At 40.7% G+C, this 144,179-nt stretch overlaps 2 long non-coding RNA genes across 3 annotated transcripts; one reads left to right on the forward strand and one right to left on the reverse strand.

The window, feature by feature from the left end:
- Positions 1-24,167: 24,167 nt before the first annotated feature.
- Positions 24,168-78,818, reverse strand: LOC132605056 (uncharacterized). 2 transcript variants are annotated; one of them, XR_009568995.1, is made up of 5 exons: positions 78,657-78,818; positions 78,219-78,279; positions 35,501-35,592; positions 25,367-25,417; positions 24,168-24,392 (listed from the first exon to the last, which is right to left on the reverse strand). It is a non-coding gene; the product is annotated as an uncharacterized LOC132605056 (long non-coding RNA). The 2 variants fall into 2 exon arrangements; XR_009568994.1 differs by lacking the exons at positions 24,168-24,392; positions 25,367-25,417 and having other exon boundaries at positions 35,285-35,592.
- On the forward strand, positions 58,752-61,424 carry LOC132605055 (uncharacterized). The gene is made up of 3 exons (XR_009568993.1): positions 58,752-59,248; positions 60,133-60,198; positions 61,104-61,424. It is a non-coding gene; the product is annotated as an uncharacterized LOC132605055 (long non-coding RNA).
- Positions 78,819-144,179: the final 65,361 nt, after the last annotated feature.

A 144,179-nucleotide genomic window follows, 5' to 3' on the forward strand; every position in this document is an offset into this window, starting at 1 on the left:
GCAGGTGCAAAAATCTATCAACTCTGGCCCGCCGCAACTCTGGGGGAAAAACGTGGCTGAGAAAGGCGGCTACGAACTCGTCCCACACAGCTGGGGGAGCACCCTCACCTCTGGACAGCTCCCAAGACTCGTACCAATTAATCGCGGCATCCCGTAATCTGTGTGAGGCCAACTCGACAGACTCTGTCTCTGAAGCCCTAAACAATCTCAATGAGCGCTGCATCTACCGAATAAAGTCCTGGGGGTCCTCCTCGGGCTTAGACCCGAAAAACTCTGGGGGATTACATGTCAGAAAATCACGGACCCTCAGGCTATCACGCCTGTCATCATCATCACCTCTTAGCCCGCGTCTGCGAGCCTGTCCTGCCACCAACGTCGTCAGCAACTGTACTGCCTCCCTCATGGCCCTATCCTCCGCCCCAGACTGAGGAGCTGGAGGCTCGGGCGCTAGAGCCTCTGGAGCTAATGATGGACCTGCTCCAGGCTCCGCCGGTGGTGGTGTAGCTAAGCCCTCTGACTGAGGCACAACATCGGGCATAATCTGAGCATGAGCCCGGGTAACTCCCTGCACCTGACTGGTCTCTCCTCCCACTTCCATGCCCTTCTGGGTAGCCTTCGCCTTTTTCGGAGGCATCACTGAAAAGCACAACAACCGATCAGAAAAGAATCATCCTAATAGCACAGCTCTATCGTACGATCTAAGATTCAAAGAAAGGTAACACCCTAAATGTCCTGTAGCCTCCTGTTTATAGATGTGGTGCACGACACACCGATAAAAAAAACTCTACGAGACACGGCCTGTAGACATTCCGAGGACAAACCGCTCTGATACCACTTTTGTCACGACCCAGCTCCGTGGGCCGCGACTGGTGCCCTATTTGGACACCCCAAACAGACTTACATACTAACTCGTCATATTCTAATTTAACTCAGATTTCATACTAATCATTTTAAATAGAAGTGGAAACAAATATTATCTTAAGCGGTCGCACGTGCAAAAATTATCATATCAAAGCCAGAAGGGGCGGCGAAATACACATCACCGAATATATGCACGTATACAAACATGTGGGCCACCATGGCCGCTATAACAGACAGGACCGCATTAAGACGCAAATCATAAACAGGACGAACACACACACGACCCATTACCCATATATATGACTACAGGCCTCTACAAACCAAAACGGAAACATATGACGTGACAGGGCCTCGTCGTACCCCAAATAGTCAAATATACAGAAACATGTACATGACAAAGATATATACCAATATATGGGCTACGGATCAAAAGGAGCACTGTGTACTGGCAGAAGGTGTGGCCTACTCTGGCGGATCACGAGTCTCTGTACCTGCGGACATGAAACGCAACCCCCGAACAAAGGTGGTCAGTACGAAAGATGTACTGAGTATGTAGAGCATAGAGTACAGAAATCCAAACCATAACTGACATAAAAGGGTACAGTAAGTAAATACCGAACCAGTACATCAAAGTCTCTGTTGAAAGCATATGTATATATAATGCAAATAAAAATCATGCATAAGGCTCAGGAACGTGGTCACCACTACGACGCTGGTGCCACAACACAGCATACTCCAGAAGGTTTCAAATCTCCGTACAAACCCCGAACATAACACATCATCACAACATATCATATCATCAAAACATATCATAAGCCATATCACAGCATAACTCCATAAACTGTACCAGGCCCTATGGCGAGGTCTCGGGAACCGTAACACATCATACTACCGAATATGTCATAATACGCACGATCACAAAACTGGCCCGGGATCCGGCGAACGATATCATAATAACATGCACGAGCGGAGTAGTGAGAAACTAATGCAATTTACATATAAAAACAATGGTAAAGACTTGGTATGATCATATGACAACAAATTAAATAAACTAGCTTGAATAACTGAACAATATGGGGGCTGTCTCACCAAAGTATTTCTGAAATCAGATTTGTAATTCAGAGTATATATTAGAGTATAATGGAGCCACTAAAACATCATTCTTTGATAGCTAAAATCATAAGCAAAAGTTCCTTTTTGACATTATACAAAAGTAAGTCGAATAGGACAAACGAAGGAGGTCTCGGGGCTAGTGGGCCCACCTCGGGTCAAGTCGAGGTGGCGTACGTAATATACAAACATTAGACTCTATGGAGTCATCCATGGAAGCTTCAAGGGGATTCGCTTACGTTTGTGATAATTATAGGTGTTTGAACATTTCTTTCCAACAAAGTAAAAGACTCTAATTCAATTTTGCTGAATGAAATAGTACCAAAAGTAAACTCGGATTTCTATGAACTGAATAACCCCCGAGGCTCAAATCCTAACCTAGTACACCTAGGACATGCCAAGAGATGGAAAGGGATAGCTTTACATACCTTATTCGCGTCCTACGCTCGTCCGAGCTCAACTCCCATTTCCACCAAAATCTACAATTGGTCAGAGTTATCAAATATGAGTTACAAGCTTTTAAGAATTCAAACTTAAATCCATATTTGTCTACTGAAATTTCGGCAGCATTTCCCCTATAAAATCAACATCCCCGAGAATTAACTCGGCCATAATATCAACAACAACACCCACAACAATAACAACAACATCAAGAATCACAACAAAATACATTCTAAAATAAATGTTCTTCCTTTCTACATGATGCAACAATTCCCATTCCAACCCAATATCAACGTTCTCATATTCATTTACTAATTCAAAGTTATTCAAACATATTTCAATAGCATCCCAAACAATATTCAAGGATTCAAGCAATCCCGCCAACTCCATATTCCATCTGAAACTTCTACAATTACAATGAAACTACCAAATTGCATTTTCTTCTTCCAAATTCATTAATGGCAACAATAATTCACACTTTAGAATTCTATTTCCATAAGTACCTAAAAATTATATTAAAAACACATAATTCCCATAACAACCCACAACCAATTTCAATGTTGACTCAAATCGTTAAACCTTTATTCACACCATAAATACCACAACGACACAACTAACAAGCTAAATAAAATGTAATTCATCTCTCCCCTTCACCACCATGGCTCACGGCCATGCACACACTTCACACACACACACGCCATGCCCCCACACACCTCAATTCCATAATTTTCATGAAACTCTAATAACTATAACATAGACACTTATTCCATAACATAAAAGAATAAAATTATTACCTTTTCCTTCAAACTTTCACTTTCCGCAAAAAGAGTTTTCTCGCTTAACCAATTATACCACGTCGAAGAGCGTCTTGAACTTGATAAGAATTCAAGAAGAAGGAGATTTTAGAATCAAAGTTGGAAGGCTAGAATTTTTTTTTCTTTCTAGAGTTCGGTCGAAGGGGCCTTCTTGGCTCTCACTCTCTCTTTTGTTTTGTTCTTTGATTTCTTGAACTTTCTTGAAGATTAGCTCCCTTATATTAATTGGTCACATGATTAATCACATGACTAATTCCATGGGCTTGGGCCAAGACCATGGCCGGCCACCCCTTATCCTTTGGGCCTTATTCTCTCTTTTAGTTTTTTGAGCCCAGTTCATTAAAATCTTATTTCGTAATTCACGGAACTAATTTCTAAAATTCCAATTTTTCCCTTGGCCTTCTTCCGTATTTCCGCATCGATATTTTTCATAAGAATCACACATATATTAAATAAAATAAAACATAGCCCTCATTTCCTACCAAGCAAGATTGTTCTGAATTTTCCAAATGCGCAAAAATGCGGGATATAACACTAACTCTCACTTGATGATACCCGGACCTCGAATCGATCTTTCAAAACTATCTGACACCTTGTAACTGATCAAACAGGTCATCAATCCTTGGAAGAGGATATTTATTCTTAATAGTCACCTTATTCAATTGCCGATAATCAATGCACATTCTCAAGGAGCCATCTTTCTTTCGGACAAACAATACGGGTGCTTCCCACGGGGATGAACTAGGCCTAATAAAGCCTTTCTCAAGCAAGTCTTTCAATTGCTCCTTCAACTGTTTCAATTCTGCGGGTGCCATTCTATAGGGAGGAATAGATATAGGCTTAGTGCCTGGCAACACATCAATGGCAAAATCAATCTCCCGCTCGGGAGGAAGGCCTGGAAACTCTTCCGGGAACACATCCAGAAATTCATTCATTACGGGAACTGACTGAAGAGTTGGCGATTCAACTTCTACATCTTGAACCCGAACTAGATGATAAATGCATCCTTTTGTGACCATTTTCCTTGCCTGTAGATAGGAAATAAACCTACCTTTTGGTGACGCAGTATTCCCTTTCCATTCTAAAACTGGTTCTCCCGAAAATTGGAAACGAACCACGTTCATTCTACAATCAACATTGGTATAGCAAGAAGCCAACCAATCCATGCCCATAATAACATCGAAGTCTACCATTTTTAACTCATGCAAGTCAATCATAGTACGACGGTCACAAATCACAACTATGTAGTTCTATATACTTGGCTAGCTATTATCGATTCACCAACGGGTGTGGACACCTCAAAGGTTTGATCGACACCGGTTCGACTCTAAATCGACCCGCAATAGACGGAGTAACATATGACAATGTGGAGCCCGAATCAATCAAAACATATACATCATGAGAAAATACTGTTAATATACCTGTGACCACATCAGGAGAAGACTCAAGATCTTGACGTCCAGCCAAAGCATAAATACGGTGCTGGGGACCGCTAGAACTGGGGACTCTCCCTCTGCCTCTACCATGGCCGACCGGCGCATGTGAACCTGGCCCCATAGGGCGTACAGATGCTGAAGATCCAGCTACCGACCCTGAAGGCTGGGTCCTACCTCTACCATAAACTGAGGGGCAATCACGCACAATATGGCCTGGTCGACCACATGAATAACAAGACTCCGAACCCAATCAGCATGGACCCCAATGTAACTTCCCATACTGGTAACATCATGGCATGTGTGACCTTGCTTGACCCGAATCACCTCTGAACTGAGACCCCGAAAAACCCTGACTCGACCTGGAACGAGTAGATCTATCAGATCTCTGGCCTGAAAACTGTGGTGGTGCACTGGTCATAGAATAGCCTGAATGCCTAGAAAACTGTTGCCTGTGCCCATCTGAAGTCACTCATCGAACCCGAAGATCTAGCCCTCTTTCTATGTCCCCTATCATGCTCGCGTTCACTTCTTCGCTGCTGTAGGTTTTCGTCTAAGTTCTGAGCATGAGCCTGAATGCGTGCAATATCCATATTATCCTAAAGGGACGCAATCAAGCATCTATCCATCAAATGTGGCCCTAGGCCTTTCACAAATCGGTGCACTCGGTCACCCATATCCGCTACCATGACCGAAGCGTACCTAGCAAAATAATTGAAGTGGAGACTATACTCTAAAGCCCTCATGCTACATTGCCTCAAATTCAAGAACTTATCGTCTCTAACTCGCCGAACTTCTGGAGGCATTTAATGTCGGAGGAAGGCATCAACAAACTCTTGCCATACCGGGGGAGGTGCATTGGGTCCCCGTCAAGCCATCCAAACCATGTACCAGTGGATCGAGACATCTCTCAATCTTTATGACGCTAACTCCACCGATTCGGTGTCCGAAGCATGTATCAATCGAAGTGTCCTCAACATACCATCAATAAAATTTTTAGGGTCCTCCTCCGGCTTTGATCCAAAGAATTCCGGAGGGTTCAAGGTAGTGAAGTCACGGGCCGTTGCACTAACAGCCCTATCACCTTGCCCTTTGCTTTGCCGTTGATTCTGGGCAGCTACCAATTGAGTAAGAAAATGTATGACCTCTTTCACATCTTGGCCTGAAGCATCCGGTGGGGGAGCCAGAGGTGCTGGAGCTGGGGCTGAGGCACCCTCACGCTCCTCTAATATAGGTACTGAACGGGAGGACTGAGATTGAGCCGCACTCTGGGACTCACTTTCCTCTACTACCGGTGGTGGTGCCTTTTCCGCCCGCGTTTCTGCCACCGTCTTGCCCTTTTGGGCTGCTGTAGCCTTTCTCTTTACAGGCATTTCTGAAATACACAACATACGGTTAAGGAACAAGAAGTTCTTATATGATAGCTCTATCGCACGATTCTTATGAAGAAAGAAGGTTATTTATTCCAAAAATGCCCGTAGCTTCTTGTTTATAAGTGTGGCGCGCAACACACCCATAACCAAGACTCTACTAGACACGGCTCGCAGACACACCCTAGGACTGAACTGCTCTGATACCACTTTTGTCACGACCCGACTAGGGGGCCGCGACGGGCACCTGGTGCTAGCCCACCCAGGCACCCCTTGGCTTACACTTACACTTACATCTAGGTGAGCCACACAACAAAACATATATTTTAATTCGCCAATCACACTAGTCCCATAGGACAACAATACCTTTATATCATCACTGACATCTATACCCATATCAATGTACATAAGCCGACGAGGATATCAAAATGGAATCCAAAATATAGGCCGACAAGGCCAAACACCTCTAACCACATACACATGTCTACGAGCCTCTAAGGAGAGTATAACATATCATATAGGCGGGACAGGACCCCGCTATGCCCATAAATGTATATACACAAAAGAATCAATGCCCAAAAGCTATAGATCCAAATGAAATGGAGTTCTGCTATGTAGTCTCTGAGAATGTAGCTATGGATCAAGTCTGTCTCCCTGTGCACCTGCGGGCATGACACAGCATCCACAAACAAAAGGACGTCAGTACGAAGAATGTACTGAGTATGTAAAGCATGATCAATATCAATATAGAAGCATCATGAGCAATATGAGAAATAGCATAGGATGAGAGATAGTAATATCATCGTCATAAGCACTTACTTGCCTTTTATAGGAACTTTCCATTTCTAATGCGTATTTGTGTACATACATCCATATCCATGTCCGTACTCATATCCATACTCGCTTACGTATTCTTATTCACATTCATGTCATGTACATATTCTTATTCGTAATCGTATCATACTCGTATTCATTCTCATATCTATATCATAAACATCATCATATCATATACATAGCATTTACATAGCATACCCGACCATGAAGGATCGGTGTTTCATACATACTTGGCCAATCAAGGCTCAAGGTTACACATACCTGGCCCTACCAAGGCTTCAGGGTTACATCTACCTGGCCCTATCAAGGCTTCAGGGTTATCTGTACCATCTGCAGAGGTGTGCGAGCGTTACATAATCATATACATATTCTACCCGGCCTTATAAGCTCGGGGTTTTATAATAGCCATACATAGTTACATATACATAATAGTTCATAAGCATTTATGCTATTAGCATCACTATCATCATCGTCACCGCTATCGTCATTCGTTATGTTTGTCTCTATAGGCTTACTCGTCATATGAAGAACTTAGTACAATCGTAGCATATCAAGAATCGTGAGCTCAATAGCTCGGAAGATCGAGTCATTTAAAAGACATCATAGACTCTGGAAGATTTATATGTTTTTCCAAAGAACCATGCCTTATGAAAGAAGGTTAGCCTTACATACCTTTCCGATCAACTATTTACCACTTGCACGTTCCCCTTCAACGCTCGCGTTTCTACCTTCATTAATGTCATACTATCATTAGAAATCGATAGCTAGCATACATGACTAAAACTAGAGAAAATCGGACTGCATCTCCTTTATTTATACGACATTCCTCCATAGTGTATATCAACTCCCAAACGTCAATAATACATTCGCAACATCCTAACAATAATCTTTATTTATCCACATTATGCACATTTCTCAATTCAATTTCAATCACCCATATCCATGGTCATAACACACGACTACGTTCGTTCACATACATTGTCTATCCCGTGTTCTGAACATCATTTATAACATATTTATATCACAACACATCAAGAATCATGACTCAATTCAAACTATTACTCAAAATGGCACTATTCCATATTCATGACCCATTTCTCTATACCCATCTACAATCCAAGTATTTAAACTCTCAAATACCTTAGACAACATAGAAATACCATAAATCTTACCTTTGATGTTGTAGGAACAAGCCTTGGTTGGCAATACTCCACTTGAGCAAAAACCCTAGTTCATCTCCAACGAGATTTCTTGACTTGAATGATCTTTATTGGGTTTTCTTACACTTGATTCACTCAATTTATATTGTTGATCACTAATACCTCTTGAATTCTTGTAGAATAAACGTAGAGAGATGTTTTAGAGAGAAGGGATGTGATATGGAAATGAAACTTGGTTCCCTTATTTAATGAACCAAATCTGTCCCGATCAATTCTACGATACGATCGATGGAGCGTCGATCGGATCGACGGAGCGTCGATCTGATCGTCGAAGTCGCTAAACTTCCAGTGAGCAACCTTTCGTTTCCCTTCATTCTATGGTGAGAAGGACGGTCCGTCGAACCGATCGATGGAGCGTCAATCTGATCGTCGAATAGTCTGATTCTACGGAACAATTGATGAATCATCGGCCCGTCCGACGGTTCAAAGAACGACCGTCGAACCCCTCTTTTGTAGAACTGCAGTGAAGTTTTTATTTGACGAACTTTTCTCCCTTGCCTCTAACTTCTTTGGAATCTTAATTAGAATCGTTAAGCTCCCTTTTTATTTGTAGGGACATCATGTACACCTTATCTTATGTTAGTCCATTCACAGCTCAGCATCCTAAAGTTCCGAGGTGTAACATTATTCCCATGCTAGGTTGCCTTCTAGTAGGCAAGGCCAGAATAATAATAATAATAATAATAATAATAATAATAATAATAATAATAATAATAATAATAATAATAATAATAATAATAATGGTAAGTTTCGCAGGGAAGTAGTCATCCTCCAGTGTGAGAAGATCGTATCTGTCATCACTGTGGTATTAGGGGCATCTTAAGAGGGAATGCAAAAAGTGGCTACACGAGATGGTTTCTATGTCTAATCAAAAGAATGATTCGCCTGCTTCTGTATCTGCTAAAAATCTACCTGCTGGTAATGCTATCAATAATTATTAGAATGCTCGTAATAATGGCAAAGGATAGGAAGTTGCTAACACTTCTGGTGTAGGGACAACTCGACTTTATGGGCTGACTCGTAGAGAGGCAGCTGAGGCTTCTGATGCTATGGTTATAGGTATCCTTACCATCTGTTCTCATGATGCCTACTCATTGATTGATCTGGGTTCAAATTTATGCTATGTGACCCCTTATTTTGCTCTTGATTTAGGTATGAAACCTGAACCTTTATGTGAACCTTTTGCTGTTGATACGCCTTCTGGTGTTCCTGTTATTGCTTCTAGAGTGTATAGAAATTGTGTTGTTGTGATCAAGGGACGTGGGACTATGGCTGATTTGTATAAACTTGAGATAGTGGATTTTAATGTAAACTGGTTGTCCGCATGTTATGCTAATGTGGATTGTTGCCATAAGCTAGTTCGCTTCGCCTTTCCAGATGAGCCTGTTATTGTGTGGGAGGTGAAATTGCTAAGCCAAAGGTTAGATTTATTTCCTATCTTAAGGCTCATAAGATGATTACTAAGGGGTGTATTTACCATTTGGTTGCTATTAATGATACAAAAGGCGTAGTATCCTAATTTGCATTTGTTCCTATTCAGTGATTATCCTAAAGTATTCCCCGAATATCATCCTGGTATTCCTCCTAATAGAGTTATTGATTTTGGGATTAATGTTATCGCTGACACTTAACCTATTTCTATTCCACCTTATCGTATGGCTCTAGCGGAGCTAAGGAAATTAAAGGATCAATTGAAGGACTTATTGGATAAGGGTTTCATCCGACCAAGTTCCGCACCTTGGGGTGCTCTAGTCTTTTTTGTTAGGAAGAAGGATGGTTCCCTCAAAATGTGTTGACTACCGTTAGCTTAATAAAGTGACCATTAAGAATAAGTATCCCTTGCCCAGGATAGAAGATCTGTTTGATCAACTTCAGGGTGCTAAGTTCTTTGCAAAGATTGACCTGAGTTCTGGGTATCTTAAATTGAAGATAAAGGAGGAGGATATCTCGAAAACTGCTTTCCGTACTGGTTATGGGCACTTTGAGTTTCTAGTCATGTCATTTGGGTTGACTAATGCGCCTGCTGAATTCATGGATTTGATGAATCATTTGTTTAAGTCGTATCTAGACCGCTTCATTATTGTGTTTATTGACGACATTTTGGTGTACTCTAAGAATCATGAGGATCATGCTAACCATTTGAGGATAACTTTGACACCACTTGAGTAGAACAAGCTGTATGCAAAATTCTCTAAGTGTGAATTCTTGCTGGATTCTTTGGCTTTCTTGGGTCATGTGGTGACTGGTAACGACATTAAAGTAGACCATCAGAAAATTTCAGCGGTGAAGGATTGGCCTAGACCCACTATTGCGACTGAAATTTGTAGTTTTTTGGGTTTGACAAATTATTATCGAAAGTTTGTGGAAGGCTTTTCGTCAATAGCCTCTCCACTGACTAAATTGACACAAAGGACTGTTAAGTTTTTGTGGTCCAAACTTGTGAAAAGAGTTTCCAAGAGCTTAAGAAAAGGTTGACTTCGACTCCGATTTTGACGTTACCTTCTGGGTCTGGTGGGTATGTGGTGTATTGTGATGCTACTAGAATTGGTTTGGGTTGTGTATTGATGCAGAACGGTAAGGTGATTGCTTATGTTTCACGTCAGTTGAAGAAGCCTGAGAAGAATTATCTGACTCATGACTTGGAGTTTTCTGCTGTGGTATTTGCTTTGAAAATTTGGCGTCATTATCTGTATGGTGAGCATTGAGATATTTTTACTGATCGTAAGAGTCTGCAATATATCTTCAAGCAGCGAGAGTTGAACCTCTGGCAGAGGAGGTCGTTGGAGTTGTTAAAATACTACGACTTGAATATTCTGTACCATCCTGGTAAGGCTAATGTGGTTGTTGATGCTTTGAGTAGGAAATCTATGGGCACGTTGGCTTATTTGCGTGCTCATGACATGCCCATGGGGAAGGAGATTCGAAGGCTTTCCAGCCTTGGGGTTAGGCTTGATGAACTTGAAAATGGAGAGTTAGTAGGAATCACTCCATCACGGTCTGACATTATAGAAAGGATTAAATCCAAGCAATATGATGATGAACTTTTGGCAAAGCTGAGAGATGGAGTGAAAAGGGGTGAGTACACTTCCTTTACTATGGGTATTGGTGATAGTGTTCTGCGGTTGCAAGGAAGATTGTGTGTTCCTGATGTTGATGGTCTTCGACAAGAATTAATTATGGAAGCTCATAGTTCGAAGTATTCGGTTCATCCGGGATCTACCAAAATGTATAAGGATTTGAAACAACACCACTGGTGGAAGAGCATGAAAGTTGATATTTCTAACTTTGTGGCTAAGTGTTTGAACTGTCAACGGGTGAAGGATGACCATTAAAGGCCTGGCTCAAAATATTGAGATTCTGCAGTGGAAGTGGGAGGAGATCAACATGGATTTCGTTGTGGGGTTACCCCGCACAAAGGCCAAGTTTGACTCGATTTGGGTTATCGTGGATAGACTCACAAAGTCTGCCCATTTTCTCCCGGTGAAGACGTCATATACCTCGGCGAAGTACGCCAAGTTATATCTAAAAGAGATAGTTAGATTTCATGGTGTTTCGACATTGATTATATCTTACAGAGGTACATAATTTACTGCTCATTTTTGGACATCCTTTCAGGAAGGGTTGGGAACTAGAATGAAATTGAGCACTGCCTTTCATCCTCAAACTGACGGGCAGGTGGAGAGAACTATTCAGACTTTGGAAGATATGCTACGAGCCTGTGCTGTCGATTTTGGAGGAAGTTGGGATGAGCACCTACCTTTGGTGGAATTCGCTTACAGCAATAACTATCAAGCGAGCATTCAGATGGCTCCTTATAAGGCTCTTTATGGGAGGCTTTGTCGGTCTCAGATTGGTTGGTTTGAACCAACAGAAGTAGAGTTGCTGGGCCCTGATTCAGTTTATGAGGCGATCGAGAAGGGAAATCTTATTGTGCAGCGGCTGAAGACCGCACAGAGTAGACAGAAGTCTTATACGGACATGACGCGTAGGGAATTGGAATTTGCTGTTGGTGACAAAGTTTTCTTGAAAGTGTCACTTATAAAAGGGTTAATGTGTTTTGGCAGAAAGGGCAAGCTTGGTTCTCGCTATATTGGTCCTTACGAGATTACGAAAAGGGTTGGGAAGGTAGCGTACGAGTTGAGATTATCGGCTGAGATGTCCATGGTTCATCTGGTGTTACACATTTCGATGTTGAGATTTTACAAACCTGATCCGTCCTATGTATTGAATCATGAATATATTGAAATTAATGAGGCATTGTCTTATGAAGAAGAGCCTGTTCAAATTTTAGATCGTCAAATTTGAAGGTTCAGAACAAAGGATGTAGCGTCAGTTTAGGTGTTATAGCAAAACCATAACGCTGAGGAAGCTGCTTGGGAAGTAGAGGAGGACATGAAGAAAAGATATCCTCACTTGTTCCCTACTACAGGTATTTGTTGAACCTTTCAGATGTATTTTCCTGTAAAAGTTTTGAGTGAAGTATAAGTCTCACAATTGTGTTTAGGCTTGAATGATGCATTCGTTATATGTTTAGTCGTATGTTATCTCTGAGGATGTTTCACCGCGCTAGAAGAACTCTTGAAATTGTGAAATTTGAGGTTTAGTAAAGAATCCTAGGTCATGACTTTCATTTGGGGACGAATAATCTTAAGGGGGAGGGGGGATAATGTAACATCCCGTAAATCCGAGTTAGGTGTGAATGTGTAAAAACCTAGTGTTAACATGATATTATATCTATATGAATCCATTATAGATGAATTCGGGTAGAAGATGGTCGTTTCGAAGTCAAACCAACAATTGAAGTTCTTAAGGGCTCTTAACATCGCCTAAGTTTTGGTAGGTCTATCTTTTGGGAGATTTTCATGAAACTGTGTTGCGAATTTTGAAAATCTTCCTTGATCAACGTTGTAGATATTTGAAATATCTTTTCAGCGGTAGGTCACCTAGCCTAAGGAAAGCTATGTACAAAAAGTTATGTCCATTTTACTGAAGGGCCCAAAAGCTGGAGATTTCGCGCAAAGTACACCCAGAAAGTACGGGCCGTACTTTAAAGTACGGGACGTACTTCTTCCGTTCTTCACTGGTTTTGGCAGCCTAAGTACGGGCTACTGGTACAGGACGTAATTGTAGGCCGTACTTTCACTGTTTGTGGCAGAAAATTTGGGTTTAAAATGGGTATGGTCTTATTTTGTTCCCATTTTTTTTCATCCTTCCGAGCCCTAAGCACGAAAATCATCCCTCCAAGTCTTCAAATCAAATGTAAGAACACCCTTAACATTACTAATCTATTCTAACATCAAACCCATGATTTTTGTGATCAAAACCCCGGGTTTGCAGCATAATTCTTCCTAAAGTGATTCAAGCTAGGGTTTGGGTGTGCTTCATTAGAAAAGTGAATTGTTAAACATTGTTTAACATATTAAGTATGTCTCTTTTAAATATCATTTTTTACTATAAGGATGATTTGTATGTCTCTCTTTTTGAAAAGTTATTTTGAATAAAAATCACTTTTGAACCTATTGTTGGGAGTATAAATTTTATTCAAGATTCTTTAATGAATAAAAGGAAAAGTAATCTTTTCATGTTTCTTGAACTCTAAGTCATGTCTAAATAATGGTTAATGTGTGTGAGGGGACAAACCCACATTAAACCTAGATTGTAACAAACCCTATATATGTATAAGATATTATGAATGTTTTCCTTTATGAGAGATGCTTAATAATGATGGTTAAGAGTTGGTAATGACATTCTCCTTGATGAATTGAGACATGGAAATCTTTTGTAAAGAGGTTATAAGTTTTTAAAACATTGATTGAAATGATTTAATCATTACGACATGGCATAATGAATCTTAATGTTAATTGATGGTGTGACATACTTTTAGACGAATTGTGAATCAACTTATATGCTATGAACTTTGTTGTTATGTTTGGCCTAGTTACTCGGGAGAAAGGGTTGCCACTATTGATCCTAGTGTAGTAATTGCCTAGCCATTCTGGAGGAAGAGTGGCCACTACCGGGTTCGCTACCCGGAGTGCGGTTAATGCCTAGCTATTCAGGAGGAAGGATAGCTACAGCGAGTTCCATATTCCGGTGTGGTGCTCTATGACAATGGAACCTCTGCGGTCACCCCTTCGATGTGCTTGATTCTAGGGCCTGTATTGGCATGTGTGACATTCTTATTTTCTCATGTCGTTAATTATGATTAATTGAAAGGCATTTTTGAAGTTGTACCGTGACAAGAGACCTTATAATCGGTTTTAATAATTCTTATTGAGATACACAAACTGAATACATGCTCTTACATTGGTTTCACATGATTTTCAGGACTGATTTCTTTATGTATGATTTTACATTATTTTCGTATTACTTATTGTCCCCGAGGTACTCACTGAGTACGAAGTACTCAGGCATACCATTATTGTTTTTTATGGTATGTTAGGTAACAGAGAAGAGCAGGTTCTTGATACTCCAGGCGTTTAGGAAGGACTTGCGGTTGTGGCTAATTTGGTGAGCCCACAGATTCGTTCGTGGGACACCCTATTGATTTATTTATTCATTACATTAGTTTTCAGGGCTGCGTCCCGATGAGTCAGACTATTATTCCTTTATCTTAGAAGCACCCTAGTATACATTTGTGGGTAGTTGTTGAGTTATTGATTAACTCTTGGGCACGTTATTATGTTTGACAAGTATAGATAACTAAAGACTTCGGCTGATTTAATTCTTATATGCATGATTTGTTTACCTTTGTTTTATAAACTGTTGGAGGTGAATGTTTAACCTGGCGGGTTCAAGTGTTATTATTCTATCATTTAGCTTCTTCCGATGTTGTTCATGACGTCGGATGCCGGTCACGTCTAGGGTGGGTTTTGGGGCGTGACAAGCTTGGTATCAGAGCCTAGGTTTAAATACGTCTTAGGATTATTGTCGGTGTCTGTGGAGCTGTGTCTAGTGGAGTTTTCCTTGTGCAGCCGTATCACCTGCATGATCGAGAAACTCCCAAGACATTTATAGGTGTTTCCTATTTTCCTTGATTCTAGATTGTGATGTAGAGCTTAAAGTCCTTTTAAGATCGTTCTAATTCGCTCGTTAATTCGTGCTTTGTAGAAATGGCTCTGATGCGATCCAAAAATGGTAACCGAGGACGTCCTGCGCGAGTTAACCTAAATCTTGGGGGCGCGAATGCTGGTAATGCAAATGACGCTGGAAAGCAAGCACCACCTACGGCACCGCCTGCTCCTACTGTTCCTATTGAGGGTTTACCTGAGATTGGTACTATGCAAACGGCTATTCAAATGTTGACTGCATTGGTTACTGCTCAGCAACAGCGTGGAGGTGTGGGACCTCACGGTGGGGGCAGACATAAGCAATTCCTCAACTTGAAGTCACCAGAGTTCTTTAGGTCACGAGAGATGGAGGATCCCCAACACTTTTTAGATGAGACCTTCAAGGAATTGAGGGCAATGGATGCCCGGGATTCCGAAGCTGTAAGGCTTGTTTCTTATCAGTTGAAGGATGTTGCTCACGTATGGTTTGAGATGTGGGAATCTGATAGGGGTGACTGCTTTAACTCCGACATGGGCAGAATTTGAAGAGGCATTCATGGAAAGGTTCTTGTTTGATGAGGAAAGAATTGCTATGAAGAGAGTTGGAAAATGAAGAGAGGGTGGATCGAGATCAGAACAAGAAGGCCTGATCGGCGGGTGGTTTCAGTGGTAATTATTATAAGAGAGGGCAGAGTAAAGGGTATTCTTGTTACGACCCAGCCCCGTGGGCCGTGACTAGTGCCCTAACTAGACACTCATACAGACTTACTTACCAGATCGACGTATCAAAGACTTATTCAAATTTAACATACGTTACTTATACAGATACTGAGAACAAACATCATCTTAAGCGGTTACCTGTAACAGAAATATCATACCAAAAGCCGGCAGGCTGGCGGAATACACATCGCCCGAATATACATACATATACAAACATGTGGGCCGTTTTGGCCATAATAGCAAACGGGACCGCTTAAGGCACAAATCACAAACATAATCGAATAAACATGATCCATGACCCACATATATGTCTACAGGCCTCTACAAACCATAACAGAAACATATGACGGGACAGGGCCCCGCCGTACCCTCAAATAGTCATATATACAGAAACATGTGTAACAAAAGATATGTACCAAAAATATGAGCTCCGGATCAAATGGGTACTCCAAATAGCAGAATAAGTGTCCTACACTGGCGGGTCACCCGAACGAACGGCTGTACCTGTGGGCATGAAACGCAGCCCCCGAAGAAAGGGGGTCAGTACGAAATATGTACTGAGTATGTAAAGCATGAAATACTGTAATCGGAATCAGAACTGAAATAAGGAGTATGGAAAATTGATACAGAATTTGTATATCAAAACCTGTGCTGAAAACATAAATAATGCAAATAAAAATCATGCATAGGCTCATGAACGTGGTCGCCACTCCGACGCTGGCGCCACAACACATCATACTCCAAAAGGTTTCAAATCTCCTTACCATCCCAGAACATATCGTATTATCATAACATATCACAACATCAGAACATATCATATGCCATATCACATCATAACGTTGTATATAGGCGGTACCCATCCCTATGGCGAGGTCTCGGGAACCGTAACACATCATACTGCCGAATATAACATAGTGCGCACGATCACAAAACTGGCCCGGGACTCGGCGAACGATATCATAGTTGTATGCACGAGTGGAGTAGTGAGGAAACCATATGCATATAAGTAAATAAATAAATTTCAAAATTCGATGGACAAATATATTTACCAACATCTGAAGGCTCAGAAACAAGTTTCAGGTCAATCGGAATTAATATAAGAAAGTTGCGAGCTTTTGAAGTACTGAACCTTATAAAACATTTCATAAGCCATATTTGGAATTTCAAGTATCATTCATATTAGAAGACTTTCGAATAACATTATGGATCAAATCAAATGGAGACTTAAAGACCATAGTTACGTATCAAAGTATTCATCAAAGAGTTTAGTCATCTCGATTTTCTTCCGAACAACATTCGGAAACATAACAACTAGAATCTTCGAACATCATAAAATACATATCAAGCCATATGGAATAGCTTATGGAAGTCAAAGATGTTAGCCATCCTAGTGGCTCTAAGCATAGGATTTTCTTTAGAAGCATACATATACGTTATTTGTTCATTTCATAAGGTCAAGCCAAAACAAGGAAAGGTAGGCTTTACATACCTCGATTGCTCGCTAAACAAATCCCGACTCAAGTCTCGGGCTCCCCAATATCTACAATAACGTTATCAATTACCAAACATTAGCTACAAATACTTAGGAATTCAATTCTAACTAGTACTTGCCTACAGAAATTTCGGCGGCATCTCCCCTGTAAATTCAACATCCCCGAGAATTTAACTCGGCCAAATGCATCAACAACCATACCAACAATACCAACAACCATAATAATAATCATCAAGAATCAATTTAAACGCATTCTAACATTAGTAACTTTCCTCTCTAGGTAGCTTATCATATTCAATTCGACTACGTACATTCAAGTCAATATCAACGCTCACATATTCATTACTAATCCAAGATCATTCAAACACAATTCAAGAGCATTTCAAACAATCTACAAAATATTCAAACAATTCCACCAACACACCATGCTCCACCCGAAACTTCCAATTCCATCAAGGACGATAACAACACATTTCTATCTTTCAAATTCATCAACCACACTTAACAATTCACATGTTGTCAATGTTATTCCCGCAAATACAACTACATTAATAACCATGGTGGCTTCCAAACCAGCCCACATTCATCACAACTTCAACTTGAATCATCAAATTCTCATTTTCATCATAGAATACATATCAACAAAAACCAAATTACTACATAAAAATTAGTTCATCTTCCCTACACTACACACACACACAAACGGCCACATACACTCACAAATACCCACACGGCCACACCCACAACACACAAATTTCATACTTTTCATTCATTTCCACATACTCCAACATATATAAATCTTTCATAACATGTAAAAGAATAGAAATTATTACCTTTTCTTCAATTTTGCACTTGCCACCAAAGTGGTTTTCTTGCTTAAATAATTATACCACGTTGAAGAGGGTCTTGAACTTAGTGAGAATTCAAGAAAATTATAATTTTTGGATCCAAGATTGATGGCTCAAAATTTTTTTCATCTTTTTCTTCTATGGCCGAATTTCCCCTTCTTTCTTGTTCTAACTTTTGTTTTTCTCAAAAGTTCTAATGGATGACAAATAATAGGCCCCTCTTTATTTATTTATTTCATGGGTCAAATTTCCACATGGGCTTGGGCCCTTTTTTTTTTATGCTCCATGGCCGGCCACCCTATTGGGCCTTTTTTTTTTTCAAGCCCAACTTCTCATAACTAATATTTTGTAGTTCATGAAACTATTTTCCAAAAATTCTAATTTTGCCCTTAGCCTTCCTCAATATTTCCGCCTCAATATTTGTCATGAAAGACATATATATTAAATAAAATCAAAATATTGCCTTATCTCTTACTAGTCACAATTATTTCAAAATTTTTCCGAATATGCAAATTACGGGATATAACATCTTCCCCCCCTATAAAACATTCGTCCTCGAATGTTAAACTAGCCTTATAGGGTCTTGCACGCATTTCGGGAGAGTTTTTGTTTTTTATGGCAGCACATAAAAATCATTTACCAATCAATATAACCAATTATGAAATTTAGATTACCTGTAGGCATAGGAAACAAGTGAGGATACTTTTTCTTCATCTCGTCCTCTGCTTCCCAGGTCATTGCTTCTCGGTTATTATTTCGCCACAAGACCTTAACAGAAGGTACATCTTTGGTACGTAGTCTTCTCACCTGACGATCCAAGATAGCTACAGGTTGTTCTTCATAGGACAGTTCCTCTGTTATCTGGATATCTTCTGTGGAAAATATTCTGGAAGGATCGCCAATATACTTACGGAGCATTGATACATGAAATACTGGATGTATTGCTTCCAGATCAGATGGTAAGTCTAACTCGTAAGCGACCTTGCCTATCTTTCGAACAATTTGATAAGGCCGAATATATCTCGGACTGAGGTTTCCTTTTCTGCCGAATCTCATCACACCCTTCATAGGCGACACTTTCAGAAATACCCAATCACCAATCTGGAACTCTAAAGCTCGACGTCGTTTATCTGCATATGGTTTCTGTCGACTCTAGGCTGCTAATAACCGTTCCCGAATGAGTTTCACCTTATCGACTGCTTGCTGGATCATATCTGGACCAATCAATTTAGTTTCACTCACATCGAACCAACCAATCGGAGATCTGCATTTTCTACCATATAAGGCTTCATACGGCGCCATCTGAATGCTAGAATGATAACTATTATTATAAGCGAATTCGATAAGCGGCAAATGATCATCCCAACTACCTCTGAAATCAATAACACAGGCCCGTAGCATATCTTCCAGCGTCTGAATAGTGCGCTCGGCCTGTCCGTTAGACTGAGGATGAAATGTTGTACTAAGACTCACCTGAGTCCCTAACCCGTCCTAAAACGATCTCCAAAAATTTAGCTGTAAACTGGGCACCCCTATCGGTTATAATAGATATAGGAACTCCGTGAAGTCTTACTATCTCTCTAATATACAACCGGGCATAATCCTCAGCCGAATAAGTAGTCCTGACAGGAAGAAAATGGGCCAATTTTGTCAGCCTATCAACAATAACCCATATAGAATCATACTTCAGAGAAGTGCACGGCAAACCTGTAATGAAATCCATATTAATTATTTCTCATTTCCAAGCTGGAATTTCCATTTCCTGTCACAATCCGCCGGGCTTCTGATGCTCGATCTTAACCAGTTGACAATTAGGGCACTGAGCAACGAACTCTGCGATATCCCTTTTCATACCATCCCACCAATATAAACATCTGAGATCATGGTACATTTTAGTGGATCCAGGATGAATAGAATACCGAGCATAATGTGCCTCTCCTATAATCTGTCGCCGCAGCCCTGCAACGTCAGGCACACATAACCTACCTCCATATAGTAATACCCCGTCAGGTGAAATTTTGAACTGGGTCTTTTCCTTATCAAGGGCCACATCTCTGTACTGTGCCAAAATAGGATCTTCGAACTGACGTCGTTTTATTTCTTCCATAATAGATGATTCAGCAACTTCTCAAACAGAAACCCCAATATTTCCAGAATCGGCCAAACGGACTCCAAGACTGGCTAGCTGATGAATCTCACGAACTAATTGTTTCCTTTCTGGCCGCACGTCGGTCAAACTGCCCATGGACTTGAGGCTAAGTGCATCTGCTACAACATTGTATTTTCCCGGATGATATAAAATGTCAACGTCATAATCTTTCAATAATTCGAGCCATCTTCTTTGCCGCAAATTCAACTCTTTTTGTTTAAAAATGTACTGAAGGCTTTTGTGATCCGTATAGATATCAACATGAACCCCATATAAGTAATTCCGCTATATCATCAAAGCATGAATTACCGCGGCTAGTTCCAGATCATGAGTAGGATAATTTCTTTCGTGCGGTATGAGCTGCCGGGAAGCATAAGCTATAACTTGACCATGCTGCATTAATACACAACCTATACCAATACCGGAAGCATCACAATAACTAACATACCCATATGGCCCCTCAGGAAGAGTTAGAACCAGAACTATAATCAACTTTTCCTTCAACAACTGGAAGCTGCGTTCACAAGCATCGGTCCACTGGAATTTTGCTGCCTTTTGAGTTAGCTTTGTTAATGGTGCTGCAATAGAAGCAAAATTCTCCACAAATCTCCTGTAATATCCGGCCAATACCAGAAAACTGCGTACCTAGGTCGGTGTCGTAGGCCTAGGACAATTCTGTACAGCCTCGATCTTCTGTGTATCGACCCGAATACCATCTGTTCTGACGATATGCCCCAAGAATGCCACTGAGGTTAACCAGATTTCACACTTAGAGAACTTAGCATATAATTTCTGATGCCGAAGTGTGCTAAGTAATGTCCTCAGATGATCTGAATGCTCCTCTGCTGATCGGGAATAAACCAGAATATCATCAATGAATACGATCACAAACATGTCTAAAAACGGCCAGAATACCCGATTCATCAAATCCATAAACACTGCTGGTGCATTAGTTATCCCAAAAGACATCACCCTGAACTCATAATGCCCGTATCGGGTCCTGAAAGCAGTCTTCGGAATATCTGCCTCTCGTACCCGCACCTGATGATAACCCGAGCGCAAGTCTATCTTCGAAAAATATTTAGCACCCTGCAACTGGTCAAATAAATCATCAATCCGAGGGAGGGGATATTTATTCTTTATAGTCACCTTATTCAGCTATCTGTAATTAATGCACATCCGCATCCACCCGTCTTTCTTTCTTACAAACAATACCGGTTCTCCCCAGGGTGACGTACTGGGTCTGATGAAGCCTTTTTCTAATAGATCTTTTAGTTGCTCTTTCAATTCTTTCAATTCTGCAGGTGCCATTTTATAAGGAGGAATAGATATAGGCTAAGTATCTGGCAGCACATCTATCGTAAATTCTATCTCCCGTTCAGGTGGGAGACCTGGAAGCTCATCCGAAAATACATCTGGAAATTCATTAACAACCGTAACTGACTGGAGAGTAGGTGTTTCTGCTTTAGTATCATGCACACGGACCAAATGATAAATATACCCTTTCTGAATCATCTTCCTGGCCTTGACGTATGAAATAAACTTACCCCTCGGTGACGCTGTATTTCCTGCCCATTCTATAACTGGTTCCCCTAGAAACTGGAAGCGGACTACCTTTTCCTGACAATCAACATTAGCATAACAAGAGGCTAACCAATCCATGCCCATAATAACATCGAATTCCATCATATCTAACTCTACGAAATCTGCCTTATTGCAACAGCCACACATAATCATAGAACAATCCTTATATACCTGCCTCGCTATAATAAAATCCCCGACCGGCGTAGCAACCTCGAACGGCTCTATAGGTTCAGGTGTTATCCCAATTTTACTGGCGACGAGAGGAGAAATATATGATAAAGTAGAACCTGGGTCTATCAATGCATATACAGCTCGAGAAAAAACCAATAGTGTACCTGTGACTACATTTGGCGACGCCTCCTGATCCTGTCGGCTATCCAATGCACATATGCGGTTCGAGGGACCGCTAGAATCAGAAACCCTGCCACGGCCTCTACCGCGGCCTGCTGGTGCTGGCATACCCCGCCCCGCAGGGCGCATTGCTGAAGGAATGGAAGACGAACCGGTAGATGATCCCGTCGGCTGAGCTACACCACCAGAGCCACCCACCAACGGACAATCTCTCATAATGTGGCCCTGGCGGCCACAAGAAAAACAGGCACATGTAGCTCGATAGCACTCTCCTGGGTGAGACCTCCCACAATAGGAACATCGAGGCATAGGTGGCCTCGCCTGGCTGGAACCTCGGCTCACCTGCGAACCTGAAGCCCTGGAGCTCTGGCCCGCTCCTGAGTGCCCTGCACCGTCAAATCGTCTGCCTGTAGACTGTGGACGTGTACTCTGTCCTGACTGAGGGGGATATCTGCTATACTGCTGCTGAGGCTGTCCGCCTCGAGACTCCCCTGAATAACTGTCTGATCTAGCTCTCTTGGGCTGCCTCCTGTCACGATCTCTATCAGGCTGACGCCCTCTGTGCCGGTCCTCCATACCCTGCGCGTAGGCCTGTAACCGAGAAATGTCCATCCCAGTCTGCTACGCCATCGTCATACAGCTATCCACCAAATAATGATCCAGCCCTATCACGTACCGATGCATCCTGTCAGCCATATCAGCCACAATGGTAGGTGCATATCTGGCCAGAGAATCAAACTCTAAGCTGTACTCTCGGACACTCCTGCCTCTCTGCCTCAGCTATAAAAATCTGTTAACTCTTGCCCGCCGCAACTCTGGGGGAAAAAAGTGGCTGAGAAAAGCTGCTGTAAACTCATCCCACACGGCTGAAGGAGCATCCTCTCCTCTGGACAGCTCCCAAGGCTCGTACCAATTAATCGCTACATCTCGCAATCTATGTGAAGCCAGCTCGACAGACTCAGTCTCAGAAGCCCTGACCAGTCTCAGTGTGCGCTGCATCTGTCGAATAAAATCCTGGGGGTCCTCCTCGGGCTAAGACCCATAGAACTCTGGGGGATTACAGGTCAAGAAATCACGGACCCTCAAACTGTCACGTCTGTCACCATCATCACCCCCTATCCCGCGTCTGCGAGCCTATCCTGCTACTAATGTCGCAATAACTGCACAACGTCCCTCATCACTCGATCCTCCGCCCCTGGCTGAGGAGCTGGAGGCTCGGGCGCTTGAGCCTCTGGGGCTAATGGTGGAGCCGCTCCAGGCTCCTCTGGTGGGGGTGTAGCAGAACCCTCTGACAGGGGTGCAATATCGGGCATAATCTGAGGATGAGCCCGAGTGACTCTCTGTATCTGGCTGGTCTCTCCTGCCACTGCTTTGCCCTTCTGGGCAGCCGTCGCCTTTTTCGGAGGCATCACTGTAAACATAGCAATTGGTCAGAAAGAAATCATCCCAATAGCACAGCTCTATCGCACGATCTAAGATCAAAAGAAAGGTAACATTCTAAATGTCTTGTAGCCTCCTGTTTATAGATGTGGTGCACAACACACCGATAAACAAGACTTTACTAGACACGGCCTGTAGACATTCCGAGGACAAACCGCTCTGATACCACTTTTGTCACGACCCAGCCCCGTGGGCCTTGACTAGTGCCCTAACTGGAGACTCATACAGACTTACTTACCAGATCGACGTATCAAATACTTATTCAAATTTAACATACGTTATTTATACGGATATTGAGAACAAACGTCATCTTAAGCGGTCACCTATAACAGAAATATCATACCAAAAGCTGGCAGGCTGGCGGAATACACATCGCCCGAATATACATACATATACAAACATGTGGGCCGGTTTGGCCATAATAGCAAACAGGACCGCTTAAGGCACAAATCACAAACATGACGCATGACCCACATATATGTCTACAGGCCTCTACAAACCATAACAGAAACATATGATGGGACAGGGCCCCGCCGTACCCTCAAATAGTCATATATACAGAAACATGTGTAACAACAGATATGTACCAAAAATATGAGCTCCGGATCAAATGGGTACTCCAAATAGCAGAATAAGTGTCCTACACTGGCGGGTCACCCGAACGAACGGCTGTACCTGTGGGCATGAAACGCAGCCCCCGAAGAAAGGGGGTCAGTACGAAATATGTACTGAGTATGTAAAGCATGAAATACTGTAATCGGAATCAGAACTGAAATAAGGAGTATGGAAAATTGATACAGAATTTGTATATCAAAACCTGTGCTGAAAACATAAATAATGCAAATAAAAATCATGCATAGGCTCATGAACGTGGTCGCCACTCCGACGCTGGCGCCACAACACATCATACTCCAAAAGGTTTCAAATCTCCTTACCATCCCAGAACATATCGTATTATCATAACATATCACAACATCAGAACATATCATATGCCATATCACATCATAACGTCGTACCCGGCCCTATGGCGAGGTCTCGGGAACCGTAACACATCATACTGCCGAATATAACATAGTGCGCACGATCACAAAACCGGCGGGGGACTCAGCGAACGATATCATAGTAGTATGCACGAGCGGAGTAGTGAGGAAACCATATGCATATAAGTAAATAAATAAATTTTAAAACTCGATGGACAAATATATTTACCGACATCTGAAGGCTCAGAAATAAGTTTCAGGTCAATCGGAATTAATATAAGAAAGTTGCGAGCTTTTGAAGTACTGAACCTTCTAAAACATTTCATATGCCATATTTGGAATTTCAAGTATCATTCATATTAGAAGACTTTCGAATAACATTATGGATCGAATCAAATGGAGACTTAAAGACCATAGTTACGTATCAAAGTATTCATCAAAGACTTTAGTCATCTCGATTTTCTTTCGAACAACATTCGGAAACATAACATCTAGAATCTTCGAACATCATAAAATACGTATCAAGCCATATGGAATAGCTTATGGAAGTAACAAATGTTAGCCATCCTAGTGGCTCTAAGAATAGGACTTTCTTTAGAAGCATACATATACGTTATTTGTTCATTTCATAAGGTCATGCCAAAAGAAGGAAAGGTAGGCTTTACATACCTCGATTGCTCGCTAAACAAATCCCGACTCAAGTCTCGGGCTCCCCAATATCTACAATAACGTTATCAATTACCAAACATTAGCTACATATACTTAGGGATTCAACTTATCATATTCAATTCGACTACGTACATTCAAGCCAATATCAACGCTCACATATTCATTACTAATCCAAGATCATTCAAACACAATTCAAGAGCATTTCAAACAATCTACAAAATATTCAAACAATTCCACCAACACACCATGCTCCACCCGAAACTTCCAATTCCAACAAGGACGATAACAACACATTTCTATCTTTCAAATTCATCAACCACACTTAACAATTCACACGTTATCAATGTTATTCCCGCAAATACAAGAACTACATTAATAACCATGGTGGCTTCCAAAACAACCCACATTCTTCACAACTTCAACTTGAATCATCAAATTCTCATTTTCATCATAGAATACATATCAACAACAACCAAATTACTACATAAAAATTAGTTCATCTTCCCTACACTACACACACACACACGGCCACATACACTCACACATATCCACACGGCCACACCCACAACACACAAATTTCATACTTTTCATTCATTTCCACATACTACAACATATATAAATCTTCCATAACTTGTAAAAGAATAGGAATTATTACCTTTTCTTCAATTTTCCACTTGCCACCAAAGTGGTTTTCTTGCTTAAATAATTATATCACGTTGAAGAGGGTCTTGAACTTAGTAAGAATTCAAGAAAATTATAATTTTTGGATCCAAGATTGATGGCTGATAATTTTTTTCTTCTTTTTCTTCTATGGCCGAATTTCCCCTTCTTTCTTGCTCTAACTTTTGTTTTTCTTGAAAGTTCTAATGGATGACAAATAATAGGCCCCTCTTTATTTTTTTATTTCATGGGTCAAATTTCCACATGGGCTTGGGCCCTTTTTTTTTATGCTCTATGGCCGGCCACCCTATTGGGCCTTTTCTTTTTTTTTTTTCCAAGCCCAACTTCTCATAACTAATATTTTGTAGTTCATGAAACTATTTTCCAAAAATTCCAATTTTGCCCTTAGCCTTACTCAATATTTCCGCCTCAATATTTGTCATGAACAACATATATATTAAATAAAATCAAAATATTGCCTTATCTCTTACTAGTCACAATTATTTCAAATTTTTCCGAATATGCAAAATACGGGATATAACAATTCTGCACTTGCTCAGTCTGGCGCTTATTCCTATGCTAGTGTGCCTTCTGGTAGGCAAAGCAATAATAATAATAATAATAATAATAATAATAATAATAATAATAATAATAATAATAATAATAATAAAAATAATAATAATAATAATAATAATTGTAATAATGGTAAGTTTTCGCAGGGAAGTAGTCGTTCGCCAGTATGGAAAGATCGTATCGGTCATCACTGTGGTATTAGGGGGAATCTTAAGAGGGAATGCAGAAAGTGGCTACGTGAGATGGCTGCTATATCTAATCAAAAGAATGATTCTCTTGTTTCTGCATCTGCTAAAAATCCGCCTGCTGGTAATGATATCAATAATTATCAGCATGCTCGTAATAATGGCAAAGGAAAAGAAGTTGCTAGTACTTCTGGTGGAGGGACAGCTCGACTTTATGGGCTGACTCGTAGAGAGGTAGCTGAGGCTTTTGATGTTGTGGTTACAGGTATCCTTACCATCTGTTGTCATGATGCTTACTCATTGATTGATCCGGGTTTAATTTTATCCTATGTGATCCCTTATTTTGCTCTTGATTTGGGTATGAAACCCGAACCTTTGTGTGAACCTTTTGCTGTTGATACGCCTTCTAGTGTTCCTGCTATTGCTTCTGGAGTGTATATAAATTTTGTTGTTGTGATCAAGGGACGTGAGACTATGGCTGATTTGTATGGACTTGAGATGGTGGATTTTGATGTAATTATGGGGATGGACTGGTTGTCCGCATGTTATGCTAATATGGATTGTCGCCATAGGCTAGTTCGCTTCGCCTTTCCCGATGAGCCTGTTATTGTGTGGGAGGGTGAACTTGCTAAGCCAAAGGGTAGATTTATTTCATATCTTATGGCTCATAAGATGATTACTAAGGGGTGTATTTATCATTTGGTTGCCGTTAATGATACAAAAGCCGTAGTACCCCAATTTGCATCTGTTCCCATAGTCAGTGATTATCCCAAAGAATTCCCCGAAGATCTTCCTGGTATTCCTCCTGATAGAGTTATTGATTTTGGGATTGATGTTATCCCCGACACCCAACCTATTTCTATTCCACCTTATCGTATGGCTCCAGCGGAACTAAGGGAATTAAAGGATCAATTGAAGTACTTATTGGATAAGGGTTTCATCCGACCAAGTTCCTCACTTTGGGGTGCTCCAATCTTGTTTGTTAGGAAGAAGGATGGCTCCCTTAGAATATGTGTTGACTACCGTCAGCTTAGTAAAGTGACCATTAAGAATATGGGCACTGTGAGTTTCTAGTCATGTCCTTTGGGTGGACTAATGCGCCTGTTGCATTCATGGATTTGATGAACCGTGTGTTTAAGCCGTATCTAGACCGCTTCATTATTGTGTTTATTGATGACATTTTGGTGTACTCTAAGAATCGTGGGGATCATGCTAACCATTTGAGGATAACTTTGACAACACTTGAGTAGAACAAGTTGTATGCAAAATTCTCTAAGTGTGAATTCTAGCTTGATTCTGTGGCTTTCTTTGGTCATGTGGTAACTGGTGACGGCATTAATGTACACCCTCAGAAAATTTCAGTGTTGAAGGATTGTCCTAGACCCATTAGTGCGAATGAAATTCGTAGTTTCTTGGGTTTGGCAAATTATTACCGAAAGTTTGTGGAAGGCTTTTAGTCAATAGCCTCTCCACTGACTAAATTACACAAAAGACTGCTAAGTTTTAGTGGTCCGAACTTGTGAAAAGAGTTTCCAAGAGCTTAAGACAAGGTTGACTTCGACTCCGATTTTGACGTTACCTTCTAGGTCTGGTGGATATGTGGTGTATTGTGATGCTTCTAGAATTTTTTTGGGTTGTGTATTGATGCGGAATGGTAAGGTGATTGCTTATGCTTCGCGTCAGTTGAAGAAACATGAGAAGAATTATCCGACTCGTGACTTGGAGTTTTCTGCTGTGGTATTTGCTTTGAAAATTTTGCGTCATTATCTGTATGGTGAGCATTGTGATGTTTTTACTTATCATAAGATTCTGCAATATATCTTCAAGAAGCGAGAGTTGAACCTTTGGCAGAGGAGGTCGTTGGAGATATTAAAAGACTACGACTTGAATATTCTGTATCATCTTGGTAACGCTAATGTGGTTACTGATGCTTTGAGTAGGAAATCTATAGGCACGTTGGCTTATTTGCATGCTCCTGACATGCCCATAGGGAAGGAGATTCGAAGGCTTGCCGGTCTTGGGGTTAGGCTTGATGAAATTGAAGATGGAGAGTTAGTAGGAATCACTCCATCACGGTCTGACATTATAGAAAGGATTAAATCCAAGCAATATGATGATGAACTTTTGGCAAAGTTGAGAGATGGAGTGGAAAGGGGTGAGTACACTTCGTTTACTGTGGGTATTGGTGATAGGGTTCTGCGGTTGCAAGGAAGATTGTGTGTTCCCGATGTTGATGGTCTTCGACAAGAATTAATGATGGAAGCTCATGGTTCTAAGTATTCGGTTCATTCGGGATCTAACAAAATGTATAAGGATTTGAAATAACAGCATGAAGGTTGATATTTCTAACTTTGCTGCTAAGTGTTTGAACTGTCAACGGGTGAAGGATGAACATTAAAGGCCTGGCTCAGAATATTGAGATTCTGCAGTGGAAGTGGGAGGAGATCAATATGAATTTCGTTGTGGGGTTACCCTACACAAAGACCAAGTTTGACTCGATTTGGGTTATCGTGGATAGACTCACAAAGTCTGCCCATTTTCTCCCTGTGAAGACGTCATATACCGCGGCGGAGTACACCAAGTTATATCTAAAAGAGATAGTTAGATTGCAAGGTGTTCCAACATCGATTATATCTGACAGAGGTAAGCAATTTACTGCTCATTTTTGGACATCCTTTCAGGAAAGGTTGGGAACTAGAGTGAAATTGAGCTCTACCTTTCATCGTCAAACTGACGGGCACGCGGAGAGAACTATTCAGACTTTGGAAGATATGCTGCGAGCCTGTGCAATCCATTTTGGAGAAAGTTGGGATGAACACCTAGCTTTGGTGGAATTCGCTTACAACAATTACTATCAAGCGAGTATTCTTATGGCTCCTTATGAGGCTCTTTATGGGAGGTGTTGTCGGTCTCCAATTGGTTGGTTTGAACCAAGGGAAGTAGAGTTGTTGGGCCGTGATTCAGTTCATGAGGCGATCGAGAAGGTAAATCCTATTGTGCAGCGGCTGAAGACCGCACAAAGTAGACAAAAGTCTTATACGGACATGAGGCGTAAGGAATTGGAATTTGCTGTTGGTGACAAAGTTTTCTTGAAAGTGTCACCTATGAAGGGGGTAATGCGTTTTGGCAGAAGGGGAAAGCTTGGTCCTTGCTATATTGGTCCTTACAAGATTACGAAAAGGGTTGGGAAGGTAGCGTACGAGTTGAGATTTGCGGCTGCAATGTCAATGGTTCATCTGGTGTTTCACATTTCGATGTTGAGATTGTACAAACCTGATCCTTCCCATGTGTTGAATCAAGAACAGATTGAAATTAATGAGGCATTGTCTTATCAAGAAGAGCCAGTTCAGATTTTAGATCGTCAAATTATAAGGTTGAGAACAAAGGATGTAGCGTCGGTTAAGGTGTTATAGCGAAACCATAACACTGAGGAAGATACTTGGGAAGCAGGGGAGGACATGAAGAAAAGATATCCTTACTTGTTCCCTACTACATGTATGTGTTGAACCTTTCAGATGTATTTTCCTGTAAAGTTTAGAGTGAAGTATAAGTCTCACAATTGTGTTTAGGCTTGAATGATGCATTCGTTATATGTTTAGTCATATGTTATCTCTGAGGATGTTTCACCGTGCTAGAAGAACTCTTGAAATTTTGAAATTTAAGGTTTAGTAAAAAATCCTAGGCCATGACTTTCATGCGGGGACGAATGATCTTAAGGGGGGGATAATGTAACATCCCGTAAATCCGAGTTAGGTGTGAATGTGTAAAAATCTAGTGTTAACATGATATTATATCTATATGAATCCATTCTTGATGAATTCGGGTGGAAGATAGTCCTTTTGAAGTCAAACCAACAATTGAAGTTCATATGGGCTCTTAACTTCGCCTAAGTTTTGGTGGGTCTGTCTTCTAGGCGATTTTCATGAAACTGTGTTGGGAATTTGGAAAAACATCCTTGATGAACGTTGTAGATATTTGAAATGGCTTTCGAACGGGAGGTCGCCCAGCCCAAGTAAATTTATGTAAAAAACGTTATCCGGTTTACTGAAGGGCACAAAAGCTGGAGATTTCGCCCAAAGTATGCCTAGAAAGTACGGGCCGTACTTTAAAGTATGGGACGTCCTTTTGGACGTACTTCTTCCGTTCATCACTGGTTTTGGAAACCTAAGTACGGGCTACACGTATGGGACGTACTTCAAAGTACGGGACGTACTTGTAGGCCGTACTTTCACCGTTTCTGGCAGATAATTTGGGTTTAAAATGGATATGGTCTTATTTTGTTCCCATTTTTTTTTATCCTTCCAAACCCTGAGCACGAAAATCATCCCTCCAAGTCTTCAAATCAAAGGTAAGAACACCCTTAACATTACTAATCTATTCTAGCATCAAATCCATGATTCTTACCATGATTTTTGTGATCAAAACCTAGGGTTCGCAGCATAATTCTTCCTAAAGTAATTCAAGCTAGGGTTTGGGTGTTCTTCATTAGAAATGTGAATTGTTAAACTTTGTTTAACATATTAAGGTATGTCTCTTTTAAAAATCATTTCTGACTATACGGATGATTTGTATGTCTCTCTTTTTGAAAAGTTATTTTGAATGAAAATCACTTTTGAACCTATTGTTGGGAGTATAAATTTTATTCAAGATTCTTTAATGAATGAAAGGAAAAGTAATATTTTCATGTTTCTTGAACTCTAATTCATGTCTAAATAGTGGTTAATGTGTGTGAGGGGACAAACCCACATTAAACCTAGATTGTAACAAACCCTATATATGTATAAGATATTATGAATGTTTTCCTCTATGAGAGATGCTTAATAATGATGGTTATGAGTTGGTAATGACATTCTCCTTGATGAATTGGGACATGGAAATCTTTTGTAAAGAGGTTATAAGTTTTTAAAACATTAATTGAAATGACTTAATCTTTACGATATGGCATAAGGAATCTTAATGTTAATTGATGGTGTGACATACTTTGAGACGAATTGTGAATCAGCTTATATGCTATGAACTTTGTTGTTGTGTTTGGCCTAGCTACTCGGGAGAAAGGGTAGCCACTATTGATCCTAGTGTGGTAATTGCCTAGCCATTCGGTAGGAAGAGTGGCCACTACCAGGTTCGCTACCCGGAATAAGGTTAATGCCTAGCTATTCGGGAGGAAGGATAACCACTGGGAATTCCATATTCCGGTGTGGTGCGCTATGACATGGGAGCCTCTATGGTCACCCCTTCGATGTGCTTGATTCTTGGGCCTGTATTGGCATGTGTGACATTCTTATTTTCTCATGAATTTGTTGTCATTAATTATGATCAATTGAAAAGCATATTTGAAGTTGTACCTTGACAAGAGGCCTTATAATCGGTTTTAATAATTCTTATTGAGATAACAAACTGAATAACTGCTCTTACATTGGTTTTACATGATTTTCGGGACTAATTTCTTTATGTATTATTTTACTTTATTTTCGTATTACTTATTGTCCCCGAGGCACGCACTGAGTACGAAGTACTCAGGCATACCATTGTTGTTTTTGATGGTATGTTAGGCAACAGAGAAGAGCAGGTTCTTGATACTCCAGGCGTTTAGGAAGGACTTGCTGTTGCGCTAATTTGGTTAGCCCACACATTCATTCGTGGAACACCATATTGATTTATTTATTCATCACATTAGTTCTTCGGGCTGCGTCCTGATGTGTAAGACTATTATTCCTTTATCTTAGAAGCTCCCTAGTATACATTTATGCGTAGTTGTTGAGTTATTGATTAACTCTGTGGCACGTTGTCATGTTTGACAAGTATAGATAACTAATGACTTCGGCATTTAATTCTTATATGCATGATTTGTTTACCTTTGTTTAATAAACTGTTGGAGGCGAATGTTTAACCTGGCGGGTTCAAGTGTTATTATTGTATCGTTTAGGTTCTTCCGATGATGTTCATGACGTCGCATGCCAGTCACATCTAGGATGGGTTTTGGGGCGTGACATAGATTATCTATTTGACCAACTTCAGGGTGCTAAGTTCTTTTCAAAGATTGATCTGAGCTCTGGGTATCACCAATTTAAGATAAAGGAAAAGGATATCCCCAAAATTGCTTTCCGTACTCGTTATGTGCACCTTGAGTTTCTAATCTTGTCCTTTGGGTTGAGTAATGCGCCTGCTGCATTCCTGGATTTGATGAATCGTGTGTTTAAGCCTTATCTAGACCGCTTCATTATTGTGTTTATTGATGATATTTTGGTGTATTCTAAAAGTCGTGAGGATCGTGCAAATCACTTGAGGATAACTTTGACAACATTTGAGCAGAATGAGGTTTATGCAAAATTCTCTAAGTGTGAATTCTAGCTTGAGTCTGTGGCTTTCTTGGGTCATTTGGTGACTGGTGACGGCATTGAAGTAGACCCTTAGAAAATTTCATTGGTTAAGAATTGGCCTAGACCAACTAGTGCGATGGAAATTCGTAGTTTCTTGGTTTGGCTAATTATTACCGAATGTTTGTAGAAGGCTTCAATAGCCTCTCCATTGACTAAATTGACACAAAAGACTGCGAAGTTTCAGTGGTCCAAAGCTTGTGAAAAGAGTTTCCAACAACTTAAGACCAAGTTGACTTCGGCTCCTATTTTGACTTTACCTTCTGGGTCTGGTGGATATGTGGTGTACTGTTGATGCTTCTAGAATTGGTTTGGGTTGTGTATTGATGCATAACGGTAAGGTTATTGCTTATGCTTCGCGACAGTTAAAGAAGCATGAGAAGAATTATCCGACTCATGACTTGGAGTTGGCTGCTGTGGTATTTGCCTTGAAAATTTGGCATCATTATCTGTATGGTGAGCATTGTGATGTTTTTTCTGACCATAAAAGTTTTCAATACATCTTCAAACAGCGAGAGTTGAATCTCAGACAGAGGAGGTGGTTGGAGTTGTGGAAAGATTATGACTTGAACATTTTGTATCATCCTGGTAAGGCTAATGTGGTTGCTGATGCTTTGAGTAGGAAGTCTATAGGCACATTAGCTTATTTGCGTGCATATAACATGCGCATGGGGAAGGAAATTCGAAGACTTGCTAATCTTGGGGTCAGACTTGATGAAACTGAAGATAGGAGTTAGTGGGAATCACAACATCGCGGTCTGACATGGTGGAAAGGATAAAATCCAAGCAATATGATGATGAACTTTTGGCAAAGCTGAGAGATGGAGTGAATAGGGGTGAGTACACTACATTTACTGTTGGTACTGGTGATAGTGTTCTGAGGCTGCAAGGACGATTGTGTGTTCTTGGTGTTGATGGTCTTCGACAAGAATTAATGATGGAGGCTCATAGTTCTAAGTATTCGGCACATCCGGGATCCACCAAAATGTATAAAGACTTGAAAAAGCACTATTGGTGGAAAAGCATGAAAGTTTATATTTCTAACTTTGTGGCTAAGTGTTTAAATTGTCAAAAGGTGAAAGCTGAACATCAAAGGCCTGGCTCAGAATATTGAAATTCCGCAATGCAAGTGGGAGGATATCAATATGGATTTCGTTGTAGGTTTACCCTGCACAAAGGCCAAGTTTGATTCAATTTGGGTTATAGTGGATAGACTCACAAAGTCTGCCCATTTTCTCCCTGTGAAGACATCATATACCGCGGCGAACTATGCCAAGCTGTATCTAAATGAGATAGTTAGATTGCTTGGGATTCCGACATCCATCATATCTGACAGAGATACGCAATTCACTGCTCATTTTTGGACATCCTTTCAGGAAGTTTTGGGAACTAGAATGAAATTGAGCACTGCCTTTCATCCTCAAACTGATGGGCAGGCAGAGAGAACTATTTAGACTTTGGAAGATATGCTGCGAGCTTGTGCAATTGATTTCAGAGAAAATTGGGATGAACATTTACCTCTGATGGAATTCGCGTACAACAACAGTTATCAAGCGAGTATACAGTGTTACGTCCCGTATTTTTATACATTGGAACAACCCGGATTAACTATGATAATTTAAGGCCAAGATTATTCCGGGATTTGAAGTCGGGACTTTTGACCATTTGATTTTATTTTGAGACACAAATTATATATGAAATTGATGGCATTGAACACTTAGGGAAAATTGGGACCACAATTCATAAAATTGGGATTAAAAATCTTGTGCAAAAAGGGCCATGTGGCCGTGTGAATTTAAAGGGGTCCCCACATTGTGTAGCCAAATTTAATTGGTCCAACACATGTGTGGACCATAGGGACATGGAGATATTTTAGTGGGAACTTAAAAATATGACCTCTAAGTCATTTCTCTTCATTTCTACACTTAGAATAAAAATTAAGAAGGAGGAGAACAACAACTCCAACCTCACGGCTAAGAGGAGAGAAAAACAAGATCATCTTTTTAGCTCCTCTAAAATTATTCCTGTCACACCCTAATTCCGCTAGGGTGTGATGGGCACCCGACCCTTACCTAGGGCCGAGCGAACCCTCAGACTCTTGCTGCACATAAAATCATGTCAAACTTTTCAAATCAAATGAGGTGAAATACATCGTAAATTGTTTTTTTCCAGAAATATTCTTTCACGTAGCTTCCAAGCATAACGAATCAATAATCATACAAAATTCAGTACATAACACAGACCGACATTTTGGCTGACGGAGCCGCTTACAGACTGACAACCAATACCCACGACGCTGTCTGCAAAGTCTCTAACGTAATCCAGAAAGCATAACATACCAACTCTGACTCGGCAGCACTCCGGGAACAAATGGATCTTGCCATCTGCACTGGAACATCTTCTATACTGTCTTCAACTCACCTGGGAGTACCTGCGCGGCATGAAACGCAGCCCCCCGAAAAGAGGGGGTCAGTACGAAATATGTACTGAGTATGTAAAGCATACAACACAGAAAGCAAAGTCACAACTGAAATACGATATATAGAAAGCGAGCACAATAGCCAGCATACTAAGGAGTCGTATCCGGCGTACAACAGGCAAAAAAAGTTCCGGAGAAATCAACACGGCAATCGGGATGACAAAATGTTTGCTTTCTTTTGGAAAACATCTTTGTTTCACACACATAGAAGAATCAACGCACAATTTCCGCGGCCATAAGTCCAGCGGTCACAATCACACATACCGCGGTCAAATATCCAGCGGTTTTCTATCACAAGTTCGACATACCGCGGTCAAGGGTCCAGCGGTCTATGTCGGCATAATCACAAGTGCGGAAGACGCGGTCAAGGGTCCAGCAGTCAATGCCACACGTCCGGCATGACGCGGTCAAGGGTCCAGCAGTCAATGTCGGGCACGCCGCGGTCGAGGATCCAGCGGCCAATATCACATATGCGCATATTCACATAACCGGCCCGAGACTCGGTAACACAGAAGATAACCAGACAAAATGCCAAATTATCACTTTCCAAACATAATCACACATGCCAGGATCATGCATCACACAGGACTCAGGTATACCAAAATCGTATATCGGAAAATAAAGAAAATAAGTAGTTTGTCCAGAATCTCAGGGTAAGATTTTTAAAAACGCTTTAGATGTCAAAAACATTTTATAATGCTCATGAAGGTGGTCATTGTTATGTCCCGTGTTTTCGTATAATTGGAAATCGAGAAATAACTACGACTTGTGTGTTATAAGGGCATACTTTGATTTTAGTGAATATGACCATGTTGGTTATGGAATCTTTAATGTCAAGACATCGGGGAAGGCCGAGGGTAAATTTGGAATTTCGGAGATTAGTTTCGGGAATTACAAAACGGGACGTTTAGTGAATTGGGACAAGAAAGTTAAAGCAAAAATTGAGGCCCAAAAGAGTGGGGTTGCCGGCCAAAGGCCAAAGCCCAACCCATTTTTAATGTCATGTGTTGAGCACATGACTTACACAATTGGATATATATCACTTCACACTTAGAATTTTCAAGAACAAAAATAAAATTGAAGAACACCATGCAAATAGAGCTCTCGGCCAAAGGAGAAAATAGAGAAAAAGAAAATTTTCCAAGGTTTGTTTGAGGTCCAAAATCTTAATTTCTACATAGTTGTGGAGTACTCAAGACCCTCTTCAACGGGGTATAATTAGTTTGGCACAAGAACTACGTTTACGACAAGGCGGGGTTTCAAGAAAAGGTGAGAATTCTTACACTTTTATGATATAGAATTGATATGAATGTGTTAAGGATTGAGAATAGACGAGAATCCCGTAACTTTGGTGTATATAGAAAGCCGTGGGTGTGTGTGTATATTGTATGTTGGCCGTGAGCCTAGGAAGAAGAAAGTGGTGTGAATTGATCTTGTTTAGTTTGTATAATGTGTTGTTGTGATCTTTATGTCGTAAATGATTGATTGATGAATTAAATTGGCGTTGGAAAATGATTTCGGACATTATCGGAAAGTGTATACCTTTGGTATAATTGTGTATATCATTGTATATTTATGGTGCTAAATACTTTAAATATGAGTTATAGTTGATATTAATGAATTCGGAATGAAACGACGCAAGTTAGAATGTTCGACGTGAATTTTCGATGTTTTGAAGAATTATGGAAAGTAATGGATTTTGGGGCAATTTCGTGTATGGCTTGGATTGTATTTTGGATGTGATTGTATAAGTTTGAATGAGGAAATGAATACAATTATGTAGATATAGAGTTAGAGTTTTGGAAGTTTGAATGAAAGTTGTCAACTTAGGTAACAAAGTAGAACTTTGAAGCTAGAGTGGTTTGATTATTACTTGTGTTGTTTGATGATGTGTGGGCTGTTGTATTGATGTATTTTGAGCCGAGCTAAGTCTCGGGGATGTTAGATTTATAGGAGAAATGCTGCCGAAATTTCGGTAGGCAAAAATGAAGTTAAAGGCATTTTTAAGCCTAAGAATCTCAATTGGTAACTTTGACCATTTGTAGATTTCAGACGAAACGGGACTTGACTTTTGAGAGAGCATACGACGTCTGTAAGGTATGTAAAGCTTCCCACTCCTTCGTTTGGCATATCTTAGTATGATAGGCGAATATGAGAACTTCCGGAGCATTTCTGCTCCTCGAAACCCGATCCACAGGAAAGTTACTATTCATTCAATCCAATTGAAGCCTAAGGGCTCTATTTTGGCTAGAATGCCACCACTCGTCCGAAACCTATCGAAATGTGGTCGGGTAACTTAGAAATGATTATGTATGACCTTTGGCATATAAATATTCGTAAAATGTGTTCGCCACCTCAATTTGACTCGAGGTGGGCCCGCTAACCCCGAGACGCCCTATTTGTCTTATTGGGCTGTCCTTTGAAATAGAGTTCGAAATGATACTTTCGATTTCGGAACTTCCTCCTACGGGATATGTTTTGAATATTACGATACGCTAAGTTACGTTTTGAGCTATACGTACTACTTTGGAAACGTTTTGTGAAACGAAACCTTATATCGACTAAGTATCCGATTATTTTGTATTATGAAATGACTTATGGGATTACTCTGTTTTGAAAGACTATTTTGAAGTATGATTTGCATTTGTTTGCTCACGACTCCGCTCGTGCCTTGTTATGATTTCGTTCACCGGTTCCCGGGCAGGTTTTTGATTCGTGCGCTTTATGATAATTTGGCCGTATGCTGTGTTACGGTTCCCGAGGCTTCGCCATAGGGCCGGGTTCCGTTTAGAGTTATGCTGTGATATGGCTCGTGATGCGATACGCTCACCTATGATTATGTTTGTGTTCGGGGTGTATGGAGATTTGAAACCTTCTGGTGTTATGCTGTGTGTGGCGCCAGCGTCGGAGTGGCGACCACGTTCCTAAGCGTTTGCATGATTTCGTTTGCATTATGTATACGTATATAATTTTGATCCGGATTTTGACATACCGATTTGTACCCTACTTTGTCATCTGGTTTGCCTTCGGTTTTGATCCATATTTCTGTACTCCGTGCTTTACATACTCGGTACATATTTCGTACTGACCCCTTTCTTCAGGGGCTGCGTTTTGTGCCCGCAGGTGCAGATATTGGTGACCTTCCGCAGTAGGCTTCACTCCTTGCTATTCCGGAGTGCTCCTCTTTGACCCGGAGTCCACTTTTGGTACAGACTCCTTTTGCTTTGTATATATTCTGTACATTTGACTATTTGGGTACGGCGGGGCCCTGTCTCGCCATATGTCTTTGTTTTGAATTCGTAGAGGCCTGTAGTCATATATGTGGGGTAAGGGTCCTGTGTATGTTGGTTTGATTTCATTTCTGGTCTTAAAGCGGTCTGTTTGTTATGATGGCCCCAAATGGCCCTTATGCTTATGTTTGCACTTTTGACCGGCGATATCTATTCCGCCGCTCAGTTTGTATTTGATATGGCATTTTGATTTGGTGCAACCGCTTAAGACATATTTTTGATATAAATTACATTTGATATGATTTCGTAAAATTCTGAAATAAGTTTGGATTTGATAATGAATGCGCGATTCGGTCTGGGTACCCAGGTAGGGTGCCAGTCGCGGCCCACGTGGCTGGGTCGTGACAAAACTGGTATCAGAGCGGTTTGTCCTCGGGATGTCTACAGGCCGTGTCTCGTAGAGTCTTGTTTATCGATGTGTTGTGCACCACATCTATAAACAGGAAGCTACAGGGCATTTAGGATGTTACTTTCTTTGGAATCTTAGATCGTGCGATAGAGCGGTGCTATTAGGATGATTTTGATCTGACTCGCTATTGTGCTTGCAATGATGGCTCCGAAGAAGGCAACGGCGGCCCAGAAGGGCAAAGCGAGGATGGGAGAGACTAGCCAGGCACAGCGAGCTACCCGGGCTCGTGTTTATGATTTGCCTGAGGATGTGCCTCATTCTGAGGGGTCTGCTACACCCCCACTAGTACAGCCTGGAGCAGGACCTTCAGCAGCTCTAGAGGTCCGTGTACCCGCACCTGAGACTCCAACTCCTCAGCCAGGGGCGGAGGATAGGACCCTGAGAGAGGCTGTACAGTTGCTGACTACATTGGTGGCAGGACAGGCTCGCAGACGCGGGCGGAGGGATGATGATGATGATGACAGGCGGGACAACCTGAGAGTTCGGGAGTTTTTGTTATGTGGCCCTCCAGAGTTCTTCGGGTCTAAGCCCGACGAGGACCCCCATGACTTTATTCGGGCGATGCGACGCTCACTGGACTTGGTCAGGGCTTCAGAGACCGAGTCGGTTGAGCTGGCTTCGCACAGGCTTCGAGATGTGGCTACCCACTGGTACGAGACTTGGGAGCTGTCTAGAGGAGAGAGTGCCCCTCCAGCCACTTGGGATCAGTTTGTGATAGCATTCACCCGCCACTTTTTGCCCCCAGAGTTACGGCGGGCACAGGCTGATCGATTCTTACGTCTGCAGCAGGGGGGTCGGAGTGTTCGCGAGTATAACCTTGAGTTTGATTCTCTGGCTCGATATGCACCGGCCGTGGTAGCAGATATGTCCGATCGGATGCACAGATATGTTATGGGATTGGACCGGTATTTGGTTGATAGCTATATGGCAGTGTCATTGCAGGCAGACATGGACATTGCCCGACTTCAGGCCTATGCGATGGGTATAGAGGACCGTCGCAGGTCTGATCCTTCTGGCAGAGATCGAGATAGGAGGCCGCCCAAGAGGGCTAGGTCCGCAGGTTATTCTGGAGATTCCCGAGGCGGACAGCCTCAGCAGCAGCAGTCAGATAGACCTTTTCCTCCCTCCGGCCGGAGTACTCAGTCAGGCAGCCGGAGATTCGATAGTACGGGACCGTCTGGGGCCGGTCAGAGCTCCAGAGTGGCAGGTTCGCAGGTATCCAGGGGCCCCAGCCAGGCCAGACCACCCAGGCCCCGTTGTCCTCATTGCGGGAAGTCTCTTCCCGGGGAGTGTTACCGAGCGACTGGAGCTTGCTTTTCGTGTGGTGGTCAGGGCCACTTTATGAGAGACTGTCCTTTGGCTAGCGGTTCTGGTAGTGCTGCTCAGCAGACAGGGTCAGCCGCCGGTTCTTCATCTGCTCCGTTTGTTGCACGCCCTGGAGGGCGAGGTATGCCAGCACCGGCAGGCCGCGGTCGAGGCCGCGGTGGCGTTTCAGGTTCTAGCGGTCCCTCGAACCGCATATATGCTTTGGCCAGCCGCCAGGATCAGGAGGCTTCACCAAACGTCATCACAGGTACATTACTGGTTTTCTCCAGATCTGTATATGCATTGATTGACCCTGGCTCTACTTTATCATATATTTCCCCGCTCGTTGCTAGTAAGATTGGGATAGTGTCTGAGCCTATAGAGCCATTTGAGGTAGCTACGCCAGTTGGGGATTTTATTGTAGCGAGACAGATCTATAGGGATTGTTCTGTGACCATCTATGATCGTAGCACTAAGGCTGATCTGATAGAGTTAGATATGCTTGAGTTTGAGTTCATTATGGGCATGGACTGGTTGTCTTCCTGTTATGCTAATGTCGACTGCCAGAAAAAGGTAGTCCGTTTTCAGTTTCCAAGGGAACCAGTCATAGTGTGGTTCGGATCTACAGCATCGCCGAGGGGTAAGTTTATTTCATACCTCAAGGCTAAGAAGACGATCCAGAAGGGGTATATCTATCATTTGGTTCGTGTGCACGATACGGCCGCGGAGGTACCTACCCTTCAGTCTGTTCCGGTCGTCAGTGAGTTTCCAGATGTATTTCCTGACGAGCTTCCTGGCCTTCCGCCTGAGCGGGAGATTGATTTCACTATAGAGTTGATGCCGGATACGCAGCCTATATCTATTCCTCCGTACAGGATGGCACCAGCTGAGCTGAAGGAGTTGAAAGAGCAGCTGAAAGATTTGTTGGATAAGGGCTTTATCAGACCCAGCACATCACCCTGGGGAGCGCCGGTATTGTTTGTCAGAAAGAAAGATGGGTCATTGCGGATGTGTATCGATTACCGGCAGCTTAATAAGGTGACTATAAAGAATAAATATCCCCTCCCTCGGATTGATGATTTGTTTGATCAGCTGCAGGGCGCTAAATACTTTTCAAAGATAGATCTGCGCTCAAGTTATCATCAGGTGCGAGTACGGGAGTCAGATATCCCGAAGACTGCTTTCAGGACCCGGTACGGGCATTATGAGTTCAGAGTTATGTCTTTCGGGCTGACTAATGCTCCAGCGGTATTTATGGACCTGATGAACCGGGTATTTCGGCCTTTTCTGGACATGTTTGTTATTGTGTTTATTGATGACATCCTGATTTACTCGCGATCAGCCGATGAGCATTCAGATCACTTGAGGACGATACTTGGCATTCTCAGTCAGCAGAAGTTATATGCTAAATTCTCTAAATGTGAGTTCTGGTTGACTTCTGTGGCATTCTTGGGCCATATTGTCGGCGCAGACGGTATTCGGGTCGACACGCAGAAGATTGAGGCTGTGCAGAATTGGCCCAGGCCTACTACACCGACAGAGGTGCGCAGTTTTCTGGGATTGGCTGGGTATTATCGCAGGTTCGTGGAGGATTTTTCTTCTATTGCAGCACCACTGACGAGGCTTACCCAGAAAGCAGCAAAATTCCAGTGGACAGATGCCTGCGAGCGCAGCTTTCAGATGCTGAAGGAGAGATTGATTACAGCACCAGTTTTGGCTCTTCCAGAGGGATCTGACGGGTATGTTGTCTATTGTGACGCCTCTGGTATTGGGATAGGATGTGTACTGATGCAGCACGGTCGAGTTATAGCCTATGCTTCCCGGCAGCTCAGACCGCACGAGAAGAACTATCCCACCCATGATCTTGAGTTGGCCGCGGTGATTCATGCTTTGATGATTTGGCGGCATTATTTATATGGGGTCCATGTTGATATCTATATGGACCATAAGAGTCTCCAGTATATTTTTAAGCAGAAGGAGCTAAATTTGCGGCAGCGGAGATGGCTTGAGCTACTAAAGGATTATGACGTTGATATTCTGTACCATCCGGGGAAAGCCAACGTGGTAGCTGATGCGCTTAGCCGCAAGTCCGTGGGCAGTCTGGCTGATGTTCCATCTGATAAGAGAGATTTGGTTCCTGATATTCATCAGCTGGCCAGCCTCGGAGTTCGTTTGGCAGATTCTGGAGATTCTGGGATTTCTGTTCGTCCAGTTGCTGGGTCATCTATTATTCAGGAGGTAAAGCAGCGCCAGTTTGAAGATCCTCTTTTGATTCAATACAGAGATGTGGCCCTTAATAAAGCAAAGACTCAGTTTGAAATCTCGCTTAAGGAGTATTATTATATGACGGCAGATTCTGTGTACCGGACATTGAGAAGCTCGGTGGATTGTTACAGGAGATGGAGATTCCAGCCTGGAATTGGGAGATGATTAATATGGACTTCATTGTTGGGTTGCCGCGTACTCTACGCAGGTACGACTCAATTTGGGTTATTGTGGACAGGCTGACGAAATCAGCCCATTTCCTTCCGGTCCGGACTACTTATTCGGCTGAGGACTATGCCGGATTATACATCAGAGAGATAGTCAGACTTCACGGGGTCCCTGTATCTATTATTACTGACCGAGGTGCCCAGTTTACAGCTAATTTCTGGAGGTCATTTCAGGAGGGATTAGGGACTCAGGTGAGCCTCAGTACAGCTTTTCATTCTCAGACCGATGGGCAGGCCGAGCGCACTATTCAGACGCTCGAGGATATGTTGCGGGCCTGCGTTATTGATTTCAGGGGCAGCTGGGATGATCATTTTCCGCTTATAGAGTTTGCTTACAATAACAGTTATCACTCCAGTATTCAGATGGCTCCGTACGAGGCCCTTTATGGCAGGAGATGCAGATCTCCTATTGGCTGGTTTGACGTGGGCGAGACTAAGTTGATTGGGCCAGATGTGATCCAGGAAGCTGTAGATAAGGTGAAGCTTATTCGGGAGCGACTATTGGCTGCCCAGAGTCGACAGAAAGCTTATGCTGGTAGACGACGTCGACCGTTAGAGTTCCAGATTGGCGACTGGGTATTCCTGAAGGTGTCGCCCATGAAGGGCGTCATGAGATTTAGTAAGAAGGGTAAGTTGAGTCCGCGGTACATCGGGCCATACCAGATTGTTCGGAGGATAGGCGCAGTCGCCTACGAGCTAGACTTGCCATCCGATTTGGAGGCCGTGCACCCGGTGTTTCATGTGTCTATGCTGCGGAAGTGTATTAGTGACCCTTCCAGGATATTCCCAGTAGATGACCTTCAGGTGACGGAGCAGTTGTCTTATGACGAGCAGCCTGTATCTATTCTGGATCGTCAGGTGAGGAGATTGCGCACTAAGGAGGTGCCTTCTGTCAAAGTTCTGTGGCGCAATAATAACCGGGAAGAGATGACTTGGGAGGCGGAGGATGAGATGAAGAAGAGATACCCCCATTTATTCCCTACGCCTCTTGTAATCTAGACTGTTGTATTTGTTGTACCAATGAACGGATGGACCAGGTGTCCTATTTATATATAAAATGGTTTTCCCGTTATGCTTGTGAGCCTTCATAAGATTTATTTAACATTCGGGGACGAATGTTCTTAAGGGGGGGAGAATGTTATGTCCCGTGTTTTCGTATAATTGGAAATCGAGAAATAACTACGACTTGTGTGTTATAAGGGAATACTTTGATTTTAGTGAATATGACCATGTTGGTTATGGAATCTTTAATGTCAAGACATCGGGGAAGGCCGAGGGTAAATTTGGAATTTCGGAGATTAGTTTCGGGAATTACAAAACGGGACGTTTAGTGAATTGGGCCAAGAAAGTTAAAGCAAAAATTGAGGCCCAAAAGAGTGGGGTGGCCGGCCAAAGGCCAAAGCCCAACCCATTTTTAATGTCATGTGTTGAGCACATGACTTACACAATTGGATATATATCACTTCACACTTAGAATTTTCAAGAACAAAAATAAAATTGAAGAACACCAAGCAAATAGAGCTCTCGGCTGAAGGAGAAAATAGAGAAAAAGAAAATTTTCCAAGCTTTGTTTGAGGTCCAAAATCTTAATTTCTACATAGTTGTGGAGTACTCAAGACCCTCTTCAACGGGGTATAATTAGTTTGGCACAAGAACTACGTTTGCGACAAGGCGGGGTTTCAAGAAAAGGTGAGAATTCTTACACTTTTATGATATAGAATTGATATGAATGTGTTAAGGATTGAGAATAGACGAGAATCCCGTAACTTTGGTGTATATAGAAAGCCGTGGGTGTGTGTGTATATTGTATGTTGGCCGTGAGCCTAGGAAGAAGAAAGTGGTGTGAATTGATCTTGTTTAGTTTGTATAATGTGTTGTTGTGATCTTTATGTCGTAAATGATTGATTGATGAATTAAATTGGCGTTGGAAAATGATTTCGGACATTATCGGAAAGTGTATACCTTTGGTATAATTGTGTATATCATTGTATATTTAGGGTGCTAAATACTTTAAATATGAGTTATAGTTGATATTAATGAATTCGGAATGAAACGACGCAAGTTAGAATGTTCGTCGTGAATTTTCGATGTTTTGAAGAATTATGGAAAGTAATGGATTTTGGGGCAATTTCGTGTATGGCTTGGATTGTATTTGGGATGTGATTGTATAAGTTTGAATGAGGAAATGAATACAATTATGTAGATATAGAGTTGGAGTTTTGGAAGTTTGAATGAAAGTTGCCAACTTAGGTAACAAAGTAGAACTTTGCAGCTAGAGTAGTTTGATTATTACTTGTGTTGTTTGATGATGTGTGGGCTGTTGTATTGATGTATTTTGAGCCGAGCTAAGTCTCGGGGATGTTAGATTTATAGGGGAAATGCTGCCGAAATTTCGGTAGGCAAAAATGAAGTTAAAGGCATTTTTAAGCCTAAGAATCTCAATTGGTAACTTTGACCATTTGCAGATTTCAGACGAAACGGGACTTGACTTTTGGGAGAGCATACGACGTTTGTAAGGTATGTAAAGCTTCCCACTCCTTCGTTTGGCATATCTTAGTATGATAGGCGAATATGAGGACTTCCGGAGCATTTCTGCTCCTCGAAACCCGATCCACAGGAAAGTTACTATTCATTCAATCCAATTGAAGCCTAAGGGCTCTATTTTGGCTAGAATGCCACCACTCGTCCGAAACCTATCGAAATGTGGTCGGGTAACTTAGAAATGATTATGTATGACCTTTGGCATATAAATATTCGTAAAATGTGTTCGCCAACTCAATTTGACTCGAGGTGGGCCCGCTAACCCCGAGACGCCCTATTTGTCTTATTGGGCTGTCCTTTGAAATAGAGTACGAAATGATACTTTCGATTTCGGAACTTCCTCCTACGGGATATGTTTTGAATATTACGATACGCTAAGTTACATTTTGAGCTATACGTACTACTTTGGAAACGTTTTGTGAAACGAAACCTTATATCGACTAAGTATCCGATTATTTTGTATTATGAAATGACTTATGGGATTACTCTATTTTGAAAGACTATTTTGAAGTATGATTTGCATTTGTTTGCTCACGACTCCGCTCGTGCCTTGTTATGATTTCGTTCACCGGTTCCCGGGCCGATTTTGATTCGTGCGCTTTATGATAATTCGGCCGTATGCTGTGTTACGGTTCCCGAGGCTTCGCCATAGGGCCGGGTTCCGTTTGGAGTTATGCTGTGATATGGCTCGTGATGCGATACGCTCACCTATGATTATGTTTGTGTTCGGGGTGTACGGAGATTTGAAACCTTCTGGTGTTATGTTGTGTGTGGCGCCAGCGTCGGAGTGGCGACCACGTTCCTAAGCGTTTGCATTATTTCGTTTGCATTATGTATACGTATATGATTTTGATCCGGATTTTGACATACCGATTTGTACCCCACTTTGTCATCTGGTTTGCCTTCGGTTTTGATCCATATTTCTGTACTCCGTGCTTTACATTCTCGGTACATATTTCGTACTGACCCCTTTCTTCGGGGGCTGCGTTTTGTGCCCGCAGGTGCAGATATTGGTGACCTTCCGCAGTAGGCTTCACTCCTTGCTATTCCGGAGTACTCCTCTTTGACCCGGAGTCCACTTTTGGTACAGACTCCTTTTGCTTTGTATATATTCTGTACATTTGACTATTTGGGTACGGCGGGGCCCTGTCTCGCCATATGTCTTTGTTTTGAATTCGTAGAGGCCTGTAGTCATATATGTGGGGTAAGGGTCCTGTGTATGTTGGTTTGATTTCATTTCTGGTCTTAAAGCGGTCTGTTTGTTATGATGGCCCCAAATGGCCCTTATGCTTATGTTTGCACTTTTGACCGGCGATGTCTATTCCGCCGCTCAGTTTGTATTTGCTATGGCATTTTGATTTGGTGTGACCGCTTAAGACATATTTTTGATATAAATTACGTTTGATATGATTTCGTAAAATTCTGAAATAAGTTTGGATTTGATAATGAATGCGCGATTCGGTCTGGGTACCCAGGTAGGGTGCCAGTCGCGGCCCACGGGGCTGGGTCGTGCCAGTCGCGGCCCACGGGGCTGGGTCGTGACAGTCATAACACCTATCATATAGTGAACAACATAATAACCAGGAGTTACCTGCGAACTCCGGACAAGAGTACATTGGCTAAAGCCGTACATCACATGTCAGGGTTTCGGTCCCCACAATTGGGTCAATAATCATTAAAATCCATCTCGGGATAGATAAAATATCTCCCGTTTAGTAGTCGGAACAATAACCATGAGTTCCCTTGACTTACCGTACGGGAATAAGACAAACAGAACAATAAGAGAGGCATCGGGGATAGCGGGCCCACCTCGGGCCAAGTCGAGGCGGCGGACGAGAATCACGCCCATTAGACTCTACGGAGTCATCCAGGAAAGTTTTAGAACGATCGGGTTACATTTGTAAACGTTTTGGAAGTCCAACCACTTTTCTAGTAAAATGCACCTTTTATAATTCAATTCTATTGAATGAATAGTAACGAAAACTAATCTCGGGTTACGATGAGCAGGATGGTCCCCGAGGCCGAAATCTCAACCTAGTAGACCTAGGGCATGCCAAAGAAGGAAAGGATAAGCTTTACATACCTTTCGCGGTACTCACGCTTGTCCAAACTCAATCTCCGTTTCGCCCAAAACCTACAAATGGTCATTTTTACCAATTGTTAACTATAAGGCTTTTGGTATTCAATCTTTAACTCATCACTTGTCTACAAAAATTTGGGCAGCATTTCCCCTATAAACTCGTCTATCCGAATTTCCAATTGCTCTCCTGTTGACACAGAAATACCAATAATAACATATGGACACAACCATATCTTCAATTCTTTTATTTCAACAAGAACAACAACATATCAAAACAGCCCCCAACTATAACATAACGATGCCCGAAATTCTAACGAACACTTGCAATACACCAAGCAGCCCATATGCACTTCTTATACCTTATTTCATGCAATATTTTCAGAAAATTTCAGGGAAATACAACAGCAGCCACTCGACACCACATCATCTACTCATGTGCAATAAAACCACATTATTATCTCTATAATCCTTACAACAACCCACAACAATTTAACTCCAACTCTAACCATTAAATTCCTTCACTCTACTCACATATCCATGATTACAACAACCAAAATATTAATTCAAATCAGTCCATCAATTTCAATTAAAACAGCCCCTCACCCATAAATTTCAACAAAACAACATACGAGTTTATAATGTTGTTTTCTCCGTTCTAATTCGTTAAAACTATAAATAAACACTTTAATACCATAAAAGGAATTTTATAAATACCTTATCAGAAGATCCACCACGAAAATTTCATCCCCCAAGACCAATATTTATCTCAAATTGAAGGCAACGCAACGTACAACGTTTTTCTCTTCATGAGCTTCGGGATTCGGAGCTCGGATTTTGATCAAAATGGCTTCCTTAGCCTAGGAGCTCTCTCTCTCTCTCTCTCTCTCTCTCTCTCTCTAATGTTTTTGGAGGATATTAGCTGAAAATGATCAGCCCTCAAGTGAATTTTCCATATATATTAACGTTAATGGGCCTCATGGGCCGAAACATTAGTGTTTGGGTCGGGTCCAAACTTTCTGCCCTGCCAGCCCAAATTGCATTGTCCATATTTCCTTATCCAAATATCATTTTGTCGAGCGGTTTGTTGCGTTGGAAACTAGACTCGAGGAACTTCATTTTAGGATTTTGAAACACCTTAAAACTCCTCATATACTAGGAGATATGCCCCCAACAAAATGGGCTAAAACTCTGGTCCGAGATTTTACTGAAGTTGTTCCGATTCATTTTGTTTAGATTCGTTTATCTTCTAATCCTCTTCCAACTCTCATGTAACCTCTTATACATACATATACATACCCATATACATACATAACAATCCATACACGTCTCGAAGGGTCCGGAGAATCACCATAACTTTAAACGTAACTGGAGAACTTACGAAGCTTCGACGAAACTCCAATCGCAAAAATATATTCATATCTTTTATCCATCTTCTATATCATTACTAATAATCTCAAATACTTTAAAAGGGCACTCACATTACCTCATATACGCTCATAACGCGATTTCAAATCCTTTAGGTTACGATGTCACCTCGGGATACTTAAGGCAACCATATATATAACGGTATTCTTACTAACTCGATTAACTTTCCTTGAGCTTTCTTAACTCATTCTTTCTTGTCTTAATTAAAATAGCACAGACTCTTACGGGGTGTAACAATTCCATTGATGTAAACCCACTATATTGAGGTCCCTAAGTAGCGTGGAAGCATCGTTGGAGCGATCAACCCATTATTTTCATCTTTTGGAAACCCTAGGCTATTGGAAAGTTGAAGAAGGAAGGTAAGCATTCATTATGTTTTTGTGTTATGAAGGTTATATTCATGTTGTAGTATCTTATAGCGGTTGGAAATCATGAAATATAGTATGATTGGAAGTGGGTCGTGTGATGGGTGTTGTTGTGTTGTGATTGAAATTATGAATTAATGTTTAGTTAGTTGATTGGGATCATTGTAAGGTGAAGAACAATTGAGAATCATCCATATATGTGTATATATAGTGTTGATTGAAATGGGTCACATTATATGACGATGAACGAATGAACGTCGCTTAATGTTTTAATCGCCGTCGCTATGAATCTTATGTTGGAAATGAATGTTTGTTGACTCGAAATGATGTTGTTAATGTGCGGACTGTTTTTGGAGGTTATTGTATATTTATTGTAATTGGTATATTGATGAGATAGCATTGTTAGAATGTAATTTGAGGATACAAACCATGATTTGGAAATGAAGAAAAAAAAATTAAAAAGGGCTGTCTCGGTTGGGGCTGTTTTCGGCCAGCTTGGAAAAAAAATTCGGGTTGTTGGAAATGTGGTATGAATTGCTTAGAATGCCCTTGAATATTTTTGGTAAGGATTCGGGTTGATGATTGAATGTATAAGCGTCGATTTTGGCTTGAAGGTAAGTCGTCGAATTCAATTTATGTAAGTTGTCGAAAAATGGAAAAGAAAGCGATTATTGTATTTTGTCTTTCGGATTGGTTGTCAATGTTACTAGGTTGGTTATTGTGGTTGTTGTTGTTGATTTTGAGCGAGTTAAATTTTCGGGGTAGCCTATTTACAGGGGAAATGCTGCCCAAATTTCTGTAGAATTAAGGGCGAAATTGGAATTTAATGCCCAGAGAGTCTTTGAGCTAATGTTTGGCATTTTATGGCTTATTTTTAGATCGTTGGCAGCCCGAATCATAGTTTGGACTTAGCTTGAGTTGGATCATATTGGAGAGCGTTTGAGGTATGTAAAGCAACCTTCCTTCTTTTGGCATGCCTTAGTTTCACATAGGCTAGATTAGAGCTTTAAGGGAATTCCAAATTCGAGATCCGAGCATGTTATGATCCATATATATATTCTTTGGCACTCTTATGTATGTTTTTATGAAATATGAACCATGATGTATTTGAAGTAATCGCTTTCCGAAATTCGCATAGAAAATGTTCACTTTAAGGAATTTTGTAATCTCTGAATGCCATATTTTTCGCATAGAGGCTCGGATCGCTCCAATAATTTTTATAGGAGTTTTCTTGATGTATAATGGGTATGTTTTTCATAGGCGGGCTCAGTTCGGGTCTATACTCGTCCGTGGGTCCCGCGACGCCCTTTATGTAAATTCGACAACTTTGAATCAAAAAGTGATAATTATCATTCCGATTTCGAACATGACTATTTTACTTATCCTTCGGATTTATAATAATGATTTTATGCATATGATTCATCACTACTCCGCTCGTGCCTACTATGATATCGTTTGCCGGTTCTGTTGTCGTGCACTTTTTGATACATTCTGGTGTTATGCTGTGTTTATGGTTCACCGTGATCCTCGCTCGAGGGCCGGGTTCCACTTATGTTTGGCGTTATGCTGTGTTTGGCGTTATGCTGTGTTGTGATGTGTGACGGGGATTCGGAGATTTGAAACTTTCTGGTGTTATGCTGTGTTGTGGCGCCATCGACAGGCGGGCGACCACATTTTCCAGTGCCCTATGCATAATTTATACTTTGGAAATAAACATTTTGATATGTATTATTTTCTATATATCTGATTCGATTATTATTCAGATTTATTTCTGTACCTTCTGCTTTGCATACTCAGTACATATTTCGTACTGACCCCCTTCTCCGGGGGCTGCGTTTCATGCCCGCAGGTACAGACGCACAGCCTGGTGATCCATCTGTTTAGGACACCCTTTCTGCTATTCGGAGTGCTCCTCTCTTTCCGGAGCTTATACTTTTGGTATATATATTTATTAGTGCATTTGTATATATTCGTTCATGGGTACGGCGGAGCCCTGTCCCGTCATATGATTCTGTCGGTCTGTTTAGAGGTCTGTGGACATGTTTGTGGGTTAGGGTCTTTCTGTATGGATGTATGTACATGTCGTTTGGGCGATCCCATAGGCCGAGGCGGCCGGTCCGCATATGTTGTTTGGGCGATCCTATACGCTGAGGCGGCCGGTCCGCATATGTTTATATATTGCTTGGTTAGCCCTGTGTGGCTCTTGTTGGTATTTTCTGCGTGCACGGTATATTGGATAGTCCGTAAAACAAAGGAAACTCTGCCGAAATTTCTGGAAATTACCTAAATTTGAAATAAAGTCTTGTCGGCTTCCGCCATATACTAGAATGAGTTGATAGAATTTGAGATAATATTTGATAGATGGGTTCGGGTGCCCAGATCGGGCACTAGTCACGGCCTACGGGGTTGGGTCGTGACAGAGGTGGTATCAGAGCGGTTTGTCCTCGGAATGTCTACAGACCGTGTCTAGTAGAGTCTTGTTTATCGGTGTGTTGTGCACCACATCTTTAAACAGGAAGCTACAGGACATTTAGGATGATTCCTTTCTTTGAATCTTAGATCGTGCGATAGAGCTGTGCTATTAGGATGATTCTGTTCTGATCCGTTGTTGTTTTTCTTTCAGTGATGCCTCCGAAAAAGGCGACGGCCGCCCAGAAGAAAAAGGGAGTAGTAGGAGAGACCAGCCGGGCTCAGAAGGATACTCGGACCCTTGCTCAGATGATGCGTGATATTACGTCCCGGCCAGCCGACTCTGCTACGTCTTCGTCGTCAGAGGAGTCTGGAGCAGCTTCACCATTAGCTCCAGGGGCTCCAGCTCCTGCGCCTCTAGCTCTTCAGCCAGGGGCGGAGGACAGGACACTGAGAGAGGCTGTGCAGTTATTGACCACTCTGGTAGCGGGACAGGCTCGCAGACGCGGGCGGAGAGATGATGATGATGACGATAGGCGTGACAGCCTGAGGGTTCGAGAGTTTCTATTATGTGGCCCTCCAGAGTTTTACGGGTCTAAGCTCGATGAGGACCCCCATGACTTTATTCGGGGGATGCGGCGCTCACTAGATTTGGTCAGGGCTTCAGAGACAGAGTCTGTTGAGTTGGCTTCGCATAGACTACGGGATGTTGCTGCTCACTGGTATGAGTCCTGGGAGCTATCCAGGGGTGAGGGTGCTACCCCAGCTACTTGGGACGAGTTCGTGACTGCTTTCACTCACCACTTTTTGCCCCCAGAGTTACGGCGGGCGCGGGTTGACCGATTTTTGCATCTGCAACAGAGGGGTCGGAGCGTCCGTGAGTATAATCTGGAGTTTGATTCTTTGGCCCGGTATGCACCTGCCATAGTAACAGATATGGCCGATCGGATGCACAGATACGTGATGGGGTTAGACCGCTATTAGATTGATGGCTGTATGGCGGTGGCATTGCAGGCAGACATGGATATTGCCCGACTACAGGCTTATGACCTGGGTATGGAGGACCGACATAGAGCTGATTATTCTAGCAGAGATCGGGACAGGAGGCCGCCCAAGAGGGCCAGATTCGCAGGTTATTCTGGAGATTCTCGAGGCGGACAGCCTCAGCAGCAGCAGTCAGGCAGACATCCTCCTCCGTCAAGCCGGGGTACACCCCCACAGTTTACCGGCAGGAGATCTGAGGGTGCCGGATATTCAGGGGCAGGCCCGAGCTCCAGGGCTTCAGGTTCACAGTTGGACAGAGGTTCCAGCAGTCAGATGAGGCCACCCAGACCTTTGTGTTCCTACTGTGGGAGACAGCACCCGGGAGAGTGTTTTCGAGCTACGGGTGCATGCTTTGTGTGCGGCCGTCAGGGCCATCAGATGAGAGACTGTCCGGCTAGAGGTGGTACAGGCAGTTCAGCTCAGTCTAACGGGTCTGCCGGTGGTTCATCTTCAGCCTCGGTGGCGATGCGCCCTGCGGGGCGAGGTACTCCAGCACCAGCAGGCCGCGACAGGGGTCGTGGCGGAGCTTCGGGTTCTAGCGGTCCTTCGAACCGCATTTATGCCTTAGCCAGCAGACAGGACCAGGAGGCTTCGCCTAATGTCGTCACAGGTATATTACTGGTTTTCTCTCGTGATATGTATGCATTGATTGATCCTGGTTCTACATTATCATCTATATCTCCACTCGTTGCTGATAAAATTGGGATAGAATCCGAACCGATAGAGCCTTTTGAGGTAGCTACACCAGTAGGGGATTCTGTTATAGCCAGTCAGATTTATAGAGATTGTTCCGTGATTATCTGTGGCCGCTGCACTAAGGCGGATTTGGTAGAGTTAGATATGATCGAGTTTGACGTGATTATGGGTATGGATTGGCTAGCTTCTTGCTATGCTAATGTTGATTGTCAAAAGAAGATAGTCCGATTCCAATTCCCAGGGGAGCCAGTTATAGAGTGGGCAGGTAATACAGTATCGCCGAGGGGTAAGTTTATTTCATACCTCAAGGCTGAGAAAATGATCAGAAAGGGGTATATTTATCATCTGGTCCGTGTTCATGATTTAGAGGCAGAGGCACCGACTCTTCAGTCAGTCCCAGTGGTTAATGAATTTGTAGATGTATTCCCAGATGAGCTTCCGGGTCTTCCTCCCGAACGGGAGATAGAGTTTGCTATTGATCTGTTGCCAGACACTCAGCCTATCTCTATTCCTCCGTACAGAATGGCACCTGCAGAATTGAAAGAATTGAAAGAGCAGCTGAGAGATTTATTGGAGAAGGGTTTCATTCGGCCTAGTGCGTCACCCTAGGGAGCTCCGGTATTATTTGTGAGGAAGAAAGACGGCTCGCTGCGGATGTGCATTGATTATCGGCAGTTGAATAAGGTAACCATCAAGAATAAATATCCCCTCCCCAGGATTGATGATTTGTTTGATCAGCTGCAGGGTGCCAGGTACTTCTCGAAGATAGACCTGCGATCGGGTTACCATCAGGTACGGGTACGAGAGGCTGATATTCCCAAGACAGCATTCACGACCCGATATGGGCACTATGAGTTCAGAGTTATGTCTTTTGGGCTGACAAATGCCCCAGCAGTATTTATGGACCTGATGAATCGGGTATTCAGACCGTTCTTGGATATGTTTTTGATCGTATTTATCGATGATATTCTGGTTTATTCTCGGTCAGAGGCAGAGCATGCGGACCATTTGAGGACGGTAATTGGCACACTTCGGCACCAGGAATTATATGCTAAATTTTCTAAGTGTGAATTCTGGTTATCTTCAGTGGCATTTCTGGGACATATTATTGGGGCTGATGGCGTCCGGGTGGATACCCAAAAGATCGAGGCCATAAAGAATTGGCCTAGACCTACGACGCCGACAGAGGTGCGTAGCTTTCTGGGATTGGCTGGTTATTATCGGAGATTCATGGAGAAGTTTGCTTCCATTTCAGCGCCTTTGACAAGGCTGACTCAGAAGGGAGCTAAGTTTCAGTGGTCAGATGCTTGCGAGCGTAGCTTCCAGTTGCTGAAAGAGAAGTTGACTACGGCTCCAGTCCTGACTCTTCCGGAGGGTCCAGATGGGTATGTGATTTATTGTGATGCCTCTGGTATTGGTTTGGGATGTGTGTTGATGCAGCACGGCAGGGTGATAGCTTATGCTTCCCGACAGCTTAGAAAACATGAAAAGAATTATCCTATTCACGATTTGGAGCTGGCCGCGGTCATTCATGCTTTGAAGATGTGGAGACATTATTTATATGGGGTTCACGTTGACATTTATACAGATCATAAGAGCCTTCAGTACATCTTTAGGCAAAAGGAGTTGAACGTGCGGCAGCGGAGGTGGTTAGAGTTGCTGAAAGATTATGATGTTGACATTCTCTACCATCCTGGGAAAGCTAATGTTGTGGCGGATGCACTCAGCCGCAAGTCTATGGGCAGCCTAGCAGACGTGCCATCAGAGAGTAAAGAAATGGTTCGCGATATTCATCAGTTGGCTAGTTTTGGAGTTTGCTTGGCTGATTCTGGAGATGTTGGGGTTTCTGTTCGAGGTATTGCTGAGTCCTCTATTACAGAAGATATTAAGCGGCATCAGTATGAGGATCCTATTCTGGCACAGTACAGAGACGCAGCGCTGGCACAGGAGAAGACTCCGTTTGAGATTTCACCTAATGGAGTGTTATTTCAGAGAGGCAGATTGTGTGTACCTGACGTTGCAAGGTTGCGGCGACATGGATATTGCCGAGGCACATTACGCCCGATATTCTGTTCACCCAGGGTCGACGAAGATGTACCATGATATCAAATGCCTATATTGGTGGGACGGTATGAAAAGAGATATAGCAGAGTTCGTTGCTCAGTGTCCAAATTGCCAACAGGTTAAGATTGAGCACCAGAAGCCCGGTGGGCTATTGCAGGAGATGGAGACACCGACGTGGAAGTGGGAGATCATTAATATGGACTTTATTACAGGTCTACCTCGCACTCCACGGAGGTATGATTCTATTTGGGTTATTGTTGATCGGCTGACGAAATCAGCCCATTTTCTTCCGGTTCGGACCACCTATTCAGCTGAGGATTATGCCAGGCTTTATGTCAGGGAGATTGTACGACTTCATGGAGTTCTTGTGTCTGTTATTTCCGATAGAGGTGCCCAGTTTACAGCTAAGTTCTGGAGATCGTTTCAGGAGGGATTGGGGACCCAGGTGAGCCTGAGTACAGCCTTCCATCCCCAGTCCGACGGACAGGCCGTGCGCACTATTCAGACATTGGAAGATATGTTGCGTGCCCGTGTTATTGATTTCAGGGGTAGCTGGGACGACCATTTACCGCTTGTTGAGTTTGTGTATAATAACAGCTACCACTCCAGTATTCAGATGGCACCATATGAGGCTTTGTATGGCAGGAAGTGCAGATCACCGATCGGTTGGTTTGAGGTTGGGGAGACTGAGTTGATTGGCCCAGATGTGGTCCAGCAGGCCGTGGATAAGGTGAAACTTATTCGAGAAAGATTGTTGGCAGCCCAGAGCCGACAGAAATCTTATGCCGATAAGCGACGTCGACCGTTAGAGTTTTAGATTGGCGATTGGGTGTTCCTAAAAGTGTCACCGATGAAAGGTGTTATGCGATTTGGCAAGAAAGGAAAGCTCAGTCCGAGATATATCGGGCCCTATCTGATTATTCGCAAAATAGGCAAGGTGGCCTACGAATTGGATTTGCCAGCTGACTTGGGAGCGGTACACCCGGTATTTCATGTTTCTATGCTTCGTAAGTGTATTGGTGACCCTTCCAGAGTCTTTCCTGTAGATGATATTCAGGTCACCGAGGAGCTATCTTATGAGGAGCAGCCTATAGCCATATTGGATCGCCAGGTAAAAAGGTTGCCGAACAAAGATATGGCTTCTGTTAAAGTGCTGTGGCGGAATAATAACCGAGAGGAAATGACCTGGGAAGCTGAGGAGCAGATGAAGAAAAAGTATCCTCACCTATTTCCAGTACCTTCAGGTAATCCAATTTCTATGTTGACTATATTGATTTGTGAATCATTCGTATATGATGGCTATAAAAGAAACTCCCCCGAATTTGAGTAAGATCCGTAGCATTAATCCTACATTCGAGGACGAATGTTCTTAAGGGGGGGAGGATGTTACGTCCCGTATTGTTATACATGAAACGCAGCCCCCATGAGATTTCACCTAATGGAGTGTTATTTCAGAGAGGCAGATTGTGTGTACCTGACGTTGCAGGGTTGCGGTGACAGGTTATGGGCGAGGCACATTACACCCGATATTCTGTTCACCCAGGGTCGACGAAGATGTACCATGATATCAGATGTCTATATTGGTGGGACGGTATGAAAAGAGATATAGCAGAGTTCGTTGCTCAGTGTCCAAATTGCCAACAGGTTAAGATTGAGCACCAGAAGCCCGGTGGGCTATTGCAGGAGATGGAGATACCGACGTGGAAGTGGGAGATCATTAATATGGACTTTATTACAGGTCTACCTCGCACTCCACGGAGGTATGATTCTATTTGGGTTATTGTTGATCGGCTGACGAAATCAGCCCATTTTCTTCCGGTTCGGACCACCTATTCAGCTGAGGATTATGCCAGGCTTTATGTTAGGGAGATTGTACGACTTCATGGAGTTCCTGTGTCTGTTATTTCCGATAGAGGTGCCCAGTTTACAGCTAAGTTCTGGAAATCGTTTCAGGAGGGATTGGGGACCCAGGTGAGCCTGAGTACAACCTTCCATCCCCAGTCCGACGGACAGGCCGAGCGCACTATTCAGACATTGGAAGATATGTTGCGTGCCTGTGTTATTGATTTCAGGGGTAGCTGGGACGACCATTTACCGCTTGTTGAGTTTGCGTATAATAACAACTACCACTCCAGTATTCAGATGGCACCATATGAGGCTTTGTATGGCAGGAAGTGTAGATCACCGATCGGTTGGTTTGAGGTTGGGGAGACTGATTTGATTGGCCCAGATGTGGTCCAGCAGGCCGTGGATAAGGTGAAACTTATTCGAGAAAGATTGTTGGCAGCCCAGAGCCGACAGAAATCTTATGCCGATAAGCGACGTCGACCGTTAGAGTTTTAGATTGGCGATTGGGTGTTCCTGAAAGTGTCACCGATGTAAGGTGTTATGCGATTTGGCAAGAAAGGAAATCTCAGTCTGAGATATATCGTACCCCATCTGATTATTTGCAAAATAGGCAAGGTGGCCTACAAATTGGATTTGCCAGCTGACTTGGGAGCGGTACACCCGGTATTTCATGTTTCTATGCTTCGTAAATGTATTGGTGACCCTTCCAGAGTCTTTCCTGTAGATGATATTCAGGTCACCGAGGAGCTATCTTATGAGGAGCAGCCTATAGCCATATTGGATCGCCAGGTAAAAAGGTTGCGGAACAAAGATATGGCTTCTGTTAAAGTGCTGTGGCGGAATAATAACCGAGAGGAAATGACCTGGGAAGCTGAGGAGCAGATGAAGAAAAAGTATCCTCACCTATTTCCAGTACCTTCAGGTAATCCAATTTCTATGTTGACTATATTGATTTGTGAATCATTCGTATATGATGGCTATAAAAGAAACTCCCCCGAATTTGAGTAAGATCCGTAGCATTAATCCTACATTCGAGGACGAATGTTCTTAAAGGGGGGAGGATGTTACGTCCCGTATTTTTATACATTGGAACAACCCGGATTAACTATGATAATTTAAGGCCAGGATTATTCCGGGATTTGAAGTCGGGACTTTTGACCATTTGATTTTATTTTGAGACACAAATTATATATGAAATTGATGGCATTGAACACTTAGGGAAAATTGGGACCACAATTCATAAAATTGGGATTAAAAATCTTGTGCAAAAAGGGCCATGTGGCCGTGTGAATTTAAAGGGGTCCCCACATTGTGTGGCCAAATTTAATTGGTCCAACACATGTGTGGACCATAGGGACATGGAGATATTTTAGTGGGAACTTAAAAATATGACCTCTAAGTCATTTCTCTTCATTTCTACACTTAGAATAAAAATTAAGAAGGAGGAGAACAACAACTCCAACCTCACGGCTAAGAGGAGAGAAAAACAAGATCATCTTTTTAGCTCCTCTAAAATTATTCCATTGATGTAAACCCACTATATTGAGGTCCCTAAGTAGCGTGGAAGCATCGTTGGAGCGATCAACCCATTATTTTCATCTTTTGGAAACCCTAGGCTATTGGAAAGTTGAAGAAGGAAGGTAAGCATTCATTATGTTTTTGTGTTATGAAGGTTATATTCATGTTGTAGTATCTTATAGTGGTTGGAAATCATGAAATATAGTATGATTGGAAGTGGTCGTGTGATGGGTGTTGTTGTGTTGTGATTGAAATTATGAATTAATGTTTAGTTAGTTGATTGGGATCATTGTAAGGTGAAGAACAATTGAGAATCATCCATATATGTGTATATATAGTGTTGATTGAAATGGGTCACATTATATGACGATGAACGAATGAACGTCTCTTAATGTTTTAATCGCCGTCGCTATGAATCTTATGTCGGAAATGAATGTTTGTTGACTCGAAATGATGTTGTTAATATGCGGACTGTTTTTGGAGGTTATTGTATATTTATTGTAATTGGTATATTGATGAGATAGCATTGTTATAATGTAATTTGAGGATACAAACCATGATTTGGAAATGAAGAAAAAAAAAATTAAAAAGGGTTGTCTCGGTTGGGGCTGTTTTCGGCCAGCTTGGAAAAAAAATTCGGGTTGTTGGAAATGTGGTATGAATTGCTTAGAATGCCCTTGAATATTTTTGGTAAGGATTCGGGTTGATGATTGAATGTATAAGCGTCGATTTTGGCTTGAAGGTAAGTCGTCGAATTCAATTTATGTAAGTTGTCGAAAAATGGAAAAGAAAGCGATTATTGTATTTTGTCTTTCGGATTGGTTGTCAATGTTACTAGGTTGGTTATTGTGGTTGTTGTTGTTGATTTTGAGCGAGTTAAATTCTCGGGGTAGCCTATTTACAGGGGAAATGCTGCCCAAATTTCTGTAGAATTAAGGGCGAAATTGGAATTTAATGCCCAAAGAGTCTTTTAGCTAATGTTTGGCATTTTATGGCCTATTTTTAGATCGTGGGCAGCCCGAATCATAGTTTGGACTTAGCTTGAGTTGGATCATATTGGAGAGCGTTTGAGGTATGTAAAGCAACATTCCTTCTTTTGGCATGCCTTAGTTTCACATAGGCTAGATTAGAGCTTTAAGGGAATTCCAAATTCGAGATCCGAGCATGTTATGATCCATATATATATTCTTTGGCACTCTTATGTATGTTTTTATGAAATATGAACCATGATGTATTTGAAGTAATCGCTTTCCGAAATTCGCATAGAAAATGTTCACTTTAAGGAATTTTGTAATCTCTGAATGCCATATTTTTCGCATAGAGGCTCGGATCGCTCCAATAATTTTTATAGGAGTTTGCTTGATGTATAATGGGTATGTTTTTCATAGGCGGGCTCAGTTCGGGTCTATACTCGTCCGTGGGTCCCGCGACGCCCTTTATGTAAATTCGACAACTTTGAATCAAAAAGTGATAATTATCATTCCGATTTCGAATATGACTATTTTACTTATCCTTCGGATTTATAATAATGATTTTATGCATATGATTCCTCACTACTCCGCTCGTGCCTACTATGATATCGTTCGCCGGTTCTGTTGTCGTGCGCTTTTTGATACATTCTGGTGTTATGCTGTGTTTATGGTTCACCGTGATCCTCGCTCGAGGGCCGGGTTCCACTTATGTTTGGCGTTATGCTGTGTTTGGCGTTATGCTGTGTTGTGATGTGTGACGGGGATTCGGAGATTTGAAACTTTCTGGTGTTATGCTGTGTTGTGGCGCCATCGACAGGCGGGCGACCACATTTTCCAGTGCCCTATGCATAATTTATACTTTGGAAATAAACATTTTGATATGTATTATTTTCTATATATTAGATTCGATTATTATTCAGATTTATTTCTGTACCTTCTGCTTTGCATACTCAGTACATATTTCGTACTGACCCCCTTCTCCGGGGGCTGCGTTTCATGCCCGCAGGTACAGACGCACAGCCTGGTGATCCACCTGTTTAGGACACCCTTTCTGCTATTCGGAGTGCTCCTCTCTTTCCGGAGCTTATACTTTTGGTATATATATTTATTAGTGCATTTGAATATATTCGTTCATGGGTACGGCGGGGCCCTGTCCCGTCATATGATTCTGTTGGTCTGTTTAGAGGTCTGTGGACATGTTTGTGGGTTAGGGTCTTTCTGTATGGATGTATGTACATGTCGTTTGGGCGATCCCATACGCCGAGGCGGCCGGTCCGCATATGTTGTTTGGGCGATCCTATACGCCGAGGCGGCCGGTCCGCATATGTTTATATATTGCTTGGTTAGCCCTGTGTGGGTCTTGTTGTTATTTTCTGCGTGCAGGGTATATTGGATAGTCCGTAAAACAAAGGAAACTCTGCCGAAATTTTCTGGAAATTACCTAAATTTGAAATAAAGTCTTGTCGGCTTCCGCCATATACTAGAATGAGTTGATAGAATTTGAGATAATATTTGATAGATGGGTTCGGGTGCCTAGATCGGGCACTAGTCACGGCCTACGGGGTTGGGTCGTGACAGAAGTGGTATCAGAGCGGTTTGTCCTCGGAATGTCTACAGACCGTGTCTAGTAGAGTCTTGTTTATCGGTGTGTTGTGCACCACATCTATAAACAGGAAGCTACAGGACATTTTGGATGTTTCCTTTCTTTGAATCTTAGATCGTGCGATAGAGCTGTGCTATTAGGATGATTCTGTACTGATCCGTTTTTTTTTCTTTCAGTGATGCCTCCGAAAAAGGCGACGGCCGCCCAGAAGAAAAAGGGCGTAGTAGGAGAGACCAGCCGGGCTCAGAAGGATACTCGGACCCTTGCTCAAATGATGCGTGATATTACGTCCCGGCCAGCCGACTCTGCTACGTCTTCATCATCAGAGGAGTCTGGAGCAGCTTCACCATTAGCTCCAGGGGCTCCAGCTCCCGCGCCTCCAGCTCCTCAGCCAGGGGCGGAGGACAGGACACTGAGAGAGGCTGTGCAGTTATTGACCACTCTGGTAGCGGGACAGGCTCGCAGACGCGGGCGGAGAGATGATGATGATGACGATAGGCGTGACAGCCTGAGAGTTCGAGAGTTCCTATCGTGTGGCCCTCCAGAGTTTTACGGGTCTAAGCCCGACGAGGACCCCCATGACTTTATTCGGGGGATGCGGCGCTCACTAGATTTGGTCAGGGCTTCAGAGACTGAGTCTGTTGAGTTGGCTTCGCATAGACTACGGGATGTTGCTGCTCACTGGTATGAGTCCTGGGAGCTATCCAGGGGTGAGGGTGCTACCCGAGCTACTTGGGACGAGTTCGTGACTGCTTTCACTCACCACTTTTTGCCCCCAGAGTTACGGTGGGTGCGGGTTGACCGATTTTCGCATCTGCAGCAGAGGGGTCGGAGCGTCCGTGAGTATCATATGGAGTTTGATTCTTTGGCCCGGTATGCACCTGCCATAGTAGCAGATATGGCCGATCGGATGCACAGATACGAGATGGGGTTAGACCGCTATTTGATTGATGGTTGTATGGCGGTGGCATTGCAGGCAGACATGGATATTGCCCGACTACAGGCTTATGCCCTGGGTATAGAGGACCGACATAGAGCTGATTATTCTAGCAGAGATCGGGACAGGAGGCCGCCCAAGAGGGCCAGATTCGCAGGTTATTCTGGAGATTCTCGAGGCGGACAGCCTCAGCAGCAGCAGTCAGGCAGACATCCTCCTCCGTCAGGCCGGGGTACACCCCCACAGTTTACCGGCAGGAGATCTGAGGGTGCCGGATATTCAGGGGCAGGCCCGAGCTCCAGGGCTTCAGGTTCACAGTTGGACATAGGTTCCAGCAGTCAGATGAGGCCACCCAGACCTTTGTGTTCCTACTATGGGAGACAGCACCCGGGAGAGTGTTTCCGAGCTACGGGTGCATGCTTTGTGTGCGGCCGTCAGGGCCATCAGATGAGAGACTGTCCGGCTAGAGGTGGTACAGGCAGTTCAGCTCAGTCTACCGGGTCAGCCGATGGTTCATCTTCAGCCTCGGTGGCGATGTGCCCTGCGGGGCGAGGTACTCCAGCACCAGCAGGCCGCGGTAGGGGTCGTGGCGGAGCTTCGGGTTCTAGCGGTCCTTCGAACCGCATTTATGCCTTAGCCAGCAGACAGGACCAGGAGGCTTCGCCTAATGTCGTCACAGGTATATTACTGGTTTTCTCTCGTGATGTGTATGCATTGATTGATCCTGGTTCTACATTATCATTTATATCTCCACTCGTTGCTGATAAAATTGGGATAGAATCCAAACCGATAGAGACTTTTGAGGTAGCTACACCAGTAGGGGATTCTGTTATAGCCAGTCAGATTTATCGAGATTGTTCCGTGATTATCTGTGGCCGCTGCACTAAGGCGGATTTGGTAGAGTTAGATATGATTGAGTTTGACGTGATTATGGGTATGGATTGGCTAGCTTCTTGCTATGCTAATGTTGATTGTCAAAAGAAGATAGTCCGATTCCAATTCCCAGGGGAGCCAGTTATAGAGTGGGCAGGTAATACAGTATCGCCGAGGGGTAAGTTTATTTCATACCTCAAGGCTGAGAAAATGATCAGAAAGAGGTATATTTATCATCTGGTCCGTGTTCATGATTTAGAGGCAGAGGCACCGACTCTTCAGTCAGTCCCAGTGGTTAATGAATTTGTAGATGTATTCCCAGATGAGCATCCGGGTCTTCCTCCCGAACGGGAGATAGAGTTTGCTATTGATATGTTGCCAGACACTCAGCCTATCTCTATTCCTCCCTACAGAATGGCACCTGCAGAATTGAAAGAATTGAAAGAGCAGCTGAGAGATTTATTGGAGAAGGGTTTCATTCGGCCTAGTGCGTCACCCTGGGGAGCTCCGGTATTATTTGTGAGGAAGAAAGACGGCTCGCTGCGGATGTGCATTGATTATCGGCAGTTGAATAAGTTAACCATCAAGAATAAATATCCCCTCCCCAGGATTGATGATTTGTTTGATCAGCTGCAGGGTGCCAGGTACTTCTCGAAGATAGACCTGCGATCGGGTTACCATCAGGTACGGGTACGAGTGGCTGATATTCCCAAGACAGCATTCACGACCCGATATGGGCACTATGAGTTCAGAGTTATGTCTTTTGGGCTGACAAATGCCCCAGCAGTATTTATGGACCTGATAAATCGGGTATTCAGACCGTTCTTGGATATGTTTGTGATCGTATTTATCGATGATATTCTGGTTTATTCTCGGTCAGAGGCAGAGCATGCGGACCATTTGAGGACGGTAATTGGTACACTTCGGCACCAGGAATTATATGCTAAATTTTCTAAGTGTGAATTCTGGTTATCTTCAGTGGCATTTCTGGGACATATTATTGGGGCTGATGGCGTCCGGGTGGATACCCAGAAGATCGAGGCCATAAATAATTGGCCTAGACCTACGACGCCGACAGAGGTACGTAGCTTTCTGGGATTGGCTGGTTATTATCGGAGATTCGTGGAGAAGTTTGCTTCCATTTCAGCGCCTTTGACAAGGCTGACTCAGAAGGGAGCTAAGTTTCAGTGGTCAGATGCTTGCGAGCGTAGCTTCCATTTGCTGAAAGAGAAGTTGACTACGGCTCCAGTCCTGACTCTTCCGGAGGGTCCAGATGGGTATGTGATTTATTGTGATGCCTCTGGTATTGGTTTGGGATGTGTGTTGATGCAGCACGGCAGGGTGATAGCTTATGCTTCCCGGCAGCTCAGAAAACATGAAAAGAATTATCCTACTCACGATTTGGAGCTGGCCGCGGTCATTCATGCTTTGAAGATGTGGAGACATTATTTATATGGGGTTCACGTTGACATTTATACAGATCATAAGATCCTTCAGTACATCTTTAGGCAAAAGGAGCTGAACTTGCGGTAGCGGAGGTGGTTAGAGTTGCTGAAAGATTATGATGTTGACATTCTCTACCATCCTGGGAAAGCTAATGTTGTGGCGGATGCACTCAGCCGCAAGTCTATGGGCAGCCTAGCAGACGTGCCATCAGAGAGTAAAGAAATGGTTCGCGATATTCATCAGTTGGCTAGTCTTGGAGTTCGCTTGGCTGATTCTGGAGATGTTGGGGTTTCTGTTCGAGGTATTGCTGAGTCCTCTATTACAGAAGATATTAAGCGGCATCAGTATGAGGATCCTATTCTGGCACAGTACAGAGACGCAGCGCTGGCACAGGAGAAGACTCCGTTTGAGATTTCTCCTAATGGAGTGTTATTTCACAGAGGCAGATTGTGTGTACCTGACGTTGCAGGGTTGCGGCGACAGGTTATGGGCGAGGCACATTACGCCCGATATTCTGTTCACCCAGGGTCGATGAAGATGTACCATGATTTCAGATGCCTATATTGGTGGGACGGTATGAAAAGAGATATAGCAGAGTTCGTTGCTCAGTGTCCAAATTGCCAACAGGTTAAGATTGAGCACCAGAAGCCTGGTGGGCTATTGCAGGAGATGGAGATACCGACGTGGAAGTGGGAGATCATTAATATGGACTTTATTACAGGTCTACCTCGCACTCCGCGGAGGTATGATTCTATTTGGGTTATTGTTGATCGGCTGACGAAATCAGCCCATTTTCTTCCGGTTCGGACCACCTATTCAGCTGAGGATTATGCCAGGCTTTATGTCAGGGAGATTGTACGACTTCATGGAGTTACTGTGTCTGTTATTTCCGATAGAGGTGCCCAGTTTACAGCTAAGTTCTGGAGATCGTTTCAGGAGTGATTGGGGACCCAGGTGAGCCTGAGTACAGCCTTCCATCCCCAGTCCGACGGACAGGCCGAGCGCACTATTCAGACATTGGAAGATATGTTGCGTGCCTGTGTTATTGATTTCAGGGGTAGCTGGGACGACCATTTACCGCTTGTTGAGTTTGCGTATAATAACTGCTACCACTCCAGTATTCAGATGGCACCATATGAGGCTTTGTATGGCAGGAAGTGTAGATCACCGATCGGTTGGTTTGAGGTTGGGGAGCTTAGTTGATTGGCCCAGATGTGGTCCAGCAGGCCGTGGATAAGGTGAAACTTATTCGAGAAAGATTGTTGGCAGCCAGAGCCGACAGAAATCTTATGCCGATAAGCGACGTCGACCGTTAGAGTTTCAGATTAGCGATTGGGCGTTCCTGAAAGTGTCATTGATGAAAGGGTTATGCGATTTGGCAAGAAAGGAAAGCTCAGTCCGAGATATATCGGGCCCTATCTGATTATTCGCAAAATAGGCAAGGTGGCCTACGAATTGGATTTGCCAGCCTACTTGGGAGCGGTACACCCGGTATTTCATGTTTCTATGCTTCGTTAGTGTATTGGTGACCCTTCCAGAGTCTTTCCTGTAGATGATATTCAGGTCACCGAGGAGCTATCTTATGAGGAGCAGCCTATAGCCATATTGGATCGCCAGGTAAAAAGGTTGCGGAACAAAGATATGGCTTCTGTTAAAGTGCTGTGGCGGAATAATAACCGAGAGGAAATGACCTGGGAAGCTGAGGAGCAGATGAAGAAAAAGTATCCTCACTTATTTCCAGTACCTTCAGGTAATCCAATTTCTATGTTGACTATATTGATTTGTGAATCATTCGTATATGATGGCTATAAAAGAAACTCCCCCGAATTTGAGTAAGATCCGTAGCATTAATCCTACATTCGAGGACGAATGTTCTTAAGGGGGGGAGGATGTTACGTCCCGTATTTTTATACATTGGAACAACCCGGATTAACTATGATAATTTAAGGCCAAGATTATTCCGGGATTTGAAGTCGGGACTTTTGACCATTTGATTTTATTTTGAGACACAAATTATATATGAAATTGATGGCATTGAACACTTAGGGAAAATTGGGACCACAATTCATAAAATTGGGATTAAAAATCTTGTGCAAAAAGGGCCATGTGGCCGTGTGAATTTAAAGGGGTCCCCACATTGTGTGGCCAAATTTAATTGGTCCAACACATGTGTGGACCATAGGTACATGGAGATATTTTAGTGGGAACTTAAAAATATGACCTCTAAGTCATTTCTCTTCATTTCTACACTTAGAATAAAAATTAAGAAGGAGGAGAACAACAACTCCAACCTCACGGCTAAGAGGAGAGAAAAACAAGATCATATTTTTAGCTCCTCTAAAATTATTCCATTGATGTAAACCCACTATATTGAGGTCCCTAATTAGCGTGGAAGCATCGTTGGAGCGATCAACTCATTATTTTCATCTTTTGGAAACCCTAGGCTATCGGAAAGTTGAAGAAGGAAGGTAAGCATTCATTATGTTTTTGTGTTATGAAGGTTATATTCATGTTGTAGTATCTTATAGTGGTTGGAAATCATGAAATATAGTATGATTGGAAGTGGGTCGTGTGATGGGTGTTGTTGTGTTGTGATTGAAATTATAAATTAATATTTAGTTAGTTCATTGGGATCATTGTAAGGTGAAGAACAATTGAGAATCATCCATATATGTGTATATATAGTGTTGATTGAAATGGGTCACATTATATGACGATGAACGAATGAACGTCGCTTAATGTTTTAATCGCCGTCGCTATGAATCTTATGTTGGAAATGAATGTTTGTTGACTCGAAATGATGTTGTTAATGTGCGGACTGTTTTTGGAGGTTATTGTATATTTATTGTAATTGGTATATTGATGAGATAGCATTGTTAGAATGTAATTTGAGGATACAAACCATGATTTGGAAATGAAGAAAAAAAAATTAAAAAGGGCTGTCTCGGTTGGGGCTGTTTTCGGCCAGCTTGGAAAAACAATTCGGGTTGTTGGAAATGTGGTATGAATTGCTTAGAATGCCCTTGAATATTTTTGGTAAGGATTCGGGTTGATGATTGAATGTATAAGCGTCGATTTTAGCTTGAAGGTAAGTCGTCGAATTCAATTTATGTAAGTTGTCGAAAAATGGAAAAGAAAGCGATTATTGTATTTTGTCTTTCGGATTGGTTGTCAATGTTACTAGGTTGGTTATTGTGGTTGTTGTTGTTGATTTTGAGCGAGTTAAATTCTCGGGGTAGCCTATTTACAGGAGAAATGCTGCCGAAATGTCTGTAGAATTAAGGGCGAAATTGGAATTTAATGCCCAAAGAGTCTTTTAGCTAATGTTTGGCATTTTATGGCCTATTTTTAGATCGTGGGAAGCCCGAATCATAGTTTGGACTTAGCTTGAGTTGGATCATATTGGAGAGCGTTTGAGGTATGTAAAGCAACCTTCCTTCTTTTGGCATGCTTTAGTTTCACATAGGCTAGATTAGAGCTTTAAGGGAATTCCAAATTCGAGATCCGAGCATGTTATGATCCATATATATATTCTTTGGCACTCTTATGTATGTTTTTATGAAATATGAACCATGATGTATTTGAAGTAATCGCTTTCCGAAATTCGCATAGAAAATGTTCACTTTAAGGAATTTTGTAATCTCTGAATGCCATATTTTTCGCATAGAGGCTCGGATCGCTCCAATAATTTTTATAGGAGTTTCCTTGATGTATAATGGGTATGTTTTTCATAGGCGGGCTCAGTTCGGGTCTATACTCGTCCGTGGGTCCCGCGATGCCCTTTATGTAAATTCGACAACTTTGAATCAAAAAGTGATAATTATCATTCCGATTTCGAATATGACTATTTTACTTATCCTTCGGATTTATAATAATGATTTTATGCATATGATTCCTCACTACTCCGCTCGTGCCTACTATGATATCGTTCGCCGGTTCTGTTGTCGTGCGCTTTTTGATACATTCTGGTGTTATGCTGTGTTTATGGTTCACCGTGCTCCTCGCTCGAGGGCCGGGTTCCACTTATGTTTGGCGTTATGCTGTGTTTGGCGTTATGCTGTGTTGTGGTGTGTGACGGGGATTCGGAGATTTGAAACTTTTTGGTGTTATGCTGTGTTGTGGCGCCATCGACAGGCGGGCGACCACATTTTCCAGTGCCCTATGCATAATTTATACTTTGGAAATAAACATTTTGATATGTATTATTTTCTATATATCTGATTCGATTATTATTCAGATTTATTTCTGTACCTTCTGCTTTGCATACTCAGTACATATTTCGTACTGACCCCCTTCTCCGGGGGCTGCGTTTCATGCCCGCAGGTACAGACGTACAGCCTGGTGATCCACCTGTTTAGGACACCCTTTCTGCTATTCGGAGTGCTCCTCTCTTTCCGGAGCTTATACTTTTGGTATATATATTTATTAGTGCATTTGTATATATTCGTTCATGGGTACGGCGGGGCCCTGTCCCGTCATATGATTCTGTCGGTCTGTTTAGAGGTCTGTGAACATGTTTGTGGGTTAGGGTCTTTTTGTATGGATGTATGTACATGTCGTTTGGGCGATCCCATACGCCGAGGCGGCCGGTCCGCATATGTTGTTTGGGCGATCCTATACGTCGAGGCGGCCGGTCCGCATATGTTTATATATTGCTTGGTTAGCCCTGTGTGGCTCTTGTTGGTATTTTCTACATGCAGGGTATATTGGATAGTCCGTAAAACAAAGGAAACTCTGCCGAAATTTTCTGGAAATTACCTAAATTTGAAATAAAGTCTTGTCGGCTTCCGCCATATACTAGAATGAGTTGATAGAATTTGAGATAATATTTGATAGATGGGTTCGGGTGCCCAGATCGGGCACTAGTCACGGCCTACGGGGTTGGGTCGTGACATACAGATGGCTCCTTATGAGGCTCTTTATGGGAGGCGTTGTCGGTCTCCAATTGGTTGGTTTGAGCCAACTGAAGTAGAATTGTTGGGTCCTAACTCAGTTCATGAAGCAATCAAGAAATTTAATCTTATTGTGCAACGACTCAAGACAGCTCAGAATAGACAAAAGTCTTATACGGACTTGAGGCGACGTGAGCTAAAGTTTGCTGTTGGTGACAAGGTATTCTTGAAAATGTCACTGATGAAGGGAGTAATGCGGTTTAGTAGAAAGGGCAAGCTTAGTCCTCATTTCATTCGCCCTTATGATATTACTAGAAGAGTTGGGAACGTAGCTTATGAGTTGAAGTTACTGGTTGAGATGTCCATGGTTCATCCGGTGTTTCACATTTCGATGTTGAGGTTGTATAAACCTAATCCTTCTTATGTGTTAAACCATGAAGACGTTGAGATTGATGAATCATTGTCTTATGAAGAAGAACTAGTTCAGATTTTGGATCACCAAGTTAGAAGGTTGAGAACGAAGGATGTAGCATCGGTTAAAGTGTTATGGCGAAACCATAATACAGAAGAACCGACTTGGGAAGCAGAGGAGGACATGGATAAGAGATACCCTCACTTATTCCCTATTTCAGGTACGTGTTAAAACCTTGGGTTGTTGATTATTCTTGATCTTCGTGAAAACCTTAAGCCATACTTTCATTTGCGGCCGAATGATCCTAAGGGGGGATAATGTAACATTCCGTAGATTCAGGTTAAGTGTGAATGAATAAATGAGGGTTGGCGTATCATATTTTTGTTATGTGAAACATTTCGGGATGATTTATGTGATAAGTAGTTTGTAACTCCTCATACCTCTAAGCTAAGCCACGTCCATGATTCGAGGGTATGTTGATTCGTATGGTGGATATGGAGTTCGTACTAAGGATTTTGCATGCATAGGAATTCAAGGAGGAAGCTTGTCCTGGCTTGTCTTCAAGTTTTTCCAAGCACAAACCTTAGCTAGCCAAACAAGTTGGTAGACTTCCGGGCTCATTTCTAAGTCTTGCTGCGCGAGAAATAGGGCAAGCTAGGATTATTTTGAGTGCCACAAACCAGTGAAGTGAGGCCTAGGCGAGCAAACGAGGCCAGAGCAATTTTTCTAAGCTCGCCCAAGTCCATGCCTCGTGAGGATGGTGGCGAGGCGGGAAAAATCAGCTTTCAGATTTCTCGTTCACTTTCGTGCCAGGCATGGATCCTGCCGAGGTAGGATTTACATAAATTCGCCCCTTAACTTGAAAAATCAGATTTCCCTCATTCTCTAAACCCTAGAACAACGTGTTATTCTCCTATTAACCTCCCACAACAACGGTTTGCAACACAATTCTTCCTAAAGTGATTCAAGCTAGGGTTTTGGGCGTTCTTCATTAGAAAAGTGAATTGTTAAACTTTTTTTTAGCATATTAAGGTATGTCTCTATTTTGAAAACATATTTCGAATGAAAATCACTTTGAAACTATTGTGGGAAGTATAAATTTCATTTAAGGTTCTTTAATGAATAAAAAGAAAAGTAATCTTTTTCATGTTTCTTGAACTCTAATTCATGTCTAAATGGTGGTTAATGTGTGTGAGAGGGAAAATCCGCATTAAACCTAGATTGTAACAAACTCTATATGTGTATATGATATTATGAATGTTTTCCTCTATAAGAGATGCTTAATAATGATGGTTAAGAGTTGATAATGATATTCTCATTGATGAATTAGGACATGTATATCTTTCGTAAAGAAGCTATACGTTTTCAAAAGATTGATTGGAATGACTTATTTCTTTCAATATGGCATAATTAACCTTAATGACAATTGATGATGTGACTACCTTACAAATGAATTATGAATTGGCTTCTATGCTATCAAAACTGGTTGTTGTGTTTTGGCTAGCTACTCGGAAGGAAGTGTAGGAACTATGGATCCTAGTGTGAAATTCCTAGCCATTCGGGAGGGAGAGTGGCCACTTCCGGGTTCGCTACCTAGGGTGTGATTATGCCTAGCTATTCGAGGGGAAGGATAGCCACCGTTGAATTTCATATTCTAGTGTGATGCGCTGCTATGATTAGAGGACCTCAAAGGTCAACCCTTCATTATGATTGATTTTGGGCCTGTATTGGCAAGTGTGACATTCCTATCTTTTAATTGAACTGTTGTCAATAATCATGATCAACTTAAATGGCATATTTGGAGGTTCGAACTTGACAAGGACTTTATAACCCATTTTTGGTAATTGTCTTTCATTGAGATAAACAAGCTGAACAACTGTTTCCATATTGTGTCACACTATCCTCAGAACTGATTTCTTCATATGTTATTACGTTTTATTTTCATATCACTTGTTGTCCGCGAGGCATTCACTGAGTACGAAGTACTCAGGCATACCATTGTTTTTTTTAGTGGTATGTTAGGTAATGAAGAAGAGCAGGTTCGTGACATTCAGAACGTTTAGAAGAACTTGTTGTTGCTGCTAATTTGGTGAGCCCACATGCTTGTTCATGGGACACCCCATTTATTGATTCCATTTATTTATGTTAGTTTCTGGGCTACGTCCTGATGAGTTAGACGTTTATTCCTTATTCATATAAGCTCCTTAGTATACATTCGAATGTGGGTAGAAAAAGAGTTGTGGTTTAACTCTTTCGGGCACACTATCATGTTTTGGTTGAATTATTTAAATTATAAAGACTTCCGCTGATATTAGTCTTTCATCATGACTCGTTTATGTTTATTTTATAAACTGTTAGAAATGATTATTGAACCTGGCAGGTTCAAGTGTCATTGGGCATCTTTTAGGTTCTTCCGACGTTGTTCATGATGTCGGATGCCGGTCATGTCTAGGGTGGGTTTTGGGGCGTGACAACATTGTGGGATCAAGGTTAGTTAGTCGCATCGAGGGTTATGTCACCTCATACATGGTAAATTATGCATAAGGAATCAGGAATCAAAGTGGAGTCGATGAATGTAGTTATGTCGTGGGCCAGTGGGAGCCAGTGGTTGATTTGTGAGAATGACCTTAGTGTCGTACGAGAGTGAGATTCTAGTAACCAAGTAACTATCAAGTGTTATATCCGGTATCAGATTAAGGTTGAGAGTTTCGTATTTGTTTGTATTGGATTTGGCCAGTTTCTGCTATTATTGGTATGGTTTTTTGGTTGAGTTGTTGGGTTAATCGCTCGAGTGGTGAGACGGTATTCAGCTAGAGTTTGATGTGTTAAGGGGAACTCTAATGTGCATAGTGTATGTGTTATTCGATCTCTATGAATGCTTCCGCTGGTTTGCGAGACTTATGCTTACTCGGCATTCAATAAAGTGGATTCAAGGAATTTGTCGCGGTATCTATGATTGTGATTTTGTTTGAGATGGAAATTGATGGATTGATGAAGTTATAGTTGATTAATAGTTGGCAAGGATGAGGCATATCCTTGGGAACTACTCGAGTCTATTTTGGTTTGTGGTATCGTTTTCTAGCATGGATTAGGTGAGCTTGTGACTACTGTGTAATCTGGAGAAGGTAAATCTATGGATATGGACTAGTGATAAGGGAAATTTCGTAAGGTTTGTGATCAGTGACTAAGTTAGAAGTAAGATTCAGGTAACCGACATGCTGAGTTTTATCGGAAGTGACTTGTATGATACCTCAGTGGTCAGTTTCGTAATACTCTGTTGAATGAGTTAGTGTGGGTTAAGCAAAAGGATTTGTGAATGCTCTTATTATGTGAGAGCTAGCACAGTTTTCTCGATACGAGGACGTATTGTGGTAAGTGTTTTATGTTATGAGTAGCATTGATGGGATGATGTTGGATATTAAGGACTTGAAGGTTGTTATGCTAACTGTCGTAAAAGGTCAGGAGATTTGATACTTTCGGCAACATTACGGATTAAAGAGTTTTACAATGGAGTTCCGCTGTTTAAAGGATCGTTGCATGAGACAACCGGTTCGTAGCGTCTGACAGTTCGGATTATGCCTGATGTGTGTATGGGTAAGGTTGAGAAACTCGAGGTTGCATTTACAGGATTAGTTCTTCGGTACTTTTTGGATCATTTGGATGTGATCTAGCTTTTGGAGTTGAGAGCGATAGACCTGATTTATTGTGAATGGTACTACCGTGATTAGTTTCAAAATATAGAGTCCTTTCTGAAGTTATGGATAATACTCAGGATCAGTGCATTCGTTCCGGGTCTTGGTGGTTTGTATTAGTACTTGATGAGTTGCGGCTATATGCTCAAAAGAATTCATGGGTTACAGGAAATCAGCTTCATGGGTTTGACGAGTTCCAGCTGGCTTGGGGTCATTGTGAGTAGATTGATATTTTTATCGGGGTCAGCTTTCCTATTAGTATGATGATGTGTTGTGGGCTTAGTATTGAGAAGAGGAGGTTCTTGTTTGATAATGGTCCTAGGGTGATCAGATGGTTTCCCAGTGGACTATGATTATGTTTATGTCTAAGTTTGTGTTGTTTTGAGGAATATATGTGAGGGGTCCGTCGTTGCTTCAAGGGTATGGTTATGTTAAATCAAAGAGTTTTGGAAAGCGGCTATGTTGTTCAAGAATCAGTTTTAAGAAGCATTTCGAGTATGGCTACATAGGATTTGGGTCCTTGGTTATGTATAAGAAGTTTTGACTAATGAGGTGAGCGAGTGTTGTTTGGTATGTCTTTTTTGTGAAGGCTTCGCGTGGTGTGCGTTACGATATCCTTGGTTACCGCCAGTGCGTCTACTCTCTTCGTTGTCGCTCGAGGATGAGAGATGGTTTAATTGGTATCTGATGTAACGAGCCACTTGGTCGTTAGCGTGATTTTTCCCTTGTTGACTATTTTCGAGCCTCGTTAGTGTTTATTTTGACTTGCGAGAAATCTTGCCTTAAGTGACAACCTTTGACCGAGAGTTGAATTGGTCAACAAGACCTTAATCGGGAAATCCAAAGCCGCGAGTGAGTTCGTAGCGCATTTTTATATATATCTGCATATTTTGTTTGTGTGTATTGGGTCTCGAATGATAATCGAGTTTCGGGGTTGATTTTCCAAAAAGTTGAACTATTTCTGGTTTCTGATTAACTGGTGCCCACCGCAGCGGCACCAGGACCGCTACAGTGGTGCCGCTGGGGCAGTGAGGGTGCTGCTGGAACGACATTCGGAGATATGTGGCTAGACCGCCGTAGCGTTCTTGGAACCGTTGGGGCTGTACGATGGCCGTTGTTGCCGCCCCAGCGGTATCGTTGTACCATAATACAGTTATATTTGTAAAAACCTTAGACATTTAGTCATTATTCTTATTTCGTTCTAAGGGCTAGAGACTGGCGAACTTAAGGTTTTTCCACCTATCTCTCCACTAGGTAAGGTTCTTGTCTACATAATCATTTAGCTTCATTCGCTACTCCTTAATCTAACCATAGAATCCTTACAATCAAAAGAGGGTTTATGGGGTTTTTCTTAAAAAGGTCTTAAAAACGAATTGGCTTCCTAAGTTATGCGTAATTGTTGTCGTTCATGCTAGATAATGTTATATCTAGGATTGGTAATCAATAATCTTCCATTCTAGAGTTGAATTTCTTGAATCAAAGTCTGGGTTCTTAGACCCAAATTTGGGGGTTTTCATATAAATGATGATTGTGAGAATTAATTGAGTATTCCTATGATTATAATAATGGGTTTTGACCTTTTGGTATTGAATTTGGTATTTTGACCATAAATTTTCGCTTTGGCCTTGAGACCCGTTTTTCCTAAATTAAAGGGTTGAATTTAACCCGAATAGAAGGTAGTAAATATGGATATCATTCTTCATGGTTTCGTACATAGAATTTGCATGTGAATAGAGTTTGCTTCTTTGGAGGCGCTTCGAAAGACAAGGCCAATGTGTGGGTTCGTGGCACCTGTTCGGCTGCCAGGTAGGTTATGGCTTTTCTTTCGGTAGACTCCGGTTAGTTTCCCATATTCATATATTAGAAGGAACAGAGAATTCATGTGTAGGAATTTGGAGATTTGGGATGGAATTCTAGGATGGTATTGTTGTGTTATTTTTATGTTCGGTCTTGTGGCCTGTAGATTCTTTAGGATGCTTGATTTGGTTTTCGTGAGTATCGGTGGATTTTATGTGACTTGGGAGTAGTGGGTGATACCTATTTTTTGTGTCTCACGATGAGTATTTCTGTAATATGTGATTAAGTGTGTTATGCTATTAATAGTGAATCTAGTTGATAAACGGAAGGATAAAATGTACCAACGGTTGCGATTGAGTTCTAGACTGAGTTGGAACGAATGCCTTGTGAGTAGGAAGTGAATTTCCTTGTACTAAGCTAATAGGCTAATAAAGGAAGAGCGGTACTATTGTATTGCGACTAATTTGACGTATTGTGTTGGCTTGATGGCACTAATGAGTAATTGGTATAGAGGATTGTTGTTACAACTTGTTTGTGTTATGGTGGTACCTTAATTTGATGTTAATACGTGGATAGAATTTTGTATTACTTGTGTAGATATTGATGATATATTGTTGGCACACCCACTGTTGGTGTTTGTGATTCGGATATATTGTTGGCGCACCCATTGTTGGTGTTTGTGATTCAGATATATAATTGGCGTACCATTGTTGGTACTTGTGATATTGAGAATGATTATTGATGATGATACATGCATTGCACACACTCTCATTTTCATGATACACTGTTGAGATACTGATGATATTTGATGAAACACTTTGACTAGCTGGACTCGATTTTACTTGAGTGACGTGAGAGGCCGATATCTGATGTTAGTTCCGGAATCGTTGATTGAGTGAGTGCATGGACTCTGCGGGTCTCCCAGAGTGGTGCCATCTGTCTGTTAGGCAAAGATCCGGGACGGGTGGCACTTAGACTTCGCGAGTCACACTGGGTTGTGCAACCGAGATGTCGATATTTCTGTCCGGAGTATATGTGTACACAGCATTGGCATGACATTGCATTGCATTCATACATCATTGCATTGCATTGCATTATGGCTTGTTTGAGATGATTTTGTGTTTACTTGTGATGTTGGATTTCGGGTTGATATATTGAGACTTGGCACAAATGGGAGTAGATGCTACTTAGGCGATGATGTATACTTGTCTTCGATTATCTGTGACCTTTACTGGTTGGTTGTCTTGTGGATTGTTCGTAGGATCAGTTGTATGTTTGGCCTCTAAAGGATGTAAACTAAAGATATCATAGTGAAGAGTTGACTCCTAGACTAAAAACGAATGGTAATGATATATGATTGTCGTGATATTGCTGTGGATCTGGCTTGTGGTTATTAGCAGAAGGTGAATGAGTTAAGGTTCTTTGTGTCATATCGTGCGGTAAATAGACGTAGGACTTGATTTAGTTGCTGATCATGTTTATTTCTGACTTGTTTTACTGATATGTGTTTCTAACCATTGTCGGCCTATGATACTTACTCAATACTCGTTGATTGTACTGATACTGCTCTTGCTACACTCTTTTCGGGTGTAGAGTATTTCTAGTGATTGATTGCAACATGTTCGGAAATGCGCAGTGCCTAATTGGAAGTCCTCCTCCCACTTCATTCCGGGACGAAGGTTGGGTCTTATAGAGTCGTTGTAATCCGTATCATTTAGTTGCTCTTGTACTAGTCTAGACCAGGTCGTGGGAACTTGAAAAGAGTCTTTATTTATTTAACGGCTGTAAATACTTTCAATATTGGAGTTTATTAGTTAGTTGATTTCCGCTATTAATTGTACTTAATTATTGGAATATTCAAATTGTCTTCACTTGATTACTGTGTTATTGATTGAGGGTTCGCCTACCGAGGGAGGAAAGGTAGGTGCCCGCGTAATCCTAAATTGAGTCGTGAAAATACCTAATACATATGTTAAACATTCTTACATAACTAAACTAACAACACTAAACTAAACAAACACATTTAAACAGACTGAATCTTGATTAATACTGACGCTTACCACATTTGAACTTATATTGACATATGATTTTAAGTTTGACTAAAACTAGCTGATTCACATGCTTACACATACAAATCAAATTAACCTAAGCAAAACAAGTATGAAGTTTTACAGACATCATGATGGTTAAGCTAAACCAATCTCATCCAACTAATGCTAAACAACATGTGAACACATATATACTTATCTGAAACCAAATAAATATACATATACATGCTAACATTTGAACTAAATTAAATAGCAATAACAAACACATAGCTTCAGACATGGACTTAACAAACAAATAAACACATGCTAATATTTAAACTAAACTAAACAGTAATATAACTAAACAAAAAATAAATCAAGCTAAATAAGCACATAAATTCATAAACACCTAAAAATTAAACTACGAAGGATAAGCAATTACCTTTTCTTAGTGCAGCCCTTAGTGGAGATTGAAATTGAAGACCTTGCTCCTCAAGCCCCAACTCAACCACACAAAAGCAAATAAAAACTCTTAGACAAGTCCCAAAATTTGAAGAAACATGCTTAGGGTTCCAATTCTAGTCGGATCCCTTTGCTAGAAATTCTAGGTTTTGGGTTTTGCCCTTGTGATAATACTTGTGTGTGTGTGTGTGTAATGAAATAGGGGTTCCTTTATATATGCTAAAAAATCCCAAATTCCAGTCCTTCAACCGATGTGGGACTTTTGGTTTTGAAAAGTGATTCTTCTTAAATCCTTGTATTTCAGCATAAACAAATAGAAATTCGTAGAATCAGAGAACAAAATGACAAAGATAATTAAAGACTTCGTCATTGTTAACTGTAGATCGCAGAAAATGTAAGAGAAAGAGAGGGTTTATACCTCTTTTGGGTTGAGACATGGTGGAGAGAGGGTAAATCATTAATTGCTTTACCCGAAATGGACACACTAGTCTAGAGAAAACAAAAACCACGTCGGATCTTTTGCCGTTTCTGGCAAAACATGACGTGAGAGAGAGAGAGGATTTTGGGGCGGCACTAGGGTTTCAAGAGAAACCCCTGTCTACAAATAAATAACAAAACTAAAGGGGTTGTTTGGGTAGACGTACACGCTTATAGGCGTGTTTGGGCTAGGTCAGTCCATTTCGGACTTGGCCTGACCGATCAAAATAAGGGTTTTGGCCCAAAAACGTATTTCATGCATATATAACATGTTCAAGGTTGATTTACCAAATGTGGCTATTAATTAAATTTCCAATTTAGAATCAAGCATTTCAATTGTGGCCAAATTAGGAATTTAGAAATTAATCAATCATTTCAATTGTGACCACATTTAATACATAACATTAATTTTGATGATTCAATTTTAGCCATTTTGAAAGTGATTACAATTAAAGCTAAATAGATTGTAAAACTAAGACGTAATTGATTTCTTTATTCAATTAAACAAATTTCCTGATTTAACGGAGTAAAATATGTATCAATTGATCATTAATAGATTAAACAATTAATTAGATAATTGTTTTCACCATTTTGAATTAAAACCTTGATAAATATGTTTGAACTTATGTAAAATACACAAGATATACAAGATGATATACAATAATATAGTTGATGATATTTTGCTAAATGAAATGGCAAAATATTACCGAAATAATTTTGTAAAATCATTCTCGACTTGTAAAGATACATATTCCACTCCTTTGGTGACTTGGGAATTTTGAATAATTAAATAAAAATAATTGGAGGGTAACAACACCCGCCCAATTATAGCTCGGAGGTGTGTAATAGTATCATATATATATATATATATATATATATATATATATATATATATATATATATATATATATATCAGATCCTTGTTTGATGAGTCAAAGGCATAATGTGCTAAATTATGGTGGAATTTTTAGAACCTCAAACTCACTATGGGCCAATTACCTATGGAACAAATACTGCAAGAAGCAATATCCTCAGTATGTCCAATGGAAGGGAGGTACATAGGTTTGGAAGATGATGTTAGAAGCAAGAGATAGTATATAGCAGGAAATATGGTGGGAAACTAAGAGTGGAACTGCTAATGTTTGGTTTGACAACTGGAAAAAATTAGGAGCCTTGTACGATACATTACCTGATCAAGTTATTGATAAAAGTGTGGAAGATGTATCTGAACTACTAGATGGAAATTATTGGAATTTTCATAAGCTACTACAACTACTACCAGGAGAAATTGTTAATCATATTCAAGAGGAGCTTCTAATGAAGGAAAGTTCAACTTTGTGGGACAAGGCATGGTGGATGATGACTAGCTCTGGGAAGTTTACTGTTTCAAGTGCTTGGAATTTGCTTAGAAAAAAAGGCCATATCTCTACAGTGTATAAACAGATGTGGATAAAAGGGGTCCCTTTCAAGATATCATTTTTCTTATGGAGATTATGGAAGTTGAAGCTGCCTGTTGATGAAGTGCTAGCTAGCATTGGAATAAATGTAGTATCTAGGTGTTGTTGCTGCAGGAATCCACAGTAGGACACCATTGATCAGTTATTTCTGAATGGTAAAGTGGCACAATATATCTACAAAGTATTTAACAGTGCTGCTGGTATAAAAATGACTTGCTCTCAGGTGAAACAAGTAGTGCCAATATGGTGGAATACTAATTGTCTTTATAAGCTGAAACCTATCATTAAAGCAGTACCAGGAATGATCATGTGGCAACTATGGAAATGTAGAAACACAAACCTTCATGGAGGTTCAATGTCTATGCATAGTGTGATCCAAGATATTTCTCAGAACATTCACTTGCTATGCAAAGTAACATATTCAGCTTGGCAGAACATCCCTCATAAGTGGCTTGATATTATTGATTATTTTGAACAGTTTAGACCAATACTGAAGTTCACAACTGTGACATGGAGAGTGCCGGCAAGTGGTTGGTATAAGTGCAATAGTGATGGTGCTTCAAGAGGAAATCCAAGTCCTAGTTTAGTGTCCTTTTGCATTAGGGATGATAATGGAGATCTAGTATATGTAGCAGCTCAAAAGATTGCAGATGGGAATAATTTAGTTGCTAAAGTTGTGGCCATCAAGCAAGGTATTAAGTATTGTATGGAACATCAGTTGTATCCTTTATTTGTGGAAACTAACTCCTTATCCATGAAGATGTTCATTAGAGGAACATGGGAAGTTCCATGGTGTATTAGTATGATCTTAAAGGAAATCAACAGATTGATAAGAGGGAAGATTGTTGAAGTGGAGCACATATGTATGGAGGGAAACTACCTGGCAGATTTTTTAGCTGACTATGTTTTTGATTTTGCAGGTACACAACAATTTAACACTTTTCAGGAGCTACCTTCTATGGCTAGGAAACTATTGAACATTGATAAGGCTCAGATTCCAAATCTAAAAATCAGATATGCATCAGACACTAGAGTTTCCAACAACTGATTTGCTTAAATGCTTATAAACTGCTTACCTTAACAGGTGTATGATGGAAGGATATGGGAGAGTTGTTCCTGCATCTAGTCTAGCTGTTTGACAAGTTCAGGATTGGTGGTATTAATGTGCATGCATGCTCATCCCCATGCTGGATAACTTAAACAGATGAGGCTAAATGCAGCTTATATACCAAAGACAGCACACATTGGATATGTTTTTGCATTTGCAGCAGGGAATGATAAGAAGTGAGGCTACAAACTTGCAGTCTGAAGAAAATTCAACGGATTTGAATCCATTTCATCTAGTGAGAGCTTGGAGATGAGAAAGATGGATGCAAGTCAAGACTACAGGAATTCTAGCTTTGTTTTTTGTATATTTTGTTGTTGCATTTTCGTTTACTTGTTATTTTCTAACTAGCCGTTTGGCTAGTCCTGTACAGACCTTTTTCTTTTTCAATAAATACCCACCATTTTGGTGGTTTTCATAAGAAAAAAAAGCATCATATATATATATAGTGCACAATAGGTGTCTGGCCTTCCGATTATTGCTCGGAGGTGTGTAGTAGTATCATATATATATATATACATGCATGAGTGTCACAACCCATTTCGCGGGTCATGATGATACCTACACTATCCCCCTAAGTAGGTCCCCAAAATCTATTGAGAACTTAGCAAGTAATGCGAAAATTATTATAGTTTGTTACACTAAGTAGTCTTGCTATATAGATACAATCCCAAGACTAAGTCTTAACTTGTACTAGAGCTTCTAAAATGAAATATATTATTTGAATACTAAAAATACATGTTTCAAAGTACTGGAATAGAATACTATTTGTAGAATAAGAAATAAACAGAATAACATACGAAGAGATCCAGGGCTGCATGTCCATCTAGTAGCTTACCCTAAAGTTTGATGGATAGCCTCGGGCTCAGTCACGAGGTCTCGAACAGGAACCTCGATCAAACTCTGCACTCAACAAAAAGTGCAACAAGAGTAGTATGAGCACAACACTAGTATTCGTAGGCATCATAGGCCAACAACGATTAGATAACGTATATACGATACATAAATCAACAAGTAAAGCAGTTAAGGCAGTCAAGTACAGTCACAAAATCGTACTTCAAGAAACAATTCAGAAAGAATATGTGAATCACAAAATAAACAGTCATGAGTAGATGAATGAATGTAATACGATGCAATGCAGTGCTCTGGCCAGCTCTACACTCCCGTACAAACATGCTAAGGGCTATTCCTCAAATCCATAACCCATGGGGGACCCACAATGTACATGTACCACTCTCGCTCTCTAGCAAAGACCTCAGAGGCTATCAATTATAGTTGCTCTCCGGCAAACTCCTCAGAGGCTCTCAATCACTCTCCTTCTCCGGCAAAGACCTCGGAGGATATCACTCTCTCTCACCATCATATCAATCATTTATGAGAATGGAAGTCATGCCATGCATGGAATCAAATTCATCAACATCGCAAATCATAGAATCAATAGATGCATGTCATGAATACTGATCACAACTCGAGTCGATAATATTACCCTTCCCTTTTTCATGAGATAAGTGAAATATCAAGTGACAAAGGTAGATTCAATCAATAATCACAAATATTAGCAAACATGGCAACAAGCCCACGTACCAACATCCATACCAAACCAGTGGATTCATCACCACAACCATGCCCGAAGGCCTATCATGTTTTCCCTGTCAATGTCTACCAACTACATACGATTATCTAATAGGAGTTTAAAAAGATAAGCCATAACCTACCTCGAAGGCTGAACATATGCCACATACCTCAAGCCAACACCTTTCCCTTTCGGAGAGCCTCAAAACGATCAAAGTCTATCAAATACGCATTCTATGTTAGAAAACGATTCTATGGAAACCCAAATTGCTATACTTCTAAACGGAACCCAAAAACACAAACCAAAAAGTGATCCTGGGCCCACACGGGCAAAATCAGAATTTTAAGTTAGAAACATGTTACCCATAGTCTACGTAGTCATAATCCTAAGTTTCATGGAAATTGAACCCCAAATGAGCCTCCAATTTCAAGAATTATTCAAAACCCAACTTGTGAAAACCTTTTAATCAAATTATTTGAAAACTCAAATTGAAAAGGGAAATTTGTGTTGGAAATAGTTTACCCGCAGATTAGTAAGTCTAAAACCCAAAAATAGGTTCAAAAGGCCTAAATCTAAGCATTTAACCTCATGTAATACATACGCCTAAAAGTTGGGTTTAAACCCTAAGCTTTGTACCCCAAACCAAGAATTAAACCACAAATTAATGGAAGAACTATTAAATAAGGTTTGGAAATAATTAGAAACTTACCCCAAGGATGATGGTTGAGGAACCACTTGAAAATGCCCAAAACCGAGCATCCTAGCTCTAAAAATGTGTTTGGAAATAATGAGGTTCGAATTGGGGAGAAGGAAATAAAAGGGTTCTTCCTACAGTGTTTCTCGCAAAAGCGGTCCAATTCTCACAAAAGCGAGCCTCTCAAATGCGGACTCATCCCCAACTGGCCCACTCTTAAATGCGGGAAAAACCCACATAAATGCAGGCCTTCCTTGCTCGCAAATGAGAGCGCAACTCCGCAAATTCCGAACCAGGCCAACCAGGCCCAGTTAGCAAATGCAGACTCAACCACGCAAAGGTGTGGCTCGCAAAAGCGAGCCTCAGCTTGCAAATGTGAGCATCAGCTCGCAAAAGCGGCCACACCATGTCACACCCCAATGAGCAGTATGATAGGCTCCGACCCATAGGCCGGGAACCACCTCACTTAGCAGTTACTCTGAACATCATATACCGTAACTCAAAGAACACCTGCACGTAGAAAAGGCCCAACATAGAAATGTTTGATAATCCAACATATATGTACAAATGCGAACCGACGAGGTCGCTACAACCTCATGAGTATCATAAAGCCGGCAAGGCTATCAAAAAAATACCAAGAACCCAAAAAAGGGCTGACAGGGCCATACATTATATGTACATACCCTACTATGTCTATGAGCCTCTAACAGTGTACATATGAACATATATTACATAAGCGAAAAAGTATCAAAAGTAGTAAGTCCGAAGTAATGGCACTTGCTGACACCGCTGAGCTGGAAAATCCTACTGCGGTCACTCATCAATAACCCTGTCAGAGCCTGCAACACGAAATGCAGCGCCCCGTGCAATGGGATGTCAGTACAGATAAAAGTACTGAGTATGTAAGGTGGAAGCAATAACATAAGTGGGATGGAAATGTAAATAGAGTAAAGGTAACCTGTCAACTTAGAACATACAATATGACATGCATGAATCTTAAAAATCATATATAAGTAAGCACATATGTGTATATGTATATCACATAAGTATTAGTGCTGCAGAACGTGCAGCCTGATCCATATATGTTAGTGCCGAGGAACGTACGGCCCGATCCATAAATATATTATATTAGTGCCGAGGAACGTACGACCCAATCCATAAATATGATATGTTAGTGCCGAGGAACATACGACCCGATCCATAAATATAATATATTAGTGCCGAGGAACGTACGGCCCGATTCATAAATATAATATGTTAGTGCCGAGGAACGTACAACCCTATCAATAAATATAATATATACATATACATAATGTAAATAGCATGCATAATAGCTCATACGAAAGCTACAACTTTATCGGGGTGACGTAAGGTTGGGAACCTCCGATTTATATTATGAAATTCGTGTTGAATCCAAGAAATAACTTAACGATGATGAACATAATAATATACCAAGAATTAATCAAATAACTAAGACATTAAGAGTTGAGCTACATGACATAGGAATGGAGTGATTTTATTATGGAACGCTCATATTCATACTCTAGTTGGATTCGTGCCAAGGAAAGAGAGAGACACGAACTCCTTACATACCTTATCCGTCAAGCCACCACTTAAAGGATCCGTTACTTCGGTGTTTGACCTTCACCCGAACCTATATATCGAGAAATACACCTTTAATCATACATTAATAATATTTCCATCAACTTATAAGCACTAATTATTGAAGACTAATTTGGGTTACGAAAATTTGGGCAGCATTTCCCCTATATTCTTTACCTCCTCCAAATACCAAAACAACTCCCAAACAATACCAACAACATCAGCAACAATATCATCAAGATTTTACAAGATAAATATGCACAATTCCATCCAAACTTTCTTCAAACCTCAATCCATAAGCTAACAACATCAACACAACAAACTATAACTTTTATTCTCGTAAATATTCCTAAATCGATATTAAGAAAGAGAAATTCATACCTTATCTTTGCTGGAATAGTAAGATCTTCAAGATTTACTTTGCTTCCAAGCAACCTCCAACACAAAACGAAACTATAATCGCGACTACACATTGTCCGAACCTCGATTAATGCTCCGTAACTTGAAATTACTCAAAATCCTCACTTTTATGTGATATATAGGCTCTCATATGTTTGATGATATTTCTAGAGCATTTCGGAAATTTTTGTGAAGAAAAAATGGGGTTCTGCCCCTTACATAGTGTGCTAAAGTCGGACGCACTGTAGAAGCACTGTATCAGCGCGTTTTTGCTATGTCCGCCTAACTTGTAATGTCTATAATTCTCTACTCCAATGTCATATTGACGAGCGATTTGTTGCGTTGGAAAATGGAATCGACAAAATTCACTTGAGGCTTTTGAAACACCTTAAAACTCTTAATATACTAGGAGATATACCCCTCCAAAGTTGACTAAAAATCTGCCCAAAATTCTGCCAACTTTGTTTTTCCAATTGTTTTTTGACAAATTTATTTTCTTCGATTTGCTTGGTCCCGGAACCTTTAGGCACAAACTATAAGGGCTCCATGACCTCTTCGAGCTTACTTTAATTTACTTACGACGCAAACGACGCAAAAACATTTCGAGATGTAATATACCTCCCCCTCAGGAACATTCGTCCTCGAATGTTAAGCTCTTAGGGATTTCTACGAAGATTTTGCCAGAGTTTCCTCTGTAATTGCAGCACTACCATTCCATCATAACAACCCAATATATGCAATGGCTCACAGGGCTACAACATCAATACCCATATTGGCCACACACGACCAAGAAATCATTCAAAGGAGCATCACATACCTGAGGATAATGGTGTCTCTAGCTGGAGCTCTTTTGGGAGTGGAAACAAATGGGTACCTGGACTTCATATCTTCTTCATCTTCCCAACTCATCTCTTCCCTATTATTATTTCTCCACCGGACTTTAACTGAGGCTACGGCTTTGGCTCTGAGTCTCCGAACCTGCATATCTAGAATAGCAATGGGTACATCTTCTTAGGACAATTTCTCAGTAACTTGGACATCTTCTACAAGCATAATTTTTGGAGGATCTCCCACGCACTTACGAAGAATTGACACATAATAAACTAGGTGGACTGACTCCAAATCCAAGGGCAGATCTAACTCATAAGCTACTTGGCCTACCTTGCGCACAATCTTGTAGGGCCCGATATACCGGGGACTAAGCTTGCCCTTCTTGCCAAATCTCATTACACCTTTCATCGGTGATACTTTCATTAATACCAAATCGTTAACTTGGAATTCCAAGCCTCGTCGACGATTGTCAGAATAAGGTTTTTGACGACTTTGGGCTGTTAATAATCGATCTTGAATAAGCTTGATCTTCTCCTCCGCTTGTTGGATCAAGTATGGGCCCATTAGCTTTGTTTTCCCTACTTCAAACCATCCAATGGGCGATCTACATTTCCTCCCGTATAGAGCTTCATATGGGGCCATTTGAATACTAGAGTGGTAACTATTGTTGTATGCAAACTCAATAAGAGGCAAATGATCATCCTAATGGCCTCCAAAATCTAGCACACATGCCCTTAACATATATTCAAGGGTATGAATAGTGCACTCGGCTTGTCCATCAGTCTGTGGAAGAAACACTATGCTATGTCTTACCTGAGTCCCCAGACTTTCTTGAAAATACTTCCAAAAATTAGCTGTAAATTGTGCTCCTCTATCAGTGTTAATGGATACTGGAACACCATGAAGTCGTGCGATCTCCTTAATATACAACATTGCATGATTACAAAATAAACTCATGAACATGGAACTAAGATAAAATCCTACCTAATCATAATTTCTTTTCAATACGTGTATGCTTCCCTCCTTAAGTCCTTGGCTCGCTTATACCGGTGACTAATTGAGACTTAAATCAACCTCCAGTATCCTTCGGCTTCTTAGCGTCATCCTTGCACCATTCTGTTAGCCACTTCAGTATGGTGGTTAATTATATGGCTCTATGTCATACACTATCACAATTGATATAACTAGCAGCTTGAAATTTCACAACTTACGAGGTACTCCCAAACCTCAAGCAGTACCATTGTCCTGCTATCCATAGGCACACTATCTTCCTTTCCTTTGGAGATTAATGAACTTCTTATAAATATTCCTCTTTCAAAGCTTTCATTTCTTCTAGTGCTTTTTTTTGTAATCCCGATTGTCCTTTATACTTATGCCTAGTCACCTGCGGCCTTCCCCACTCCTTCTGCTACCCCCTTGGAGTACTTTACTGCATATCTAAATGTTCCTAAATTTCCTCGGCGCGAGTGATCTGAGTCATGGTCGGGAATACAATGTATAGCATTGAAAAAACTTATCTTCTTTGGTTCACTAAACCTTCATCCTTTTTCATACCTCCTTTTTCACGTTTGTCTCATAATATACTTGCATTTAGTCCATTCTCATTTTTCCTTAGCGCATTCTTGATATATTGGTTCATCTCGAATGTTTGGCTTCTTCAAGCCAGTACATTTCCCCCTTTTGAACTTGGGAATATTGTAGCTCAACTTAGAACTGAATTTGTCTTCCCTCCATTTTAAAGGATATTCTCATATACCTGTAACCTTCGAGTATTAACCGCCTTTAGTAGTCATCCGACAAACTTTTGTAGCCCTTCAACTCCTCTATTCCATTTAATACCGGAGTTCCTTTCATCGCATGGTTTAACTTATTTTCCCTTATTTTTTTTTCTTTTTTTTTTAGTTGAGTTCTTGTATCAAATAAAAATGCTTATACGCATCGGATACGATTTGAATACCTTCCTTATTATCTTTTCTCTTCTACCTTTTATGACTAGTAATCCTCTAGGCTAATGAATTAATTGGGACATCGAAATTCATTAGGCCCCTAATGGAGTGTCCGACTATACCATGCTTCTTTAACCCTACTCTTTTTCCACGACTATCTTCTTAATATCCTTGAAATTCTCCTTGATCTGGGTCCTTAATTCCAATTTATGTCTATACTTTACCATTAAAAGTTGATATTCCGCACCATTCATTTCCACGACTCGTCCTTTCATTAGCTTAGCGCATTTTTTCCCGTAATTATTTTTTGCTACTTGTTTGTGTCACGACCCAACCCCGTAGGCCGTGACTAGTGTCCGTGCTGGACACCCAAACATACCCAATAATCCAAACCAGCAGACTAGCAGATTATATAAATATAAAAGTCAGTCGACATTACTAGTGTCACAGAGGAACATATATAGCACATGGAAGCCGATAAGGCTATCACAAATCATAGCAACCCAAAACATATACAGAACCCACATGTATGTCTACAGACCTCTACAGAACATAACAGAAACATAAGACAGGACAGGGCCCCGTCGTACCCCTAAATAGCGTACATATATCCAACAGCAGCAGACTGTACCAGAGTATAGGCTCTGGACAAAAGAGCGCTCCAGAATAGCAGAATAGGTGTCCTAGGCAGGTGGGTCAGCAAATCTGTAGTCTGTACCTGCGCGGCATGAAAACGCAGCCCCCGAAGAAAGGGGGTCAGTACGAAATATGTACTGAGTATGTAAAGCATGGAACGTAGTAAACAAAGTCATAATCAGAACAGGAGGTACAGAAAAATGAACGGAATATCCAGATTAGCAAAATGCTGATCATAAAGCATAAATAGTACTTACAGGAAACGTATGTCATACCTGGTCCCATTACGGAACAAAATCATAACCGGAACAGAACGTACAGAAATGTGAGTGAGATGTCCAGAGTATCAAATGCATATTTTCAAAACATGAAGAGTATGTACAAAAACATATGCCATATCATATCCGGCCCCTGCCAAGGGACTCGGCAGACAGAACGTGGTCACCCCCCGACACTGGTGCCACAACACATAAGGATCAGAAAAGGGGAATAACCCCGTAACATAGCATATCATATCAGATGGCCATATCAGATCATATCATATCATATCAGAATAGTGTACATGGCACAGCATACTCCACAACCCATGTACATGTATACCTGCCCCCTCACATCGAGGCACGGCGAACAATGCAGTAGAAGTCGCTTGAGAACATATCCTGGCCCGGGCTCAGTAGGGGAAACATTGAGGCATCCACGAGTGGAGTAGTGAGAAACTAAATGCAGTATAAAATATCATATATTTCCAGAGACTCAATGAAGCATATCGAATAACAAATCGAAATGATGAAACTGGACAGAACTATAGTAAGCATATTTCGGATGTCATAATGGATTACGGATGCATAATCTTTCTGAAATCATTTCCAAGTTCCAAAAAAAATTACAAGACTTAACGGAATATTTTAAACAATTTTTAATTAATAGCTAGAGGAGTAGTTAAAACATTTCCTTTAAAGCAGCTCGTAGACAAGTCATAAACACAAAAGGGTAAAATCGGAAATAGTGGGCCCACCTCGGGACAAACGAAGCGGTGGGCTCAAATTATGTATTTTAAGCTTATAAAGTCATCTACGGGGGTTCTGGGGACATTTCATAATTTTCTAGACAATTTACGGAAGTTTGCACAATTCTTTCAATAAAGCATACTTATAGGGTTCAATTCCATTGAATGAAAAAGGGGTAATTTCAAATGCGGATTCCGATGAGCAGAACACTTTCCGAGGCTCAAATCCGATCCTAGTACACCTAGGGCATGCCAAAAGAAGAATCGGGATAGCTTTACATACCTTGTATGCTCTTTACGCCTTTCCAAATTCAATTCCCGTTTCGCCCAAGATCTGCAATTGGTCCCATTTACCAATTCTCAATTTCCAATCTTTAAGTATTCAATCTTTATCCATAATTGCCTATAGAAATTTGGGCGGCATCTCCCCTATACATATAGCATCCCCGAGAATTTAACTCGGCCAAAACAATCAACAACAACCCAACAACAACACCAACAACAACAATAATCACTACAAAACACAATATAACATAATTATTCATCTTTCCAACATAACGTCATAGCCTTCATTCCAACTTCGTATTTTCCAATCAATATCAACATTCTCGTATTCATTACTAATCAAGATCATTACAACATAATTCGGAAGCATTTCATATCATTTTCACAAAATATTCATAAGATATACAAAATATACAAACTTTCCACCAAAGTCATAATTCATCCAAAACTTCTAATATTCAACCTACATATCCATAACATATTTCCATCTTCCAATTTCATCAACCATAATTATAATTCACATCTTAACAACTTCATTTCCATAATATCACAAAATCATTCTAAAGTGACATAATCTTCTACATTCCAATTCAATGCCAACTTAAGCCATTTAACCTTCATTTACATCATAAGGTTCACCACAACACAACTAACACATTAAACAAAATTAATCCATTTTCATTCTACTTCTATACACCACATGGCTATATTCCATATTTCCAACCTCAACCAAAGTCATTCAACTTCCATTTCCAATATGAATTCCACCATAACCACAACTAGAATACAACATAAAATTCAACCCATATTACCTATACAACAATATACATATATGGCCACTTACATATATACACACCCACTTTGCAAACTTCCATATTTCCATAAATGCTACTCATTTCTACATACTACAACACAAACAAACCTTCATAACATAAGAAAAAGGAATTGATTCTTACCTTATTTTTATGAAAGTAGCAAATTCTTCAACATCTTATTGTTCCCATGCTCCTCTAACTCCAAACAAAATTATATTCGTGATTTTGCGTTGCCCGGACTTCGATTAGTACTTCGTAGCTTGAAATTTCACTCACAATCCTCACTTTTATGTGAGATTTAGGCCCCTTTTTGTTGCTGAATTTTCTGGAAAATTTGAGAAGTTTTTAGATGATAAAAATGGGGGTTTGCCCCTTTTTATAAGGGCTGAAACGGCGTCACTGTAGCTACAGTATTGTAGCAGTGCTGTAGCGTACTGTAGCAGTGCTGTAGCAGTGCTGTTTCTGCGCGACAGTTCAGTTTGTAGCGTCTATAATTCTCTACTCCGACGTCCTATCGATGAGTGGTTTGTTGCATCATAAACTAGACTTGACGAACTTCATTTTAGGCTTTTGAAACGCCTTAAAACTCCAAATATGCATAGAGATCTACCCCTCCAAAGTTGACTAAAAATCTGTCCAGCATTTCTCAAATTTTCGTCGAACTTATTTTCTTCAACTTGCTCGATCTCGAAATATTCCGAAACCCTCCATACATGATATTTATCACGTATTATACATGATAATGACCATATTCTTGTGTTTTAAAATACTCTTTCCCGATTACGACTTACAAGATCATAATCATCCATTATTTAAACAATATACTTAATAATGCCTCATTCCTCATACTCCAAAGTTGTTTTACCTAGTCGTAACTCGACATTCTTACATTCAAATTTAACAGTGTTTCTCCGAAGTACGGGGTGTAACAGTTTGCATCACAGTTAGGCATCATAGTCCTTCTAGTGTTCTGTCAGTTTTTATCATGAAATCCGCACAAAGTACACTTTTTGCGGATTATTCCCTTTCAGATTATATCCATGTCTATCGTTATTACTTCAAACCTATTTATCAAGATCTGTTTCGGAATCTTCGCATTCGTCTTTTATTCCATATTGCCATACTTTATTCATCCTGCTTACTTATTTTCGAGATTCATCCAAATGGATCCTTGTTGCTATCGTCATCCTGAGGTTTTCTCTCAGAAGCTTAACTTAATCCTTTTTAGCAACATACCTCCGCTGCTTACATTTCTCCTTTTCTCAGGGCACCCTAATCTTCTTACTCCCGTATACTCATTCTTTCTTATTTTCCTTGATGCTATTGTATCACGATCATCCAACTCTAACTTTTGGAGAAAATAATGTCAACTTGCCCTGTAGCAGTTGCCACTTGGACTTCAATACCTTGTTTCAGTATCTTTAACACATCGCAACCTCAATTAGAGGGCACACATATGATTTAACATAACCACCTATAAGGTATCGTGCATATCTTTTACTAACACCTTACTCATAAAGTCTCCCCAACACTATTTGAACTCCTCCTAATTCTATAGCTGTAATACCCGTTCTCTCTCTTTGCCACGCCAATTTGCTTTATCTCTCACAATCATCTAGAATTTCCAACAATTTCACACACTTCTAATTTCCCTTAGGCTATCCTAGTTACTCATACTTCCCTTATGTCTACGTCTGTAGGACTTTTAGCACACTCCTAAGCCCTTGATTATGGTTTTCTAGCAATATCGGCGTAATAATTGATCTCCACCCGAACACCTACTCTCCTTCCCTTTTTATTCATAAGACAACCAAGTGACCTTGATCACCTTCGTATGATAGTTCAAGGTACCTTTACTAATAAATATCACATCTATTTTGCTGCGTGGCCTTTTTTTGTCACATGACTTAGAAAGTAACAAGTTAAAGCTCTAATTGTCACGCCCCAAAACCCACCCTAGACGTGACCGACATCCAACTTCATGAACAACATCGGAAGAACCTAAACAACACAATAATAACGCTTGAACCCGCCATGTTCAATATACGCCTCCAACAGTTTACAAAATAAATGTAACAAATAATGAATATATGAATTAAATCAGCGAAAGTCTTTATAATTTAAATAATTCAACCAAAATATGATAGTATGCCCGAAAGAGTTAAACAACAGCTCGTCTTCTACCCACATTCGATTGTATACTAAGGAGCTTCTGTGAATAAGGAATAAATTCCTAACTCACCAGGACGTAGCCCGGAAACTAATATAAATAAATGGAATTAAATAAATAGGGTGTCCCATGAATGAAAGTATGGGCTCACCAAATCAGCAGCAGCCGCAAGTCCTTCATAAACGCCCGGAGTATCAAGAACCTACTCTTCACCGTTACCTAACAAACATACCATAAAAACAACAATGATATGCCTGAGTACTTCGTACTCAGTGATTGCCTCAGGGACAACAATTAATATGAAAATAAAGTTCAATAATGCATAAAGAAATCAGTCCTGAAAATCATGTTAAATCAATGTAGGAACAGTTACTCAGTTTGTGTCTCTCAATAAGAATTATCAAAATTGATTATAAGGTGTCTTGTCAAGGTACAACTTCAAATATGCCTTTTAATTGATCATAATTAGCAACAACAATTCCACGAGAAAATAAGAATATCACACATTCCAATACAGGCCTAAGAATCAAGAACATCGAGAAGGGGTGACCGTAGAGGTTCCCTTGTCATAGTGCACCACACTGGAATATGAAATTCAATCGTGGCTATCCTTCCTCCCGAATAGCTAGGCATAATCACACCCCAGGTAGCGAACCCGGAAGCGGTCACTCTTCCTCCCGAATGGCAAGACATTATCACACTAGAATCCATAGTGGCTACCCTTCCTCCCCAGTAGCTAGGCCAAACACAGCAACAAAGTTCATAGAATAGAAGCCGATTCACAATTTATCTCAGAGTGGTCACACCATCAAATAGCATTAAAGTTCATTATGCCATTACAAAAATTCATAATTTCATAGATAATCTGAAAACGCTTCCACTTCTTTAAACAAGATTCCTTTGTCTTATCTTATTTGTAAAGTCATCAATACCAACAATTAACCATAATCACTGATCATCTCTTATAGAAGAAAACGATTATGATTTCATATACGTATATAGATGATAATACAATCAAGGTTTAATATGGGCTTGTCCCCTCATGCACACCAACAACAAGCAAAGACATGAATTAGGATTTTGCATGAGAAGTTCACCTTTTTATTCAATAAAGAACCAAAACGACACAATAATAACACTTGAACCCACCAGGTTCAATATTCACTACCAAAAGTGTATAAAAGAAATGTAACAAATCATGAATATATGAATTAAATTAGCGGAAGTCTTTATAATTTAAATAATTCAACCAAAACATGATAGTGTGCCCAAAAGAGTTAAACAACAACTCTTCTGCTACCCACATTCGATTGTATATTAAGGAGCTTCTACGAATGAGGAATAAATGTTTAACTCATAGGGGCGCAGCCTGGAAAGTAATATAAATAAATGGAATTAAATAAATAGGGTGTCCCACGAATGAATGTGTGGGCTCACCAAATCAACAGCAACCGCAAGTCCTTCATAAATGCCCGGAGTATCAAGAACCTACTCTTCACCGTTACCTAAAATACCATAAAAAACAACACTGGTATGCCTGAGTACTTTGTACTCAGTGAGTGCCTCGAGGACGACAAGTAATATGAAAATAAAGTACAATAATACATAAAGAAATTAGTCCTGAAAATCATGTGAAACCAATGTAAGAACAGTTATTCAGCTTGTGTATATCAATAAGAATTATCAAAACCGATTATAAGGCCTCTTGTCAAGGTAGAACTTCAAATATGCCTTTCAATTGATCATAGTTAACAACAACAATTCAACGAGAAAATAAGAATATCACACTTGCCAATATAGGTCCAAGAATCAAGCACATCGAAGAGGTGATCGTAGAGGTTCCCTTGTCACAGTGCACCATATCGAAATATGAAATTCAACAGTGGCTATCCTTCCACCCGAATAGCTAGGCATAATCACACCCCAGGTAGCGAACCCGGAAGTAGCCACTCTTCCTCCTGAATGGCTAGGCATTATCACACTAGGATCCATAGTGGCTACCTTTCCTCCCGAGTAGTAAGGACAAACACAACAACAAAGTTCATAGCATAGAAGTCGATTCACATTTTATCTCAAAGTAGTCACACCATCAAATAGCATTAAAGTTCATTATGCCATTACGAATATCCATAATTTCATATAATCTTGAAAACGTTTCCACTTCTTCAAATAAGATTCCTTTGTCTTAGCTTCTTTGTAAAGTCATTAATACCTAAAATTAACCATCATCACTGATCATCTCTTAAAGAAGAAAATGATTATGATTTCATATACGTATATAGAGGATAATACAATCAAGGTTTAATGTGGGCTTATCCCCTCATATACACCAACCACAAGCAAAGACATGAATTAGGGTTTTACATGAGAAGTTCACATTTTTATTCAATAAAGAACCTTTGAGGAGTAAACATATATCCATGATAAGGTTTTTAAAAGTGAGACATATCTTATTATGTTAAACAAAGTTTAACAAATCACTTTTCTAGTGAAGCGTCGATCTTCTCCGTCGACTAGTCTTTGTGCTAGGTCAATTCTATGGTACAAAAGACGGAGCGACGAAAAGATCGACGGAGCGTCGATATGCTCCATCAAAGTCATGAAATTTCCAGTGAGCAACTTTCTCTTCCTTACTTTCTACGGTTCAAAGGACGCAGCGCCGAACAGACCGTCAAACCTTCGTTTCATGAAAATGTAGTGAATTTTCATTTTGACCACCTCCTCTTGGGTCTTTAGCCTAAAGTCTGACACGTAAGCCAACATATAAGGTTCCAAAGGACTCATACAATGCTTTCACACTCTATACGGATTTACGGGATACTACACTAATAGATCCCAAGTAAAATTCTTTAATGCATCTCCCTGCAGGTTAGAAAAGATCCCTTACTCTCCTAACTGAGAAAATGTTTGTCTTGGCTTTTGGAACTCCCAATAATAACCATCAATCAACACACACGACTGCTTTTCTTTACATTCCCAATTTCAAGATCCCTAGTGGTGGCGAAAACATCTTAATCGCAGTTACTTATAAATACTTTGGTTATTGGTCCCATAGAATTCCCGCTCATCACCATCAAGTAATAGCCTGCAAGAATGGCACACACACAAGAGATTTCAATAACAAACTCAGATACCTATAGCTGACCTGTCCTGAGCTTGATCTTGAGGGCTATAAAGTGAAGTATCCTCTTCATCGTCCTCCCTCCATCTACTAGTTTGGCCTTCCTCGTTTCCCCCATCCGAGTCTGAGGGATACAAATATTTTTGCAGCTCCTGGTTCATCGACGACCAAGATAAAGGACTAGAATAATCAGTAACACTCACAAGTATGGCTAGCCTGACATAGTGCTTTACCATAAGAGCAGTTGGAGGGTCAACTCTGGTACAACCTCGGGAATCTCCTCCCCCGACGTCTCAAACAAACCCTCAGATGAGTCTGTGTCATAACTGTCTTCCTATGGGTCCTCCTTTATGGAAGTCGTGAACTCTGGGGGGATCACCTTGGTGTCCTCGGAAGGATCTGTCTCAATAGAATAGCTAGGACTCCTTCTACTCGACCCTGGGATATGTGGTCCCAAATCTACCCTGGGGGCCTTCCTGGCACCCTCACTATCTGAAGCTGATCTCTTCATCTCGGTCAATCTGTACTTACCTACAGGAAAAAAGGGTCAGAAGTGATATTTCCTAGACTCTGGCTCTATTGCACGATCTAAGATAGAATAAAAGGTCAATGATTCCTAAAATTCCCTACAGCCTCCTGGCTATAGATATGGTGCACGACATACCAATAACTACAACTCTACTGGACACGGCTCATAGACATCCCTAGGATTGAACTCCTCTGATACCAATTTGTCACACCCTAAGGAGAAGTATGACGAGCTCCGACCCCTAGGCCCATCTGACTTAGCAGTTACTCTGAACATCATATACCGTAACTCAAAGAACACCTGCACGAAGAAAAGGCCTAACAAATAAATGTCTGATAATCCAACATGTATGTACAAATGCGAACCGATGAGGTCGCTACAACCTCACGAGTATCATAAAGTCGGCGGGGCTATCAGAAAAATACCAAGAACCCCAAACAAGGCCGATAGGGCCATACATTATATGTACATACCCCACTATGTCTATGAGCCTCTTTGAGTGTACATATGAACATATATTACATAAGTAGAAAAGTATCAAAAGTAGCAAGTCTACAGTAGTGGCACTTGTTGACACCACTGAGCTGGAAAATCCTACTGCAGTCGCTCCTCAATAACCCTGTCAGAGCCTGCAGCACGAAATGCAGTATCCCGTGCAATGGGACGTCAGTACAGCTAAAATTACTGAGTATGTAAGGCTGGAATAAATAACATTAGTGGGACGGAAATATGCATAGAGTAAAGGTAACCTGGCAGCTGAGAACTTACAATATACTATGCATGAATCTTAAAAATCATATATAAGTAAGCACATATGTGTATATGTATATCATATAAGTATTTGTGCTGCGGAACGTGCAGCCCGATCCATATATGTTAGTGTCGAGGAACGTATGGCCCGATCCATAAATATAATATATTAGTGCCGAGGAACGTACGGTCCGATCCATAAATATGATATGTTAGTGCCGAGGAATGTACGACCCGATCCATAATTTCATATAATCTTGAAAACGTTTCCACTTTTTTAAACAAGATTCCTTTGTCTTAGCTTCTTTGTAAAGTCATTAATACCAACAATTAACCATCATCACTGATTATCTCTTATAGAAGAAAATGATTATTATTTCATATACGTATATAGAGGATAATACAATCAAGGTTTAATGTGGGCTTGTCCCCTCACGCACACCAACCACAAGCAAAGACATGAATTAGGGTTTTGCATGAGACGTTCACCTTTTTATTCAATAAAGAACCTTTGAGAAGTAAACATATATCCATGATAAGGATTTTAAAAGAGAAACATACCTTAGTATGCTAAACAAAGTTTAACAAATCTATCACGACCCGACCGGAGGGCCGCGACGGGCACCCGGTACGAACCCAGCCGGGCACCTCTTATTATACTTTCACATTTACATCTTGGTGAGCCACATAGCTAAATCATACTTTTATTCCTCATTCATACTATTTCTATTGGGCAACAATACATTTATATCATCATAAAAACTATGCCCACAACAATGTACATAAGCCGACGAGGCTAACAAAATGATATCCAAAATATAGGCCGACAAGGCCAAACACATCTACCCATATACACATGTCTACGAGCCTCTAAGGAGAGTATGTCCTATCATATAGGCGGGACAGGACCCCGCTATGCTCATAAATATGCACACAAAAGCATAAATACCAAAAACTGTAGCTCCGAATGAAATAGAGCTCTGCTATGTAGTCCCTGAGTAATAAGCTATGGATCAAGCCTGTCTCCCTGGCCACCTGCGGGCATGACGCAGCGTCCACAAACAAAAGGATGTTAGTACGAAGAATGTACTGAGTATGTAAAGCATGATCAACATCATTATGAAAGCATAATAGACAACATAAGAAATAGCATAGGATGGGAGATAGTAGTATCATCGTCATAAAAACTCACTTGCTTTTCATAGGGACTTTCCATTTCTAATGTGTGATTATGTACATACAACCATATCCGTATCTGTACTCATTTACATTCGTATCCATTTTCGTATTCATAACATATTCGTATTTATACTCATATTTATATAGTATACATATCCATATCATGTACATAGCATACCCAACGATGAAGGTTCGGTGTTTCGCATACCCGACCACGGCAAGGCTCGGTGAGTATACATACCTGGCCCTACCAAGGATCAGGGTTATCCGTACCCAACTGCAGTGGTGCACGCGCAATATATATGTATATATATATATATATATATATATATATATATATATATATATATATATATATATATATATATATATATATATATATATATATATTCTACCCAACCATATATGCTCGGGGTTTCATAATAGTCATACATAGACACATATACATAAAATCTCGTAAGCATGTTTAGCATCATTACTATCGTCGTTCATTACATCTATCCTTAGAGGATTACACATCATATAAGGAATTTAGTACAATCGTAACATATCGAGAATCATGAGCTTAGTAGTTTTTGAAGATAGCATCATTTGGAGGACATCATAAGCTCATAGAAGATTAGCTATTTGGTCAAAGAACCATGCCTTATGAAAGAAGGGTTAGCCTTACATACCTTTTCGTTTAACTATTCTATCACTTGCACGTTCTCCTTCAATGCTTACGTTTCCACCTTCATTAGAGTTATACTATCATTAGAAAATCGATAGCTTAGCATACATGAATAAAGCTAGAGAAAATTGGAAAACATCTCATTTATTTATATGACTTCCTCCACATCATAACTCAACTCCCAAACATCAATATTAACATTCACACTATCATAACAATACTCTTTATTCACATACATTATCCTTACTTCTCAATTCACTTCCAATCATCCATATCCATAGTCATAGCACACGATTACATTCATTCATATACAATGTCTATCCCATGTTCTTAACATCATTTATAACATAACCATAATCACAACACATCAAGAATCATGACTCAATCCAAGCTATTACTCAAAAATGACACTATTCCCACATTAATGAGCCATTTTCTATATCCTTCTACAATCCAAGTGTTTCAACTTCTCAATACCCTAAAAAACATGGAAATACCATAAAACATACCTTAGATGGTGTAGGAATGAACCTTGGGTGGAAACACTTCATTTGAGCAGAACCCTAGTTTCACCTTCACTTGGATTCCTTGGCTTGGATGAACTTTAATTGGTTTCTTACACTTGATTCTCTTTGTTAGATAAAGTTTTTTTTTTAAATAAATTGTGCTCTAGCAGGCCAAGCCTGTTAGAACTTTTTATTAATATATGCATAATGTAAAAAACAGTTGATTACAGCATGTCTATAATATGAACTAGCTAATATCAAAAAAATAAAAAACTGTCCTCCAGTTCAATCCTGTGTGCCTAAGCTAGTATGCCTTTTGTGATCCTGTTGAGTCAGCTTTGATGATAGTCCAAATCTGTGCACACACTATATGATTATCCATACATGTAGTATCAGTGTTGATTGTTAAGCTACTGAATCCTCCTTGTTCTAATCCTCATTTGAGGAAGCTGTGATTTGTCCATATTGATAATTCTTGTTCCTTCTGATGGCATGAGTGTAAAGTCATGCAGTTTGATCTATGCATGATCCAAGGCTTGATTTGCTAGAAAATCTGCCAACTTGTTGCCTTCTTTGAAAATATGATTGATCTGTACATGTACTGTTCTCATGTCCTGTGTGATCTCTTCAATCTGATTTCTCAGTTCCCATGGAGTCATCCATGTATCTTGTAGGATGTTTTGAAGGACAAGTGAATCAGTCTCCAGTTGAACCAGTTGAATGTTGTGTTCTTTGCAGAACTTCAGTGCTTGTTTTATAGCCTCAGCTTCAGCTTCCATATTTGTTGCTATTCCCATTTGTTGTGCTTCTGCATAAACCAAATCCCCGTTGCTATCTCTGATGCAGAATCCATATGAATTGATCCAAGGATTGCCTCTGCTTGCCCTATCTATATTACATTTTAATCTCCCTGTAGGTGGCATTCTCCATACCACCTTAGCATAATAAACATTCTGTTTATATATACTAAGGTACTAATGCATATTTTCCCAATCAACAGATAAATTCTGTAGCCATGGGAATCTCTTCCTTGTCAGTTGGTGTATAATGTGTTGCACTTGTTGTTTCAGTCTGTAGAAGGTAATTTATCCTCCATGCTTAATGGATTTTCTTCTTTTCCATAATGACCACATGATCACTGCACGAATTGCTCTATAAATAGGCTGCAATTTTTGTTTTGTCTCTGCAGACCACCATGCCATAATTATTTGATGTAGACCAACTCCATCTGTGGGAATACCTGCACAAGAAGCAAAAAACTTCCATAACTTGACAGCTATGGAAGATGTTAGAAATAAGTGAACTACAGTTTCCTCCTTATGCTCCTCACAGCACCAGCATCTTGATGGTATATTGATTATCATCCTTTTCAATAAATCATCTGTAGAGATTCTCCCTTTCCATACTCTCCACATGAAAAAACGTATCTTTATTGGCAACCCTTTCTCCGACATGAACCTAAAGGTGGTTTGTTTGCTCTCTCTGTGTCTAAGAAACTCCCATTCAGATTTGACTGAGAATCTGCCATTTGTTTCCAACATCCAACATGGTTTATCGTCTTCTTCTTCATCTGGTACTTTGATATTATCCTTGATATGCTGAGCCAATTCCTGATCTAAAGTAACTGTTAACAGTTCCATGTTCCATTCACCATTCTGCACAAACTGTCTAACCTCTATCTCTTTTTCTCTAGCAACATCAGGAGTGATATAATATAGTGCCCCAAGCCTTGTCCAATTCTCATACTAGAAACTTGAAGTTCCATTTCTCAGATACCAAAATATCTATGGCTCAACTGCATCTCTTATGTTCACTATCTTCTTCCAAATGTGATATCCTCCTCTATCTAATGCCACAGCAGGATGCCATTTCTTGCAGTATTTGTTTAGCATGTAGCTACCCCATAAGCTTCTTCCACATCTGAAATTCTATCACAACACATCAAGAATCATGACTCAATCCAAGCTATTACTAAAAAATGACACTATTCCCACATTAATGAGCCATTTTCTATATCCTTCTACAATCCAAGTGTTTCAACTTCTCAATACCCTAAAAATATGGAAATACCATAAAACATACCTTAGATGGTGTAGGAATGAACCTTGGGTGGAAACACTTCATTTGAGCAGAACCCTAGTTTCACCTTCACTTGGATTCCTTGGCTTGGATGAACTTTAATAGGTTTCTTACACTTGATTCTCTTGGTTTGATGAAGTTTTTTTTTTTAAAATAAATTGTGCTCCTGCAGGCCAAGCCTGTTAGAACTTTTTATTAATATATGCATAATGTAAAAAACAGTTGATTAGAGCATGTCTATAATATGAACTAGCTAATATCAAAAAAATAAAAAACTGTCCTCCAGTTCTATCCTGTGTGCCTAAGCTAGTATGCCTTTTGTGATCCTGTTGAGTCAGCTTTGATGATAGTCCAAATCTGTGCACACACTATCTGATTATCCATACATGTAGTATCAGTGTTGATTGTTAAGCTACTGAATCCTCCTTGTTCTAATCCTCAGTTGAGGAAGCTGTGATTTGTCCATATTGATAATTCTTCTTCCTTCTGATGGAATGAGTGTAAAGTCATGTACTTTGATCTATGCATGATCCAAGGCTTGATTTGCTAGAAAATCTGCCAACTTGTTGCCTTCTTTGAAAATATGACTGATCTGTACCTGTACTGTTCTCATGTCCTGTGTGATCTCTTCAATCTGATTTCTCAGTTCCCATGGAGTCATCCATGTATCTTGTAGGATGTTTTGAAGGACAAGTGAATCAGTCTCCAGTTGAGCCTGTTGAATGTTGTGTTCTTTGCAGAACTTCAGTGCCTGTTTTATAGCCTCAACTTCAGCTTCCATGTTTGTTGCTATTGCCATTTGTTGTGCTTCTGCATAAACCAAATCCCCGTTGCTATCTCTGATGCAGAATCCATATGAACTGATCCAAGGATTGCCTCTGCTTGCCCTATCTATATTACATTTTAATCTCCCTGTAGGTGGCATTCTCCATACCACCTTAGCATAATAAACTTTTGGTTTATATACTAAGGTACTAATGCATATTTTCCCAATCAACAGATAAATTCTTTAGCCATGGGAATCTTTTCCTTGTCAGTTGGTGTATGATGTGTTGCACTTGTTGTTCCAGTCTGTAGAAGGTAATTGATCCTCCATGCTTAATGGATTTTCTTCTCTTCCATAATGACCACATGATCACTGCAGGCATTGCTCTATAAATAGGCTGCAATTTTTGTTTTGTCTCAGCAGACCACCATGCCATAATCATTTGATGTAGACCAACTCCATCTGTGGGAATACCTGCACAAGAAGCAAAAAACTTCCATAACTTGACAACTATGGAAGATGTTAGAAATAAGTGAACTACAGTTTCCTCCTTATGCTCCTCACAGCACCAGCATCTTGATGGTATATTGATTATCATCCTTTTCAATAAATCATCTGTAGAGATTCTCCCTTTCCATACTCTCCACATGAAAAAATGTATCTTTATTGGCAACCCTTTCTCCCACATGAACCTATAGGTGGTTTGTTTGCTCTCTCTGTGTCTAAGAAACTCCCATTCAGATTTAACTGAGAATCTGCCATTTGTTTCCAACATCCAACATGTTTCATCATCTTCTTCTTCATCTGGTATTTTGATATTATCCTTGATATGCTGAGCCAATTCCTGATCTAAAGTAACAGTTAACAGTTCCATTCACCATTCTTCACAAACTGTCTAACCTCTATCTCTTCTTCTCTAGCAACATCAGGAGTGATATAATATAGTGCCCCAAGCCTTGTCCAATTCTCATACCAGAAGCTTGAAGTTCCATTTCTCAGATACCAAAATATCTGTGGCTCAACTACATCTCCTATGTTCACTATCTTCTTCCAAATGTGAGATCCTCATCTATCTAATGCCACAGTAGGATGCCATTTCTTGCAGTATTTGTTCAGCATGTAGCTACCCCATAAGCTTCTTCCACATCTGAAATTCTATCACAACATATCAAATAATGCATTGGATATATCAGTTAGCGATCTAAGACCAATCCCTCCTTCATCATTTGGTAGACATAATTTTTCCCATGCCACCCAATGGTTGCTTTTCACCCCCACAATATTTCTCCAAAATAATTTGGCAAATATCCCGTGCAGCTGCTTTATCACCCCAGAAGGAGGGTTCATGGCTGACAATAAATATGCTGGCATGGTTTGCAACACATGATTAACCAGCACATATCTACCTCCAAAAGATAAAAGTCTGTTTTGCCAAGACAGAATCCTTTTCATCACTTTTTTGATCAAATCCTCATAATATATCAGTTTCCTTCTTCCATAAAACAATGGACATCTTAAATATGTGAAAGGAAAGGATCCATTTCTCATATTAGTATGTCTTTTGATCTTGCTATTCACTCGGGCAGAAACTTTGTGATGAATATAGTAACAACTTTTATTAGTATTGACCAGTTGTCCTGAAGCCTTCTCATAATTCCTCAACCTCTTCATCATTTTCTTTAATGAGTATCCCTCCCTAGAACAGAATAGGATTGTATCATTATCATATGATAAATGATTGATTTGAGGACTCCATTTTGGCATTGCATAGCCTATGAACCTTGGCTTCTCATGTAGCTTATTCAGACTCCTTGTTAAGACCTCTGCTGCTATAATGAACAATGTGGGAGAAAGTGGATCTCCTTGCTTCACCCCTCTACTTGATCTGAAAAAGCCACGACTTTGACCATTGATTAATATTGAATACCAGTTATTTGAAAGCAATCTCCATACTAAATCAATGAGAACCTCTCCAAATCCAAACTGTCTTAATACTTCAGTCAAAAAAATCCAAGAGAGCCTATCATATGCCTTTACCATGTCTAATTTGATCACCACATTAGTATGTTTAGCTCTCAAATTAATATCTCTGATGATCTCCTGTGCCAGCAATATATTTTCTGCAATGCTCCTTCCTTTCACTAATCCTGTCTGATTGTTAGAAATAATATTAGGAAGAACCTTTGTCAATCTATTCTGCAGTATTTTTGACAGTATCTTATTGGAGAAGGAGATGAGACTGATAGGCCTCATATCACTGAAATTATTAATCACCTCCTTCTTTGGCAATAAAACCAGGTTAGTATGTGTGATGAAATGTGGTATCTCAGATCCACAAAAAGAAAGCTCTAACCATTTGAAGCACATCCAACTTGATAATCTCCCAACACTTCTGATAAAACTGTCCTGTGAATCCATCATGCCCACTAGTACTATCCCCATTGAGTGAGAACATAACCTCCTTTACTTCACTTTCAGATAGCAACTGCTCTATACTCTTTTGTCGTTCTTCAGTTATTAGCTTAGGAATATTTTTCAACAATGCATAATCCCCTCCTGAATTTTCTTCACTAAACTGTGACTCAAAGAACCTGATTGCCTCAGAACCAATATCTACTTCATTTTCCAGCCATGTACCAGTAGCATCTTGTATTCTTTTCAAAGTTAATTTATTCCTCCTGCCCCTCACATATGAATGGAAGAATTTTGTATTTCTGTCTCCATTATTGAACCATTTCATACCAGCTTTCTGCTTCCAATACTCCTCCAGGTGTAAAAATCTAGTTAGTTCAGCCTGTGCTTGATGTAACAACATTCTATTTTCCCTTGAAGCATTATTTTCAAACTGCAACTCCTTCACCTTTATAGTATCTTCAATAGTGGAAATCTGCTGAAATATATTCCCATATGTGTTCCTGCTCCATTGAACCAGTGCTCTTTTAAGTTTCTTCAACTTGTGATGAAATACATAAAATGTATTTCCACAAAAGTCAGCAGTCCAGTTCTCCTTTACCACCTCCATAAATGTATGATGATTTGTCTAGAAGTTGAGAAACTTAAAACATTTGACAATATGATGTGCATTGCTGTTACACTCGAGATGTAGTGGTGCATGAACAAAACCCTGTCTAATCATATGAGTCACTGTTGTGGATGGCATGATGTCTAACACTTGCTAATTCACCAGTATTCTATCTAACCTTTTAAAAATGCAATCTTCTTCAGTCCTCCCATTCCACCAGGTGAATTTACTTCCAGTGAATCCTGTATCAATCAAACCACAACTTTGTATACAGGTAGAAAAATCCAATGTCTCATTGGATGAGACTGGAAGACCACCTTGCTTCTCCTCATCAGACACTATGACATTAAAATCCCCTCATATTATCCAAGGAAGGTCTTGCTGATTTGCTAACACCACCATAGCTTCCCACAACTCCTCCCTCTCCTGTCTATCACATTTAGCATAGACTACTGACACCAGCACTGATTGATTCAAGGATGAGTGAGTTAGTTGCAAAGTAACTTGTTATTCTGATTCAGATATAACTACACCAAGCCATTCATCTGTCCAAAAAATCCAGATTTTTCTTGAACAGTTCACCTTGCAATTCTGAAAGCCTAACTTCCTTCTATACTCTTCAATAGCAAGAGGATCTTGAAAAGGTTCCATTAGGCCTATGATAGAATAATGATGTCTTCTCTTTAGTTCAGTTAACCTCTCAAAAGATTTCTGAGTGTTAACTGACCTAATATTCCAAAATAAAGCTTTGTCTATCATTGCGAATTATTAATTTTTTTCTTACTCCTACTTGTTGAAACTCCTGCAGCTGGAATACTGGTGCTTCTGATAGGTTTTTGTTTATTTGTTGCCTGTTTCAATTTATGCACACTTCTAGGAGATAAATCTGCCTCCTCTGCTATATCATCAATGTTCTGAGTTAAATCTTCCTCATCTTGGCTATTGAGATCAGCTTGGGCTTGTATCACATCTTGCTTTCCATGATGTGCACTCTCTACTTGTTCCACAGGCAAGTTAAAAGACTTGTTACTCTCTGGTGGCCTTGTGACTTCTTTTCCTTCATTAGCCTCCACTTCCTCAACTGATATAGGAGTCTTATCTTGATCAGCATCCTCCTGCATCACTTCACCTGACTTGTCTTCTTTCTCTAAGTTTTTGTGAATTAAAGTGTCACCCGTTTCTCCTGAGTCATGTTCCTTCTCTTGTCTAAATGTAGTGTTTGAATTCACCTTAGACACCTGTTGAGACAAGATCTCTCCTTATCATTGAGTTGTTTGCCAAAGTTCTTCTCAATCCATGCCTTTGCTGATACCCGCTCCACCTGATTTTATTCATCCATCTGTTTTTCCTTTGATTCTCCCATCTGCTTTTCCTTGACCTGATCATTTATGTCTACAATTTGCTGCACTGTAACAATCTGATTTGAAGCATCAGACACCTTTCCTTCTACCATCCTTCCATCTGGAGACTTCTGCATATCAGTTAAGTCTATTATATCCTCATTTGTGTTCTGCAGTGCTGCATATTGATTATTTTGCAGAGTTTGATTCTTCTTCGGTCTCCAAGAATTTTCATCATATTTACCTCTATGAGAGTGCCTGTTATTCCTTTGTTTTCCTTTCTTCTCCTTGAATCCATCATTATCATTAACCTCTGCAGGCTGCACCTTGTCTTCTGATTCCTTCCTTTTCATTATGTTATCATTAGGCCCTTTGTAATCCTTACTCTTAGACCTGCTATTTTTTGCATTCTTTTGATCTTTATTCTATCCTTTGATCTTCCTTATTGTTTTCCTCCTGTTCTTTGTCAGAACTTTGTTCTTCATCCTTGGGATACAATTCTGGATGAATGACATAGCAATCTTGCTCATTATGCCCTTGAAGTTTGCAGTTTTTGCAGTACTTAGGAACATAATCATAATTTATCTTTATCCATTTGTCCACAATCTCCCCAGTACTCTTCTTCTTCATCCTTATATTGATTCTCTTTGGAAATTCTCCAAGCAAGTATACTTCTACCTTCACTCTCGCACAACTTGGCCTGGTTTTATTGGTTGTGGCCATATCAACTTGTAGGGGCTTTCCAACAGCAGATGCTAGTGAAAAAACTGCTTCTTTCACAAAATAGTTTGGAGGTAATGATGGGAATGATATCCATGCAATTGCAATCTTCATTTCCTCCTCTGGATCAAACCATGGATCTCATTTGAACGTACGCATGGGATAGGACCAGTTCTTATGCGTAATGTAATATGCAGGTTTGGACAATAAGGTCACGTAATCTTCTAAAGAAGAAGCACGTATTAGTACATACCTATTGCTCAACAAACCGATAATAGACTCTCCTTTCAAACCACACTGCTTTGGAATTAAGGTTCTCAAATCTTTCACGTCAGGCCATCCATATGAGAATTTCCCAACGACAGCATATTGTAGTTTTTCCTGAATAATCATCTGCTCAATCTCCTCTTCATCCCATACTACCATGGGCTCTCCATGCAAATATGTGATCTTTTTCATGGGTAGTGTAGGACTATACGTAGTAGTAGAAGTAGTAGGATTAAGGGTTGTTGCATAAGTTTGATTCGGTAAAAGGTGAATAGGTTGCGTAGGTGCTGTTGTATTAGCCTGGACAGCCAAAATAGACAGTTGTCTAGTGGCCGGAGAGGCCATTATCGCCGTGAAAAGGTTGGACACTATTAGGGTTTCGACTAGGTTTAGGGTTTCGGCTTAGAGAGAGAATTTTATAAAAATACTTCCTTCAACTAATTAGTACTTAATAATATTGGTTTGATGAAGTTGTTCACTAATATCCCTTGAATTACTGTGGGAGAAGTGTAGAGAAATGTTCTAGGGAGAAGGGGAGTGAAGGAGAAATGAAATGAAATATACTTGGACCCCTTATTAATAATACAAAATCTATCCCGCTTGGATTTCACAGACCAACATACGGTCCGTATAAATTATACTGATCGTATGTTTGGTCGTAATTTTGGTCCAGTGAAGGGTGCTAATCTGGGATGATTATACGGCCAAACATACGACCACTATAACGGCCAGTATGTTGGGCCGTATAATGCTCAGTCCTTCCGAACTCATTCTCGTCGACTCGTTTGATCTCCAATCCTTATGAAACCTTCTTGACACTTGTTTATAACCTCATTAATGATCTAAGGGACGTTATAACTCTTCTCCAAAGCATCATTAAATCATCATTAACTTGTTACTCGTAAATCCTTTCTGATTGATTCGGACTTGTATTCATGGTGCACTTAGTCATAACTCGACTCTTTCCTTTTCTCTAGTTACTCCCCCTAAGATGATACATCGTACAGTTCCCTTTACCTTCTGATCCTTAAATAAAATCTTCTAACGCGTAGATATCCCTCATCGATTTACTAGACCTTACAATTTTTGGAGTATTTCATACCTCCGGTAACTTGTAGACCCTTCACAGACTCTACGGATAAAATGACCTTTCCCATGGTGTAATATTATTTTACTTCGATAACCTTGCTTTGTCCTGCTGTTATAGTCCGTATTCTGGAATTTCAGCATCATGTGTCACTTTCTGACTTTCTTTTTGAGGTTTTTAATTGTCACTTTCTTTTAGTTCTTGATCTCGAACTTTAGGGTTGGCTATCAAATAGCGCTAGGGTTCCCTCATATTATAACTTCACTGTCATCCAGTAACCAGTAACCCGCTTGTTCTGATCGTCTCGGTTAAACCATTTCACTTAATCCAACTTATAACACTTTAGGTATATTATCTCATGTCGTGCCTCTATCTTTACCTCGAACTCTTCCATTGCCCCTTTACTCAGATTTTGGTCTTAGTCCTCCTATCACGCATTAGAACATGCGTAAGTGCTCAATGAGCCCAAGAGATATTTTAGCATCATCTTACTAGTCTTTATGCAGACCTTACATTCTTCTCCTATATCCTTCAATTGATAGTGGAACTCAACTATGGATTTTGCCCTCAGTACTAATCCTATCTCGGTACTTTTGTTTGAATCATCTTACATCCTTCCCTAATGTATCCAAAATACTATTACCACATTGTTATTACTGAATCCTTACTCTTCTTATCAAGTACCCACTCGGTCTCATTCTTAACATACAAATATGCGTAGCCCGCATAACTATTCTTGTATAACTTGTACAAAGTACATCCAATCTTAGTCATAGTCTTTTCTTCTCCTGGTTTATTCTGCTTTACATATCTTATTTGTACTAAAACTCACTTGCTGTCTATCTTGTCATTCTACTTTCCCTTCCTTTACTTACCATTCAACTTTACCATATCCTACTATAGGAGATTTCCTATCCCTTCTCCTTTGCTGCTTATAAGTTATAGTATCATTAGCAAACAACCCCGTTGCCAACGTCTTAACCTCTAATCCAGTATAGCATTGTTATTCCTCGTAATATTGCTTAACTCACTCGTTACCATTCTCCTATTGTACTCCTTCTTTTCATAAGCGCCTACCTTTTAATGACATATCATTCAAGATCTTTATAAGTCATTCTCAACATTATCTCAAATACCACCTTGACTACTATCCGTTTATCGCTGGCCTTCAGATCTTACCAACTTGTTTCAGCATGGGATCTCACTTGAAGTTTGAGTATCCATATCAGATATATTATAGTACCAATTGTTTACATTTATACTTACTGTGCTATCACCCGCTTCCCCCCCCCCCCCCCCCCCCCGCCTTAGTGTTGTACTTACACCATTATCTGTTTATATTCTGCTCTATGTCCCTATTTCCAATCTCAAATTCACCCGATCCTTCTTCCAATTCACTCGGTATACTGTATCATACTCATGTCTTTCTTTATAATATATAACTTCGATTATCCCCGTACGAAACCTTAACAAAATCATAAAGCGATGAGAACCTTTCTATATATAGTATAAAATCTTATATGACAATTCATACTTGAATTATGCAATCGATATAGCAACTCATCCAAGGTCACATTCTATTTACTCCAATCAATAATTGATTAGTACTTGTAGTCATTCCAAATTCTCAATTAGGTAGCACTTATATTCCAATGATAAGTGTCCAAAGCTCTCTTGTAACATTAGCTTTATCCCAACCTGTATCATATGTTTCCCCTAATAAATTTACAATACATCGTTTGTTCTTCAAACCTACAGTCCTTGTCCTTTAAGGATTTCACTATTTTCAAGGTGAAGTCATACATACGCAGTACTCCTTTATGCCTTATGCTCTTTTACCCTTGTTGTGTACACAGTACCGACTTCTAACTTACTCAAAATTATATCGAGTTCATCTTAATAACAGTCTTATCTTATCACCTTGTCATCGTACTACACCTTTAAGTTCATAGCTATGTATATATTCCCCTTTTGTTCCATACTCGTACTCAATTAATCACGTCTATCTTAGGTGTTTCCTTTAGAATTCCCTTACCATTTCTCCTGTCTATGTCCATCTTTTATTCTGTACACGAGGAATCTTATGCTACCTCTGTATCCTTCGAAAACACTACTTCTACATAACCCCTTTCTCATTTTCAAAACGTATTCTGTTCATCCCTATTTGTTCTTACCATACCAGTCATTTTCTGGCACTCATTCTGCTTCGTCGCTTATCTTTATGGTTTGGTCTTTCACAGTTCCGTCATTTATATTACTCGTGTTCTCAGCTATACATGTCATAACCTATTACTGCGCTGTTATCTCGCTCGCTGCCTTCTTATTTCCTTCTTTTAATCACCTCCTCCTTTTCTTGTGCTCGCTTTCATTTTCGTTACCGCATACTCTTTATTCTGAACTTTCCCTATAGAACTTTATAAGTCTTTCTCATTCGTTCTATACCCTGCCCTTTCCATTTCATATTTGCCTCTATTCCTTAGTCACATAGATCACGTCATATCTTTTAGTCACTTCCTCACCGGGCTTTACTCATTCTCATAACAATCCTCCAAACCACCACAAGAAGAAGAACTAGAATCCGACAGGCGTCACGGGACTTCTAATGCTTGATTCACATAGTTTACCTTCAGGTTTGTTCTTGGATCGTAAACGAACTATTTAGTTCATAAACTACTTGCTGTATGCTTTGTACTCTTCAAATAAAAGTGAAACTTAATTGCTCGATGTTTTTTTTTTTGCTCTTCAACATAAGCTTTTTCTAAGGCAAAATGTGGCTGGAAAGTATTCTGGTCCTTTCAAATGAATTGCAAACTTGCTGCTCATATATGCTTCTTACGGATGACATGGAGGGTATATCTTAAGCTTTAATCCAACATGATAAATTTACTCTATTGGTATCGACCTTTCAAGACATATTACGAACTTATATCTCATTCCCTTCTTATTTCTAGGAAAATTTTGGCAGAGTTTCCTCTGTATTTCTCACTATCCCACAACCTGCACACAGAAAATACCAACAATGCCTCACAGGGCCAACATACATACATATGTATCATATCATATCATAGCCACACAGGGCTCCCCATATCAACAACAATATGAAAATGATAAACTTATCTCGTACGTCCAACACAAACTGTACCTGTTGCACTTTCCTGTTTATTTTCCCTTTCAATTTTTAACTGTAGGTTTCAATCATACCTGCAACTTTCACACTTTATCTAACACGTATTCTGCTTATCGATATTGATTCCTCTAGATTCTTCTGTGCACACCTTATAACTGAACTTATTAACAATATATATACATATTCAATCCATTTTCCTATTATACTTACCATTACTTACCTTGATGATGGCCAATTTTCCCTTTTGTATATACAAATTCTCATAACGTAACCTCAATATCCAACTTTCACCTGTAGGTATAACTACTTTCCACCCTAGATTTCAAAATTCCCATGGTGATGGGAACACCTTGGTCGCTGTTACTCATAAATACTTAGTTGTCGGCCCCTTTAATTTCCGCTTGCCGCTAGTAGGTAATAATCTATAGCAAATGCACATACATAGGAAATTTCAATAAGGTCTCACATACCTGTAGTTGATCGGTCTCTAGTCTGATCTGGTGATCAATAAGGCGAAATATGCTCCTCATCATCCTCTGCCCACCATCTACTCGTCTGGCCTTCATCATCTTCCTCATCGGAGTCCGGAGAACGTACATAACCAAACAACTCCTGGTTTACCGACGACCAGGATAGGGGGCTGGAGTAATCTGTAACACTTACTGGGGTAGCCCGTCTAACATGGTTTTCTGTCATAGGAGCAACTGGTACGGCCTCGGGGACCGCCTCCCTAGATATCAAAAACTCTAGAGGAATTGTCGCTGGGTCCTCCGATGGGTCAGTGTCGATAGAATAACTGAGGCTCCTCCTGCTCGGTCCTGGAGCCTGGGGTCCTAAATTTACTCTAGGGGCGTTCGTAGCACCCCCACTATCTGAAGCCGCCTCTTCATCTCTCACAAATCTGCACCTACCTACAGGAAAAGAGGTCAGAAACAATCTTTCCTAGGTTCTAGCTCTATCGCACGATCTAAGACAGAAAGAACGATGACATCCTAAATGTCCTGTAGCTTCCTGTTTATAGATGTGGTGCACAACACACTGATAAACAAGACTCTACTAAACATGGTCTGTAGACACTCCGAGGATGAACTGCTATGATACCACTTTTGTCACGGCCCAGCCCCGTGGGCCATGACTAGTGCCTGAGCTGGACACCCATATGTACCTGTTAGACATAATTAGACTAACACTATAGACCATCGAAATCGGCATAAACCCAAAGGTTCCATATCAATCATAACGTAATAAATACGCAAGCCGATGAGGCTGCCACTATATATCATTATAATACGCAAGCCGACAATGCTGTCACTACGTATCGATAACATATGCAAGCCGGCAAGGCTGCTACAACAAACAAAAACATCCACAACAACTATATAGACACGGCTGATCATAATCTATATACCACCCACACACATGTCTACAGACCTCTAAGAGTATCAACAGTGAAATATGACGGGACAGGGCCCCGTCGTACCCCCGGACAAACATATATATATATATATATATATATATATATATATACATCAGAAGGTCTGTACCAAAAATATAGGTTCCGGAACAATGGAGCTCTCCAAGACAGCTGAATGGAAATCCTAAGCGGGCATGAAACGCAGCCCCCCGAAGAAAGAGAGTTAGTACGGAATATGTACTGAGTATATAAAGCATGAAATACAGTAAAAGGGATCATAACTGAAATAGGGGGTACAAAAGACAAGTATAACATCCAGAATACCAAAACACTTGCCTTTTGAAACATAAATCATGCATGTCAATATCATGTATCATACCCGACCCATTATGGGACTCGGTGAATAAGGTCGCCACATACCATCCTTGGCGCCATAAACACATCATAACACCGTCACATCATTACACCATCATATATATGAATATCATATCCCGGCCCTCTTATGAGGGACTCGGTGAACAATGCAGTGAAACTGTGCACGAAAACGTATCCTGGCCCGGGACGCAGTGAAAGATGTATTGAGGCATGCACGAGTAGAGTAGTGAGCAACCATATGCAAATTAAATCATATCTGAGACTCAATAGAATAATCAAAATGAACCATCATTTGAAAATCAAGACAATAGCCATATCAAGCCCCCTTTGAATGTCACTATGGATTATACCAAAATAAAACTTCTGGAATCATAGACACATATCAAGACATAATGAAATAGCTTCCAGAAATCAAGAACATTAGCCATCCTAGTGGCTCTAAGAATAGGAGCTCCTTTGGAATCATATACACGTCGTCTATTTGTTTCATAAAGATCATGTCAAAAAGAAAGAAGGGATAACTTTACATACCTGTTAAAGGTTAATCGTAATCACGTTCGCTTCGTCGCCCCTTTAGCCTATTTAATATGAAAGTAACGCTATCGTTAGTAAACTATACTTCCTAGCTTATAAATCTGTAACCAATCGCTTATAGGATTCATTCTTATACTTTCTTAACTCGGATTTTCATTAGTTAAGAACTTAACGGAAATCGGGCAGCATTTCCCCTATATACTCGCCTAACCCGAACTTCCAATTAACCTCATGTTACTACAGAAATACCAACAATGACAGTAATAGAGATATGCATATAAAACCCTTACAATTCAGCCCATAAACAACTCTAACAATCCAATAACCCCTCTTAATCCTTTTCCAACCCAAATCATTAACGTTTCAAGATTTTACACCGAACCACCCAACACACACTTTATATACGATACGTTATACACTCCTTTCTTCCAAATTTAGAATCCACATCAAAAACACCACGACTACAACAAGAATAACAACATATGAACATAAATCATACTTTTAATCCTTTCAACCCACAATTTCATATAACAACAATTTCATGCAATTTCTTACTTCCAATTTCACCCAATTCAATTTTAATCTTTCCATTACAACACCATTAATACAATTATACCACAAAATAAGAAAATCTTACCTAAATTTTCTCGGAGGAATTTCTGCACTTAATTGTTCCAATTTCACAATTTCATCTACCTCAATTCAATATCCAATGTTGCAATCAGCTCCTTAAACTTGTAAAGCACGTGGAATTTGATCAAAATAAGTAACAAAATTATTTTTGATCAACCACCATGGCTGGCCGAGAGCTTGGCAGCCATGGAAATACCTTTCCTTTTTTTTTCTAAGTTGATTTTTATGAAATGAAAGGGAACTACCAAATTTGTTCACTATCCATGCTTTATATATAGTTGTCCTCTTATGGACACGTGCCCCCCCCCCCCCCCCCTTGTGACTCACCAATTGATTTCTTAATTTAATTATTTATTTATTTACGGGTGGGGCCCACAAAGCTTAATTAAATTAGTTAATTTTAAGTAATCACTAATTCTTACTTAATAATCTAATCATAAATTATTAGTCCCTAATCTCCAATAATATTTTTACACTGAATAAAGTTTATAGACAATTTCTGTACTAATTAAAATTGAGAATTAAAAGTTCCTATTCCATATCCAAAAATAATCCCGTCTTAACGTAAGTCGATTAGCTTGCGAATAACTCGACGTATAAAAATATAGGATATAATATAAAACTGGGTGAACTGACTCCAAATCAGGGGGTAGATCTAATTCGTAAGCCACTTTGCCTACCTTGCGCACGATCTCATAAGGCCCAATGTATCGGGGACTTAACTTCCCCTTTTTACCAAATCTCATAACGCCCTTCATCGGCGACACCTTTAAGAATACCCAATCTTTAACTTGGGACTCTATGTCCCTTCTACGATTATCCGCATAGGACTTTTGATGACTTTGGGATGCTAATAGTCGACCTTGTATGAGCTTAACTTTTTCTATGGCTTGCTGGACCAAGTCTGGCCCTATCAATTTAGTCTCTCCTGCTTCAAACCACCCAATTAGGGATCTACACTTTCGTCCATATAAAGCCTCATACAATGCTATTTGGATGCTAGAATGATAACTATTATTATAAGCAAACTCAATAAGGGGTAAGTGATCATCCCAATTTCCTCTGAAATCTAACATACATGTCCGTAACATATCCTCAAGGGTCTGAATAGTACGTTCAGCTTGTCCATCGGTCTATGGGTGAAATGATGTGCTAAGGCTCACTTGGGTTCCCCAAACCATCTTGGAAGGACTTCCAAAAACTAGCTTTAAACTGAGTCCCTCTATCAGAGATAATCGATACTGGAACACCATAGAGTCGCACTATCTCTTTAACATAAAGCTTTGCATAATCTTCTGCCATATATGTAGTTCTGATTGGTAAGAAATGAGCTGACTTCGTGAGCCTATCCACAATCACCCATACAGAGTCATACTTGCGTCGAGAACGGGGCAAGACGGTAATGAAGTCCATGTTAATTACTTCCCACTTCCAGGTTGGAATTTCTATAGCTTGCAATAATCCGCCCGGCTGTTGGTGCTCGATTTTCATTTGTTGACAGTTGGGACATTGAGCTACGAATTCCGCTATATATTTCTTCATCCCATTCCACCAATATATAGATTAAAGATCATGGTACATTTTCGTTGCTCCGGGGTGGACAGAATAACGGGAACAATGAGCTTCTCTCAATATTTGGTGGCGTAAACCTGCCACATCAGGAACACATAATCTGCCTTGGCATCGAAGAACTCCATCTCTTGAGATCTCAAATGATGACTTCTCCTTCTGAGGGAGTGTATCTCTGTAATGCATTAGCATGGGATCTTCGTATTGTCTCTCTTTCACTTCTACTACTAGCGACGAGACTGCTGAATTCTGAATGGTAGTTACCCTGCTACCTAAGTCCACATCAGGAACACATAATCTGCCTCGGCATCAGAGAAATCGGTCTCCTGCAATCTCAAATGATGACTTCTCCTTCTGGGGGAGTGTATCTCTGTAATACATTAGCATGGGATCTTCGTATTGTCGCTCCTTCACTTCTACTACTAGCGACGAGACTGCTGAATTCTGAATGGTAGTTCCCCTGCTACCTGAGTCCACTACTCGAACTCCTAGGCTAGCTAACTACTGGAGGTCATGGTCCATTTCTCTCTTCTCTGGTTGTACATCACACAAACTTCCCATAGATCTACGGCTAAGAGCATCAGCCACAACATTTGCCTTTCCGGGGTGATATAGGATATCAACATCATAATCTTTTAGCAATTCCAATCATCGTCGTTGCCGCAAATTCAACTCTTTTTGCTTGAAGATATACTGAAGGCTCTTATGATCTGTATAAATATCCACATGGACACCATATAAATAATGTCTCCACATCTTTAATGCATGAATCACTTGAGCCAATTCTAGATCAGGGGTTGGATAATTTTTCTCATGTTTTCGTAATTGCCTTGAAGCATACGCAATCACCTTACCATGTTGCATCAACACACAGCCTAGCCCAATGCTTAAAGAATCGCAATAAATTACATAACCTTCCAATCCCCCTGGAAGTGTCAGGTCTGGGGCAGAAGTTAATCTATCTTTTAGCTCTTGGAAACTACGTTCACAAGCATCTGTCCATTGAAACTTTACTGATTTATGGGTCAGCTTTATGAGTGGTGCAGAAATAGAAGAAAAACCTTCAACAAATCTCCTGTAATAACCTACTAAGCCCAGAATGCTACGAACCTCCATAGGAGTTGTGGGCCTTGGCCAAGTCTTCACTGCCTCAATCTTTTGGCTATCTACCCGAATACCATCGGCTGACACAATGTGCCCAGAAATGCCACTGAGTTCAACCAAAACTCACACTTAGAAATTTTTGCAAACAACTCTCGAGTTTGAAGAACTCTAAGGACAGTACGCAAATGACCCGCATGTTCTGCCTCGGATCTGGAATATACCAAGATATCATCGATGAATACAATCATAAATAGATCTAGGAAAGGCCTGAACACATCGTTCATCAAATCCATAAATACTGCCGGTGCATTAGTTAGCCCAAATGACATAACTCGGAACTCAAAATGGCCATATCTTGTTCTGAAGGCTGTCTTAGGGATATCTTTCTCCCTAACTATCACTTGATGATACCCGGATCTCAAATCTATCTTTAAAAACCATTTGGCGCCTTGGGATTGGTCAAATAAGTCATCAATCCTCGGAAGAGGATATTTATTCTTAATTGTCACCTTGTTCGGTTGCCGATAATCAATGCACATTCGCATGGAGCCATCTTTCTTTCGGACAAACAATACGGGTGCTCCCCATGGGGATGAACTAGGCCTAATAAAGCCTTTCTCAAGCAAGTCTTTCAATTGCTCCTTCAACTCTTTCAACTCTGCGAGATCCATTCTATAGGGTGGAATAGATATAGGCTTGGTGTTTGGCAACATATCAATAGCAAAATCAATCTCCCGCTCGGGAGGGAGGCCTGGTAGCTCTTCCAGAAACACATCTGAAAATTCATTCACTACGGGAACTGACTGAAGAGTTGGTGGTTCAGCTTCTATATCTTGAACCCGCACTAGATAACAAATGCAACGTTTTGTGATCATTTTCCTTGCTTTAAGATAGGAAATAAACCTACCTTTTGGTGACGCAGTATTCCCTTTCCATTCTAAAACTGGTTCTCCCGGAAATTGAAATAGCAAGAAGACAACCAATCCATGCCCATAATAACATCAACATCCACCATTTTTAACTCATGCAAGTCAATCATAGTACGACGTTCACAAATCACAACTATGCAATTTCTATATACTTGGCAACCTATTACCGATTCACCAACGTATGTACACCTCAAAAGGTTTGATCGACTCCGGTTTGGCTCTAAACCAACCCACAATATACGGAGTAACATATGAAAATGTGGAGCCCAGATATATCAAAGCATATACATCGTGAGAAAATACTGATAATATACCTGTGACCACATCAGGAGAAGACTCAAGATCTTGGCGTCCAGCCAAAGCATAAATACAGTGCTGAGGACCGCTACAACTGGGGACTCTCCCTCTGCCTCTACCATGGCCGACTGGCCCATGTGAACCTAGCCCCACAGGGCGTATAGTTGACGAAGATACGGCTACCGACCCTGAAGGATGGGTCCTACCTCTACCGCCAACTGAGGGGCAATCATGCATAATATGGCATGGCCGACCACATGAATAGCAAACCTCTAAACCCAATCGGCACTGACCCCAATGTAACTTCCCACACTGGGAACATCGTGGCACGGGTGGCCTCGCCTGACCCGAATCACCCCTGAACTGAGATCCTGAAAAGCTCTGACTCGGCTCAAAATGAGTAGATCTATCAAATCTCTGTCTTGAAAATCGTGGAGGCGCACTAGTCATAGAATGGCCTGAATGCAAAGAAAAATGTTGTTTGTGCCCACCCCTATACTCACTTATCGGACCTGAAGATCTAGCCCTCTTGTTATACCTTCTATTATGCTCACACTCACTTCTTTGTTGTTGTTGGCTTTCTTCTAAATTTTGGGCATGGGCCTGAATGCGTAAAATTTCCATGTTGTCCTGAAGGGACACAGTCAAGCACCTATCCATCAAATGTGGCCCTAGTCCTTTCACAAATCGGCGCACTCGGTCACACATATCCGCTACCATGGCCGAAGAATACCTAGCCAAAGAATTGAAGCGGGTACTATACTCTAGAGCACTCATACTTCCTTTTTCTCAAATTCAAAAACTTATTGGCTCTAGCTCGCCGAACCTCTGGAGGCAAGTAATGTCAGAGGAAGGCATCTACAAATTCTTGCCATACCGGGGAAGGTGCATTGGCTCCCCGTGAAGCCATCCAAACCGTGTACCAATGAACCGCAACATCCCTCAATCTATAGGATGCTAACTCCACCGATTCGGTGTCCGAAGCATGTATCAACCGAAGTGTCCTCAACATTCTATCAATAAAATTCTGAGGGTCCTCATTCGGCTTTGATCCAAATAATTCCGGAGGGTTCAAGCTAATAAAATCACGGGCCCTTGCACTAACATCCCTATCACCTTACCCTGTACCCTGCCGCTGGGTCTGGGCAGCAACCTATTGAGTAAGCAAATGAATGGCCTCTTTTACATCTTGGCCTGAAGCATCCGGTGGAGGAACTGGAGGTGCTGGAGCTGGGGCTGAAGATCCCTCATGCTCCTCAGAGATAGGCACTGAATGGCAGGACTGAGATTGAGCCGCATTCTGGGACTCACTTTCCTCTACAACCGTTGGTGGTGCTTTTTCAGCCCACTTTTCTGCCACTGTCTTGCCCTTTTGGGCTGCCGCAGGCATTTTTGAAATACATAACACACGGTTAAGGAGAAGGAAGTTCTTATACCATAGCTCTATCGCACGATCTTATGAAGAAAGAAGGTCATTCACTCCTAAAATGCCCGCAGCCTCTTGTTTATATGTGTGGCACGCAACACACCCATTACCAAGACTCTACTAGACACGGCTCGTAGACACACCCTAAGACAGAACTGCTTTGATACCACTTTTGTCACGACCCGACCAGCGGGCCGCGACGTGCACCCGGTACTAACCCACCCGGGCACCACTTATCATACTTCCATATTTACATCTAGGTAAGCCACATAGCTAAATCATACTTTTATTCCTTATTCATACTATTTCTATTGGGAAACAATACATTTATATCATCATTACAACTATGCCCACAACAATGTACATAAGCCGACGAGGCTAACAAAATGATATCCAAAATATAGGCCGACAAGGCCAAACACTTCTACCCATATACACATGTATACGTGCCTCTAAGGAGAGTATGTCATATCATATAGGCGGGACAGGACCCCGCTATGCCCATAAATATGCACACAACAGAATAAATACCAAAAGTTGTAGCTCCTAATGAAATGGAGCTCCGCTATGTAGTCCTTGAGTAATAAAGCTATGGATCAAGCCTGTCTCCCTGGCCACCTGCGGGCATGACACAGCGTCCACAAACAAAAGGACGTCAGTACAAAGAATGTACTGAGTATGTAAAGCATGATCAACATCATTATGAAAGCATAATAGACAACATAAGAAATAGCATAGGATGGGAGATAGTAGTATCATCGTCATAAACACTTGCACGTTCTCCTTCAATGCTCACGTTTCTACCTTCATTAGAGTTATACTATCATTAGAAAATCGATAGCTTAGTATATATGACTAAAGCTAGAGAAAATTGGACGGCATCTCATTTATTTATACAACTTCCTCCATATCATATCTCAACTCCCATACATCAATAATAACATTCACAATATCATAACAATACTCTTTATTCACATACATTATCCTTACTTCTCAATTCACTTCCAATCATCCATATCCATGGTCATAGCACACGATTACATTCATTCATGTACAATGTCTATCCCATGTTCTTAACATCATTTATAGCATAAACATAATCACAACACATCAAGAATCATGACTCAATCAAAGCTATTACTCAAAAATGACATTATTCCCACATTCATGACCCATTTTCTATATCCTTCTACAATCCAAGTGTTTCAACTTCTCAATACCCTAAACAACATGGAAATACCATAAAACGTACCTTAGATGGTGTAGGAATGAACCTTGGGTGGAAACACTTCATTTGAGCAAAACCGTAGTTTCTCCTTCACTTGGATTCCTTGTCTTGGATGAACTTTAATAGGTTTCTTACACTTGATTCTCTTGGTTTGATGAATTCGTTCATTAATATCCCTTGAATTCTTATGGTAGAAGTGTAGAGAATTGTTCTAGAGAAAAGGGGAGTAAAGGGGAAATGAAATGAAATAAACTTGGACCCCTTATTAATAATACAAAATCTGTCCCGCTTGGATTTCATAGACCAACATACGGTCCGTATAAATTATACTGATCGTATGTTTGGTTGTACTTTTGGTCCAGTGAAGGGTGCTAATCTGGGATGATTATACGGCCAAACATACGGCCAGTATAATTTATACGGCCAGTATGTTGGGCCGTATAATGCCCAGTCCTTCCGAACTCATTCTCGTCAACTCGTTTGATCTCCAATCCTTATGGAACCTTCTTGACACTTGTTTATAACCTCATTAACGATCTAAGGAACACTTATAACTCTTCTCCAAAGCATCATTAAATCATCATTAACTTGTTACTCGTAAATCCTTTCCAATACATATCGTATGCCTTGCCTTATCTTGGCAAACTTTCTCCCCCTACCTCGAATGTCTTTGAAATCTTAATTAGGGTCATCAAATGTCATTCCTTACTTATTGAAATACCATATACTTCGTGCTCTTCGTTAGTCTATTCGCTGTGCATCAACGGAATATTTTCTAAGGTGTAACAAAATCACTTTTCTAGTGATGAACACCCAAACCTTAGGTTGAATCACTTTAGGAAGAATTATGTTGCAAACCCTAGGTTTTAATCAAGAATCATGTTAAGAATCATGGGTTTGATGTTAGGATTGATATCAATGATTAAGATGTTCTTACCTTAGTGTTGGAGCCCTAGAGAGATATTTTCGTCCTTAGGGGTTTTGAGAGTGAAAAGAATGGAAGAAACTAAAAATTTGCAACTTATATAATTTTAGCTCGATAGGTACAATCGACGGTACAAACGACGGAGCGTCGAACAGATCGACGGAGTGTCGATCTTCTCCATCGACTGGTCTTTGTGCTAGGTCAATTCTATGGTATAAAGGACGGAGCATCGAACAAATCTACGGAGCATCGATATCATCCATCAAAGTCATGAAATTTCCAATGAGAAACTTTCTCTTCCTTGCTTTCTATGGTACAAAGGATGGAGCGCCGAATAGATCGACGGTACAAAGGATGACCGCCAAACCTCTTTTTCGTGAAACTGTAGTGAATTTTTATTTTGACCACCTCCTCTTGGGTCTTTAGCCTAAAGTCATGCACGTAACCCAATATATAAGGTTCCAAAGGACTCATACAATGCTTTCACACTCTATACGGATTTACGGGATATTACACTAATGGATCCCAAGAAAATTTTTATAATGCATCTCCCTCCAGGTTAGAAAAGATCCCTTACTCTCCTAATTGAGCAAATGCTGTCTTAGCCTTTGGAACTCCCAATAATAATAATCAATCAACACGCACGACTGCTTTTCTTTACATTCCCAATTTCAAGATCCCTAGTGGTGGCGAAAACATCTTAATCGCAGTTACTTATAAATACTTTAGTTATTGGTCCCTCAGAATTCTCGCTCGTCACAATCAAGTAATAGCCTGCAAGAATGGCACACACACAAGAGATTTCAATAAAAGACTCATATACCTATAGCTGACCTGTCCTGAGCTTGATCTAGAGGGCTATAAAGTGAAGTATCCTCCTCATCGTCCTCCTGCCATCTACTAGTCTGGCCCTCCTCGTTTCCCCTATCAGAGTCTGAAGGATACAAATATTCTGGCAGCTTCTGGTTCATCGACGGCCAAGATAAAGGACTAGAATAATCAGTAACACTCACAGGTATGGCTGGCCTGACATAGTGCTTTACCATAAGAGCAGCTGGGGGGTCAACTCTGGTACAACCTCAGGAATCTCCTCCGATGGCGTCTCATACAAACCCTCAGACGGGTCTGTGTCATAACTGTGTTCCTATGGGTCTTTCTCCCTCGAAGTCATAAACTATGGGGGGATCGCCTCGGGGTCCTCGGAAGGATCGTTCTCTATGGAATAGCTAGTACTCCTTCTACTCAGCCCTAGGATATGTTGTCCTGAATCCACCATAGCGGCCTTCCTGGCACCCTCACTATCTAAAGCTGATCTCTTCATCTCGGTCAATCAGTACTTACGGGCAGGAAAAAAGGGTCAGAAGCGAACTTTCCTAGACTCTGGCTCTATTGCACTATCTAAGATAGAAGGAAAGGTCAATGATTCCTAAATGCCCTGCATCCTCCTGGCTATGGATATGGTGCACGATATATCGATAACTAGGACTCTACTAGACACGGCTCATAGACATCTACAGGACTGAATTCCTCTGATACAAATTTGTCACACCCTAACCAGAAGTATGACGGGCTTCGACCCACATGCCGGGCACCATATGACTTAGCAGTTACTCTGAATATCATATACCGTAACTCAAAGAACACCTGCATGCAGAAAAGGCCTAACATAGAAATGTATGATAATCCAACATTTATGTACAAACGCTAACCGACGAGGTCGCTACAACCTAACGAGCATTATAAAGCCGGCAAGGCTATCAGATAAATACTAAGAACCCAAAACAAGGCCGACAAGGCCATATATTATATGTACATACCCCACTATGTATATGAGCCTCTAAGAGTGTACATATGAACATATATTACATAAGCGGAAAAGTACCAAAAGTAGCAAGTCTGGAGTAGTGGCACTTGTTGGCACTGCTGAGCTGGAAAAACATACTGCGATCGCTCCTCAATAACCCTGTCAGAGCATGCAGCACGAAATGCAGCATCCCATGCAACGGGACGTCATTACAGATAAAAGTACTGAGTATGTAAGGCTAGAATCAATAACATTAGTAGGACAGAAATATAAATAGAATAAAGGTAACTTGTCAGCTGAGAACATACAATATGCTATGCATGAATCCTAAAAATCATATATAAGTAAGCACATATGTGTATATGTATATCATATAAGTATTAGTGTTGCGAAACGTGCAGCCTGATCCATATATGTTAGTGTCGAGGAACGTATGGCCCGATCCATAAATATAATATATTAGTGTCGTGGAACGTACGGCCCGATCCATAAATATGATATGTTAGTGCCGAGGAACGTACGGCCCGATCCATAAATATAATATGTTAGTGCCGAGGAACGCACAGCCCGATCCATAAATATAATATGTTGGTGCCGAGGAACGTACAACCCGATCGATAAATATAATATGTTAGTGCCGAGGAACGTACGGCCCAATCCACCGATATAATATATGCATATACATAATGTAAATAGCATGCATAAGAGCTCATATGAAAGCTACAATTTTATCGGAGTGACATAAGGTCGGGAACCTCCGATTTATATTATGGAATTCGTGTTGAATCCAAAGAAATAACTTAACAATGATGAATATAATAATATACCAAGAATCAATCAAATTACTAAGACATTAAGAGTTGAGCTACATGACATAGGAATTGAGTGATTTTGTTATGGGACGCTCATATTCATACTCTAGTTGGATTCGTGCCAAGGAAAGAGAGAGACACGAACTCCTTACATACCATATCCGTCAAGCCACCACTCAAAGGATCCGTTATTCGGTGTTTGCCCTTCACCCGAACCTATATATCGAGAAATACACCTTTAATAATACTTTCATCATATTTCCATCAACTTATAGGCACTAATTATTGAAGACTAATTTGGGTTACGAAAATTTGGGCAGCATTTCCCCTATATTCTTTACCTCCTCTAAATACCAAAAGAACTCCCAAACAATACCAACAACATCAACTACAATATCATCAATATTCTACAAAATAAATATGCACAATTCCATCCAAACTTTCTTCAAACCTCAATCTATAAGCCAACAACATCAACACAACAAACTGTAACTTTTATTCTTGTAAATATTCCTAAATAGATATTAAGAAAGAGAAATTCATACCTTATCCTTGCTAGAATAGGAATATCTTCAAGATTTACTTTGCTTCCAAGCCAACTCCAACACAAAACGAAACTATAATCGCGACTACACGTTGTCCGGACCTCGATTAATTCTCCGTAACTTGAAATTACTCAAAATCCTCATTTTTATGTGATATATAGGCTCTCATATGTTTGATGAGATTTCTAGAGCATTTGGGAAATTTTTGTGAAGAAAAAATGGGGTTTTGCCCCTTATATAGTGCGCTAAAGTCGGATGCACTGTAGAAGCACTTCTGCTATGTCCGCCTAACTTGTAACGTCTATACTTCTCTACTCCAATGTCGTATTGATGAGCGGTTTGTTGTGCTGAAATATGGAATCAACAAACTTCACTTGAGGCTTTTGAAACACCTTAAAACTCTTAATATACTAGGAGATATACCCCTCCAAAGTTAACTAAAAACCTGCCCAAAATTCTGCCAACTTTTTTTTTTCTAATTTTTTTTACAACAAATTTATTTTCTTCGATTTGCTTTGTCTCGGAACCTTTAGGCACTTTCTTGAAACCTATTAAGAGTAAACAATAATCTTATAAGGGTTCATGACCTCTCTGAGCTTACTTTAATTTACTTACGACGCAAACGACACAAAACATTTTCGAGGTGTAACATTCCTCTCCCCTTAGGAACATTCGTCCTTGAATGTTAAGCTCTTAGGGATTTCTACAAAGATTTTGCCAGAGTTTCCTTTGTAATTATAGCACTACCATTCTATCATAACAACCCAAAATATGCAATGCCTCATAGGGCTACAACATCAATACCTATATTGGGCACATACGACCAAGAAATCATTCAAAGGAGCATCACATACCTGAGGATAATGGTGTCTCTGGCTGGAGCTCTTTTGGGAGTGGAAACAAATGTGGGTACCTGGACTTCATATCTTCCTCAGATTCCCAACTCATTTCTTCCCGATTATTGTTTCTCCACCGGACTTTAACTGAGGCTTCGGCTTTGGCTCTGAGTCTCCGAACCTGCCTATCTTGAATAGAAATAGGTACTTCTTCTTAGGAAAATTTCGCAGTAACGTGGACATCTTCTACAGGCAAACTTCTGGGAGGATCTCCCACACACTTACAAAGCATTGACACATGAGAAACTGGGTGGACTGACTCCAAATCCAAGGGCCGATCTAACTCATAAGCTACTTGGCCTACCTTGCGCACAATCTTGTAGGGCCCGATACACCGGGGACTAAGCTTGCCCTTCTTGCCAAATCTCATTACACCTTTTATCGGCGATACTTTCAGGAATACCAAATCGTTAACTTAGAATTCCAGGCCACATCGACGATTGTCTGAATAAGGTTTTTGATGACTTTGGGCTGTTAATAATCGATCTTGATCTTCTCCTCCGCTTGTTGGATCATGTCTGGGCCCATTAGCTTTGTTTCCCGTACTTCAAACCATCCAGTTGGCGATCTACATTTCCTCCCATATAGAGCTTCATATGGGGCCATTTGAATACTAAAGTAGCAACTATTATTGTATGCAAACTCAATAAGCGGCAAATGATCATCCCAATGGACTCCAAAGTCTAGCACACATGCCCTTAACATATCTTCAAGGGTCTGAATAGTGCACTCGGCTTTTCCATCAGTCTGTGGATGAAACGCTGTGCTACATCTTACTTGAGTCCCCAGACTTTCTTGAAAAGACTTCCAAAAATTAGCTGTAAATTGTGCTCCTCTATCAGTGATAATAGATACTGGAACACCATGAAGTCGTGCGATCTCCTTAATATACAACTTTACCTGATTACAAAATAAACTCATGCACGTGGAACTAAGATAAAATCCTACTTAATCATAATTTCTTTTCAATACGCGTATGCTTCCCTCCTTAAGTCCTTGGCTCGCTTATACCGGTGACTAAGTGAGACTTAATTCAACCTCCAGTCTCCTTCGGCTTCTTATCATCGTCCTTGCACTATTCTATTAGCCATTTCAGCATGGTGATTAATTATATGGTTCTATGTCATACACTCTCACAATTGATATAGCTAGCAGCTTGGAATGTCACGACTTACGAGGTTCTTCCAAACATCAGGCAGTACTGTTGTCCTGCTATCCATAGGCACACTATCTTCCTTTCCTTTGGAGATTAATGAAATTCTTATAAATATTCCTCTTTCAAAACTTTCATTTCTTCTAGTGCTTTTTTTTGTAATCCCGATTGTCCCTTATACTTATCCCTAGTCATCTGCGGCCTTTCACACTCCTTCTGCTACCCTTTTTGAGTAGTTTACTGCATATCTAAATGTTCCTAAATTTCCTTGACGCGAGTGATCTGAGTCATGATCCGGAATACAATGTATCGCGTTGAAAAAACTTATCCTCTTTGGTTCACTAAACCTTCATCATTTGTCATACCTCTTTTTTCACGTTTGTCTCATAATATACTTGCATTTAGTCCATTCTCATTTTTCCTTAGCGCATTCTTGATATATTGGTTCATCTCGAATGTTTGGACACTTCCCCCTTTTGAACTTGGGAATATTGTAGCTCAACTTAGAACTGAATTTGTTCTTCCCTTCTTCTTAAAGGATATTCTCATATAGCCATAACTTTCGAGTATTAACCGCCTTTAGTAGTCATCCGGCTAACTTTAGTGGCCCTTCAACTCCTCTATTCCATATAATACCAGAGTTCTTTTCATTGCATGGTTTAACTTATTTTCCCTTCTTTTTTTTTTTTAGTTGAGTGCTTGTATCAAATAAAAATACTTATACGCATCAGATACGATTTGAATACCTTCCTTATTGTCTTTTCGCTTCTACCTTTTATGACAAGTAATCCTCTAGGCTAATGAATTAATGGGGACATCAAAATTCATTAGGCCCCTTATGGAGTGTCCGACTATACCACACTCCTTTAACCCTAGTCTTTTTCCACGAATATCTTCTTAATATCTTTAAAATTCTCCTTGATCTAGGTCCTCAATTCCGATTTATGTCTATACTTTACCATTAAAAGTTGATATTCCACACCATTCATTTCCATGACTCGTCCTTTCATTAGCTTAGCTCATTTTGTCCCGTAATTCTTTTTACTGCTTGTTTGCATCACAGTTAGGCATCATAGTCCTTCTAGTGTTCTGTCAGTTTTTATCATGAAATCCCCACAAAGTACACTTTTTTCTGATTATTCCCTTTCAAATTATATCCATGTCCATCGTTATTACTTCAAACCTGTTTATCAAGATCTGTTTCGGAATCTTCGCATTCGCCTTTTATTCTACATTACCATACTTTATTCTTCCCGCTTACTTATTTTCGAGATTTATCCAAATGGTTCCTCGCTGCTATTGTCATCCTGAGTTTTTCTCTCAGAAGCTTAACTTAATCCTTTTTAGCAACATACCTCAGCTGCTTACACTTCTCCTTTTCTCCGGGCACCCTAATCTTCTTACTCTTGTATACTCATTCTTTCTTCTTTTCCCTAATGCTATTGTATCACGATCATCCAACTCTACCTTTTGGAGAAAATAATGTCAACTTGCCCTGTAGCAGTTGCCACTTGGACTTCAATACCTTTTTTCAGTATCTTTAACACATCGCAACCTCAATTAGCAGGGCACGCATATGATTTAACATAACCACCCATAAGGTATCGTTCTTATCTTTTACTAACACCTTACTCATAAAGTATCCCCAACACTATTTGAACTCCTCCTAATTCTATAGCTGTAATACGTGTTCTCTCTCTTTGCCACGCTAGTTTGCTTTATCTATCGCAATCATCGAAATTTCCAACCATTTCACACACTTCTAATTTCCCTCAGGCTATTCTAGTTCCTCATACTTCCCTTATATCTACGTTTGTAGGACTTTTTAGCACACTTCCTAAGCCCTTGATTATGTTTTTTTGGCAATATAGGCGTAATAATTGATCTCCACTCGAACACCTACTCTCCTTCCCTTTTTATTCATAAGCCATCCAAGTGACCTTGATCACCTTCGTATGATAGTTCAAGGTACCTTTACTAATAAATATCACATCTATTTTGCTGCGTGGCCTTTTTTTGTCATATGACTTAGAAAGTAACAAGTTAAAGCTCTAATTTTCACGCCTCAAAATCCACCCTAGACGTGACCGGCATCCAACGTCATGAACGACATCGGAAGAACCTAAACGACACAATAATAACGCTTGAACCCGCCAGGTTCAATATACGCCTCCAACAGTTTACAAATAAATGTAACAAATCATGAATATATGAATTAAATTAGTGGAAGCTTTATAATTTTAATAATTCAATCAAAACATGATAGTGTGCCCGAAAGCATTTAACAACAACTCTTCTTCCACCCACATTAGATTGTATACTAAGGAGCTTCTATGAATAAGGAATAAATGTCTAACTCATCGGGACGCAGTCCGGAAACTAATATAAATAAATAGAATTAAATAAATAGGGTGTCGCACGAATGAATGCGTGGGCTCACCAAATCAGCAGCAACCGCAAGTCCTTCCTAAACGCCCGGAGTATTAAGAACCTGCTCTTCACCGTTACCTAACAAACATACCAAAAACAACAATGGTATGCCTAAGTACATCGTACTCAGTGAGTGCCTTAGGGACAACAATTAATATGAAAATAAAGTACAATAATACATAAAGAAATCTGTCCTAAAAATCATGTAAAACTAATGTAAGAACAATTATTTAGTTTGTGTCTCTCAATAAGAATTATAAAAACCGATTATAAGGCCTCTTATCAAGGTACAACTTTAAATATGCCTTTCAATTGATCATAATTAACAACAACAATTCCACGAGAAAATAAGAATATCACACATTCCAATACAAGCCCAAGAATCAAGAACATCGAAGGGGTGACCGTAGAGGTTCCCTTGTCATAGTGCACCACACCGGAATATGAAATTCAACGGTGGCTATCCTTCCTCCCGAATAGCTAGGCATTATCACAGCCCAGGTAGCGAACCTGGAAGTGGCCACTCTTTCTCCTGAATGGCTAGGCATTATCACACTAGGATCCATAGTGACTACCCTTCCTCCCGCGTAGCTAGGCAAAACACAACAACAAAATTCATAGCATAGAAGCCGATTCACAATTTATGTCAAAGTAGTCACACTATCAAATAGCATTAAAGTCCATTATGCCATTACAAAAATCCATAATTTCATAGATAATCTTGAAAACGCTTCCACTTCTTTAAACAAGATTCCTTTGTCTTAGCTTCTTTGTAAAGTCATCAATACCAACAATTAACCATCATCACTGATCATCTCTTATAGAAGAAAACGATTATGATTTCATATACGTATATAGAGGATAATACAATCAAGGTTTAATGAGGGCTTGTCCCCTCACGCACACCAAACACAAGAAAAGACATGAATTAGGGTTTTGCATGAGAAGTTCACCTTTATATTCAATAAAGAACCAAAACGACACAATAATAACACTTGAATCCGCCAGGTTCAATATTCACCACCAAAAGTGTATAAAATAAATGTAACAAATCATGAATATATCAATTAGCGAAGTCTTTATAATTTAAATAATTCAACCAAAACATGATAGTGTGCCCGCAAGAGTTAAACAACAACTCTTCTTCTACACACTTTCGATTATACACTAAGGAGCTTCTATGAATAAGGAATAAATGTCTAACTCATCGGGACGCAGCCCAGAAACTAATATAAATAAATGCAATTAAATAAATAGGGTTTCCCACGAATGAATGTGTGGGCTCACCAAATCATCAGCAACCGCAAGTCTTTCCTAAACGCCCGGCGCATCAAGAACCTGCTCTTCACCATTACCTAACATACCAACAAAAACAACAATGGTATGCCCGAGTACTTTGTACTCAGTGAGTGCCTTGGGGATGACAAGTAATATGAAAATAAACTACAATAATACATAAAGTAATTAGTCCTGAAAATCATGTGAAACCAATGTAAGAACAGTTATTCAGTTTGTGTATCTCAATAAGATTTATCAAAACCAATTATAAGTGTTACACCTCGAAAAATTCTCCGTTGATATACAGTGAATAGACTAACAAAGGGCACGAAGTATAAGATATTTCAATAAGTAAGAAATAGCATTTGATGACCCTAATTGAGATTTCAAAGACATTTGAGGCAAGAGAAGAAAGTTTGCCAAGGAAAGCAAGGTATACGTTATGTATCGGAAGAGATTTATGAGTACCAAATTAATGATGACTTAATTATGTTGTGGATAAAAGTTATAATGTCCCTTATATTGTTAATGAGGTGCTAAACAAGTGTTAAGAAGGTTCCATAAGGATTGGAGATAAAACGAGTCGACGATAACGAGTTCGGAAAAGCTGGGCATTATACAGCAAAACATATTGGCCGTATAAAATATACTGGCCGTACATGTGGTCCATATAAATTATACGGACCGTATGTTGGTCCGTAGAACTGAGTCGGGACAGATTGGGAGTTATACAAGAGGGGACCAAGTTCATTTCATTTCATTTCATTTTCACTCCCCTTCTCTCAAGAACTCTCTAGAATATTTCTCCACACCTTTTCCACAAGAACTCAAGAGAAATTGATGATCAACTTCATCAGACCAAGAGAATCAAGTGTAAGAAACTCATTAAGGTCCATCCAAGACAAGAAATCCAAGTGGAAGTAGAACTAGGGTTTTGCTCAAGTGAAGTGTTTCCACCTGAAGTCCATTCCTACACCATGTAAGGTAAGTTTAATGGTCATTCCATGTTGTTTAAAGTACTGAGAAGTTGAAAGACTTGGATTGTAAAAGGAGATAGAAAATGGGTCATGAATGTGAGAATAGTGGCATTTTGAATAGTAGTTTGTAATGAGTCATGATTCTTGATATGTTGTGATTATAATTAAGCTATAATTGACATTAAGAACATGGGATAGACATTGTATATGAGTGAATGTAAAAGTGTGCCATAACCATGGATATGGATGATTTGAAGTGAATTGAGAAATATGGATAATGTAGGTGAATAAAGACTATTTCTTACGATGTTGTGAATGTTATTATAGATGTTTTGGAGTTGATAGATGATATGGAGGAAGTTGTATAAACAAAGGAGATGCTTCCCAATTTTCTCTAGCTTTAGTCAAGTGTGCTAAGCTATCGATTTTCTAATGTTAGTATAAACTCTAATGAAGGTATAAACGTGAGCATTCAAGGAGAACGTTTAAGCAATAGAATAGCTAAACGAAAAGGTATGTAAGGCTAACCCTTCTTTCAATAAGGCATGGTTCCTTGGCTATATATCTATCCTTTCATGGGTTGATAATGTCGTCCAAATGATTCTATCTTTAAACCTACTAAAGCTCATGATTTTCGTTATGTTTACGATTCAACTAAATTCCTTATATGATGGGTGATCCTATAAAGATAGATGTAATGAAAAGACAATAGTAATGATGTCGCAGATGCTCATGAGCTCTTATGTATATGTGTCTAAGTATGACTATTATGTAACAGCGAGCTTATATGGCCGGGTATGATATGTATTGCGCGCACATCACTGCAGTTGGGTACGGATGACCCTAAGCCTTGGTAGGGCCAGGTATGTATAATTACCGAGCCTTGCCATGGCCGGGTATGTGAATCCTTCATGGTGGGGTATGCTATGAATACGAATATGAATACGACTATGAATACGATTATGAATATGAATATGGATATGAAAATCTACATAAATACGGATACGAATATGGATACGGATATGGATGTAGATATGTACACGTGTATGTACACAAGCAAGCATTAGAAATGGAAGGTCCCTATGAAAGGCAAGCAAGTGTTTATGACGATGGTTCGACTACCTCCCCTCTTATGCTATTCCTTATGTTGTCTATTATGCTTCTATAATGATGTTGATTATGCTTTACATACTCAGTACATTCTTCGTACTGACGTCCTTTTATTTGTGGACGCTGCGTCATGCCCGCAGGTGGTCAGGGAGACAGGCTTGATCCATAGCTTTATTACTCAGGGACTACGTAGAGAAGCTCCATTTCATTCGGAGCTACAACCTTTGGTATCTATTCTTTTGTGTACATACTTATGGGCATGGCGGGGCCCTGTCCCACCTATATGATGTGACATACTCTTATTAGAGGCTCATAGACATGTGTATATGGTTAGATGTCTTTAGCCTTGTCGGTTTATATTTTGTATATCATTTTGATAGCCTCATCGGCTTATGTACATTGATATGGGCATAGTTGTTGATTGTGACGTAAATGTATTGTTACCTAATGAGATTAGCATGAATAATGGATAGAATTTATGATTAAGCTATATGGCTCACCCAGATGTAAATGTGAATGTATGATAAGAGGTGCCCGAGTGGGTTAGCACCGGGTACCCGTCATGGCCCTCCGGTTGGGTCGTGACAAAAGTAGTAGCAGAGCAGTTCTGTCCTAGGGTGTGTCTACGAGCCGTGTCCAGTATAGTCTTGTTTATGGGTGTGTTGCGCGCCACACTTATAAGCAAGAGGCTGCGAGCATTTTAGGAATGAATGACATTCTTTCTTCATAAGATCATGCGATAGAGCCATAATATAAGGATTTCTCTTTTCCTTAACTGTGCATTATGTACTTCAGAGATTATAAAGAGAAAAGCTACCGCAGCCTAAAAGGGCAAGATAGTGGCAGGAAAGCAGGCTAAAAGAGCACCGCCAATGGTTGTAGAGGGAAGTGAGTCCCAGAATGCGGCTCAATCTCAGTCCTCTTATTCAGTGCCTTTTCCTGAGGAGCTTGAGGGAGCCTCAGCCCTAGCTCCAGCACCTCCCGCTCCTCCACCGGATGCTTCAGGCCAAGATGTAAAAGAGGACATTCATTTTCTTACTCAGTTGGTTGCCGCCCAGACTCAACTGCAAGGTACATAGGAAGGTGATAGGGCTGTTATTGCAAGGGCCCGTGATTTTATTAGCTTGAACCCTCAGAAATTCTTCGGATCAAAGCCGGATGAGGACCCTCAGAGTTTTATTGATGGGATGTTGAGGAAACTTCGGTTAATGCATGCTTTAGACGTTGAATCAGTGGATTTAGCTTCCTATAGATTGAGGGATGTTGCGGGTCATTGGTACACAGTTTGGGTGGCTTCACGGGGAGCCAATGCACCTCCACCTGTATGGAAGGAATTTGTAGATGCCTTTCTCCGGCATTACTTGCCTCGAGAAGTTCGGCGGGCTAGAGGCGATAAATTCCTGAATCTTAGGCAAGGGAGTATGAGCGCTCTAGAGTATAGTCTCCGCTTCAATTCTTTGGCTAGGTATTCTTCGGCCATGGTAGCAGATATGGGTGACCGAGTGCACCGATTTGTGAGAGGCCTAGGGCCACATTTGATGGATAGGTGCTTGACTACGTCCCTTTAGGATAACATGGATATTTCACGCATTCAAGCTCATGCCCAAAAATTAGAGGAAATCCAACAACAACAAAGAAGTGAGAGTGAGCATGATAGAGGGTATAACAAGAGGGCTAGATCTTCAGGTCCGATGAGTGAGTTTAGAGGCGGGCACAGACAGCGGTTTTCTAGGCATTCAGGCCATTCTATGACTAGTGCACCTCCATGGTTTACAGGCTAGAGATTTGATAGATCTACTCATTCCGGGCCGAGTCAGAGTTTTTTCAGTTCTCAGTTCAGGAGTGATTCGGGTCAGGCGAGGCCACCCGTGCCACGATGTTCCCAGTGTGGGAAGTTACATTTGGGCCAGTGCCGATTAGGTTCAGATATTTGCTATGCATGCGGTCGACCAGGCCATATTATGCGTGATTGCCCCTCGGTTAGTGGTAGAGGTAGGACCTAGCCTTCAGGGTCGGTAGCCGTATCTTCGTCGTCTATACACCCTATGGGGCTAGGTTCACATGCACCAGTCGACCATGGTAGAGGCAGAGGGAGAGCCCCCAGTTCTAGCGGTCCTCAGCACCGTATTTATGCTTTGGTTGGACGCTAAGATCTTGAGGCTTCTCCTGATTTTGTCACAGGTATATTATCGGTATTTTCTCACGATGTATATGCTTTGATAGATCCGGGCTCCACATTTTCATACGTTACTCCATATAATACGGGTCAGTTTGAAGTCAAACCGGAGTCGATCAAACCTTTTGAGGTGTCTACACCCGTTGGTGAATCGGTATTAACTAGCCGAGTATATAAAAATTGTGTAGTTGTGATTTGTGACCATCGTACTATGGTTGACTTACATGAGTTAAAAATGGTGGATTTTGTTGTTGTTATGGGCATGGATTGGTTGGCTTCTTGCTATGCCAATGTTGATTGTAGAATGAAAATGGTTCGCTTCTAATTTCCGGGAGAACCAGTTTTAGAATGGAAGGGAAATACTGCGTCACCAAAAGGTAGGTTTATTTCCTATCTAAAGGCAAGGAAAATGATCACAAAGGGTTGTATTTACCATCTAGTCAGGTTCAAGATGTAGGAGCTGAACCGCCAACTCTTCCGTCTGTTCCCGTGGTGAATGAATTTCCGGATGTATTCCTAGATGAACTTCCAGGCCTCCCTCCAAAGCGGGAGATTGATTTTGCTATAGATGTGCTACCGGACACCAAGCCTATATCTATCCCTCCTTACAAAATGGCTCCCACAGAGTTGAAAGAATTGAAGGAGCAATTGAAGGACTTTCTTGAGAAAGGCTTTATTAGGCCTAGTTCATCCCCGCGGGGAGCACCCGTGTTGTTTGTCTGAAAGAAAGATGGCTCATTGCGAATGTGCATTGACTATCGGCAACTGAATAAGGTGACGATTAAGAATAAATATCCTCTTCCGAGGATTGATGATTTATTTGATCAATTACAAGGCGCCAAATGGTTTTTAAATACAGGTTTGAGATCTGAGTATTATCAAATGAGAGTTAGGGAGAAAGATATACCTAAGATAGCTTTCAGAATAAGATATGTCCATTTTGAGTTCCGGGTGATGTCATTTGGGCTAACTAATGCACAGGCAGTATTTATGGATTTAATGAACAATGTCTTCAGGCCCTTCCTAGATTTATTTGTGATTGTGTTCATGGACGATATCTTGGTGTATTCTAGATCCGAGGCAGAACATGCAGATCATTTGCGTACTATCCTTAGAGTTCTTCAAACTCGAGAGTTATTTGCCAAATTTTCTAAGTGTGCGTTTTTATTGAACTCAGTGACATTTTTCGGGCACATTGTTTTATCCGATGGTATTCGGGTAGATAGCCAAATGATTGAGGCCGTGAATGTCACGATCCAAACCGGAGGGCCACGACTGACACCCAAGACCCTACTCGGCTGAGTGCCATACTACCATTCCATCCATGAGTCATAACTTTTTGTAAACCTTCAATCTACGAAATGACGCTTCCGTCAGGTACAAAAAAAACTTTTCAATAAAACTCTTTTGTCAAATCAGGGACTTCTCCCGTAACGTTAATTCAAGAAAACCTTTAGTCACAATAAAATACTTAAAAATAAAGTTCGAAAACACATCGACCTATATGGTCGCTTTATGCCACTATCGACTGCTCGACGCACTATCCACAGGACACTGTCTGCAAAGTCTCTAGCATATACAAAATACCATAACATAAGTACTTTGACTCATCAACACTTCGAACTGAGATGGAGCTCACCAATCCAGCTGATAGACTGGGAACATCCTATAGCCAATGTATTCTACTCATCTGTATACACCTACGTGGCATGAAACGTAGCGCCCCCAGGCAAAGTCACGTCAGGACGAACAATGTACCAAGTATGTAAGGCACAACTGAAACAATATATCTCGACTCAGATGATAAAAGAGTAACAGACTTAACCTGTACCTGTAACCAACTCTGATAAACATGTGCGTGCATATGAACTTTTGATGCAGCATGAGTATGTGTGTGTGTGTGTATATATATACATATATATATATATAATGCATGCCTTCACCCTACTCGCAGCCCCTTCGGGCATAATAGCATAATGGCCCCTTCGGGCAGCCCCTAAGGGCATCTAATCATCGTATACCAACTGATCAGGTGGTTTGCGTACATAACGCCTTAGCCCTTCTCCCTTCCCCATGAAATGATGTCGTGCATGAAATGTAAGTATGGAAATGCATGAAAATCTTTGAAAACCATCAAACGACTCCCTTCGGAGCAACTTTAACGCAAAACGGGAACTTCTTCCCCTTTTCATTTGTCTCCTTCGAGACCCCAGAATTTAAATGTAAAATGCATTGGAAAGAGAAAACCCTTTGAGTGTCCCCTTCGGGAATTAGACAACATTATGAAATTTCCCAACTTATGGATGCCCCTTCGGGACTTAAGAGGTCAAAGATACGAATAGTCTCTTACACTGTCTAGGAATAGAGTCTTTTGTTATATCCCGCATTTTATGCAATCGGATAATTCAAAACAATCGCGGGAAGACAACAAGCAAGGCCACATTTTATTTTGTTTGGCACATGAGTTGTTTATGAAAAACCTAGAAGTGAAGATAATGAGAAGGGTCAAGAGCATAAAGGGAAGTTGCAATATGACTCTTGGGAAAATGGAAGAAGACGAAGGGTAAATTTGGAATTCGGAAAAAAAAATTATTTTCATAAATTACAAGTACTAACCAAAATATAATTGGGCTTGAATTTTTTTAAGAGGAAAGGGAGGCCCAACCGGCCATGGTGTGGGCTTAGCCCATGAAGGGGGTTCAATTCATTAAATAAGAGATGACTAAGTCATCTTTTCCCTAAAGTTCTCTAGAAATTTCAAGACTTTGAGAGAAAAGAAAAGAAGGAGAAAAACAATTAGGCCATTCGGCCCTAGCAAAAATTGCCAAGAAAAATTGACAAAATCCCTCCAAAAATTATTTCCAACTAATTAAAGGGTCCTTAACAAGGTGGAGTTGTTGTTGAAGCAAGAAAAATTCATAATCATACAAGTTGCCAAGTTGTAGTAAAGTGAGAAGTTGAAGAAGAAAGGTGAGTTTTGATCTTGTTTTATGTGTTACAAATGGTTTTTATGTGTTGTAGTATGCTAAAATGGATGAAATTCATGAAGGAAAGGAATATGGTATGTGGCCGTGCACATGTATGCATGTGTAGTAAGCATGCTTCAATTATTTTATTTAGTGTTTGGTTATTATTGTGGTGAATGTTATGTTAAAGATGGAAATTGGATGATGTTATTGAGGTTGACCGTGTAGTGTGTAGTGTGTATGTAGCCGTGCATGTGTGTTGAGTTGTGAAGGGATAGTGAGCAAGTTTATTTAGCATTTTAGTCGTTATATTGTGGATTTTATATTGCAAGTAAAGATTTGATAACCTTGGTAAAGTGTTGGTAGTTGGAAGATTGTGTAAAATGATAGATAAGGGGTGCTCGGTACAAGTATCGGGTACTCGTCACGGCCCCTAGTCGGGTCGTGACAGAACTGGTATCAGAGCCGTTCGGTCCTAGGGGTTGTCTACGAGCCGTGTCCAGTAGAGTCTTGTTTATGGGTGTGTAGCGCGCCACACTTATAAACAAGAGGCTACAGGGCATTTAGGAAATATGACCTTCCTTGTATTCTAAGATCGTGCGGTAGAGCTATGCTACCAGGTTTCCATACTCCTTTCTTAATCCTATGTTATGGTTTCAGTAATGCCGCCGAAGAAGAAAGCTAGGGCAGCCCAGAAGGGCGAGACAGCGGCTGGAAGGAGAGTTGAACGGGAGCTAGAAGAAGGAGAATCTCATAATGAAGCTCCCCCTCAAACCTTTCCTGCTCCCCCTGCACCAGCAGAGCAGGAAAGAGTTCCAGCTCTAGCCCCCGCACCTCCAGTTCCACCGCCAGCAGCTCCAGGCCAGCAGATGACAGAGGCCATCCAGTTATTGACCCAGTTAGTTGCCGCACAGGCTCAGCGGCAAGATGTGGACCTGGGAGACAGGGCGGTAAGTGCAAGGGCCCGTGATTTTATTACCCTGAAGCCGCCAGAGTTTTATGGATCGAAACCAGAGGAAGACCCGCAGAATTTTATAGATGAGATGCTGAGGACTCTGAGGATCATACACGCTTCGGATACGGAGTCCGTAGAGTTGGCTTCATACAGGCTGCGGGATGTGGCAGTTCTGTGGTATAGCAGCTGGATAGCTTCGATGGTAGCAAATGCACCCCCTCCGGTTTGCCAGGAGTTTACTGAGGCATTTCTACGACATTTCCTACCGCCAGAGGTTCGACGAGCTCGAGCCGATATGTTCTTGAACCTGAGACAGGGAAATATGAGCGTTCGAGAATACAGCCTCCATTTTAATTCGTTAGCCAGGTATGCCCCAGCCATGATAGCGGATAGGGGAGATCATGTACACCGATTTGTGAGCGGGCTAGGGCCACACTTGGTTAAGGAGTGCTTGACGGCTTCACTCCAGGATGGGATGACTATTACTCGCATCCAGGCCCACGCCCAAAATCTGGAGGAACAATATCAGTCACGGAGAGAGGAGCGTTATCCAGATAGGGGTTCCAGAAAAAGAGGCAGGTTTTCCAGGACTAGAAGCGAGTACAGAAGGGTACAGGCACAGGAGCAATTTAGGTATTCAGACCAATCGGCGGCCATTGCACCTCCTCGATTTGCGGATAGGGGATTTGACCGTTCTACTTATTCAGGAGCAGGTCAGGAAACTAGAGCTTCGGGGTCCCAGTATAGAGCCGAATCCAGCAGGATGATGCCACCCCCGCCACGGTGTACCCGGTGTGGCAGGCCACACTCGGGACAGTGTTACCGGGATACAGGTGCGTGTTATGCTTGCGGACGGACTGACCATTTGATGCGAGATTGTCCGCTAAGGAATGAGAGAAGCAGAGCTCAGCCCGCCGGGTCAGCAGTGAGTTCATCACCGTCTGTGCGCCCTCCGGGACAGGCCTCCCAGGCCCCAACAGGCCGTGGCCGAGGCAGAGGAGGGACACCCAGTTCAGCCGGCCCTCCACGCCGTATATATGCATTGACAGGACGGCAGGATCCTGGACCTTCCACCGATGCGGCCGCAGGTACACTTCCGGCATCTTTTCTGTATATATGGATGTTAAATTGAATTGGGTTTTTACTTTATCTTACACCGTCCCTTGTATTACGGGACATATAAAGAATTCGGGAAAATTCAGGACAAGAGCAGCCATACACACGAGTAAAAAGTGGACATTAGTGATCCCGAAGGCTAAAATAGTCATTGAAAGAGAGAGATGCATTACGAGGGCGTTTTGAACATCGTTAAGACCCCAATTTGCCCCATATTATGGGATATAGGCAGTACGTGGAAGCGGAGGCAAAACACTAACACTGAGACACTAAAATGCATTAAAGTTTCAAGGTTAAGCGTGCTCAGTTGGGAGTAATTTCACGATGGGTGACCTCGTGGGAAATATGCTGAAAATTTCATACATGCGGAAATAAGAGACGAGTGTAAGAGTAGACAACCCAAAGTAAATTTGGGTGTGGAAAGTGGTTAGAAACCCCATACGAGTCATATAGACCGAGACGGACTAAACTAACAGAAAAGGGGAAGGCATGACAACAGAAAGCTTTGAGGATGAAGGAGAAAAGTACAAATGTCACAGGGTGAGACCGATATTGAGTCCACGCTAGCTAAGGCAAGAAATCCCTGATATGGCGATATACGGGGACATGTCTAGTAAGGGGATAGACGCGGCGGACGCCGCGAAGAAGGGATTACCACCGTAGAGATCGCAAAAGGAAACCCAAACTTCTAAGATGGATATGCTAAGTGACATGAGGTATCTACAAAGGAGACCTCCCCTAAGCATTATACTACGCTATGAGGCCAGTCTATCATTCGAGGACGAATGTTTTAAAGGGGGAAAGGATATTATATCCCGCATTTTATGCAATCGGATAATTCAAAACAATCGCGGGAAGACAACAAGCAACGCTACATTTTATTTTGTTTGGCACATGAATTGTTTATGAAAAACCTAGAAGTGAAGATAATGAGAAGGGTCAAGAGCATAAAGGGAAGTTGCAATATGACTCTTTGGAATATGGAAGAAGACGAAGGGTAAATTTGGAATTCGGAAAAACAAAATTATTTTCATAAATTACAAGAACTAACCAAAATATAATTGGGCTTGAATTTTTTTAAGAGGAAAGGGAGTTCCAACCGACCATGGTGTGGGCTTAGCCCATGAAGGGGGTTTAATTCATTAAATAAGAGATGACTAAGTCATCTTTTCCCTAAAGTTCTCTAGAAATTTCAAGACTTTGAGAGAAAAGAAAAGAAGGAGAAAAACAATTAGGCCATTCGGCCCTAGCAAAAATTGCCAAGAAAAATTGACAAAATCCCTCCAAAAATTATTTCCAACTAATTAAAGGGTCCTTAACAAGGTGGAGTTGTTGTTGAAGCAAGAAAAATTCATAATCATACAAGTTGCCAAGTTGTAGTCAAGTGAGAAGTTGAAGAAGAAAGGTGAGTTTTGATCTTGTTTTATGTGTTATAAATGGATTATATGTGTTGTAGTATGCTAAAATGGATGAAATTCATGAAGGAAAGGAATATGGTATGTGGCCGTGCACATGTATGCATGTGTAGTAAGCATGCTTCAATTATTTTATTTAGTGTTTGGTTATTATTGTGGTGAATGCTATGTTAAAGATGGAAATTGGATGATGTTATTGAGGTTGACCGTGTAGTTTGTAGTGTGTATGTAGCCGTGCATGTGTGTTGAGTTGTGAAGGGATAGTGAGCAAGTTTATTTAGCATTTTAGTCATTATATTGTGGATTTTATATTGCAAGTAAAGATTTGATAACCTTGGTAAAGTGTTGGTAGTTGGAAGATTGTGTATATAAAAAATAATGTTCTTGCAAGAATGGCATGTAATGATATTAGTATGGTGTTATCGGAATATATATTATAAGGTTGAGATTGTGTTCATTGGATTTCGGAGGTTTTGAAGAAAGTAGTAAATTGATATCATGTATCTTGAATTGAATATGTGAATCGCTAGTGTGGTTGTTGAATTTATATTGATAGTTTGGCCGGGTTTGAATTCCCGGATTGTGATTAATGAGAATTTGACTAAGTTGAATGTTGAGGATGGTATATTTACAGAGGAAGTGCTGCCGAAATTTCGGTAGCCAAGTATTACCTTAAGATTTCAACTCTAAATACCTTAATGAAAGTTTGGGTAAATGTGACCAAATTGCACATTTTGGCGGATTTGCAGCTTGAATTCGGAATAGCAAAAGGAGCGGAAAGAGGTATGTAAGGCTTCACCCTTCTTTCTATGGCATGTCTTAGGTGTAATAAGTCGGGTACGAGCCTCGGGGACAACCCTATTCCCCGGAACCCGCACCTAAAGTTTTCTCCTTTTTGTTCAATAGAATTGAACTAGAAAGTGTGCAAAATGATGGAAAGATCGTCTAAACCCCTAGAACTTGCATAAATGGGACCCGAGTACCCTAGAACCCTCACAAGTAATGCTATGACATGTAACGTATGCAAATAGTATACGCTGCCTCATCCGGCCCGAGGTGGGCCCGTTATTCTCGGATTTTCCTTATAGTCTTGTCTGACTTACTTGAAGTGAATCTAAAGGGGACCTTTGATCCCGATTTCGTCACCAAATGATAGGTATAATGACTACTCTAACGAGGATACTTCCATGATGATAATGACAACAATGATGCTAGACAAGCGTATATGCCTATGATAAGTACTACCGGAACGATTCCATGACTAAGATTTCTAAGCTAAGTATTCTATGTGAATAGGAAAATGATAAACTAATTCTTGAATCTTAATTATATCCCCTAGCTATGACTTTACTTTCTAAAGACTCCCAAGTCTATGAACTGTCATCTATGACGCCCACGATTTCATTCTACGTTTACTTTAATACTATTCTCCGTTGACCATCTCACCTTAAATTATTCGTTCCTTCGGGGTGAGACAAGAACGACCACGAGTATTCCATAATGTAATCGGCTGTCACCGACCTTACGTCACTCCGATGGCTACATGATTTTTCCTTGGGCGCCTTTGTGTGCTTATATGATAGATATATATAAAACACCTATATGTATACAAGCTATGTATATGAATACAAAAACATATGTGTACGCATATAAGATGTGTATATGCATACAAAGTACATATATGCAAGCTATGTATATGAACCTGGGCTGGGGGG

The sequence above is a fragment of the Lycium barbarum genome, chromosome 8, assembly GCF_019175385.1.
Source record: "Lycium barbarum isolate Lr01 chromosome 8, ASM1917538v2, whole genome shotgun sequence".
NCBI lineage: Eukaryota > Viridiplantae > Streptophyta > Magnoliopsida > Solanales > Solanaceae > Lycium > Lycium barbarum.